The 144,179-nt window shown below is 31.5% G+C and overlaps 11 protein-coding genes and 2 long non-coding RNA genes across 21 annotated transcripts in view; 7 read left to right on the plus strand and 6 right to left on the minus strand.

The window, feature by feature from the left end:
• Positions 1-14,944: 14,944 nt before the first annotated feature.
• LOC133677239 (zinc finger CCCH domain-containing protein 30-like) lies at positions 14,945-19,506 on the plus strand. Its single transcript, XM_062099149.1, has 2 exons — positions 14,945-15,227; positions 16,625-19,506. Exon 2 carries the CDS (start codon positions 16,681-16,683, stop codon positions 18,877-18,879), a length of 2,199 nt encoding a protein of 732 aa, XP_061955133.1. The 5' UTR covers positions 14,945-15,227; positions 16,625-16,680; the 3' UTR covers positions 18,880-19,506.
• Positions 19,507-26,481: 6,975 nt separating this feature from the next.
• LOC133676829 (protein DETOXIFICATION 42-like) lies at positions 26,482-31,586 on the minus strand. 6 transcript variants are annotated; one of them, XM_062098591.1, is made up of 14 exons: positions 31,431-31,584; positions 31,049-31,138; positions 30,696-30,817; positions 30,190-30,399; positions 29,895-30,070; positions 29,358-29,493; positions 29,144-29,240; positions 28,909-29,009; positions 28,618-28,781; positions 27,975-28,046; positions 27,571-27,687; positions 27,363-27,458; positions 27,014-27,135; positions 26,482-26,908 (listed from the first exon to the last, which is right to left on the minus strand). In XM_062098591.1, the coding sequence occupies exons 2-14, from the start codon at positions 31,126-31,128 to the stop codon at positions 26,866-26,868; spliced, it is 1,536 nt and encodes a 511-aa protein (XP_061954575.1). In that variant the 5' UTR covers positions 31,129-31,138; positions 31,431-31,584; the 3' UTR covers positions 26,482-26,865. The 6 variants fall into 6 exon arrangements, 5 of the variants coding, with proteins under 5 accessions (XP_061954575.1, XP_061954576.1, XP_061954574.1 ...); XM_062098592.1 differs by having other exon boundaries at positions 27,571-27,633; positions 31,348-31,584; XM_062098590.1 differs by having other exon boundaries at positions 31,328-31,584.
• Positions 31,587-38,003: 6,417 nt separating this feature from the next.
• LOC133676828 (putative pentatricopeptide repeat-containing protein At5g52630) lies at positions 38,004-40,855 on the minus strand. 2 transcript variants are annotated; one of them, XM_062098587.1, is made up of 3 exons: positions 38,757-40,855; positions 38,528-38,645; positions 38,004-38,347 (listed from the first exon to the last, which is right to left on the minus strand). In XM_062098587.1, exon 1 carries the CDS (start codon positions 40,645-40,647, stop codon positions 38,764-38,766), a length of 1,884 nt encoding a protein of 627 aa, XP_061954571.1. In that variant the 5' UTR covers positions 40,648-40,855; the 3' UTR covers positions 38,004-38,347; positions 38,528-38,645; positions 38,757-38,763. The 2 variants fall into 2 exon arrangements, with proteins under 2 accessions (XP_061954571.1, XP_061954570.1); XM_062098586.1 differs by having other exon boundaries at positions 38,528-40,854.
• A 7,182-nt stretch (positions 40,856-48,037) lies between these two features.
• On the plus strand, positions 48,038-49,743 carry LOC133677098 (uncharacterized). Its single transcript, XR_009835689.1, has 2 exons — positions 48,038-48,518; positions 49,415-49,743. It is a non-coding gene; the product is annotated as an uncharacterized LOC133677098 (long non-coding RNA).
• Positions 49,744-53,336: 3,593 nt separating this feature from the next.
• Positions 53,337-57,324, plus strand: LOC133677476 (uncharacterized). Of its 2 annotated transcripts, XM_062099556.1 has the most exons (7): positions 53,339-53,527; positions 53,809-53,927; positions 54,070-54,266; positions 54,389-54,496; positions 54,608-56,418; positions 56,683-56,752; positions 56,964-57,324. In XM_062099556.1, the coding sequence occupies exons 2-7, from the start codon at positions 53,831-53,833 to the stop codon at positions 57,111-57,113; spliced, it is 2,433 nt and encodes an 810-aa protein (XP_061955540.1). In that variant the 5' UTR covers positions 53,339-53,527; positions 53,809-53,830; the 3' UTR covers positions 57,114-57,324. The 2 variants fall into 2 exon arrangements, with proteins under 2 accessions (XP_061955542.1, XP_061955540.1); XM_062099558.1 differs by lacking the exon at positions 56,964-57,324 and having other exon boundaries at positions 53,337-53,527; positions 56,643-56,700.
• Positions 57,325-62,947: 5,623 nt separating this feature from the next.
• LOC133676682 (dehydration-responsive element-binding protein 2F-like) lies at positions 62,948-64,001 on the plus strand. Its single transcript, XM_062098401.1, has one exon. The coding sequence runs from the start codon at positions 62,992-62,994 to the stop codon at positions 63,847-63,849; it is 858 nt and encodes a 285-aa protein (XP_061954385.1). The 5' UTR covers positions 62,948-62,991; the 3' UTR covers positions 63,850-64,001.
• Positions 64,002-64,882: 881 nt separating this feature from the next.
• Positions 64,883-65,945, minus strand: LOC133676619 (uncharacterized). The gene is made up of 2 exons (XR_009835636.1): positions 65,382-65,945; positions 64,883-65,267 (listed from the first exon to the last, which is right to left on the minus strand). It is a non-coding gene; the product is annotated as an uncharacterized LOC133676619 (long non-coding RNA).
• Positions 65,946-76,741: 10,796 nt separating this feature from the next.
• LOC133677691 (1-acyl-sn-glycerol-3-phosphate acyltransferase 2-like) lies at positions 76,742-81,278 on the plus strand. The gene is made up of 11 exons (XM_062099819.1): positions 76,742-77,147; positions 77,284-77,406; positions 77,834-77,873; positions 78,009-78,082; positions 78,340-78,399; positions 78,951-79,028; positions 79,192-79,350; positions 79,661-79,786; positions 80,102-80,194; positions 80,428-80,514; positions 80,622-81,278. The coding sequence occupies exons 1-11, from the start codon at positions 76,923-76,925 to the stop codon at positions 80,862-80,864; spliced, it is 1,308 nt and encodes a 435-aa protein (XP_061955803.1). The 5' UTR covers positions 76,742-76,922; the 3' UTR covers positions 80,865-81,278.
• A 3,595-nt stretch (positions 81,279-84,873) lies between these two features.
• LOC133676761 (DNA-directed RNA polymerase I subunit 1-like) lies at positions 84,874-88,663 on the plus strand. Of its 2 annotated transcripts, XM_062098495.1 has the most exons (5): positions 84,874-85,061; positions 85,278-85,444; positions 86,190-86,226; positions 86,837-87,140; positions 87,926-88,663. In XM_062098495.1, the coding sequence occupies exons 1-4, from the start codon at positions 85,047-85,049 to the stop codon at positions 86,924-86,926; spliced, it is 309 nt and encodes a 102-aa protein (XP_061954479.1). In that variant the 5' UTR covers positions 84,874-85,046; the 3' UTR covers positions 86,927-87,140; positions 87,926-88,663. The 2 variants fall into 2 exon arrangements, 1 of the variants encoding a protein (XP_061954479.1); XR_009835660.1 differs by lacking the exon at positions 86,190-86,226.
• A 609-nt stretch (positions 88,664-89,272) lies between these two features.
• LOC133676685 (target of rapamycin complex subunit LST8) lies at positions 89,273-92,607 on the minus strand. Its single transcript, XM_062098404.1, has 11 exons — positions 92,453-92,607; positions 92,175-92,324; positions 91,934-92,035; positions 91,723-91,835; positions 91,546-91,615; positions 90,867-90,944; positions 90,360-90,476; positions 90,175-90,269; positions 89,969-90,048; positions 89,795-89,854; positions 89,273-89,668 (listed from the first exon to the last, which is right to left on the minus strand). The coding sequence occupies exons 2-11, from the start codon at positions 92,280-92,282 to the stop codon at positions 89,541-89,543; spliced, it is 951 nt and encodes a 316-aa protein (XP_061954388.1). The 5' UTR covers positions 92,283-92,324; positions 92,453-92,607; the 3' UTR covers positions 89,273-89,540.
• A 20,962-nt stretch (positions 92,608-113,569) lies between these two features.
• LOC133677019 (zinc finger protein WIP2) lies at positions 113,570-116,466 on the plus strand. The gene is made up of 2 exons (XM_062098841.1): positions 113,570-114,312; positions 115,376-116,466. The coding sequence occupies exons 1-2, from the start codon at positions 113,674-113,676 to the stop codon at positions 115,811-115,813; spliced, it is 1,077 nt and encodes a 358-aa protein (XP_061954825.1). The 5' UTR covers positions 113,570-113,673; the 3' UTR covers positions 115,814-116,466.
• A 14,205-nt stretch (positions 116,467-130,671) lies between these two features.
• On the minus strand, positions 130,672-132,526 carry LOC133677575 (3,9-dihydroxypterocarpan 6A-monooxygenase-like). The gene is made up of 2 exons (XM_062099652.1): positions 131,606-132,526; positions 130,672-131,325 (listed from the first exon to the last, which is right to left on the minus strand). Exons 1-2 carry the CDS (start codon positions 132,524-132,526, stop codon positions 130,672-130,674), a joined length of 1,575 nt encoding a protein of 524 aa, XP_061955636.1.
• An 11,506-nt stretch (positions 132,527-144,032) lies between these two features.
• The window catches only part of LOC133677092 (UDP-glycosyltransferase 75C1-like), a 1,750-nt gene continuing 1,603 nt past the window's right edge, over positions 144,033-144,179 (minus strand). Inside the window, exon 1 of the mRNA XM_062098927.1 lies at positions 144,033-144,179. This exon is cut by the window's right edge and continues 1,603 nt beyond it. Within this exon, the coding sequence (XP_061954911.1) occupies positions 144,147-144,179 (33 nt within the window). The 3' untranslated portion in view covers positions 144,033-144,146.

Raw genomic sequence — 144,179 nt, forward strand, 5'->3', positions numbered from 1 at the left:
TTAAAAGATATATACTTAATTAAAACTAATGTGAGATACCTTCAAATATATGTGGATACTGCAAGTGTCTAAAAAACAGCTAATTCTTTATTAAAGCTAAATAAAAACTTAGGTTGGAAGATTTTAAAATTAATTTATTAAATAAAATTTAATAATAATATTAAATAATTTATGAACATTTTTTAATTTTTAATTTTTTTTATCCGAGCTGCAATGTTTAGCGGAAAATAAATTTGCATGTCCCTAATGGAAGGCAGCTCTGAGCAGCTAACCTTAAACAACTTATATTATATTATTTTAGTCCAGTGGCTCATTTAACAACAACGACAAGAACAATACCAACAATAATAACTGCGTTTCATTTCAGCTATATCTACTGTTTCTAAATACTGTCAATTTCCACACTAACATATTAGTTTTATCTTCTGTGTTAGGGTAAAATTCCAAGTTAATTTAAAGTATTATTGTTGTAAATAATATCTAAAATATTATAATTTTTTTTAATTTAAAAACACAAACATATTGTTTATGCTACAGGTTGCAACTCGAGTTGGAATTCAAATCAATTTCTAATATAAAAGAAATAATTATATTATAAATGTGTTTTCACTTATCATAATTTTTCTTCTAATTGAAAAACAAAAGGATGTTTGTGTTTTATAAAATAAATTAAAAAATATATGAACTGATAAATTAAAAAAAATTGTTGACATTAATTAAATATTAAAATGAAAAGTTAATCTTTATAATATAAATAAAAGATAAATACATATATAAATATTTTCTACCGACTATCCTTTTTATTTTAAATATTTTTATTTTAGCTTTGCGGTTTAATGTTGTTACTAATACCAAATAATTGTTATTATTTTATGAACTTCATATAAATACAGCTAACTTATATAGAATATAAAAAGAAAAAAAATTATACCTGTCAAACTAATCTCTTATAAGAGATAAGAGATAAAAAGGGGAAAATGTCAAACTAATCTCTTATTAGAGATAAGACATAAGAATGTAAAGGGGAAAAGTAAAGTGTACAAGGCCAAGCTCACTCATCTGGCTTTAATTAAAAAGCTCAGGCATATTTGGGTCTAAAAGCTCAAATTTGTGCTTAGAGTTTTTTTTTCTAAAAAGTTAAAAACTTGTTATTTGCTCATGTATTTTTTAAAAAAAAAATAGATGACAAGTTGTTTATCAGGTAAGGCACCGTTTGGCATTGTGTTTGTAACCGCATTTCATCAAAATTTGAATTTTTTTTTTGCTAAAATTGAGTACAGTTTATACTTTTTGGATCATTTTAATGTGCTGATGTCAAAAATAATTTTTAAAAAATGAAAAAATATCATTGACATGCATTTCGGCACGAAAAGCTATTTGAAAAGCACCCGCAACCACATTGCCAAACACGCTCTAAAAATAACATGTTGGATATTGATCTTTTTTTTTATCACATCTGGTGTTTAGAAATTACCAAAAATATAATTTTCAGCTCATTTGTATTTGAAATTACCTCCAAAACATAATATAAACCTTAAAAAACAACTTATCAATCTTAAAACACTCTTAGATCACTCTAAAAAAACAAAAATCAGCCAAATAAAAAAAAACAAATGAAACCCGATTTACTTTTCTTGACATGAAATTATTTTTTGTGGCTGGAATATGGCCAACCAAAAACCTTTTTTCTTTCGCTGTTTTCTGGTAAGTATTTCCTACCTCTCTCGAACTTAAAGACAAAAAAATAAACATAATGAACTTTAAGACTAACATTGAAACTATAAATTTTTTTGAAATTGACCATGTATTTTCTTCATGTTTTACAATATGATTTTTTTTTAATTTTATCTTTATACTACAATTTTAAAATTTATTTCATAAAAAGAATAAATAAAAAAATCTAAAAACAGAAAATGAAAAAAAAAGAAAAAAAAAGATGGGGAGCATCCTCTGTTCATATCGAAAGCGATACCGACCCAATTCTTTTAGGCCCCGTTTGTTTGCTGGAAAGTAGTTTCTTTGTGAAAAGTGAATTTCAAAAAAGTGAATTATTTTTCGATATTTGGTTGTGTAATGAAAAATAAATTGAAAAACATTTTCCAGTATTTGGTTATGTCATGGAAAATGAGCTGGAAAATAATTTATTAATGTTTTATTTTTTTCAAGTTTATTAAAATAATAAGAAACAAATCTTACAAATTAAAAAGTTGAATGGGAATAAAATTGAAATAAAATATAATTTCATAAATTATCTCAAATAAAATAAATAATAATCAAAATAATAAAGATCAAATCTAAAAAATTAAAAAATTAAAAGATGAAGAAATTAAAATAATAATAATTAATATTTCATAAATTATTTCAAATAAAATAAGTAACAATCAAAAAAATAAGGACCAAATATGATAGATAAAAAATTTCAATTAAAAAATGATAAGGGAAAAGCAAATAACAATTATAAAAATGAGGACCAAAATTAATATAAAAATTAAATTCTAAGGTATGAAATTGAAAAACAAATATTCAAAACAAAATATATATAGCAATCAAAAATTTAAGGATCACATTTGATATAATTAACAAATAATATGACATTTATAAATTTTTCACAATTTTCAAAAAGTATTTTTCGTCCAAAATAAAAGAAAAATACTTTTCTGGAAACCAAACCAAATTTTTCTTTGACTGGAAAGTGTTTTTCGTTGATTAATTTTTCTAATAACAAATAAATACAAAAAAATTTAAAAAATAATTTTTCAAAAATCACTTTTCATGAATTTAGGCAACCTTAATTGTGTTATTAAGTTAGTACATAAATTCATTTAAGTAAAAATGAAGAGGTTGTTCGTTTTTCCCCCACTTACAGTGTAAATCTTGCCGATAAAGGGGAGCAGTTGAACTACTCAAAATTATTTAATGAATTGTAGAGGTGGAAACTCCTCCTCCTCCTCCTCTTCTTTATGGTGTATTGTGTGGTATGCGGAGAAAAAATAAATAAAGATAGTTTTTTTAGCGATCCTGTTTCTATGTTAGGACATGAATACCGCCTTCATATTTACTATCGAACCAAAATGTTTCGACATTGAAAATATTACAATAATTAACTATTATCTATAAATCTAAAATGCAGGGGAATCCAATGTGGATCCCCTCGTATAGTATAGTAACGTAGATGGACTGTTTATAGTGTTTTTTTTTTAATTTGTCCTTTATTGGACAAAATTTTAGTTAAATTTATTAAAAAATAATGAGATTGAAAGATGGAGGATCAAAGTACAAAACATGAAAAAATTAGGTGGCTTTAACAAAGTTTGTGCAAAATATTTATTATATATTTTTTAAATTATAAATATTAGGTCCCTTTAATTTCAAGAATTTAAGGGCAAAATTAATTTTAATATCAAACTTTATTATTTTTTATTTTTGTTGCCCTTAGTCTAAAAGAAGCGAGAGAAAAATTCTGGGATTTGATGCTAAAAAAAAAAAGCTTTCGTTGCACCAATTCTGATAATAAAAACAGTTGATATTGGTGTCAAATTGCTCCATTTGATGAGGAAAGTTTACATTATGTGTTTTTTTTACCTTAAAATTTCATAGAAAAACATATATGAGCTTGGTAAATTTTTTAATTTCAGGTTTTGGGGTATTTTTTTTTTGTTTTTTAAGGATATGAATGAGTTTATTAAGTTGCTTGGGATGTTTTCTAGGTGTTTCGGGTCAAAATGGATTGAGAAATCGGTTTTTTTTATTAATGCTTTTTTTTATATGTATCTTTTCAAAATGATTTTTAAATTTATATTTAATTAATACTCATTCTTTCTTTTATTTTTTTTATCTAGTCTCTTTAAAAAAAACAGTTATTTTTTAGTTATTCTGAATGCATTTGATTTTTTGAGAAATTATTTTAATTTATTTATAATTTATTTATGCTTTATATAAATAGAATTTATTATATTATACACCTAATTCTCAATTTATTTTATGAGACATAAGTTTTTTGATTTTTTATATAAAAAAATATTATAAATTTTACAAGTCAAATAGCTAGCTATAATCTTATTCAAATCTTGAAAATAATGAAATGAGAATGCTGGAATTGAAAAATAAATCTCTATCGGATAATACAAGATACATGCACTTTTTTAAAAGAAAATGTTCAAACTTGTAGATGAATCAAACAATAAAGCAAACAAATTCATAGTTTTGAATAGACTGGACTCCATTGTTGATTATTCTAACAATGCCCTCTATCCTGTTGGCAGCCGTTTCATGACCCGTGACGAGGGAAAAGGAACAGGGAATTGAATTTCATCGTGGCTGCCATGCTACATTCTAAAAAAAAATAAAATTTTATTAGATTAGTGATGTTTTTTTAAAGTATTTTTTATTTAAAAATATATTAAGATAATATTTTTTTATATTTATTTTAACATTAAAATAATAAAAATCAATTAATTTAAAATAAAAATAAATTCAAAAATTATTAAAAATATTTTTTAACACAAAAACAAATCCAGTCTAAACTTGCTTTTTAATCAACTTTTTGCCCGGCATCATCATATATACCCAGTTGAGTGGGTCCATAACAATCGGGAATTCGAGGGAGGAAAAGGCTACTTTAATTAGCACATTTGCATTCACGGCTTGAGATTATTTGGACTTATTTCAATTTTTTTTATATATATAAAAAGCAGTGTTTATTATTGTATTTCAGAAGTATTTTTGAAAAATTTTAAAAAAAATTATTTTTTTTAAAATTAACATATTTTTGATATTTTCAGACTATTTTGATGTGCTGATGTTAAAAATAATTTTTAAAAAATAAAAAATATATATTATTTTAATGTATTTTAGAATAAAAAACACTTTAAAAAGCAACTACTACTACATTTCTAAACACCTTAGTAAAACAAGAGAGAATTTTTTTTTTTGTCAAACCTCTTGAGATTATCTTCTTGGTTATTTTAACATGCAAATGTGTTTTTTTAATATATTTTTAGGTGTTTTTTTAAAAAAAAACTAAAAATAAGTTTTTGAAATCTAGAAAATAATAAACACATCATCTTCAATGCTAGACTACGTGTTAATTATTAAAAAAAGCAAAAATAATAAGATGAACAACATATTATTTGTTTTTAAAAAAAGTCAGATATGCTAGTTTGGTTTGTCAGACCTAGCAATACCTGACCTCTTTTTTTTTAAATAAAATCATTTCTTGTTTTTCATTTAATTTTTTATTAATATTCTCTCTCATTTTTAGGATCTTTTAGTTTAATTTTTTAAAAAATATTAATTGATAGTTTATATTGTTTCTATGATTTCATAACACTTGAAAAGAATTGTTATAGTGTGTTTTTAAATATTTTCTCTCTTAAATTTTAGATAAGATAAGTTGTATTTACATATTTCATTTATAAAAAAAATCACATGTACATAGATAGCAAGTAGAATTAACCTCAAAATAAATAAAAAATAATTATTAAAATAAAGATTTATACGTGGATTTATCTTTTGCTTTCTTAATTAACATTAATGACTCTTATTCAATTTATTAATTTATTTTATTAAACACGGACATCACCTTACCATTTATGAGTACCTATAACATCTCCTTCTTCCTTTACAACAACGGAGCATGGGTGTAATAACTAGCCGAAATTCTACCCAGGCTTTAGGTCTCTCTTTCCGGCAGTGTTTTGTGAGCCAACGACATCATTTTACTGTTGAGGCTCCGTTTGGAAATTTAATTTAATTTGAGTTTATTAAAATTTAATTTTTTAAAATCATTTTGATATATTAATATTTTTTAAAATAAAAAACACTTTAAACCACTACTAATTTCATTGAAAAAAACAGGAGGAAAAGAAAGCTATCAAGTAGTTTCACAAGCAACTTGCATACTAAAGACAAGAAGATGGAATGAAGGAAGATCATATATTTGAAGAGGTCAAACCATTATCTTTTAATTCTTTAACTTTCAATATTTTAATTGTTCTTGCCTGTTCATTGCTTTTCCCTTTAATTTAATTTATCCTTCAACTAATCAATTTACATTCTTCATAATTAAGAATACACGAGACGAATTTTTGAAAGTGACTAATATCTTTTAAGGCATTAACAAGACTCAAAGTAAATTAAATTTTATACCCTTGATTAATTAATTTGTAGCTCAATAAATACCCATGCAACCGCTTTTCCAAGACGATGCACTTGGTTTATGAGTAGCCCAATGCCCGGTGCTGCTGTAATCAGGTGAATTCCACCGGAGTTTTAGACTAGGCCTATTACAGAGATACAGACAGACTAGTGGTGTCTGAGTTAGCCCAATGGCCGTGGCTAGTGGTTTATTCAGCAAATAGGCCGAAGACGCATAGTTTCTTTTTGGGTCACAAGGGCTGCTGCTCTGCTGCTAATGACCAAATGGAACGATGATCCTCATAGCTCAAAACCTCCTCCCATTTTTTGACAAGTACTTTCGATCTTCAAACAGAACCATGTATATGGAACTTTCCTCCTCTTCTTTTTGAGAGAAAAAAAGAGAGTGAAATTAAGGGTTTTTTTACAAGTATTATTGATGTTTTCTCTTGGTATTGGCTGTTTGATGCTCAGACAGAACCATACCTATGGAATTTACTGGCTTTTATTTATTTTTCCTAATAAAACTGAAACCATAGTGATTTCCAATCTCTGTAACCATAGTTATTTTTTATTTTTTCAGTAGTTCTCAATCTGCCCTACTTGGATTTCCATTTGGTTAGCGCATCACTCTAGCAGCAAAAAATTCTGCTTGCTTGCATGATCCCAAATTTATTGGCTAGTTTTTCCTTGTATTCCCCGAGGTTAGATCAATTGAGTTTGTAAATCGGCATCGACTCCTTGTTCACCCTTGTGGTTATGCGTTAGTTCCAAATCTTCCATCTCTATTTCTCCATCCGCAAGAGGACAATTTGCATGACTTAGATCTATTGACAGTGTTGTTGCGGTTGCTTCTTAAATAATTTTTCGTGTTGAAATGCATGTCAATAATTTTTTTTATTTTTTAAAAATTATTTTTGATATCAGCACGTCAAAACAATATAAAACATATAAATTATATTAAATTTTAATAAAAAAAAATTAATTTTTTTAGAAACGCGGTGCAATTCTCAATGCCCTCCTTCCACTAAAGACAATGTTTAGAAATGTGACACCAGTTACTTTTTAAAATTTTAAAATGTTTTTATTTGAAAATAAATTAAAATTAAAATTTTTATTTTTAAAAAATTATTTTTGACCTATCATGTTAAAATAATTTAAAACCATTAAAAAATTTAAATTTTCTTCCTATTACTTTTAAAACACAAAAAATAAAATCCACAAATCTACATTTGAGTTTCTAGCAACTTCACGTCCAGAAACAAGTCGCTAATCTTTAATTTGATTGTAGCCGTCGAGCCAACCAGAGCTGGCCAAGTGGTTTGGGCGGGGTCCACCATAGTGCCTTTGATATGGAGCCTATTACATGTCACCTAATATCCCCATGATGTTTTAGATAATGAGTCCGTCCACATTGGCACCTGGTCATTTGCTGCCCTACCACACAGTGAAAGTCCCTTTCTCGATCGAATGGCTATTTGACGTGGGTTTTCTTCCTCTATTTGCTTCTACATTTGTACTTGATTTTAGGTGTCTGTCCAAGAAGGTCGATTTGGAGAAATTTGAAAAGAATGCATCTCATCCCTACACGATCAACTAATCTTCAAAGTTCGGTGTCGGGGACCATTATCTTGTCTGGATGAACAATCCATGCAAGTGAATGTGTTTTTCATATAGAGCTTGTGCTTCTTTCATGTCTGCATCCTTAGCCCTCGAAAATGAGAGACAAGATTGAAGACGTAAGCTCCATTAATTAACAAGAAAAAAAGTCACCTAGGGCGGAGCCAAGATTAAAAATGCTCGCTTTTAGTAGCAGTAAAAATATACAAAGTCAAATAAGATCAACCTACCTGTTAATTAAATGATTGTGTTGTAAATTATTTGTTTTGATTAATTTTTGATATAATTTGAAAATAATAAACATATTTTGAAAGCTCTCATGATGAATCACATCAATCTAATAATACTATAGTTGAGATCTCAAATAATGTATCTCTTATTCATTGAAATCTTTATGATAAAAAATATCAACAAGCTTGCAAATAGCATCAACTTTAAATGATTTAAAGTTCTCCTTAGGTTTTAAAGCAAAACTAAGTACAAGAAAGTTCATTGTTCCATCATTAAATTTAAATTTCAACTCTTCCAACTCAAAATCTACTGTTGAGTTAAATATATTATAATGATAGTGTTAGTAGACTGTTACAAATCAATCCTTGTTGCTGAAATAAATGTTTATATGAAGCATTTATATGTGGTATGACAATCTTATATTGTGTGCAAACAGATTGTACATGTATAAGGAGAAGATTAAATCCAACATCTTTTAAAGTTTGAAGTAATGTTTTAGTAGTTGTGATAAGATTGAGTTGAATTTGTGTGATGGATAGTACCGTATAATAAATAGAAGAAAAAATGGTGGATAAGAAAGCCAATTCGTGCCAAACCATAAATAATTATATTATGCGCATAGACTATCAAGTAAATGCCCACCATGAGAAAGTTTTTATTCTTCGTGAACCACTGCATAAGCTATTTGAAGACGGAGGGGTGGTTTACTTGTTGCCGCGTTCGACGAACGCGCCATCAACTTTTTTTATATATTTTTATTAATTACTAAATTACTCCTAAGAGCACACGATTATTGCAAAAAAAAAAAAAGTGAAATTATGAATATGCCTCTAAAATCAAGCCTAAGATTTTTTGTTCAAGGGGCAATAAAGTAATTATACTGTGCATGTTAAATGGAAATTTTGAAAAAAACCCAAGTTCAAAGTCGTTTTTTTTTTTTTTTGCTTTTAAAGATAACCAAATAATTTATCTGTGCAAAAATTTACAAAAAGACCAAGTTATACATGAATAATTTTAGAATAACAGATGAAACTCATAAAATGATTATTTTACCCTTCAATACCAGTTCATTGGTTTTTTTTTCAATAAGGGGTAAAAATATAATCTTACTTGTGCACTGTGCCCCCCCCCCCCCCCCCCCCCCCCCCTCTTTAGGTTTTTTTCATGAACCATTAATGGGAGATTTTCTGTGTGTGTGTGTGTGTGTGTGTGTGTGTAAGAATGCGATGATCATGCTCCCACTCTACATCCTTGGGTATTATGGGTTCCATACGGTAAAAAGAACATGTTGATATGGTAAAGTTATTCTATTATGTATTGATATTGACACAATTGGCACAATGGAGCTACAGAAGCACAAAGTAATCACACTTTAATAAAATATTAATAATAGCACAATCTAATTATAGTCAATGTTTGATCATTGTCTAATTTTCTTTAATTTTGTAAATTTTGTTTCACTGTTATTTTCATACCTGGTCAACATTAAAGAACGGTTATGAATTAGTCACCATTAATTTATTTGACTCGCAATTCATTGCGACTAGAATAATTTTTTAAAAATATTAATATGCCAGCTTTTTTAAAACGTTTTATTTCATAAAAAAATTATAATTGAAAATTGAAAATTTAATCCATGCATTTAATAAAATAAATCAAAAATAATATTTGCAATTAAAATAAATTATGAATCTCGATTTTTAACAAGTCAAAGTTAACAGGCCAAACTCTAATCCCTGTCATGAACTCAATTTTTTTTAAGATGGCATCAATTTGTTTTATATTGAAACATCGACATACTAGATGAACACGGGCTTTGCGACTTAACTCGCAAAACCCGTGATGTAGATCATGAACTCAACCGAGTTTAAAATATTTTTTATTTGATGATATAATAACAAAAAAACAATAGATGATTGAAAAAAATTATTACAATTTAAATATCATAATATTTATTTGAGATTATAATAATTTTATAAAAAAAATAAATTATGATGATTAATTTGAAATCAATAAAATATTACTGATTGAAATTAGAACAGAAACAAATTGAAAATAAGTAAAATGTTGAAAAGGTTATAACTAGAAGAAAAAGTTTGGATGGTAGAATTTTTAAAAAAGAGAGAGAGAGAAAAAAAACGTTCGGAAAAAAAAACAGTGAAACACCATAATCTTCTGCACTTTTTTCATGGAAATGCAAATTTAATGCGCAATTCCATTTCATTACAAAGAAAGAGCACCCAAAAATGTAGTTTTCAATTAGATATGGATCGTTATCTGATCTGTTTTGAAAGCCACAGTTCGCAATACCTTCAGAGGCTAAATCCGTGTCAAGTGGTACGTTGCAATTGTCAATCCATGTCCTTTTTCCGTGTGATGTTTCCAAGTGTGAGGTTTCAAGTGTGAAAGATGCTCGTGAAGTTTTTTTTTTTGTTTTTTTTTATTAATATAAATATGTGGACTAGTTTATATATATTTTGATTAATTTTACTAGCTTTAAAATTAATATTTATAAACTTATTGAATATTGAATATTGAATATCATTAATTATTATAACTTTTTTCACCAAAATAAAAAATTAATTCCCATAACTTCTCTCTTAATTTTGCAACCCATCCCATAAAATTCTTTTGAGGCCCTCATAAGTTCTGTGTTTTCAATTTGTTCAAACAGTAAAACAAAAAAAATATTAGAATTAATTCAACTAGTGAGCAGGGATTATTTCTTTAAATAAAACAAAAGGCATTCTACTCAAATTAGATATTCAAGATAAAATTAGAGAATATATAAGTTTAAATTATAAGTTTGTAAAAGCATAACACATAGAAACCATGCTATCAATATAAATAATTTTATATTATTTTTTTGTATTAATTAAAATAAAACCAGATAATAATATTTACTTGTTAACACACTTTAAAACTAATTAATTTTCTTGTTGTCAATTATTAATTATTTGTTCTTAAAACTTTATTATTCATTACTTGGTGTAAAATGATTTTTTTTAATAAACTTTTTAAGATTTCAACAACATCATATTATTTAGGTGCATTTTTAAATAAGATAAATAAGATACAAAGAATTAAGAAAATAGTAGTCAATTATTTCTTTACAATGACTGAACCCAAACTTTAGACAAGGAGGAAATTTAGAGAAGAAACAAAGGTTTAAAAATCAAAAAAGCAATACCGATGAACTAGGTGAAGAATAGTGTTAGATTATGTCAAAACAATGTAGACTTAACCACCTCTCAGACATTCTTCTTCAACCATTTTTTACAAAGAATTTTAGTTACTAAAAGTTAATGGATTTAAGTTCTTCCTTTCATGGACTCGGTAAACTAATGAGCTGGAATAAATAATTGTATATGGATTAAATCCAAGTTTAATTTTCAATTAGCAAAAAAATTATTTTTTAGAACTCAAAATATTATTTTAAACCCGAACACGAGCATGAGTCAGGATGACCTAACACACGTGTATGTTTTAAACCCAAAACCCACTTTACTTATGACATCTCTCTTGGCATTTAGATCTAAGTTTTGTTTATTTTCCATATAGAATAAAGTTCTTACATGAGAGTTGGAGTTTTACCAAAACATGTCCACCAATAATTATTTAAAATTAATTTATTATTTACTCATAATTTACCAAAGCTAGTATTGAATATTAAATTTTAACAAAATCTTAACTCTACAGTAAATAGTCCCCCTTTTAAATTTACCTCAAATATGTTTAATTAATCACTGATTAAACAAATTTTCCAACACAATCAAAGAATGAATTAATAAATTTGTCCAAGTCCTCATGTTACACTTCTCATTTTTCTCCTCTTCCCTTCACAACACCCATTTCGCGTCATAATTCTCAAGAGATCACATCCACAATTAAACTTATAGCTATTAATTTGAATATCTAACATTCAAATATCAAGATGAATTGAAGAAAATTTAGAGACACGTTACAAATGTTTTAGCAAATCACATCAAGTAGGGGTGATTGGGACTCCCGATAACATGAACAAGCCATGCTCAAGATTCAACTCCTTCCACATTTATCTTAGGCCTCTGTACCCTACTAACCCAACAATACCCCAATAACGATGGGGCACCAATGACCAAACCTTCTATCTACTTGCCTAATCCAAACGCATAATTGTCCATATTTATTTATGACCAAACTAATCACATCCATCAATCTAATTAATAATTAATAAAAGCATGCTGAACCGAATCACCACATCACAATAGACATGGATCATTAATTAAATCTAATGTCAAAACTATATGTTATCCAAATCAGCACTTCAGCCTACAAATTCTGCCGCGTCAACTTTTATTGTGCGCGTAAGTTGGCCTTTATTCTTAGCGTGTATTTTTTTTAATTAAAGCACACACTCCATTAATTTTACAAACTTTAAAATTAACTAAATTTTTAATAATTATTATATTAATAATAACAGGATTTAAACTCGAGATTAAAGAAAAAATAAATTTTTTTATTTTAATTTTTTATTATTAAATCACTTACTAGATAATTTTTAGGGTGTATTTTACTTTGTTTCGTTGTAGTTTTTGTGCTGATAATTTTAAAAAAATGAGAATAAAAAATATTATAAATTATGATTTTTTTTTTATAACTAAGAATTTGGAATAAAGTTTTTAATATAATCAAGACAAAGTTGTAATGGAGACAAGACATCATTTCAAGTCATTCAACTTTTTTTTTTTTAGCTAATGAGATCATGAACTATGGGAAAGTCAACTGAGGCGGCTGCAAGAATTCTAAAAGTATCTGGTCCTGTACTGCACATTTTCCTATCTCGTGACTCATGAACAGATGAAGGGCCTCATTCCTTCGTTTCCGACATAGTTGATTTTGTCTTCTAAATAGTATTTTTTAAAAAATTTAAATTGTTATATATAATCATGTTTAAAATAATTTTTTTAATATATTTTATAATAAAAAAATATTTTTAAAAACAATACCTTAAAAACACTTTTTAAAGTTAAGAAACACTTTAACAATGGTTCAAGGTCTTGATTTAATAAAATAATAAATAAAACAATCAACATAAATTAAATTTGTATTTAGTTATAGAAAAATCAAATAGAGAAAAAAGAAGACAAATAAAGAACTAAAAATAAGAACTAAAAGCAGCACTCCCACCGATCTCAATTATTATTGTTGTTGTGATTGTTATTATTATTGTGTTTTTGTCTAATTTTAATTTTTTTACATATTATTATATTATCGGATCAATACGTAGAGTAATTATTTTTGTTAAAGAAATATTATTTAATCGAATTAATCAGATAAAACCTTACTCTTACGAGCTGTAAATCTTAAATTTTCCGGTTTAATTTGTTTGAGTTTGACGACCGTAGAATTTTCTCGTCGTGATTTTATTCCACGATTAACTAGAATTGAGTAGAGCTTTCAAGTCCGCCCTCTGCTCTTGCAAAAACCAGAGCCTTTAAATCTCTTTCTCAATGGTGGACCCCATTTACCATTTTAAAATCAAGTTTTATCCAAACTCCTGTCACGCTCCCTTGTCACCGGTTCGTTAGGTCACATTTTTTTCTGATTACTTACCTAACCAGTCATCTCATGTCCCTTCCACCTGCCCAACCGGTTCGTCTTTGCTTGGGAGGGTTTTCTGCTGTTCAGCACCGCTAATATCCCCTATTTGTTTTCATATTTTAAAAATGTTTTAAAGAAAATTTAAAACTTAAAACTTAATTTTTTTTTATTTTAAATTAATATGTTTTGGTATTTTTAAATTATTTTAATGCGTTAATATCAAAAATAATTTTTTAAAAATAAAAAATATAATTTTAATATATTTTCAAGTGAAAAGTATTTTGAAAAACAACTGTAATCATATTTCCAAACAGGCCATACGATAAAGTATGTTAGATATCTTAAAAAAAAAGTATGGATTTAAATTTAATTAAATAAGTTATTTTTTTAAAAAGACTTTTTGATGAAGGATAAAGGATTTTTTTTTTGTAAACAAAGAAAGTTTATTAAAAAAAATATTTAGTTAATTTGAATGTAGTTCACAACAAATAACGATCTCGAGATAAAATTTTATCTTTATTATTTATAAATTAGATTAGGTTTTGTGTATAATAGGATGAGTTTATTTTTAAAATGATATGAAAAAAAATATAAAAAACTAATTAAAAAAATAAAAAAATTTAAATTTTCTTACGAACGTTTTTGGAAATAAAAAACAGAGGAACCAGTCTTTTGCAAATGATGTTATTTAAGCAACATTAGCCAATGGAATTGTGCCAAGTCAACCGGTTGCATTTCTGGTCTAACAAGAACTTACTCCACTTGATATTTATCTATCAAAACTTTAACTTTTATGTGGGGTGAATTTAGGTTGAATTTCCAATGAAATTTGAGCCCAGACGAGGTAGGGTTAAATACTTACAAAGGAGATAGGACTTAGCTGCTTTTTTCAATTCAGCCAGGATATAATTTAAATGTACGGCAGATTTATAAAAAAGATAAGGTGGAATGCAGAGCACCATGGTCTTCAGACCCGATTCATCCGGGTGTTTCTTTTATTAAAAAATTAAAAAAAATATTATTTTAATTAAAAAAATCTATTCAACGAATTAATATTCAAGTTGTCATGGGATATTTTATTTTTTTTATCTGACTTTGTTTAAATTTAATGTTATAATAACAGTTGTTTTTAAGGTATTTTTTATTTTAAAAAAATTTATTTTTAATGTTAATATCAAAATTATTTAAAAATATTTTTTAAATGCTAAAACCAACCCATTCTTAATTGAAACTTTTTAAATTAATTTTTTTAATGCAAAAATAAATACTCTCTTCTTCAACCCTGTATTCCAGGTCAATCCACTAGTTCTGTCTAGGTTTTTAAACAATTCCCTATACTCTCTGCCTTTGTCTATTTTTTAATTTTTTTTAATACCCTCCATTTGATTTTATTACAAGCTATTATTGGATAGGAGATTTTTCAAATGATAGAAAAACCCAAAAATAAATATATTTTTTCTTTTTTCTTTCCATGAAAGAAAACAGAGAGCGATGGAAGAAGATGAAAATTCTCTCTTTATCTCTCACTCACTCAAAAACTCTCACTTTCTCCTACTCTAAAAGAGAAGCTTGTAACTTTAACCTTGTCAAGATAGTTTGTCTAGATCTGTCAAAAAAAACTTGAGCTTTCACTTTCTTAGCTGGAACTAAACAAACTGGTAAGTGAGCTTCCCTCTTGCAACCTTAAAAAAAACATTAGTAGGGTACTTTGATCGCTTCCATGTCTGCTTCTCTTATCTTTCCTTAACTGGGTTTCTCTTGTTTTGCCTTTTTATGTTTTTGTGTCAGTGTGTTTGGTTGAGCTTTGTTGTTTGGAAATAATAAGAGTTTTTCATTGATCACATGAAGGAAAGATCTTTTGTCAACTTTTGTGTTTCCTTTTTTTTTTGGTTTATGTTTGTTTTGCTTGCTTTTTTTGGCTAAAAAAATTAGTGAAGGTTCTTGCCTCTAAAAACCAGATCTTTTACTAGTTTCTGATCTGGTTAATTTTGTTTTTGCTTTAAATGGTTTGATGAGAAATGGATATTGTCAGGTTGGAATATGTGTACTTAGTTTTCTAGATAGTGGTTTATATTTGTGTATGTATTGATTGTTCAGTTTGAGTGTTTTGACTTTTTTATTTTATTTTATTTTGATCTTCTTTTGGGATGAGTTTTTTGGTTTTGTTTACTGTCCTCTTTTCTCAATTTCTGTTTGGTTGCTGGGAAAACTCAGAAAATGAAGGTGTAAGGGAAAAGAATCAAAATAATACAGAATTGTACATATCTAGTATGCTGAGTTCGTTATGTATATTGCTTCAAATTGTATGAAGAGATGAAATAATCATGAATTGCTGTCTTTTTTCTTTTCTGTATACCATTCCTAGACCTTCACACAGTTAAAGAGTCCACAATCTTATCAAGATTGTAATGTTTTCATTTCAGTTTCTCTGATTGAGTAAATTATGATACTTTTTTACAAACGAGTGATGAATTATAACGATGATAAAATATAAGCCTGCAACAGATGCTTTCCATTGTTTCATTGATGAAAATTATAGGCCAAGGATGATTGTCAAAGTAATTCATTTTGGGGATTTGCTTTCACCACGCTTCTTTTATTGGCCAATCCGAGAACAAGTAAAACCTTCCATACAAAATCTAAGAGTATGATCATGAATCTGAGTTTTTCTCCAATTGTTCCACTAAAGTGTCCTCAGTTGTGTCATTTAATGCTTTTGATATTTCCTGGATCCTTTGCAAAAAAGAACTTTTATTATTAGCAAGGGGTAGGTCACTCGGTACTGCCTGTTACAATGATTTTGTATTGATCTAGGGGCGGTTTTACCCCCTTAACCCCCTAATAAATATTTTAATAGCATCTCTTTGTGTTGTGTTCCTTGTAATTGTTATACTTTGTGTTGTGTTCCATTGATAGATGAAAAGCAGGTTGGTTTATTGCTCTTGTTGTTTGATTCAGTTGATCAACATGTTTTGTACTTATATGAACGATAATTTTTGGTGCTCTCTGTGGCCAGTTATGTGATAACCAGGGTACTGATTGTTTTTACCTGCAGGTTGATGCAAATGGGCTTGCTTTTAAATTTCATTTGTTGTTTAGTTAAATGAAAGCATGTGCTGCCGATTAGAGAGATTGAAGCTTGCAGCGACTCCTACACCACCTACAATTTATTTTGACAAAAGCAGACCCTCAAACATAGACATGAATCACTTATCTATCAAGACTGAAGATGCTTTTGCTAGCTTGCTTGAGCTTGCTGCGAACAATGATGTTGAGGGCTTTAAGAAATCTATTGAATGTGACCCTTCTTGTGCTGATGAAATTGGACTATGGTATGGCCGGCAAAAGGGCTCTAAGCAGATGGTTAATGATCTTAGGACCCCACTGATGGTTGCTGCTACATATGGTAGCATTGATGTTATAAAGGTGATTCTTTCTCTATCTGATGTTGATGTCAGTCGCTCTTGTGGTACTGACAAGAGCACTGCCCTTCACTGTGCTGCATCAGGTGGGGCTGTGAATGCTGTTGATGTTGTGAAATTGCTTTTAGCAGCTGGTGCTGATTGTAATTTGGTGGATGCCAATGGTCACCGTCCAGTTGATGTTATTATTGTTCCGCCAAAGCTCCAAGATTCTAGATTGATTCTAGAAGAGTTCCTTGCTGCTGATGGTTCTCTTGTTGAGCACAAGCACAATCTTAGGGTTTCCATAGCTACCGCGAATTCAAATTCTCCACCTCTTTCACCTTCCCAGGAAAATGGGTCTCCACTATCAGGTTCAGATTCCCCAATGAAGTCAAAGCTATATGAAGCACCTGTTTCTTTTGTATCAGAGAGGAAAGAATATCCTGTTGATCCATCTCTCCCAGATATCAAGAATAGCATCTATTCGACTGATGAATTCCGAATGTATTCATTCAAGGTAAGGCCTTGTTCCCGTGCCTATTCCCATGACTGGACCGAGTGTCCATTTGTTCACCCAGGGGAAAATGCTCGAAGAAGGGATCCTAGGAAGTTTCATTATAGTTGTGTCCCGTGCCCTGATTTTCGAAAAGGGGCTTGTAGACGTGGAGATATGTGTGAATATGCTCATGGGGTTTTTGAGTGCTGGCTGCACCCTGCTCAATACAGAACCCGGCTGTGCAAAGATGGCACAAATTGTGCGAGGAGAGTTTGCTTTTTTGCCCACACTGTTGAGGAGCTCCGCCCGTTATATGTATCCACTGGTTCTGCTGTTCCCTCTCCACGCTCGGGTACATCAGGTGCTGCTGCCATGGATTTTGCTTCTGCCATGAACCTCTTGCCAGGATCCCCTTCAGCTGCATCCATTATGTCTCCATCATCATTCACTCCACCCATGTCTCCTTCTGGCAACGGCATGTCGCATTCTTCGTTGGCCTGGCCCCAACCAAATGTCCCAGCCTTGCTTCTCCCTGGAAGCAATATGCAGTCTAGTCGCTTGAGATCTTCTTTTAATGCGAGAGACATTCCAGCAGATTACAGCTTCCTTCCAGAATTTGATGTGCAGCAACAGCAGCTCCTAAGTGAGTTATCCAGTCTCACCCAACCATCTTTGAGCAATAACTCGTTGAATCGCTCTGGTCGATTGAAAGCCTTAACTCCTTCAAATCTTGATGATTATTTTTCTGCTGAGAGCTCTTCTCCTCGGCATGCTGATCAGGCTTTGTCTTCAGCTGTTTTCTCCCCAACGCACAACTCTGCATTTCTGAATCAGTTCCAGCAGCAGCAAAGCATGTTATCACCTATCAATACAAATTTCTCTCCTAAGAATGTCGATCATCCTCTATTGCAGGCTTCATTTGCATCAGGCAGGATGTCTCCCCGGAGTGTGGAATCTATTTCGCCAATGAGCTCTCGAGCGTCTATGTTAGCACAACGAGAGAAGCAGCTACAGCAGTTGCGTAGCCTCAGCTCTAGGGAGCTAGGTTCCAATGCTGCTGCTATTGTTGGCTCCCCAGTTAACACTTGGTCAAAATGGGGTTCCTCAAATGGGAAACCAGACTGGACTGTTAGTACGGATGAGCTGGGAAAGCTCCGGAGATCAAATTCTTTTGAGCTTGGTAATGGAGACGAGCCTGATCTATCATGGGTTCAATCACTTGTCAAGGAATCTCCAACTGAGATGAAAGAAAAGTTAACAATGCCTGTTTCTGGAAGTGTTGCAGCAAGTGCGTCATCAAGCGAGAGTTCAAATGTGAACTCCCAAATTGAACCTATTGAGCTTGACCATGTAGTAGGGTCATGGGTTGAGCTATTGCAGATTGATCAGCTTGTGGCTCAGCAAAACTAAAATAAGTTTTAGTGAGCCCTGAGGCAGCAACAACAGTCAAGATTTTGGTAAATAATTTCAAGTTTTTTTTTAATGATTTTGTTGGTTGCGGCAACTAATGGTAACAGTAACTAAAAGGAAGGGGAAAGGGAGGAAGAAAGTCACTTGAAAAAAGGGAAAATTCATTTTCATGATTTTATTATTACATCAGAAGTTAGAAAAGGGTGAAGATAACTCCTGGGTTATGAAAATGATTATGCCCAGGTTAGGTGTATTTTTTATTCCAATATTTTCAAATATTTTAGAATTCTATTATTGTCATTTTTAAACCTTTTTAACAATGATGAGCAACATGTTACGTTGTAACTGTATTGTAAGGTTTGTTTTATATGCATCTCTTATAGTCACTATGACCTTCACAAAATCAGTAGCGGGGCATGAAACTAATGGAGGGCATTTCAAGGTTATGCTGTGCTTGGATCTGCAATGTATCTTTGATGTAAACATGGATTTCTTCTTTTTCCTTGGTAACTTAGAGATATCATTCTGGTGCAAGTAGTTTTGAAACAATAAGATCACCAGAAGGTGAAGGTACAATGATCTTGATGCAACTATTTAGGCTTTGTTATCTCAATTACTTTTGGTCCCCATGGTCGTTTCTTTCCTCTGTCTTGTTACTTTTTTATTATCTCTCCTTTAGTGGGTTGTGTGGGAATGGAATTGGAACCTGTGCTGTGGATTCCAAATCCAACAAGGGGGACTTGAGAATTGTGGGGAATGCGGATAGATTCTTCAGCCTTTTTTGAGAGATTAGATGCCAGGTTTCCATCTTTTTATGCCTAGCTTAATATGCTAAGATGGTGGTACCTATCTAACCACATGTGAAGGATTTAGCTTTTGCTTTTGTACTACTTCAGGTAGAGAGCTATTGTGTGGTAAATCAACGAAAATTGGGATAAAAAGTTATCTAAAGTTCGTTTAACATGGCTTGGTTCATGTATGCAAGTTCCTTTTGTGTTGCATTAGTGTTTATTTTGGTTCCTTGATATGCTAAATCATGCTGTGTCCTTGTATATGCTCAGTTTGGTGGTTGAAAAATCAAAATATGGAATGGATGGCATTTCCCTTTCACCAAGTCCTTTCTGATGAGAAAAGTAGAAAGGGGTGGTGGGAAAACTAAAAAGTCTGGTAAAATCCTCCTCTAGCTTTTCTTTTCTTTCTTTTAACAGAAAACTAGTATGAATTAAGATAAGGAAATTTCGAGGGAACGGTGCCTGGTTCCCCCCCTTTCGGTGCCTTTGTTTGATAAGTAATTTTTCACTGTCTTTTTCAAGTTTTCATTAGCGAAGCACGAAGGAAAAAAAGAAAATGGGACAATTTGGTGGACAAAATTATAAACGAAGTAGTTAAACGAGAAAGATGAAGAACACTAGGAAAAAAAAGCGTAACATTAGAATACGCTGGCAATGGAGGATGGCTTCTTGATTATAAAAATTTTAGCTAGGATTGCTCATGGATATTGTGGGGTTTGAGTTATAATTGTATTCAATTTAATTTTTAGATATTTATAAATTGTAAATTTAATAGGTTTTTTTAAACTCAAGCGAGATAAATATATTGGCTAGACTAATTTTTTTTACTAGTATTATAAATATTCAAGAGTTTGATTTATATTACTAGTTTTTATAAATCTGTATTTAGTGGTGGATCTATAACATGGATTATAGATATTATGACACTAACATCTCTAATATTAGGATTAATTTTCATACATGGTGCATGTATTAAATTTAGTTACCTTCTCTTCTTTCTATACAAAAGAGATGAATTATTTTTTTGTTACATAAATGAAATTTTAAAAGAAAAATTTTAAAATTAAAATATTTTTAAATAAAATAAAAATAAAATCTCAATCCACAAACTATTTGATATAAAAGGAGTACATGGTATATGAGTCATTTTGATTACTTGTAATATTTACTTTTTAAGTCTTTTTTATCTATTATTATTTATAATATTTATATTATTTGATTTTTACAAGAGTTGAATAAGATAGCACAAATATTACAAATAGACCAATTTTTCTACTAATAACAAGTCCCCAAGTGTTCTCGATTCCATGATAATCAAACAAATCTAAGTGGTGCTGCATTAAAAAAAAAAAATTAAATGAGAAACTTTAGAATAAACTTTAACATTTTTCAATAAATAATCAATTAAAACAAAACATGCTAATCTTTTTATTAAGTATATTTTTAATAAGAGGAGAAATTCTTTTTTTTTTAATCAATACATTAAAAAGTCAAAGTTATAAATATAGAAAGTAACAAATGAAATGAATTAATTTTGAATATGTTATAGTGTAAAAATAAAAATTTAAGATTTAATATGGAAGTTATTTTTTTGCGATACTCAAAAAATAGACTATTTCTAGGCCTGGACTTGAAACATAAGCATTGTATTTAAAACGAGTGACTCTATAATACTTAAATCAATAAATATATAAAATAAAGAATATATAGAGTAATTAGATGTAGAAAAATATGTTAAGTCTGAGAGTCTATTTATTTAACTAATAATCTAAGATATTTATAAATCTTAGTGACGTGGACTCATCTCAAATGTGAAGAATAATGTTATAATTAATAAGTGAAAATACTAGCGTGCATTATCAGTTATAGATTATGACATTGTCACTTATGACATATTTGGTGAACATTAGAGACGGCTGAATTTCATTAAAAAATAGTTTGCATTTGCACCATTAATCACCGGTTAAAAAAATAAAATACTAATTCTGAGGGGTATAACTTACTGATCAAACTCTAAATTTGTTCCCTAAAATTTACAAGTTTGAGTCTCATGTTAATTAAGACCTATAAAATTAATCGAGGTATACGCAAGCTGGTCCGAACACCCATGTTAATAATAATAAAAGATAATAATAATAAGATACTGCATAAAATTTTGTATTTACAAGGAATTTATAAGAAAATATATCAATTAATTATGAAATATATTATGCACGAAGATGGTGCACGGGAACTGTACTGACTTCTCAAAACTAAAAAAAAGAAAAAAAGAAAAAAACACGGTGAGACTTGCTGAAGAAGAAAAAAAAGAGTGTGGTGCAGTCCCCGCTGCTAGCCCAAATGGTGTGACTTCAAGCAGTCACTCTTCATGACTGCATTTTTTTTTTTTAAAATCATGCTATATCAATAACAAAAGCGTGGATCATAACAATTTAGACAATTCACATGGTTCAATAGATACACGGCTGCTACATTATAGAATGTATATATCTAGAAAATATTATAAGATTAATTTAGTGTTGTAATTTCTATATTATCTATTGTATATTACTTTATATGTATAAACAGAAAAAATAAACTAATTAATAGATTAAATCTCCTATTTCTCTTTAACTCCCAAATATTGCTTTATTTCTATAATTATTTTATGATTCCAATCGACAATTATACCTAAATTTAGCTCTTTAATAGTTTTTTTATTAACGTGAATATTCGGGTCAGCTTGCACGCCTTAACTAATCCCATAGGTCTTGAAATTAATAATAATATAAGCCTCCAATGACTATTATATTAACAACTACAGGGCTCGAACCTGAAACTACAGAAAAAACAAACATTTTAGTCTCAAGTTTTTATCACTATGCCACCTACTAGATGATTTTAACTCTCTAATAGTAATAGCATTCCAGGTAGCATTTGTAGTTAGCCATGCAACACCTTGTAATGAGAAGTCATGCTTATTAAGAAAAAACTAAAACTGCTCAGTGTTTCACTGTGCAAGTCTATAGTGAAACGCTGAGCAGTCCTCTTTTTTTTTTTTTTTCTCTTTTTTTTCTGTTTTTATTTTTTTTCTATTTTTTTTCTCTTCTTCTTTTTCTTTATTTGTTTGTTTTTTTTGTTTTTATTTTTTTTTTATTTTCTATTGCCTTTATGGGTTTTTTTTTGGCTTTTTTCTTTGTGTATTTTTTTAATGAATTTTTTTTGTTTAATTTAGTTTGTTAATGTTAATTTTTTTATTTAGTTATCAAATTTTCATAACACGGATCCCGGGTTTGACGGGTTAACCTGATTTGACGAGTTAACCCGAATTTTTTTTCTTTTCTTTTTAATTAATTGTAACATATACTAAAACGGATTAGTGTTTTACTGTGGACTGCACAGTGATGTCCACAGTAAAACACTGATCTGTTTTTGGTTTTTTTTTTTTTAAGTTGTCTTATTTTTTTAGCTGTTTTTTATGCCTTTCGGGATTTTTTTTGTTTTTTTCTTTATTTTTTTTTCTTCTAACAAAAGTTTTTTGTTTAATTTGGTTTATTAATGTTAAATTTTTTTTATTTAGTTATCAGACTTTCATGACACGTTTTCCGGATTTAACGGGTTAACCTGATTTGACAAGTTAACCCAGAAATATTTTTTTTTCTTTTTTTCTTTTTAATTATTTTTTTTATTTAGTTTAGTTTGTTAATGTTAAATTTCTTTCTATTTAGTTATCATACTTTCATGACACATATCTCGAGTTTCATGGGTGAACCCAGTTACTTCTGGGTTGACCCGTCAATTTTTTTTTTTGTTTTTTATTTTCATAATTTTTTTTTGATTAATTTAGTTTGTTAATGTTAAATTTTTTTTATTTAGTTATCAGACTTTCATGACACAGATCCTAGGTTTAACGAGTTAATATGGTTTGACGAGTTAACCCGGATTTTTTTAAATTTTTTTTGATTAATTTTTTTCATTTAGTTTACTTTGTTAATGTTCACTTTTTTTTATTTAGTTACCAGACATTCATGACATGGATCCCGGGTTTAACAGGTTAACCTGGAATTTTGTTTTTTGCTTTTTTTTTTAATTATTTTTTTTCATTTAGTTTAGTTTGTTAATGTTAAATTTCTTTCTATTTAGTTTTTTTTTTCTTCTTAGAGGTTTTTTTCTTTTATTTTTTCTTTTTAATTAATTTTATTTAATTAATTTAGTTTATTAATATTAAATTTTTTTCTAAGTAGTTCTTGGCTGATGCCTTTAGTTTTTCTTTTTGTTTTTTTGTTGTTTTTATGCATTTGACTGTGGACTGCACAGTGCAGTCCACTGTGAAAAGGCTCATTCTTTTGTTTTTTTTAATTAATTTTTTTTGTTTAATTTAATTGTTAATGTTAATTTTTTTCTATATAGTTATCAAACTTTCATGACAAGGATTCCGGGTTTGACAGGTTAACCTGGTTTGACGAGTTAGCCTAGTTAATTCTGGGTTAACCCATTAGTTTGTTTTTTTTTTCCTTTTTAATTATCAAACTTTCACGATGCGAATTCAAAGTATGACGGGTTAACCTGGTTTGAAGGGTTAACCCAGTTAATTCATATTTTTTTTCTTTTTCTTCATTAGTTTTTATTTTCCTGTTGGTTTTTTTTCTTTGTTTTTTTCTTTTTAACTAATCTATTTAATTATCACACATTTATGACACGACCTTGCAGCTAGACCCACGTCCAATGCTATTGGGTCTGGTATTGCAGTCAAACCCACTTAAATTTAGGCCATGCAAGTTTAATGTTATTATTAATATTATAAATATTACTCTTGGATTAGACATTGCAACTAAACCTAAGACTCTTAGGTATAACTTTGCAAAAAAACGTAATACTTTTAGATCTTAGTTTTTTATGAAATGTAAAAAATAATTGACCCGCGGCATCGCGCGGGGCATGTAACTAGTAATTCCTATTTACAGTAGCAGCTTGGATATTGTAACACTCACATTTATATCAATTTTCACAATTATCAACGTCATCTTAGCCATGAGATACATGCCAATTTGAAAGTTGCGTTGTAAAATAAGTGGTTTCAACATGTGTTCGATCGACCCTTTCAATTTTATAATTTTAAATGAATTCATATGACATATTTCATCACTTGACAAGCCTGAATTCATACAATACAAAGCACAGTCATTGCATGCATTTTGAGTATACCCACTTACATATTCAAATTCAAGAGGGGGAGGTGACATGAATTGATTCAGTGGCTCAAATGACTTGGTATCCTCATCTTTCTTTCTTAACTGGAAGATGGAAGGCTTCAAATAACAAATTCAAACATCCACCAATAAATATCTGAAAAAGAAAAAGGAAGAATTGCAGTCCTATATCTCATATTAAGCACAGTGCCAAAAGATCAAGAAGAACCAAGGTGGTGGAATATAAATCTCTACTTGTTATTATTTTGTTTGTTTTTTCTTCTGTAGGAAACAGGACTGGGATGCTGATTTTAACCTACAGCGCCATGACAAGGATTGTTTTCTTCATATTATCCACCGTGACGTTCCCCAATTTGACATCTCTCCAGAGAATATTATGTGCGTGATCTGTTCTTTCAATGCTCTAAAATGTGCCAGGGCAGTGCTGGAAAGAGAGACGCATTTTAGAGAAGCAGCTTTTATCGCTCCTTCAGGATGCTACTCGATGAACCCACTGCATCGTGCAGCTCGGAAGTTTTAACCCTGAAATGATTGACTTGTGTCTTTTCTATGGAGACTGCAGATGGTGTTACTGATGACTAGCACAGTAAGATGCTTCCACTCCATGTGGCGCTTCTTATGTGTAGTCCGGAAGTGCTCGGTTACCACAAATCATTGCACAGATGCTCTATTGTCTGGGAAGGGCTGCTTTGTTTCATAATTAAAGCAGATGAATTTTGGAGGATGAGAATGTGTTGGAGGACACCCTATCAATGGTCAGATTAGAGGTGTGTTGTTGCATGTTTGATGGGGAGAAACCGAAGACAATTCCTAAGTTTGGAGTATACTGTATGGAAGACGTGCTTTTTGAGGCACTCGACTATTGATTGTATTTATGCTTCGACGTACCTTTTCGATTCTTGTTAACTTTACCTCCTTTTTTCTTCAGGGATCTGGCAGAGCAGTGGGGAGATTGTTTATATGATCTCACCTCGAGTTCTCAAATCAAAGATGACATCTAACAATTTCGGTTTTTATCTAACAATTTCCCCCTCTTTAGTGTTCTCTGTGCATGATTCACAGATGACATTGAGCTATATGTAGAATAATCTCGTAAGTCCTAACTCCTTTAGTTTGCTTTAAAGCAGAGTAAAACAAACTAGAGACACCACACTCTCGAAACAAAAAGAAGAAAGGTTCCGAGCTCCTTCATCTCCTGCTTGGAATGAAAGCTTTCCTTTCGACATGTTTTGTTTTGTGAGTTATAAATGATCTAGTTCTGATAAATAGAAAAAGGCAAAGCCGTTAGCACTTGCTCAGGGTTTTTCATTTCTTGATCCATGCAAAGCTAACCGATAGCTAGAGTGGGAAACCATGCTTTTAGTACACCAGCAGTGTCCCAACGAGAGACTCAAAAAATGGGAAACAGAAGGTACTTAAATTTATCCAGTGGGAATTAGATGTATGCCTAACAATTTAAGGCAGACTTTTCGATTCTGAAAATGGCATCTTCAAATCAATATTGACAGAGCAAGCTGCTTCAGGAAAAAATAAAAATAAAAAATGAAGGAATTGCATTTATAAAGCACTAATTACAACATGGATAAAACCCAATTATAGATATAATAGACGAGATAATAAGGTTGGATAAAACAAGACATTCATTTTTTATAATGTCAGAAAATCAAGCGGTAATGAATCCATTTCGCTTTAATGTCGAGAAATCAAATGAGAATCTTGTAGTTCCTTGATATAGGCGGACAGTTCCTTGGCATCGCCATGGCAAAAGGAGCCACAACCTTTTCTTTGGACAACACATTGGAAAATGGATATGAAGGAAGCACATAAACAATGACAAGGTTTTTTCACATTACATATACATTAATACATCAATCATGGCGGAAGGAAATGAAGAAATGTGGAGCCATCCTCCATAAATACTCGTACTTTTAGCTCCTTCTTTCAAGTGCCATGAAAGTGATAAGAATATGAAATAATGTTAATTAGATGAACCGATGGAGAAATAATCAGCTCTTAAGAAACCTCCAAGGCCCCATACCAGTTCCTATCCTGCAGGTGTTGATGTATAAAGTGAAAATGAAGTAAAATGAAAGAAATTGTAGAAAATAACTTATTTGAATATCATATATTTATCATTTCGACATGATTTATCACCTTAAAAAACCAGCTAATGCACGTAAACTCATGAAAGTGGCCAACGCAACCCAGATGCCAACATAACCATGACTCGAGGACAGGGTAAATAAGCAAAGAATGCTTATAATTGCCACCAAAACCTGGGAGGTGCAAGGAGACACAAAGTGAAAAAAGATGATGTAAGAGAATTTAACATGAAGACTCACATTTACTATTGCCAAAATGCAGATGATAGAGTAAATGAATCCAAACATCCTGGACTTGGAAGGTGGCTGTAAGATTATTAACTTTTTTTTCCCTGACGCTTTCTTATAAGCCAAACTAAGCTTTGAAAAACAAGTAGGGAGAATTGAGAGGCAAAGTATACCATTGAGTAAGCGGAATATGCAAAATCTGACGCTCCATAGTTGACTCCATCAAAAACAAAGGCCAAAACATTGATTGGTTGAGTTGCTGCAACAAACTGATGGGAAAAAGTGCGAAAATCTTTATTCACAAAATGATCCAGAATCTATGGAGCAAGAAAGAAAGAAAATACACTACTTTTGTTGACAGAAGAAAGGAAGTGAAGATACCGGGATGCCCACACTAATAAGGTGCAAAACACTGGCGTCTTTTGTAAACAATCTCGAAGCAAACTGTAATCCAACTGAAAGGATGATTGAGAGCACTACACCTAGGACCAAAGCATACTGCAAGTCATCCCTTCTTTTTTTTAATTCCTTTTCTATCAGTCTTTTTTTAGATAAGAACTTTTTTAAACTGACCAATTCTTAAAAATGATGGTGGAAGAAGTAGAAGAGAATGAAATATAAATCATAGAGGAATCGATATTATCTGATGGCATGACAATATATAAATATTTTAATGATTAATTATTTAAAATTATAAAATTATTTGTGAGTACTTAATATTAGTTATATATCAGCACTTGATCCATTCCAATAAAACTACTACTTGCGTTAAAAAGGAAGCGTACCTGAAATACACGAGAAGCTGTGGCTGTGGCTTTGTCATAATCCTTCTTTGCAAATGCACTTGCTAGGATTGCCTGAGAAACATGGGGAATCCATTACCATCTGATCACATGGAGAGACTCAGAATCAAAACACACTTAATACTAAAGCTAGCTCGCTACTCCAAGAAACAAAACTATACATGTACATCCAAAAAGAACCGAAAAATTGAGTAAAAGACTTGGAAGGAAAGGCAATTTAATTATCCCAACTCTCAAGAAGGGTTGTTGATATGGAAACAATTTAAAGTTAGCATGCATTAAGACAATTTGATATACCCTGCTTTCTAGTTCTAGGATACTTTGGAACCAGAAGGCAGAGAGAGCTTATGATAATGCTGGAAGAAGGAAGACTCTTCCCAAAAATTTTTCATTTTTGGCAAGTATCATGTGATTAAACCAAACTTTTAGTCAATAAGAAGAAGATTTTTCCCAAGAAAATTTCGAAGAGCTTTGGTTCAAATTTTGGAGATGATGTATACGTATTTCTGGTCATTTAAAACTTCATGCACAGGCGAGTAGGGAGTTGCTTCTTTATCAGTGAATGCAGGTGATGGTGTAATCATCAATGCGGTTATTACATTTACATACAATTCACATTTCTTACCTGTCCAGCCACAGCCAGACCATCAGCAAGCAAAGAGGTCGCCAACCAAATCTGCAAGGAAACCTGAAATGCAGCCATTGATGTAGATCCGTGCCTTGTAGCCAATGATGCTGCCAGAGTGACACAGGCTGTTGCAGCTATTACTCTTACGAGGAGAAGACACCCTTAATGGAAGCACGGAAAAGTCTAGAATACATCAGTGATGGTAGCCATTAACAGATAAATGCCATAGGAAAGTGAGACAGTTGATATGCACACAGACACACAGGAGAAAAATAAAGAATGCCTCACCATTTTTGAGAAACCGGCCAATTTGGAGGTCTTCCATGCTTGGTGATAGTAGATCAACATGTTTAATTAATTTCCATAACAGTATTATAGAGATTAAGTACCTGTGATAACCATACACAAGTCGTAAATCATGGTGCCCGCACCATACAATTTGCAGACATCAATCTAAGTACAATACGAGATAAGAAACCACAAAAAATGTGTATGCTACTATTAGCAGAAAGATAGAACTTACTGAGAAATGACATGTGCAATGGCTGCACCACTGACATCCATTCGGAATACGAATATAACTATGGGATCTAATACAATGTTTGCCGCATCTCCAATAACTTCATAAATATCAACAAGTAAAATATCAATAATTTTGGACTAGACCATGCATACTATGCTTTGTTAATTCGGCTATCAACACACTAAGGGGAATGCAACAAGAGAAATCATCTCACCAGTAGCATATAAAGGAGTTTTTGTATCCTTAATTCCTCGAAAAACCCCTTGCATAGCCAAGGAAAGGAGAACAGCAGGAGCACCGAGTGACCTCAATATCAAGTATCGTTCCGCTGGTATTAGCATTGGAGAATCCTGTAGACACGACATAACTTCCTAAGAAAAAAAAATCTTTATGCGGAATTTGAAGTTCAAACAAGAGAGATTGCTGGGTAAATCACTTCCCGCTGTTTGATGAAGTGGTGAGAAACAACTTGCATAAAATTGCTTTGTTAACTTTCATGGTGGAAGCAGATATATTTAAGCAATTTCTCCATATAACAAACTTAATACCAGCACCATATTTAAGCAATTTCTCCATATATTTAAGCAATTTCTCTAACTAGCATCATATCAACTCACCAACAAGATAATAAGAAAGTAAACAATCATCAAGAGACAAATATGGATTGCCAAGTTGCTGCAAAGACTAGAAGGTGCAAAAGAAATGGGGAATAATAACCAAACATTCATATCACTCAAGCTAGTGCACTTACAGAATTTACACCCATGTAGCTCAAGATTGGTTTAGCAGAAAAAGTGAGGAATAAAGTTTGGATTATGCCAAGAACACAACCAACGAGCAAAGCAGAAGAAGCAGATGGAATATGCCTTCTCTGATATTCCCTTTTGGTGTAATTACTGCTCACGGATGATGATTTGTATGTGGACTCTGCTCAGAGAAGAACAGAGAAACAGAACATCTTACACAGGTTAGAATTATTCAAAAAATCATAGAAAAGTTAAGTAGAGACCACGAATCATCTTGGCAAAACAATAGCAGAAGTATACCAGCTTGAGGTAACAGCTCTTCCATTTCTTTATTGACAGCAAAACCACCTTGAAGTTTTGCATCTTCATGGTCTTCAGTAGTCAATCCTCCAGTAGCATCTTCCTCAGCAACAAAAGAAGTTGTGATACTAACAAGTGGGAATATGGCAATCTTGGACACTTGATTGAAAACAGCAATAGAAACCCCAACAGCAGCAAGCTCCACAGGGCCTGTGCAAAAGAACATGAAAACTGAAACTAAGTCCTATACCTTGTGCTTGTTATGCTGGTAGTAGTTATCACTATTTCAATTGAAATAAATATCAATTCAATTTAGCAAGCATGTGAATCATCTTGCTAGTTACAACATCAAACACAATATATTGATGTTCTTCATAGTTTTGTAGTGATATTCAACCATCATCATTTAAAAAAGAAAAAAATAAAAATTCCCATAATGTGATATCTATTATATACATGCAGCTGTCTTCTCCAAAAAAAAAAAAGAAGAAGTTGCAAGCACAAACCTATATGGCCAATGAATGCTGTGTCAATTAAAGAAGCAATAGGGTCTGCTGCTAAAGCAAGTGCTGCAGGAATTGCAATTTGTGCTATTTCCAGCCCCAACTCATCCTTCCTGAAAACACTCCTGGCCAAACAATTAGGGAATAAAATGTTAGATTTTATCAAATCATCGTTAACCTTTCATAAGGTAACAATTAATCTCAAAAACCAGAAAGAAACTGATCTCCTGAAAACAAAGAAAAAAAACATTTATCAACAACGAACAAAGTCCATATCGGCTTTATTTTATACATGGATGTTGTTGACGTCCATTGGTAACCAAAAGGAACTAAACTAATAGTTTCAGAAACAATACCTTGCGTCCTTGAAGAACACAAAGAGAGGCATCTTGGCCATGTTTCTCCATAGATAAAGAACAGCATCAGCGGCGAACATTGGCTATAATCTTACAAAACCAACAGATGGAGTCAATATTACTAGTCCTTTATCAGAAAGCTCCAAATTATGAAAAAAAATCAAACTCAACAACCCTCAACATCAAATACACGACAATCAAATAACCAAGAAGTTCAAGTACATCAAAGAACTGTTCGTCAAACAAGTTGACAAGGAAAAAAATGAAAGCAGAAAGAACCTGGAAAAAAGAAAACGCACCCAGCCTATGAACCAAGGTTAACAGAGAGTTAGTGGGCAAAAATTGATAAGAGAAACACGAGTTCTTGGAGTGCTGAACTAACCATGTTTAACCCAGGACAGGAAGGCGGAGTCCGCATATACCTCCCTCAGTTATGTTAAGCCTCATGATATTGAAATACTATAAAATATGCATTAAAAAGTGCCTTGTTGCTTTAACTTAATATGTCACTGTCACGAACCGATCCCCGACCAATAACCGGCATAAATGTACGGTCTCTCTCCCTGTTCTTTACCAATACAAACTCAAACATATAGATAAACCTTTCCCTTTAAATCAACTAGAGTTCTATGCAGTATTTGATAGCATAATAAACTTTATAATACAAATCAATTATTATAATATAATTCAATAAAAACACGAACCAGATATAATAAAATAATATTAATTACAAATAAAAAACAAGTTATAAAAATTCAACAAAAATAATCTATTAACAAAGCTATACGTTTGAAAAAAAATAAATAATAAAAGGATGAGTTCAACAACTTAATGAATGCATAACATTCAATATATACCTACAATGTAATATAATAATGAGAATATATACAAGATTGGCTTTATGTTTTTACAAGAGAGTTTCACAAGTAAGCCATAACAAGAATATAAAGAGGTAAAATTCGTCAAAAAATCAAAATATAGTGATTATAACGCTTCAAACAATGAGATAATCAGTCACTAAATATTGGTGACTCCCCCGACTAACTAGGATTAAGAACTACGATGTGCACAAAAACTAAAACTATTCTATTAGTATGAGTATTCTAATTGACTGATATATTATAGGGTCATAATCAAACAAACAAAATCATAGCCTAGCATGGAACCTCACGATATATATATATATATATATATATATATATATATATATATATATATATATATATATATAAGTTCAAATAAATTTTTATGCATACATGTGATTAAATAAATCGAGAATTATGTGTGCAAATAAATAAATAAAAAGTCATTAATGATACCTGAAAATAGAACTTAAAAAATTAAGAGATAAATATAAATTAACATATTTAATCTTGAAAGACGAGATATTTATCCGGTTGTGTTTGCTAAATTTATTTATTTTTTTATTTAAGCAAATTATAATAGAAATAGAGACACAAATTAAATTGATCGAATAAAATAAAAGGGGAAAAAACATCATACAAGGCTGCATATATTAGAAATATTATCTGAAAATATTTTTTTTTCAAAAATAAAGTTCATTCATATAAAAGATAAAAAAAATATAGATGAATCAGAAAAACTCTTCAAATTTAAATGCATAACTAAAAGAACTAATCGTAATTTAAAAAAGACTCCAAACAAAATGACAGAGAGAAGGGGTACTGATTTAAATATAAATCTAAAAAAATAGATAAAAAACCATAAAAAAAGAATCAATAATTTAAAAAAAAATCAGAGAAAAAAGCAAAAGTTAGGCATTGCTGCCAAGCCAGCTAATTTGCCCTATTTTGTCAGGGTCTGCATGATTGAACCCTTAATTTTTTGTTTTCTACAACTGGAAAAGACAACATGTCATTCGCCCTAATTTTTTTTAAAAAAAATCAGACGACGCGTCGTCTGATTTGTCCAAATTCTAACACCTGTGGTGGCCAGAAAATTGGTGCTTAAGTTTTTGTACCCAAAAACCTTTTTTTCAACTTATTTTGACCCATAACACCTATAAAATATCATAAAAACCACAATAAACCTATATATGGCCCCAAAAAAACCAAAATCAACTCGAGCCCAAATTTATTTTTTCACGAACTTTAAAGGTAGAAAAACACCTAATATAAACTCTCTTTATCAAATGGAACCATTTAACACAAATATAATTCATTTTGGTGATCTAAATCAGTGTCAACGACACTTTTCTCTCTCTACCATCGGAATCCACCGACCTCTTTCTCTCCTCTCTTAACTAGGGACTAAAAATAACAGAAATAAAATGTTGCATTAAAATTGAATTGGAAAATTATTAAGATACAAAAATTGTATAATTTGCATGATTTTTAAAGTTCAAGGACCAAAATGTATCTTTTACGAAACTTATGGCATGCCACTTATGTTTGACCTTTTTTTTTATTGTAGTCCTTCTTTTTTCAATCCTACCTTAGTGTGAGAAATCAAAATTAATTGGTTTTTAATTAGGACTAAATCACCAAATAAAAAAGTTTGAAAACAAAATTAAAAAATATAAAATTTTACATAACCTATTTATAATAATACGTGAGAAGATGAACAATAAAATCTCACTTCGTAAAAAAAGCCTAAGCTTTTTTAGAATATTACTTTATATGGAAAACTCTACTTCTATTGTACCTACAGAATTAAAAGGCTACGACGAACAAAACTTGTAGCCGGAGTCAAATTTTCAAATAAGCAAGGGCAGGTTTGAAAGGGTTGGCTCTCCACTATAAATAATAATATTTTCAACATCGGTATTATGAGGTATGTCCCTTTTGAATTTTGATCATTATGTGGATGTAATTGAGATCAAAAGATCTACTACCTACTTCCTAGGTTGTCTTTCAATATTGTGATTTGATCTTCTTTTAAAAGTAGTATCCTCATTTAGGTTTTGTTTGTTTGCAGGAAAGTTGTTTCCTTTTGGAAAATGAATTTTGGGGAAAGTGAATTCTGGGAAAGTATTTTCTGATATTTGGTAGTGTTATAGAAAATGAACTGGAAAACACTTTCCAGTATTTGGTTATGTTATGAAAAATGAACTGGAAAATAATTTATTAATGAATTAGTTTTCTTTCAAGTATATCTAATATATATAAAATATTTAATATAAATATTTAATCACTTGCAATAAAAGAATAAAATCTAAAAAGTATAATGATGAATTTTTTTTTATTATAATATATATTCATACATAGCTTATTTTATAAAATATAACTATATATGTCATATCATATTATATAAAAATAAGCTTGTGAAATATTTTTTAAGTAAAACCTATTACTATATTTTTTTTCTTATATATTTGGTTTTTTTTTTTGGTATGAAGTTTTGTTTAAAAGATAAATAGATTGAAAAAATATTTTGATGGGTTTTTTGGATAATTTTTTTGTTGAGAAAATTATCATGATTGGGATATGCATATTCATAAACTTTAAAATATACAATTTTTTAGTTCATTGTACAACATTTTAGAAACAAAGTAAATATCAAATTAACTCTCGCACAAACCCATCAAAATATTTTTTCAATCTATTTATCTTTTTTCAAAGCTTCCTTCCCCTGACTTCACAAGTATCAAATTAATTCCTTCAAAGCTTCCTTCTCCTGACTTCGTATCAAATTAATTCCTTCAAAGCTTCCTTTATCAAATTAATTCCATTCCCCTCTCCCATTCTCCCTTCCTCTCGGTCGATTCCCCTCTCCCATTCCCCTGTTCCCTGTTCCATGTTCCCTCTCCCTCTCCCTCTCGGTCGATTCCCCCTGTTCCCTCTCCCTCTTGGTCGATTCCCACTGTTCCCTCTCGGTTTCTCTCATTCCCCTTCCCCTGTTCCCTCTCCCTCTCGGTTTCTATCATGCCCCGGTTCCCTCTCTGTATCTCTCGTCATTTGTGCACAAAAAAGCACATATTCAACACAGATGCAGGACAAAGTGTCAAGGGGCAATAGGGCTCCTCCTTCCCAATTCTCCTCTTTCTCCCCCGGCTACTGTTAAAAAAAAACAGAGCAAGGGAGGGGCTGGATCCGGGGATGGGGTAACAGGGAGGGGCTGCTTTTTGTTGGGGAAGATTGATTAACATAGTTTGGGGATTTTCAAGTGCCTTGAATTGGTTTGTTTGGTTAGAATAAAACTGCTGAATGTGAGTGGTTTTTGAAGAAAACTGTCATGGAAAATTTGTGTTTTTCGTGGCTTGCGTGATGAATTTTTGCTGTGTTATGGAAATGTTATGGAAAATTTATGATGGGTAACAAATTTATGGAAATGAAATGCTATAATTTTTACACAGATCTATGAAGCAGATACAAATATAAAGGAAATAGAGGAAAAAAAATAACTAAACTTGTTCAAGCAAAATACTTCAATTGTCCAGTGAATGTTTCTGTAATTGTTTTTGCTTCCAAACATTTTTGACGAGAGAGAGATTGTGTGATATGTGAACGGAGCCTTACTGAAAAAAGGAAAGTGTTTTCCTTTTTTTATCAGAAGGAAAACACTTTCCTTTAATAAAATGGCTCTAAAATGTTGACCGGAATTCAGTTTTCTTTGACTATTTTCTTATATTGCTGCCAAACATGGGAAAACAAGGAAAGTGAATTCCAGGAATTCACTTTCCTCCAATCAAACACGGCCTTAGTGTTTGCTAGGTTACTTCCTGCGAAGTTTTTGAAGGTAAGAAATAATATTCTAGTTTTTTTTTCTTTTTGACATTATTATGAAACCAGTTTAACAAGTTAAATTTAAAAACTTTTGAGTAATTTGTTATCTAATCTAGATTTTAAATTAAATAATATGAAAGTGGCTTTAATATGATCTAGATTAAAAAAAACAAATATGGATTGACTTAAAAAATATTCAAAGTAAGATTTTAAAAAAAATTGAAATAACATATTAGATCAGCTTAGGTAATCCGATGTTAACCTACCAAACTAGTTACCTCGGTCAGGTTATGAGTTTCATTGAATTTAATAACATTTTTGTTATTTAGTTATATGATAAAAAGTATTAAGAGAAATTAAAAATCAATAAAATATTAAAGAATAAAACTAAAAAAAATATTCAATGTAAAAAAAGGGACCTAACTAAGCTCAAGGGCCTAGATGGACTAGCATATCTAGACCTTAAGGAAAGCCTAAGAGCTTGGTTATGGGGCAGCCCCACTCATTTGAGCTATTTTTATTTTTTTCTATCTTTTTATTTTTGAAAAAAAAAACATCCCAAAATTTGGCCATCAATGTAGAAGCTAGAAGATTTGGGGTGTGGTTTTTTAGGTTGCAAATAAAAACACCTCAAAACATCATAAGAAACCAATATAAATTACTTAACAACCCAAAATGACTCAATAAAATGAAAATCAATCAAATTTTAAAATATTAAAATCAAACTCAATTGTCATCCATGTTTGGAGGAAAAACAATTGTCATGAAACTCTTGTCATCAACTAGAACTCTTTTTTACAAAGCTTGACTATTTTAGTTGTTAAACCAACTAAGGAGTTACACAGAGTTTCGGAGCGTATACTCTTGACACACAAGTGGAGTGTGAAGAGAATTTTCAAGGAGAATTATTTGTTGGAGAGTTGGAGAGCCTGCAAATTCCTAAGGGGAATTCATGTCTTAACTATTAGCAACTAAATATTTCAGTTAGGATGACAATAGTTTAAAAATCATTAGATGTTTTGGCAAACTACTACGATAGAAGACAAAACAGAGTGTTTGTCTTGACAATTAAGGTAGTATAGTTATAAAAAAATTATAATAAGAAATACTCCTATTGTAATCTTTTAAACCAGTGAAAGTTGTCTATTTTGAGTTTGGCTACTCTAGAGAGTTTTTTTAATCTTTTGAAGAGTGCTTCAAAAGGTTTTTTCTTTGTAACCAAGTAAATTGTTTATTTAAGTTTTTTGTATTTATATTTATTTAGTTACTGATTAATAATTAATAATTAAAAAATGTTAGCACATTGCTTTTTAATATATAAAGAATAGAAACAAGATTGTCACTTCGCATGAGACATGAATTAAAGCAATGTTCTTGAATGAATGAATTGTGTTTCTTTCTTTAAATGCATAGATATTATGAATTCTGTGGTGCACGAAATGTGATTTGTATTTATGGAATTATGGATAACATTATTGTAATTATAGATTATAAATGACAATTTATTATTTTAAGGCTTTTTAGTCATTAAAATAAATATAATAATAAATCTGTAAATACAAAAAATTATTAATTTTTTTTCTAGAAAATACTAAGTGTTAATGCACGTATAAAACTTAAAAAATAAAATGTAATTTCTCAAATTACAACAACTTAAAAAAAAATTACAAGATCAAACCTGAACAGGGTTTCTTTATTAATATAAATGTCCAAATCCAAATCAATTTGCACACATTTCAATTTCACGGCTCAAAACGTTTTTTATAATTACTCCAAGCAGGTATAGAAAGAATCATGTTCGTTATGGATTCCTGGCTGTAGCGACAAAAGATAAGGAATCATTCGTTTTCGTACCAGGTTTACCATGTCTAGTCTCGATTCCAACTCACCACTAAAGCCATTGATACAACCAAATTTGTTTCATCTGATCGAGTCAATATTTTATAAAAAATTATATAATTAGAATAAAAATAATTATTAAGTGGTTCATGAGCTTACCTAATTAGACCCTTTTCTTAATCAATTCTTGGATTGGATTTGACAACCATGTACGTATTTGAGGTTGATGAGCATGCTTCTAGATGACCTCTGACAATTGAAACACTCAGGCTTTGAAGAATTTGCCATCCATTTCGAGTTTAAAAGCATCAGACAACCATCTGGTAACGTTTCTAGTTACTTTAACATTTTGACTTCGATTCCCTTTTCTTTTTTTCTTGTTCTTGTTTCATTAAAAATTTAATCACGTCATTTTATTTTAAAAGAAAATCTTAAACAATAAAAATTTATTTGGGACAAAAGATAATTCTGTCTCTAAAATGAATCTCTCTTTGCAAAATAGAACATACAAGGAAACCTATAAAAAAAAATATATATCTAGAATAGTTTGAGACGACGGACAAGGAAACCTATAAGATAAATCTGTCTCTGGAATAATTTGAGAGGAATCCTTTTTGCAAAATAGAACGGACAAGGAAACCTATCTTCTCTGTTCCAATCATTTCCATCTCTTTAATCCCATATCAGTAACCGAACACTACCTAAATATCTAAATAGACAATAAAGCAGTGCTGCATTGCTTCTGCTTGTACCATCACACACCAGTGGATCACCCCTGGACAGTCAGTTTCAGAAATAAATAAGAAAAACCGTAAAGCAAACAGGTTGCACTACTCAAGAAACATGCGCAAACAAGCAAGGAAAAACAGGATTTTCCACAAGATTAATAACTTATATTTTAAATTAGCATCCTACCTCAAAAAAAGATGAACATAAACAAACATAATAGAAATACCTGGTAGGATGATGAATCAGAAACGTAACACCTCTCTTCAATCGCTTAATAAACCAGAGTTCCTGCTCCTCGACTCCAAGCCCGCAGACCAGGTTAATGACAGAAAAAGGGCTTCCTCCTGCCAAAAGGAGCACCTTTAGGTGCCTTTTATGTATCTTCACCTTGTTTTGTTGTCTTGAAAATGGTTACATATGAAATACATTCTAGTAAGGCCAAACGAATCTCTTACAATTCAGTCACCAATAGTCAGCACAAGAGCATTTTCCATCTTCAAAACGATGGAACCGGTTGTTATCTCTCACAATGATTACTCTCCCAGAGAGTTTGGAAATAAACTTGATTGCATTATGACAATCACCGCAAACTCGCAAGTTCTTCATAATCCTGATTGGCCTGCCAAGAGGGATGGAAATGAGCCCAAATGCAATGGCCAGTCTTTCACTATGGTACCTAATGGTCTGGTTTTTCTCTTCACTACCCACCTCTCGCAGCACAAAACTTGTGTCTGCAACATAACCAGCTCTCTCCATTTCCTCTCCCAAGTCCTCCAATTTCTGGTAAATTTCTTTCATTCTGACATGAAACCTATCCCCTGCTGCAAATTTGTGAACTCTATTTCCCTCCTCGATCCAACTCAATCCAGTTTCCTTCTTCACCCCTCGGTCCCTAAGCATCTTTCTAGCTTTGGCTGCATCCTCATACCTTCCAGCAGCTGCATAAGCATTCGATAACATCACATGCAAACCTGAACTTACAGCACCCAACTCAAAGACTTTATCAGCTGCAAAGGCTGCCAAGTCAGTGTTCCCATGAATGCGACACCCTGTTATGAAAGCTCCCCACACAGATTCTGTTGGTTCTGTAGGCATTCCCTTGATAACCGAAAGTGCTTCCTGCAATTTTCCAGCACGGCCGAGTAAGTCCACCATAGAAGCATAATGTTGGGTCCCTGGCTCAATCTCATACTTCTTCATGAGTGCAAAATATTTCTTTCCTTCTTCAACCAACCCTGCATGACTACAAGCGTAAAGCACACATAAAAAGGTAATAAAATTTGGTCTCATCCCAGCATTTTCCATCTTCTTAAACAAATCAAATGCTTCCTTCGTATGTGCATGTTGAGCACAAGCGATCAGCATAGCATTCCACATCCCAAGATTCTTAATAGGCACCTCATCAAAAACCCTATAAGCTCCTTCAATAAGACCACACTTCGAATACAAGGAAATCAAAGAACTACCTACAAAACCCGACAAATCGTAACTCGTTTTGAAACACAACCCGTGTATTTGCTTCCCAAGTTCAAGCAATGTAGCACTACCACACACCCTAATTACACTTGAAAGCGTAAAATCATTCACATCTAAACCTTCTAATAAAGCCTCTTTAAACAACCTCATAGCCTCCTCATGTTCACCCAATTGAGTATACCCATAAATCATCCCACTCCAAGAAACCACATTCCTCTGCGGCATTTCATCAAACACATTCCTCGCTTCCTTAATATCCCCACACTTGGCATACATATCAACCAAGGAACTCCCAACAAACACATCAACATCATACCCAGTTTTAATAACCAGACAATGCACAGATTTCCCAACATCACATCTCCCCAAAATCGCACACGCTTTAGTAGCACTGGGAAAGATATGATCATCAGGGCATAGATTTTCGCCAATCATCCGACAAAAGTACTGAATGGCAAGCACCGGTTCCTCATTCTGTGCAAATGAGGATATAACAGAGCTCCAAGTAGTCGATGATTTTCTTTCACTCTCTTCGAAAACTTGGCGGGAAAGAAGGGGCAGCTGTGTCTTCGAATAAAAGTTGATAAGGTAATGGCAAACGAGAGGGATTACTTGTAGGCCAGATTTTATTATATGGGCATGAATTTGTTGGCCCTTTAACAGAGACCTTGAGCGAGTTTGTGACAAAAGGAGGTCACATATGTGCCCATACTCCTTTTCAGAACAAAATCGGTTTGGTGGATTTTGTGGGGTTTTGGTGCCTTCTTGAGACAAAGATTGGGTTTTTATTATTGGATTTTGGTGCTGGGATTTTGTTAAGATATTTTGTAAGGGCACATACAGTGGTCTTTTAGGGCCATGCTGAAGCATCGGAGAGGGAGGGAGGGAGGGAGGGTTCGTTACTCTGCCCCTGGGTTTCAAACTTGGTTTTTGTAAGTTTATATGGTTGTCAGGTGCAGGTTGGCGGGAGAGAGGACAGGAACATGAAGGGAATGTGATGAGAGTCGGATCAGGGCTTCGATCTTAATCTTACCGATGTCCATTCTAATATGCGGTTTGGGCTGAAATTTAATTTTGTTTACTCCTCAAAATGTTACAGAGTCGAAAATGCATCCCTGTAACTATGGACTTGAGCCTATCTTAGTCAACGCTTTCCTTTCCTATATAGTCAATTGATAAACATGTTAATCCACGTATTAAAAAATAAATAAATTTAATTGATTTTATTTTATATATTATCTCTATTCTAATCACATTTATTTTATTTCTTCAAATATCTTAACAAAATAAATAGATAGATAAATATTTTGAAAAAAATAGTCTCTATTTTTTTGTAATTGTAAATAAAAGGGGTTGGCATCTAATTTATTTTTTTTATTTTTAGAAATTGAATTCTATTTGAGATTTAATTTTTTGTACTTAAAATGATTTTAAACATTAAATTTCATTAAAATCTCTTAATTAAATTTAATTTAGAGGGTTACACTATTAATAAAATCATTTTTTAAAATTCTTTTGAAGATTTGTGACATCATATTGAAGCATTGAAGTCTATTGAATCTTTAGAAGCATGAACTCTGTGTGTGTGTGTGTGTGTGTGTGTGTGTGTGTGTGTGAGAGAGAGAGAGAGAGAGAGAGAGAGAGAGAGAGAGAGATATTATGAGTGATGGTATACAAATCTTAAGAAAATAAAGTTTAGACTACGGTCCAAAAAACAACATCGTCGTCGCTTGGGCTCTAGCTTAAAAGGCTACAGCCGGCCTGGCCCGAATAGATCCCCCTCTTTTAATACCATATTTAAGATAATCTTGAATAAAAAATGCTATTTTAAAGAGGTAAATAAATAAAATAATACCATGTTTAAGTAATTTTCTACTAAAATTGATTTCAATTAATTAAATAGATTAAAATGATGTGATTTACTAATTGAATTCTTCTGTTTGAAATAAGTTTTAGAATTGAAAATCTTATTCATTTCAGTCAATGAAAATACATCATTTATTCAAATTATATATTATTGTATCTAAATTTATCATTTTCTTAAATCTTAAATCTCTATGTATCTTAGGTGATGCTCCCCACTTAGGGTGTTTGACAGATCTTAAACTTATTTACCTAGTGTTTTTTAAAAGTAATTTTAGCTTGATAAAATATTAAATTGATGTTTTTTTAGTGTTTTTTTTTTATGATTTCAATATAATAATGTTAAAAATAATAATAAAAAAATTAGTTTAATATATTTTTAAATAAAAATATTATTTTAAAAAACACCCGCACCGAAACACCCGCAGACTATACTTCTATCTGGATTATATTTGTTATTCAAACTTTATACAAACCGTCATCTAATCTTCCACCTACTAATAAACCTCCAACCAACTTTTCATTATATTTTTTTCGTTTATGAAAAGCTACCGCTGCCTTTGTCGTTAACAATAAGCCATTTAACTCAAAACCACGACTCCCACCAACAAAATCAGCTCAAAATTGATTCATTTCAACTATCTCTCTACCCCTCCGCTAGCGAATCATATACCAATTTTCTTCAACTTGTTTTAAGAGGTTGATGAGTTATATTATGAGTATACAGCAATAAATTTTGGAGATGAAATGCTGTTTTTGATACAAGATCATTGTTGAAGAAAAAAAAACATTTTACAAGAATATGAAGGAATAATTAACTATAAAAAAATATTTTGCAATCAATTTTAAACCAAAAACACATTAGAAACATCATTAAATCAATCTCTCAAATTAGAACATCCTAAATTGATCCAAAAACACTAAATTAAATTAGTTAAAAAATTTCTCTTTCGATTTTGATCTATTTTTTCAAGCAATATGAAGGTCAAAAATCATCATGATCGAACTTCTTTTATCAAATGGGATTTTTTGACATCAAACTTAATCATTTTGGCTATTGCAATCATGATAATTAATAACTTTATCTTTCTTTCTTGTTTTTAGGTGAGTTTCTCTCTTATCTTTTTAACTCAGAGACTGAAATGCAATGAAAATAAACTTTTAGATTAGAATGAAAATTGTTACAGTTGTTAGGTTAGCCATATATTTTTTTTATTTTTTTTATTTTAGCTCTTTATCTTTTAATTTGGCATATATACTATAATTTGAAGTCTAATTTCATCTAATTAGGTTATAGAAGGATGTAATTAAAAAAATTTTAAAAAAAGAAATTAAGGTGATTCACTCTTCATAATAAAAAAAAATAAAAATGAATTGAACATATATTATTTAGTTGTTTTTGTTAACAAGGAGATGAATACTATGTGTTATTGTGTTTTTCATTTCTTACAAAAAAAAAAAGGATCATAAAAACTGATTTTTTAGTATTTACAAGAGAAATGAGGAGATGATAATAAAGGTTAGATTAATAAATTTATGCTAAAGAGGTGTAAGGAAGTACAAAAGCAATTGAACTCTATTGAAAAAAAAGGTGGACTTATTAAGAAAAAAAATATTTTAGAATTGATTAGTTTTTTGTTCTTATTAAAATAAATTTAATTTCTTTTCTTTTCTTTTTTTAATTTTTAACAACACCCCTATTGTTTATTGTATTTTATTCCATCGTATTTAATTATTTTTGAAGTTCCTCCTAATGAGAAATGTGTTGGGGACACCTGTTTTATGGGTTCAAATTAACTTGATTGCAGACAATTGAAAGTCAACCAGGCTGATAAGAAAAAACAACTCCAAATAGTCAACTGTGTTTAAGAGAGTAACATTTTATTTTCTCCTTATTAAAGTGTTTTTATTTCTTTTGTTTGGAAGAGAAATATACTCATCCATGATTGGACGTCTCTTTTAAGGGTGAGTAAAAAACTGATTAAACCGAGAAAACTGAAAAAACAATAACTGAAAAAACCGAACCGTGAAAAAAACCGATTAAACTGATTAAAATTTTGAAAAAACCATCCGGTTCGGTTCGATTTACCTGAAACCAAAAAAATCAAAATGAACCGAATCTAAACCAAAAAAACCCGGAAAAAACCGAGCCAAACAGGTTTGAACCGAGTTTTGTCCAAAAAAATTGAACCAAACTGAAACTGGTCGATTTGAATCGATTTCGGTTTGGTTTTATTTTTTTTAAAATAATTTCAGTTTAGTTATTTTTTTTTTATAAAAACTAAAGCGAAACAAAAATAATTACTCCCCTCCTGTATTCATGTTAAGGAACCCTATGTTTTGAGCCATTATCTGTTTTCGGGGTGTGTTTAAATTGTTTTTTAATATACTTTTCAAGTTAGTTTTTGTTTAAAGAAATGTTAAATTAATATTTTTTAATAATTTTGATGTCCCAACATAAAAATTAAAAAAATATCTTAATATATTTTTAATTAAAAAATACTTTTACAAAATCACTCTACACCACATTATTTGACAATACCGATTGTCCCAGTACTAATAGTAATATTTAATAGAGACCATATTTTTACGAAAAAAGTATGGGGAATTTTAATTAGGCGTAGTTAAATATAACCTAACCTAACCTCCCAAGTATTTCTTTTTCTCTCACTACCTTCTGTCTCAAAATACATATTAAATCATCTTTATTTCTCTTCACCGGTCATTAATAATAATTTAATTATTTTTTTCTATTTTCACTGATATTTAACTCTTCAATTTATTAACACACAAAACATCCTTAAATATCAGTATTTACATCCTAAAAAACTGCTCTTATTTTCACTACTCATGATGTAATAATTCAGCTTTTATTTTTCAATCCCATACCGAATTTCACCTAAAGTTTAATATTCCAATGCTCCTGGGACAACAAAAACCACTGGCTCCGCCTAAGCCCCGCCCCCAGGAAGCTAACCCCTCCAATGGGCACGAAGAAGTTGTACAACTTATCTAGTTAAAAACTTGTCACGGCGGCCACTTGTGTTTCTTTATAGTCTTATCACACTGTCTCCTAGCTGAAAGAGTCAAATGTCATTTAATATTTAACTGCATAAACCTTATCGTAAACCTAAAAGCATAAACTTCCCTTTCATTTACAATTTTATTTCATCGAAGGAATTTTTTCTGTCAGGCTCAATTGTGGGATTTAGTCCCCTGCAACCATAGTTTTGAAACCAGTTCGGCCTGGCTAGTCGATCAGGCCAACTCGGAGCTGGAATCGGGTCAGGTTGAAGAAAAAATAGGAAAAGAAAAAACTCGATATAACCCGGCTGACCTGACGGATTGACCCGGCGAACCGGTTGACCAGTCAAAACCCGGTGCAAACCCGTTGACTTTTGTTATTATTTTTTTTACTAAAACGATGTTATTTTGATTTAAAAATAAATTAATCTAGTTGACCCAGTGACCCGGTTAAAATCTAAAATCCAGATCTTAGACCGGGCTAGTTACTGGACAGAGTTTTAAAACTATGTATGTAACCCCTTGTGACCCAAATAATTAATTCTCCTTGTAAATTAATATGGTCTCTCTCCTCTCCCTCTCTCTCACGCACACACACGTCTATATATATATATATATATATATATATATATATATATATATATATATATATATATATATATATATATATATATATATATATATATATAATTGAGTTTTTCGCTGCCTCGATTTCGCGCCAGATAGTAGATGAAAACGCATTTTCTACAAATATTGACGTCTTGATGCCAATTGATGTCACACTATCCTACAAATAAATTCAATTTTTATAAAGATATTTTGAGCAATCGTGTTCTAGCATTGTTAATTGAGCCAAGCATAACATGTATATATGTCAGTGTGCGAGTAAAATATTCATAGTTCATGCAACATGTTAATTAGCATGCAATTCTTTTCTAATCTTTAAGAATTTAAATGCATTCTCAAGCTAACTTTCAGGAATTTAACTAATTATATTATATTTTAGACACTCCATTTTTACATCATAAACTATTTTTGGGTTACTCCCCAAAATTTATCATTTTTTCATTTGAAAATAAAAATAAAAAATAATAACAAAAAGACTAATATTTTTACAAAAGCAGGCGGAGGAGGATTCAAAATATACAAAAAAAAAATCAAGTTGAAATTTTTTTGACAAATTAGAAGCCTAATCGTACTCCTTTGTACGAAAACAGGAGAAACAATGCAGATTTCATTTTAAATTAAATGATTTTTGAATTAATCTATATAAAAATTAAGCTCATGGACATAATTAGACTTTTAATTGGTCAAATTGATTTAATCATGAGCCAGATTGAGAATTTAATTATGTTTAAGAATTAATTTGGGTTCAATTAAAGGATTTAATTAGGTGCAAGGACTTAATTATACTTTAAATGGATCAAATTAATTTTATTAGGGGTTTAAGCGGTAAAAATTAAGTTTTGAAGCCTAATTTAGGCTTAATTGAGAAGATTAGAATTTTATAAGACCAAATTTAATTCTTACAAAGTCAATTGGTTCAAAATAGGGGTAAAATCACAAGAAAAATAAAGTTTTTGGGTCAATTAAAGGCTAAATTGAAGAAATTCACAGCCAAGGACCTTTATACAAAAGGCACCGCACTATGAGAATAAAATTGGATGAAATTAGAGGTGAAATTGAAGAAAATTAAAAGTTTAATGGTCAATTTGCATAAATTCAAGATCAAAAACAAAAATAAGAAAGGCGTTAAAATCCGAGGCTGAAATTGAAGCTCACCAGGTGCAAAATTGTATAAAATTAAAAATTTGAAATTAATCAGGGGTGAAATTGAGAGAAATCATAAATCGAATGACTAAATTGAACTTTACCAAAACAACGCCATTTTTGTTGGTGTTCATCTTCTTCTTCAATTTTCATTGAAAGGACTGCTCAATGGGGTATTTTTATAGGGGCATTTAATGCTTTATCTCTCCACTAAATTTGACAAAATTTACATGAAAATGATCACTCAATATCTGACTACACCTCGGTATGGTCCTTTCTGATCGATTGACATTACAACGGCTATGGTGCCGGCCTAAAGAGACAAGCTCAAACAACTTTTAATTGTCAAAATTGACAGTTCATTATATACATTTTGAGCTAATGGTTAGGATCCTTAAAGGCTGAATCAAGGGTTGAGATTTGACACCATTAAAGACAAAATATCCCTATTTTACCTCATATAAATCATCTTTTCTCCGGTTCTTTTTTGCCAATTTTATTCTTTCCCTCTCTCTTCGCCTCTTGAACCACCAACAATCTCACCACTGGCATATCCATCACGAGCTGTCAGCACGACTACCATTAGGCCACCCTTGTGTCAAGAGTAGCCTATGTAAATTTCATCTCTCCACCACAAATCCCTTATCCCTCTTGTTTCTGCACCATCAGACCCTCCACTAACATCGCCTCCAGCTTCGCGTTGATGTTCCAACATGATTAGCCATCACCGCTACACCAAGTAACTTACTCCCCTTCCTCGTCCTCATATTACTCCTCCTCCTTTTCTTCTTCTTTCCCGTTTCACCTAGTCACTGCATGCAATTTTGCATAAAGTGGAAATAATTAATGTGGTCGTTGGGCCGGGCTAACAACCATATGGGTTGAACCCGTTTCGGCCATGCCCAAACCCAAAAAAAGGAGGAGGGTTTGTTGAGCCGCCACCAGTTGCCCTAACCCGATTGAGTTGGATTGGACCTGTTTCAACTTGGTCCATATAGCTAGGCCGGGTCTAGCCCACCCTAAAAAAAGAGGTCGAGTCTGTTAGGCCTTTATTGGCCTAACTCGACTTGGTTGGGCCTGACCCAGCTAAATATATTAAATAATAATATAATAATACAATAATATTAAAAAAAAACTTCAAATTTTTCAAAGGGCATTTTAAAATATTTGTGGGTTCCTCGTGCGTTTTTCCAATAATGTTTTATAATATCGGGTTGTAGACGTACACTATAAGACAAAGATCTTGTATTAAGAATATCCGGTTTCCTCCAAAATTTCAAAAAAAAATCAAAAACTAAAAAAACTGAAATGTTTTATTTTCGTGCACATGGACAAATCCTAAAAGTTTTCCAAACATATTCTCTAAAAGATAAAAATTACAACATTTTCATCATGCTTTCTTTAAAAAAAATAAGTATCATAACCAGTTTATGTTTATTAACTAAGGTTTGATTAAAATATCAAAAACTCTTCACCAATCATTTTGTTCATTTTATATTTAAAGTGTTAGAGTTTAGTTATAGACTTTAAAAATATATTAAATTAATTTTTGAGATTGTTTTTACATCTCAAAAAACACTAAAATTTAACATTGTTTTTTAAAATAAATATATTTTAAAACATATCTAAACATAATTAAAAATATAATTCAAAATAAGCTTTACCTACCTTGTACCACCACTATAAATACAAACATTCAAATACCCTTCCATATCCTTATCATCAAATTAGTGATATCATCTCCCCTTTGAACTAAACAATCACTACACAAATAATAAATAACTCCCTCTCTCTCTCTCTCTCTCTCTCTCTCTCTCTCTGAAACCAACCTGTTTTGGGTCTTGACCAAAAAAAGAAAAGCTCAACGACCAGTCAATCGATCTAACTATGCTGCAGTTGTTCTTCGCGGTGGCCTTCTCGGCGGTGCCTTTGACTCTCTACGTTCCGCCCATTCGATCTCTAAACTTATTCGTGGAGACCATGGAGGATGTATTACGCCAGACATCCTTGTACACCGTCAGGGCTTATCCTAGGATTCGTCTTGTGTTTTCTCGTTTCTTTCGCAATCTCTTTAACTTGTCCAGGTAGACTTCGTCTCCGCTCGTTTCACCGTATAATCACTCCCCACCTCACAATTTGTTGCAGCTACCATAGTCCTTTTCTTTTTCTAGTTATTCTTTTTCTATTTCTTTAATCAGTTTTGCTGTTGATGTTGTTGAGTTTGATACTGGAAATCAGGATTTTCTGTGGATGGGAAATAAATTAAATATGGTTATATACTTAGTAATACTTTCGTTTCTCGTTTGCCCATAGAGTTTTGGAACCTGGGAACGTATTTTGTTGCAAGCAATCTTAATTTGATTATATAAATTGTTTTTCCCCCCTCTTAATTAAAAGTCTGAAGTGTATTTTGTTTAATTTTTGTCTAGTTTCTGGAATGGTTTGTTCATACCTGGCCTCAGTAATTAGATTTTTATTAGACGCATTTATGATTGATTAATTGGGATGATTTATGATTAATAAATCCGGAATTGCATTTCCTTTTTTTTTTTTTGTATAAAACCTTAGGTGCGAAATAATTATTCATAAACCTATTCACATGTATCGAAGGGAGTTCCAACTCTCCATGATGTATCTAACTAATTTTTCAAAAAAGAAAAAGATCTCATTTTTAAATAAATGATAAATTCCCATAATAAAAATAAATGAGAGATTTGAGAATGGGACACAGAGAACTTTTAGATTTTGGGAAAATACAGTGGGTGCAGGAATTGATGGGCTAGCGACTGACAATTTTCGACCTTTTTTTGTACTGGAGTTCTATGATTCTTTGAATTATTTTTTTTTAATTTGATGTATCATGTAAAAAATAAATTAAAAAATATTATTTTAATATATTTTTAAATAAAAGTTAAAAAAATAATTTTTTTAAATTAAAAAAAGAAAAAAATTGATGATTTTGTTTCTTAAAACCTTGCAGTGTTACAAACGGTATCTAATTCGGTCCAAGAGGACAGGTGGGGCTGAAAGGGAAATTGCAGCATTCATGTGCTAGGAAACAAGCATCAATAAAAGAAAGAATATAAATCATATATTTGGCACTTTTCTGGATGCGTTTTGTAGTGGTTGGTAAGCAGGGAGGAATATTGCCTGTTTACTGTGAGGCATGTAGTTGGATTTTGTGGCCTCGTATTCTGGGATTTGATCAATCAAAGAGATCTCTTTATGCAAACGAAAAACGAAATGCATGTATTGCAACCTTTAAAGTTTAAAGGGATTACGAGGTCAAGGAGGATGGAGATTTCATGATGATTTGGCTTCTTTGAAAGTATAGTTACGGTTGTTTTTCATAGTGTTTTTTGTTCTAAAATGTATTAAAATAATATTTTTTTTATTTTTATAAAATTATTTTTGAAATCAGCGCATTAAATCCAACACATACAAAAAAATTAATTTTTTTAAAAACACGGGTACAATCCATTTCTAAATCCTCATGAAAATTGGAAGAGGAATAAAAAGGTTTTTTTCTGAAGAAAAACAGGGGGGGGGGTTGTATAAGCTTGGTTTAACTTGTTCAAAGCTCAAACTGCTCCGGGTAAGCAAGTCCAAAATAAATAAAAATAAAGTAAGCGTTTTCTGCAAGCGATTGTGATTCCATTCTGAGGGCATTCTTCTTAATTCTGGCTGGCATGATGATTTTCTGCTCGACAGAAAATTCTCATATGGAACGTTTCAACGCGACGGTGACAATGATGGTCCATACCTAATTTCAACTTCCAGAACGGTTGTTGGTGATATCAATTTGAGGTCTTGTTTCTCCAAACATGCCCAATGAACTTTCAAAGCCAAACTGGTAGCTGCTTTTTTATTTCCTGTGGATTTCTGCCACCGCGAGGATGGTTAGATGCCAAACACTTCTGTTCACCAAGGTAAATATAAATGTATGATCATGGATGACAATGGATATCGTGCTTTGGAAAATAAGGAAAAGAATATTTGCCTTTTAATTAATTATATTGAATTAGGAGACGTACTAGCCATATATAAGATTTTCTACAAGTAGAAAACTAAAAGGCATGAGTGTTATATTAATGGATGGATTGTGCAAAAAATTTTATTTTTTTAATTTGATTTTTAATTTTTTTTTCATATAATTGCATCCCCCAAAAAAAAAAAAGAAAAAAAATTCAAGGCAGTTGAATAAAATTTATTGGATAAGAATGATATTGAAAGATAAGGGATCAATTATTTTTTTTAATTATCAGTTTTTAAAAACTTGTATAAAAAATCAATATAAAAGTGAGTACTTTTAATGTATTGCTCCACCATGTATATAAAATGGAGACTCCCATTAGGGTAATTTCTTCCATGGAAATGGAGCTCAATTGAACAAGGTCAACTACCTCTAATTTGACAAAATTGGATGGCTATTTTACCTCAAACGCAAACTTGAGAATATTTATTAAGTTATTTCTTAACAATATATTTGATTTTAATATATAATAAAAACTCAAGGGGAAGGAAAATTTACGGTGCATGTAGACATATTTTACTATTTACTTTAACTGTGTAATTACATTTTTATCCTTCAAAGAAAATGAATTGTCTTTATGTTGTTAAAGATATTTTGATCTTTTAACGTGGTCTATTACTCATTAAAGAATTTACTAGAAGTATAAGTGTCTCTTTTTTTTTTATATGGCAGAATAACTAAATTACCCTTAAAGTCAAAATTTCTAAAACAGGCTAAGAGGGATATTTTTGTCTTTTCATTTTAAAAATACAGTTAAATGATAGGTTTACTCTTGAAATAAAAAAAATATTACGCCATGTGTACATGGGCCTTTTAGTCTTTTCACTTTGGCTTTGGTAATTATCAAGTTCACCAAAGGCCTTTGGGTTTTTTAAAAGGGATAAAATATTAATTAAATTGAAAAAATTGTTGGCACGCGTGAGGTGTTTATACACTTTGAGAGGCGCGTGCGACGCCTTCCGGTGGTATAAAATGCCCTATCATTGTGTCATTGAAAGCAGTATCACGTCCTCTTAAGACATCTTGTGTCGGCTATGGTGGGGTGATTTATCACTAATCCACCTTTCTTTTTTTTCCTAATCTTTTATATCTCCTCTCCTGAAAATTTTAGGTTTGTCATCTTTATTGTTGATATTTCAGCTTTAATCCTTATTCTTTTGATTTCTAATTTTAGCTTTTGGTCCTTTTGTAAAAGTCTTATTGTTTTCAATTTAGTCATTCAATTCTAATTTGTTATATATTATTTTTATAATGTGGTCCTTATTATTTTGATTTATATTTTTTTTCCTTAGTCATTTTGTAAAAGTTTTATAGGTTTTCAATTTCATCATTCAATCCAAGTTTATGGTGTATTATTTTGTTCAATTTGGTCCTCATTCATATGATTTTTTTTTATCATTTTGTTGAAGTTATTTTTCCTTTTGATTTAACCATCCAATTAAAAATTTGTAGTTGTCCTCTAATTTATTTTTTATTTTGATTTCCACCTTGATTCTTCTAATTACTATTTTTTTTATTTTAAATTTTTTTGTGTAATTGATTTTTTTATATATATAATTTCATCATTCAGTATTTGACTTGATGAGGATTGAGCTTTGTTGTTTTTTCATGTATGTCGTTTCTAGTCTAAAAACCTGGGTCAAAGGTCTGAAAAATTAATGCGGATTGACATTCTTCTGTTTGACTTATTTTCCTTTATGATTTCATTGTCCGGACTTAAAAAAAAATTGTTTTATGGTTTTTTTTAGTTTTTTATCAGGTTATCCCGATCTCATGACCTAGACCACGAGTTTTCTAGATTATCCTAGGTTGACTAACCCTTTATTATTCATGTTACATGTCTATCATACTATCTTAGTTTGACATTGACATTTTTTTATCTCTTTTTTTTATCCAATATCTTATTTTCAATGGTTTTTTTTAGGTTGTCATGATTTTTTTAAAAAATATCTATTTACTATTATTATCTATTTTTTTATCATCTAATTAAATTAAAACCAACTTGTTAAACCCGATGAGCTATAAACCAAATCATTGTTTTTTTCTTTTGGTTTTTTTAAAACATGCTTGCTATACCAAAATATTAGTTTTTACAAATAAAATATGGACACGCTACATTATACGAGACCACGTCTAGTTGTCTATCTTAATAAGTAGGGTTTAGATTTCGTTTATTTTTGCGTTTCAAAAGTGTTTTTGAAAAAAATTTGAATTTTATTTTATTTTTTTCTTTACTTTAAATTAATATTTTTTAGTGATTTTAGATCATTTTGATGCGTTGATGTCAAAAATAATTTTTTAAAAATAAAAAATATTATTTTAATATATTTTCGAGTAAAAAAACCCGCAGTTACAGTCTCAATTTACCGTTTTATCCATGTGGAAGCATTTGTTTATAGAACGAAGGTAGTCTTTTTTCCCCGTATTGTTAGCTAACACTATGAATTCTTTTATGGATAAAAATCGAAAATGAGCAAAATGAACCTCTTTCCACTCGAAGTACTTAAATAAAAATTTATTAATTAAATTATCTTAATATTCAATTATTCATACTATTATCTTGTAAGAGATCAGTCAATGAAAAACGTTAAGCTTCTTATAAAATGATGTTATTTTTATTCAAAAAAACAAAATTTCAACCGAAATATAGATAAAAAAAATCTTGAAACTAGATGAAAGTCTTTAAATGAAAATTTGAAAAAAATAAAAATAAAAATAAAATATGAAAAACTATTTAACAAAAAAATTAAATTTATCTATATAGTACATCTATATTTATAAAAATTAGAAAAATAAGGGGAAATGGGAAGAAAAAATAAGTTAATTCCAGCCGAAGTGAAGGTCGTTTTTTCTATTCCCCAAATAATGGAAGGAAAGAAAAAACGAGAAGCCGAGAATTGAAGTCCTTCTAATAAAACGAAATTAAAAAATTCAATTAAACAAAAGGGAAAGTGATAAGAGACCATAGGAATTCAATTCTCCAAAAATTGGAACTCCATTTCTCGACATGCATACATGACCGTTGGCTTGCGTCTCTGTGATTTAAATTCACTAGAAAAGGTACTTACAAATTACACTCTTTTTAATCCTTCGAATTCTCTCTTATCTCATGTTTGGATCCCGAGAAAATTAACAACTCCCCAAAACAGAAAACAATTTTTTTTTTGAATCCCCCCACAAAATCAAACCTCTTTTTAATAAACCAAACAAACTAATTAGGGTTAACTGCCCCTTTCATCAATCTTTAGTCTGTGCACAAAGTAGGGTTCTCATTCTTTAAATTAACAAACCCTAATTTATGGTGATTTTATTATGTCAAAATTATTGTTTTTTTTTGGTAGGTTTTGAAAAAAAAAGGCTTTGATGGATGACCCATCTAGTTCAGCTACGACCCTCGCGTGGCTTTGGGTGATTGAGTACCTGGCAAGTTTTCGGCAAATAGAGCCCTCGATTTTACATGGTATGCGCGCTGCATTCTCGAATTCATAAATGAGTGTGTAAGGAATTTGTGTTGCGTGTTTTGAAATGAAATGTAATTTACTTGTGCTGTTTTGATTGTTCTTTTGGTGGGGGCTGAGGTGTTTTGTTTTGATTTGTTCCAGAATTGATTGAGGCAGCTCCGGAAATACCTGATGATTTGGGAAAAAACACGAGGGAAATGGTTGCTTTGAGATGCTTAGAGGATTTGTTTTGTCGTAGTGATAATGGAATTGCGAATGATGTTACTTCTAAAGAACTGAAAGTCACGTTTGATTTGTCGGAGAGTTGTGAGGATGTGCTCCAGTCCGTACTGCAAGAGGTGATTCGGTTTACTATTTCTGCTTTCACTTGTAAGCAATTTGGGTTTGAAATCTTATAAAAACGCTTGTTACTCCCGTGGGCCATGATGGTGAATTTTGACATAGATTTCTTGTTTGTTAGACATCAGTATGGGATTTGAATAGGGGTGGACCGGAGCTATTGAAATGGGATATTCACCCTTTCATTATGCATAAAAGAGCTTGCATGCCTAAATGTGCTTTGGAGAAGGTGATTGAGAATTTCTTTATTTTGTTAAGTTTCGATGTTAAACAGAAATGGAGATGATTAATCCTCATTTGCTGATTGGTGATTATTTTTATTTTTTGTTATGAAAACCAGGTGAAAGATGCAATTCTTGAGGGTATTCATCCATATGCTTCATTGAAGGAATATAGTGAACTGGTGAATGCAAATGATAGGGATAATAGAATCACTACAGATTATGGGGACGATGGTGCACCTGTGGGGAGGATAGGTGGGAGTGATACTGATGGACAAATTAACCCTCCTGAAGAAAGTTCCATTCCTTTGCTGCATGAAAATGAGAATGTAGTTGAAGACAATTCATCTATCAGGAAGTTGTTACACTTTGAGAGAGAGAGAAGTGGTTTGGCTAGTCAAAATCTGGCTGGAGACCATGAAGATCAAGGTTGTGTTGATGGTGACCATCTTCAGCCACAAGCCAAGAGGTTCAAGGAAGATGCCTTGCATGGCAATCTGTCCATGGGACAAATTTCTTCGACTCCTCCACCACACAAGGACATGGTAGAAGATTCATTTCAGATGGTGGTTGAGGATTCTGAAAACAGAGATTTTCACTTGGAAAAAGAATCTTCACAGGGAGGACTGGAAGGAAGCATACCTGTAGAGAACGATCATGATGAAGATGTTGGTATTGATAGGCATGGGCATAGTCTTGATGCTGACAATGCATTCCAGCACAATCAGCATGAAATTGCTCATAATGCCAACAAAATGCCACTATCTGGGGATGGACTCCATCAGTATAGCTTTGTGGATGAAATCAACCATGCTGAACCTAGAAAATCAAATGCTGCACCATCTGTGGGAACCTCGGACAGATTATTTGTTAATGGAAACAAAGGCAAATCTGATCATAGTGGTCAACAAAAACCATCAAATAGTGTATCCTCAAATGGACTTCACAGGAATACTGATGCTGATGAAAGAGAAGCTGGCACAGACCATCTATCTGAAAAAGATGAGTCAAATGAGAGTGACGAGTATGAGCAGGAGAGGGTTGATGTTGGTTTGAGGAAGAGTCATTTTCTGAGTTCTCAATACATGTTAAGTCATGATTCTCTGGCAGAAGCTAACTGGACAGATCAAAATCTTTGCATAAAATGCTGTAAAGATGGTCAGTTGTTGGTTTGTGGTGCTGGTAGTTGCTCATTGGTGATTCATGAGAACTGTTTAGTTTTCTCACCACATTTTGATGAGAGGGGAGACTTTTACTGTCCTTTCTGTGCATATTCTCTTGCTATTTCGGAGTACCTTGAAGCTAAGAAAAAAGCCTATTCAGCGAGGAAGGAACTAAAGTTATTTATTGAAACGAGACAGCAGTATCGGTCAAACAAGCATACTCAAAGACTACTTAGCAAAAGACATGGCAGCTCAAGACAGAATGAAGATAAGGATCTGCTTAATAAATTTCTTGATTATGAGAATTTGGCTGGAGAAAAACGCAAACAATCAAATAATCGAGGTCAGATATCTGAAGGTAATGACAATCAATTTCAGAAAGGAAAAGGGAAGAAGAAGCAAGTGGAGCCTTTGGCATCATGTATTGGTGTTAATTCGCTATGTAGAGAAGAAGAGCCTGATGTAAATGTTAGGACTAATCATATATCTACGGTAGAAAAGGAAGGGGAGGAGGTGGTTCAAGAGAACTCACCTGGAACCGAACTTGACATAAATCAACACCAAGTTAGTGTTGATCCTAAATACAGTGTTGATAGTCATTTGTGTAAAGAAAAAGAGACTGTCTCTGGAAGCCAGAGAACAGATGGTCGAAGACAGAAAGCTGTTTGTGCCATCAGCAGCGATGGAGGAGAAACCTCTGGTGACGAAGATGACAAGTCAATAAGTACTAATTACTTCATAAGATTCCGAAAGAGAGAGAGACAATAGTAAGTTTACAGTTATTCAAAGTGTTATGCAGGTGGTTATAGTACACCTCTGAATGCCATTTCCAGAATTAAAACAGTTTTTCCTTTTATAGTATACTACCTTCAAAAAATCTGACTATGCTATATCAACTTCTATTATTATTCTTTTGTCGTGTGTGAATTTGGGTAAATCACTTTGCTCCCTTGTTAAACCCCATCCTTATTAATTTGACATTTGATTGCAGTGGCAATTGTAGTTGACCAAAATGTTATTCTGATCTGCAGTACCCCTGCAATGCCTCAGTCGAGGCGAAAAAAGGTTCCGTGGACAGCCCATGAGGAGGAGATACTCAAGGTATTTGTTTACTGCGTATATGCTTCTGACACCAATATTTATTTCAATTGTATGCTCACCGGTAAATGCATTTATACATATTTAAGAGAGATTTTCTTGGTTGTGCATTCTAAATCTGTTTTCTTTCACAAGCTAAAATCATATAGTTTTGGCTTTTAGCTCTTCATTGTGATCTATCAGGCTCTAATTTCTTGCTCTTTTACTGTTAAAGGAGGGAGTGCAGAAATTTGCAAGTGACGGGAAATATCCCTGGAAGGACATTTTGGAGTATGGTAGTTCTGTATTTTCGAATGGCCGAACAACAATAGACCTCAAGGATAAATGGAGGAACATGTGCAAATTAAGCCCTAAATCCAAGTAAGAATTTGCCAGCCTCGTCAGTTTGCGTATATGGATGTGTTCTTATATTTGGGTCTGGTCAGCTTTACTTTTTCAGCAGGATGCATTCTGATTGTCAAAGAAACTGTTGTATATTAAGTTTACACTTGACACCTTGTTATTTTCTGTATAGTGTATACTAGTTATCAAAACTTTGACGGTCTATGAAATGGATCTCCCTTTTTCTCTTGTTACTGTATTGGTGACACGCTATTTTGTAGTTCAGAATTTTTTTTACATGAAAAAAATACCTTGCCGTTGCTGATGTTTTTTTTTTTTTTTGAGAAAAGATTGATTTGATATGACCTCGTCGATTTAATAAGTTTAAAAAATTCAGGATGACCAGTAAAATTATAGTTTGATTCAAAATAAATATTTAAGATGATATTTTTTATAAATATTAAGACGACAATATATTGAATCGATTTGGGTCAAATTTGGTTAATTTGTTAATCTGTATATCGGGCTATGAGACTATGATAATCTGATAGAAAATAAATTAAAATAAATTATGAATTTCAAGTTTTAATGAACCCAATTTGAATGAAATAAAAAAAAATCAATTAAAAATTAAATAAAAAAGTAACTTGAGTTAATTCAGGTCAACTTGTTAAAATTACGACTTAGGTTATGAGATTGAGATAATCTAATAAAAAATAAATTGAAATAAATTATAAAACTCAATATCTAATAAATATAATGTTGAAAGATGTAATTGAAATTGAAAAATTAATTAAGAAAGGAGCATAAAAAAATAACTTGAGTTAACTTATTAAACTTATGATCTAAATCATGGAATGAAAATCACTTCTTAGAAAGCAAACAAAAAAATATTTGTGAAGTCTAATTCTTTATCAATCTAATGTTGAATATATATATATATATTAGAAAAAGAGAAAAAAAAACTTGAGTTATCCAGTCACACTTGTAGTCTGAGTCAGATTGAGATAATTTCATAAAAAGTTAATTGAAAAAAATTATAAAATCTAATCCCCAATAATTCTAATATTAAATGATGAAATTACATTAAAAAAACATAGATTTGAGGAAAAAAACCAAAGGAAAGGGAAAAAATATTATTAAAGGGAATTGTATTTTTTAAAAGGGGTATAGTAAAATTCACTCCTCTTTGTATCAAGTTTACACTCGAGACTTTGTTCTTTTATTTTAACGTAAAAATGGATGCTCAAGAGATGATAATGTTTTGAAAGAAAAAAGAAAAACTCTTTACTTGAGCCATTAACTTAACTGAATCCAATAAAATTGTGTAATCTAATAATTTGATTTAGGAAGTAGACAACAACAACAAATGAACCGTAAAAAATCATTTGGAAATAATTAACTAAAAAAAATGAGTTGTCAATATCATATTTGAGAAGAGAAGAAAAAAACATGTTGAAGACTCACCGTCATTCCACTATGGACATCACCCACCACTAAAAGAGTTCACAAAGATTGTTCAAACCTCACTATAAAAGGTTGTATGATGACATTATAAGAAGTCTCATAGGTCACCAAAGAAACGATCTAGAAAAGCAAAACGAACAAAACATAATGAAGTGAGTTTCTCATGTCTATATTCAATCAATCAATTCTATTTAATTTAAGAATAAGATTTATTTTTAAAAAATAAATTAAAAAAACAACAAATAAAAAAAGAATAAAACAAAGGAAATAGAAAGTAGATGAAAAAAAGGAGCGCAATCTTCAATTAAATAAAAAGCAGATTATATAATATTAATTATAAGAATAGTGATTAAATTTGACAAATAAAAAAATTAAACGATAATAAAATTAAAATTAAAATTTAATTTTATAAATTATTTTAAATAAAATAAATAGTAAATAACATAACAGGACTAAACAAAAAAAATTTAAATAAGAAGAAAATGGTCATAGGAGGTTCATTTTGTGCCCTTGCTGTCAGGTCATGGTGGCACCACCTAGACGAGTTTTGATTATAGCTTTGGATCACTTTGACAGAATCTCCATGAAATGAGGCTCAAAAAACATATTTTTCGTCTTTTACTCCAGTATTTATTTATTTATTTATTTATTTTTATATTTACAAGTCAGTGCGATTTCTCATATCTCCGTATCTGTTATGTTTTAAGTACGGTTTAACACGATTTCTTTCCTTTTAAAAAATGTTCCATGCTAAAAAAACTCATGTGTGTTTATCATTATGTAATTGAATGAAAAACAATTTTTAATAATTTTTTTATTAAATCTAATGACATGATTGGTCCAAAAAAAAAACTCTTATGTGTTTTTATCATCATGTAATTAAATGAAAAATAATTTTTAGTATAAAAATTTTATTGAATATCATGAATTTGCTTAGTTAACTTAAGTTTCTTAGGTTTTTTTTTTTCCAGATAAGTGCTATTTTTATAATTTTCATCATTCAACATTAAGTTAATTAAGCATTAAGCTTTTCACTTTTTTTTCTAAGATTATCCTCATGTCTCTTGCATGTTAGTATATATTAACTCAATGTGTTTCCATCTTAATATTAAATTAAAATAGCATTTCAATACATGGTTAAAATATTTTTTTCTAGGAGACACGTTACCAATACATTGATTTTTTATTGCATTTTTTTTTTGCTTTGACCTATGGTGTAGCATAGGCCAATGTACTAGTTGATCATGTTTTAAAATCCAAGATATATAAATAAAAAATTATTTAGTGTTTGTGATAGAGGTTAATTAATATGATCAAGTATTTAGATTTTTTCTTCTTAATCTAAGAAACTCTAAACTTATGATAGAAGCTTGAGTACTTGCAAAAATAGTTCCAATTGAAGAGACTTAAATACTCTCCGTTGATAAAGTCAATATATTTATGAGAAAGATATTAAATGACTTAGAAAAATAAATTACTTAAAAAAAACTTTAAATTTAAGGAACAATGATATTTGTTTTTTAGTTTTAAATTGATTAATACTATGAAATCTATATATTTTTATCTTAAGAGCAAAAAAAACTCGTGTTTTTATCATCATGTAATTAAATGAAAAACAATTTTTAATATAAAATTTTTATTGAATATCATAAATTTGCTTAGTTAACTTAAGTTTACTTAGGTTTTTTTTTTCTAGATACGTGCTATTTTTATAATTTTCATTCTTCAACATTAAATTAATTAAGTATTAAGCTTTTCACTTCTTTTTTTTAAGATTATCCTCATGTCTCTTGCATGTCAGTATATATTAACCCAATGTATTTCCATCTTAATATTAAATTAAAATAACATTCAATACATGGTATTTTTTTTTTCTAGGAGACACACTACCAATACATAGATTTTTAATTGCATTTTATTTTTTTTTGCTTTGACCCATGGTGTAACATAGGCCAATGTACTAGTTGATAATGTTTTAAAATCTAAGATATATAAATAAAAAATTATTTAGTGTTTGTGATAGAGGTTAATTAATATGATCAAGTATTTGGATTTTTTCTTCTGGATCTAAGAAACTCTAGACTTATGATAGAAGCTTGAGTACTTGCAAAAATAGTTCCAATCGAAGAGACTTAAATACCTTCCGCTGATAAAATCAATATATTTATGAGAAAGATATTAAATGACTTAGAAAAATATATTACTTAAAAAAACTTTAAATTTAAGGAACAATGATATTTGTTTTTTAGTTTTAAATTGATTAATGCTATGAAATCTATATATTTTTATCTTAAGAGCAAAAATTTAGATTTTTTTCCTGGATGTGAACCTTGTCATTTTTAAAGAAGAGAATGACTGAAAAGCCTTATGCTTTCAGTGATATTAATAGAAAATAAATATCTTTTACATATCATTAACGAGATAGTAAGTATAATAAATCTCTTAATAGACCTTGTATAGACCTATGAGTATAAATATGATGGTTTATTATATCTTTTATACTTTTATTGTAGAGAATCGTCCACGGTCAAACATTTAGCCTTAGAACTTAAACATTATCAAATATGTCAAATCCACATTACTTTGGGCTGAGTTAAGTACTAAACTTAGGTTTTTTGGGTTTGATATGTTCGCTAAATGCAATTTTACTTTGAGTTTAATTGACTTTTAAATCCAAGTATTTTATTTCTGTCATGTTTACAAAACCCATTTTATTTAAAATAATTTTTATTTATAAAAATCTTTTTGTAAAAAATAACTCATCAATACTCATCTCAACTTAGCATACAAATTTGCTAGAGTTGAACATCGTACGTTTAAATCAGATTCATGTCCCACGAAAAGGTTATCACTAGCCTGGTCCCCAACCACTAACAGCTAACAGATCTGACCTCGTTAATGAGAACTCCTCAATCAAAAAATACATAATTAAATTTGCTCGATCATTACTAAATCATGGTAACTATCATTCAAGCATTCACTAATGACAGTTAGTGGAGCAAGGTGATGAGCACAATCTACTATTACTCACGTGACATGTCTTGGTAATTTGCAGGCCTGCTAGGTACAGTATACTCAAGTAATTAACCCAGGGAGAGAGAAAGGAAGGGTGGAGAGAGCATTGGCATGGGATAAAGATGAGAGTCTCGGGAATCAGGTCGTCAATGGCAGGACAACATGTGAAATAGGGCTCGTGAAAATGAAAAATGTTGAGGTGAGTTTCCTCAAGTAAAGATTCAATTCATGTAGAAACACTAGTATAGAATCCAAGGCAAAGGAAGTCAGAGAGCGATCGCTTTGCAAGTTGGGTTTTATTGCAAGAATCACTTCATTTCATTACTCCAAAGGCAGTCAAGCTGTTCATGACAACATTCCAGTCATTATCACAGCGAAATTACTTGGCATAATCTTCATCAGCTTTGGTAAAAGAAAGGAAAAATCTCATCACTTTGATGAAAAACCTTTCACTTAAGCCGTGGAATTCAATACAAAATACCATTTTATGCTGTGAATTTGATTTATATTTTGTGCAATAATTTCTGTGACATGCTGGTGTTAAATGAGAATGCATAAAGAAATACTAGAGAAGTCACCCATTGTTTCTTGTAACTAGTTTGTTCAAACTTCGAAGTATAACTCCATTTTTCATCAATGGGCTTGTAATTTTTTTTTTCACGAGTCTGTTTAATCTGATGGATAAGCTCCAGCAACATTCCTGCTTGGTAGTATTTGATCCTGTAAATGAAGTTATTTTGTTTAGAAATATATTAAGATAATATTTTTAATATTTTAATATTTATTTTTAATACCAATATATTAAAATAATCTAAAATTAATTAAAAAATACGATATGATTGCAAAAATAAACCATGCTATATTGTGATTATAAGATGAGAATTTGAATATAGTAGTTTTTTATTTTTTTAAATTATTTTTTGATATTAGTATATTAAAACGATAAAAAACAAACTAAAAAAAATTAATTCTAAAAAAAATTATTTTTTGAAAACAAGATGCCACTACAAAAATAAAATTTGCTATATTGTGATTATAAGATGGGAATTTGGATATGTAGCATTACATTTTATCATTTTTGCTTATGTCAACTTCTTCCTTCCAAGTTCCTACTCTTTGCCAACTTAATTCCTTCGTGAACCCTCAATATGAGTATGGTAATCTCATCTTCCTTATGAGACATATTATAATTAAATGGTTTTCTATATTAAAAAAAAAACCACCATCAAAATAATTAAAAATTACTAAGATTTGAAATTATTAAACACTCACAAACGGTCACATGGGCATGAACTCTTCCTAAACGTGACAACATTTAAACCAAAGCTGTTCCCTCACACTACATATCCCGCGCCTTACCATCCATTTTCTGTACTCCCCAAGTCCCTACTGTCACTCACACTCCTCACTGGGCTTACTTTCACACCCCAAAAACTCTAATGGAAAATTGCAGAAGGTCTCCATTGAAGCCGTGGAAGAAAGGTCCAACAAGAGGCAAAGGCGGTCCTCAAAATGCCATGTGTGAGTACCGAGGGGTTCGTCAAAGAACATGGGGCAAATGGGTGGCAGAAATAAGAGAACCCAAGAAGAGAACCAGACTATGGTTGGGTTCTTTTGCCACTGCTGAAGAAGCTGCTATGGCCTATGATGAGGCTGCAAGAAGATTGTATGGACCGGATGCTTATCTTAATCTACCTCACCTTCAGTCTAACTTTAATCCTCTAAACAAATCACAGAAGCTCAAATGGATTCCTTCCAAGAACTTCATTTCCATGTTCCCTTCTTGTGGGCTGCTTAATATACATGCACAGCCTAGCGTTCATGTCATCCATCAGCGGCTCCAAGAACTCAAGAATAACAGGCCCCTTCATCAATCCTCTGTCGCTTCTAGTTCTTCCTCCTCTGAATCCAGAAATGAAGTGATGATTGTAAGTGACGAAAACGTAGCAAATCTCGCCGTAGCAGAGAAAGATGTGGAAATATCATCAGAGAAGATGCTGATAAGAAATCATGACGAGAAACCACAGATTGATCTGAACGAGTTCCTTCAGCAGCTGGGCATACTGAAAGAAGAGAAACAGCCAGACAGCAATGATGTCGAAGAATGTCTCACGGTGCCAGAATCTTCACAAAAATATGAAAACGAACTTGCAGCATTGGCAGACAAGAGTTTCAATTGGGATTCACTGATTGAAATGCATGGAATTACAGATCATCAAGCAGCAGAATTAAATAGTTTTCCAGTTTATGACGTCCAAGATGAGCCGGCTTTCCCAACTTCCATTTGGAACTTCTAGGAGGATAAAATGATTTAGGGAGAGTGCAAGCTAGCTTTGCTGCTTGCTTGTTTGGAACTAGAATGTCTGCTTTCACATAATAAGGCCATACTTAGATTGTTCTAGATCTACTGCCATTTGAATTGCTCTATGATAGTCGTTACTTCTGTTCATTGGCAACATAGATCAGACTAGAAAGCATTTGACCTTACCAGATAGATAGAGCGGAGGCGTTATAGGAGCAAGGGTTGGGTGGAAGGAAGTTCATATTGCAATATGATAGTAGGAACTTACTAGGTTTCTTCTTGACCCATGGCTGATGTGAACTTACCCATGTTTGTTGGGCTGATTTTGGCAACGCTAGATTTATTTGTGCTTCTGCAATTTGCTTGCTTTACGACATAGGAATTCACAAGGAAGCATATATGTTACAAGATAATTGATGGACAAAATAATCTTGACGTACGTTTTCCACACCCGCAGTTCTATGCTTTAGCAGACTTCACATTCCTTCCATAATTTGATCAGTGAGCCCTCTTATCATTTGTGTTCTCGTGCAGGATCAAACCTAAAAATGTCTATAATTTGATATCCTAGAGATGAAAACGAATGAGGTTAATATTCAGGATTTTATCTGGAAGTACGGATCAGACTGACACTGCCAAACAACGATTGAACTTTGAAGGTCTGGTAAAGCATAGAACTATGAGCAATGACAGAAAATTCGATGAATGAAAGAAGCAAATACAAAACATAGATACAAATGCTACTCATGCAGCACATCCCTTGCAAAATTATATGCAAATGCAGTCTTTTGCTTAAATTCCCCTCTGAGGGTTTAGATAATTCCTCGTTGATTACGGCAGTTGAGAAGCTATCCTTTTTGTCTTTCCTTTTCTCTTGCTTTAATGAGAAAGTTATAACCCCAACTACACAGTCAAAATCGCTTGCATTTACTTCAATTCCATGCCAATTACTTCCTGTGATGATAAGGCTTTTTCTAGCAAGTGTAGTTCAATTTATCGGGAAACCCATCACCTAAAAAGCGAAGGAATATAGACTAGATTTTGATAATCTATTTCAAAATTCTGGTAAAAAATACAAAGCATAATCGTTTCTGGTCAATTAGATGAATAAAAACAGGTAAAATCTTCTCCAATCAACTGTCAGATGGTGAGAATACTTTCCCAGTTACATCTTCCAGTAAACGATTTGATTATCTCTGACAGTTTAAAACAGCCCTCTTCACTAGCAACCTTTGCTTATCCATTGAGGTGCTCTGATGCACTTAGATACTCCCTGTGCTCCTCAAAATGCTCAATTAATCGCTTTAAGAACCCATCACTACTCACTGTCTCCGTGTCACATACAAGACAGCACTGTCTTCTTGCCCGTGTCACAGCCACATTCATTCGCCTGTGGTCACTCAAAAACCCCACCTGAAATGTTTTGAAAATGTTCCCAAGTTTCAACTGCTAAAATCTCTATAACTAATCTTCTTCATCTAAAATCTGAAAGGAATCAAAAAGATGAACTGCAGAGGCTTAAAGTACCTCTTTCTTTGAGTTCGATCGAACCATTGAAATAATGATGGCTTCCTTCTCTCGACCCTGGAAACCATCCACTGTTGGCAATGCCAAATCTAATCATCTGTATTTTCAAAATCAATTTCCGAGTAGCCATCTGGCTTTTCCAGTCCCGCAGTTCCAACTTCCATGTTCATCGAATGAACAAACTAATGGTTCTTATAACAGGGATAATCAAAGGGAGATGTCAACCTGTACTAGTTTCTGCTATTTATTTAAGATTTTTCACTAAAATTGATGTAGATCAAAATAAAATAGAAAAATAGCTCACCTCTAAATCCGTGAAAACACCGACATGGACCAAGTTCATAGTTACAAACTCCTTGACCACTACAGTTATTTTTGCAGCTCCTGCCCCCTTTTGTCTGCAAACAAAACAGCTGACAACAACACCTGCCAGACTGAAACTGGATTTGACATCAACTTAAGCTGTCTAAGAACTAAGAAAGAGCATGTCAAGATCTAAATCTAGCCTCATGAGTCGATCGAATTTCACCAAGCTCTTCCACCTAGATAGAATAAGCATTTCCCTCGACTGCAAATATCGAAAGAATTTCAATAATGTCACTTACATTTGGCATTTGGTTTTGGTCAGTGTTACGTGACAAATAAAAAGATAAATTAAAGAGATATAAATAAATTTATCTAAGAAATAATTTTGAAATAAATTTTTATATTTTTAAAACATAAAACTAAAAAAATATATATGTTAATTTGTCTTCGTTATCTTCTTCTCCGAGACACTACTTAATTCAAATTAATAATTATCGTTACTCATAGTATTATTACCTCAACAACAGTGACTTCCTTAGTAGCTGAATCACAGACAGAAAGCCATCGCCCAATCTCAGCCTTCCATGGAGCATTCCGATGAATTAACCACTACCCCATGCAAGTCAACTGGGAAACCTAGGCTCTAAATCTAGAACCGGTTTTAAATTTTCCAAGACATGGTGATGATTCCTTTCATCCACTGTTCCATTAATCGGGACACTAGAATTCCGAACATTGAAGCAATCTAAAAAAGGCAGCACAGGAAACAAGAACAGAGGAGCTGCCGAAACTAGTGCCACTACAGACACAATTGTTGCTATCAAAGACCATGAACATTTCCATTTCTGAATAGAAATCATTATCCCTTCTTACTCCTCTCCCACAACAAACACAATACTACACCTGCAAATCAATCAATTTAAAATCATAAACACACAAGATAAATGACGCTGCATTTATAGAAGATAAAAACTTGGTTTCTCGAGCACTAAAATCATAAACTTAAACACTGTAGAAGAATTGATAAAATATTTGATATTTTATTTATAAAAAAATAAGTTGGATGTTAAAACAACATCATAAAAGTTTAAATAAATCTTAAAACCGACTTAAACAAGAAACTTAAAGCTAAGAGGACAGGTAAAGTATCACTCATGACTTCATGGAGTCCAATAAAAAAAAGAAGATATAAATAGAAAATAAATAGAGTGTTACTACTTATTTTTTTTAGCATCATAAAATTATTTGCTAAGTTAAGTAGAAAATAAATAATTAAAATAGAAAAAACTACAATTTTTAGATCTAATTTTGAGAAATTTAACTATACAATAACCAATTAAGTTAGTTCTTGTAGGAACTTGGACCGTAAAATCATCCGATCAAATTTGAATATAATTCAATAGCCTAATCTTAGGCTATCATTGTTTTCATCAAGCTTCATGTATTTAGGCTTCTTAATAGCTTATTTTCAAGATTGGTCTTATCTTTCTCGTACATAAACATATTTGCAAGAAGTTGCATGTTACAAAATTCCACAATCAAAATCATCTGGAGTAAAATCAAATAAAATAAAACAGTAAGGTGAAGAAAACGACACTGAATTTGAAGGTTAAACCCATAAAATGCATGCACAAACTCACAATAGAGGCAATCTCAAGCGAAAACTGAATAAATTCATCAAAAGGAAAAAAAAGAAATCTATAATTAATGAGAGAGAATGAATCATCATCGTTATAAATAAGGTAGTGAGTTCAGGGATTTGAGGAGCGGACAAAGTTTACCAGATACATTAAGGAAGGTTCCAAAAAATCAAATAAATAATTTAATTCCGCAGTTTCTTATTTTTATTGGTGTTCAACATATAGGTAAATATTGATCATCAATTTTCTTAAATCCATACGTAATTGATAACCAATTTACATATAAACCACCAACTCCCTGGCAAAATAATTGATTTTACTAACATTAATTAGGAGTAATATAAATCAAACAATAATAGACCCCTAATGTTCTGATTTTTCTTTAACCACAAACTAACATTTTGACGAATACCTTGTTTCATCAACTAATTTGTTATAATAAGTCGAAATCAGAAGTCATGACTCAGTTGACATTTTGCAGTCTCCATCTGCAACAAGACAATTCGAGTTTTATTTATAAATTGGAAAGAAAATATTGGTGGTAGAGAAAAGACATCGATCCATATAGGACATGGGATTGATAACTTTGGTACTAAACATTTATCAGGATCAAGTGATAGATTGTGTCTGGCTCTTTGCATTTGCAAGCTAGCTTGCAATCCAAGGCATATATATACTGTCGGCACATCAGATAGGTCTTCACACAAGAAAAGTTGATTGATGAAAATAAGAAGAAAAGTATCTTCACAAGAGAACGAGTCTGAAGACTTCATTGTCTCCTTCTCAGAAGAAAACTAACATCCTTGTACGTACCTGCTTCTTTACTGAAAAAAACAAAACAAGGAATGGATCTAGCCTAATACATCTCGTGAATTACTAATATTTTCTTTCCATGGATAGGATCAAGAGTTTTTTTTAATGTGAAAAATGAATATGCAGGTGTGTTTCAATGTATTTTTGACACCGAGAAAAACTATTTATTACAAGTTGAAAAAATGATTCATGTATTTAATTAAATAAATTATAAATTATATACGTAAATAAATGCAAAATAAATAACTCTTGTGAAGATGAGTCTCAAGGTATTCCCTCTTTATATATATGTGAAATTAAAGGGCATGAGATTGATTAATGTGGTTAAACCTCCTATGAGTTTTAACATCGTTCTTGTTAAGATACTTGGAGTGTTTAAATATTTAAACTACTAGAAAAATGATAAATAGTAATGGAAACATGAACAAAAAAACATTTCATCAATAATTTCTTATGAAAATAGTGATGGAATATTTTACGTTGGTAATTGCATATGAAAATTATGATGGAATGGAAAAAAATATCATGTTTGTAATTTAACATGTCAGCAATGTCGACAGAATTACCAATAAAAATTTCATTAACAAATTTAAATGAATTAACCCCCCCTTCCCTCTCTTGATTTTATTTCTTGTGAACTTTCGCTACATCAGATAAGCAAACCTGTTTTTTTTTTAACCCATTTATGTTTTATTGAAATTCTTTTGTAGTACTTGTAATTGACTTGTATATTTAAGTGTTTTAATTACAACTTTGTTTCCTAGATAATTTTATTGTATTAATGCATGATTCGTATTTTAGGGTTTGTTTGAGATTTAGGAGAAATTGGTTTTATTTTTCATTTGATAAAATTGAGTTTGCTTTTGCAACTTAGATGTGTTATAATTGAAAAAATGATGAGTAATTTAATTTGTACCAATTCTATTTTTTTAATTTTATTGTTAAGTTGGAAATTTAGAAAAAATTGGTTTTTATGAAATTAATAATAATTAAAATGTATTAATTTAGGTTGAATAAGTTTGAATTGAATAAATAATAGGTAATTAGTTGAATATAGATTATTTTTTTATTAATTGTATAATTTAGTTCACATTTTGACCGGAAGTGAAATTTGTGTGGAATTGATAATCAGTTATTGAATTATAAATTTAATTTACTCTCTAATATAACACACATCTTCAAGTAAAAACTTGTTAAAATTAAAATTTTTACAAACTCACAATTATTTTGTGCTTATCTTTATTTATTAGAATAAGAGTAATGAAATTTTAACTCATGACTACTTGTTCAAGGCTCGAAACCATTCTAGAAAATCATTTTAATTTAAAATTTTAAATTGTTGATAAAGCTTTAAAAATAATTTTATATTACTCTCTATCATAATTAATATTTATTTTTATAAAAAAAATTAATAGGTCAATGATTATTTATTATAATATATATACTGCTTCGTACACCTTTTTTTTTTTTTTTTGTTATGGGTAAGAAATCAAATGGATTTGCATATCAAAATTAGTTAAGAAAACACAAGAACACCCGTGTTCAACTTAAACCTTCCGGAACTAGTTTTCATAAAAATTTGTTGGTTGGGATTTAGATATGACTCGTTTTTTTTTAAAAAAAAATCTAATTAAAAGTCTCTTTGGATTGATTGTGATGAGAACCCAAAAAAAAAATAAATCAAAGTGACTTAATAGCAATGTTTATGTGTCGAATAATTATTTATTTTTTAGTTCTAGCAATTTAATTTATTATTCCTAACTAAGGTGGTTTACGGTTAGTATCTAGTAAGTTAAGGCAACCTTTTATAGATTTGAGAATTTTCAGATATTAAAATAAATATTTTTTTAAAAAAAATACAATAATATTTTAAAGAGATAGACTCTAAAAATATATATACTAACAATATTAAAAATAAAGAGATTATGAACTTCAAGTTTGAGAGGATTTATAGGATATTTATAGCTTATAAATCTTTTTTTTGTTAGAAATGATGAGTTAAAGAATCATTTTATCCTTGTGATATTTTGAGTTGTATTCCATTAAAATATAATACGTATTATATTAATATAAAATATTAAAAAATTCACAATAAAGTCCCTAAAAAAATAAAAAAAATATGTGTGAAGTCCTAAATTTTTTTAAAAAAATATAAAAGTTAGGCTTAGAGACGCATGCCAAAGTTCATCATGATCAGCAAGATGTTAGGCATGCACCTGAAAAATAATACCTGAACCCAGTAATAGATGCTCTCCGTACCCTAATTAATTTTAAAAAAAATTAATTGGGTTTAAGAACAATGACTGACCCAACTAATTTAGGTAATAATCTGGGCTTGTTTTATTTGATGGGATTTTTCAAACCTGATAAATTTGAATTTATCGTTTTAGTATTTAGATCTCGGAAGAAAAAAACAAAAAAAAAACCCGATTAGTTGGCTAACAATTAAAAAGAGCATGGAGGCGCTAGCCTAACTAAAATCGGTCATCAATTGCTTTAAAGTCATCCATCTTCATACCTGCTTCAAAGTACAGTTTTTCTCTAAAAAAATAAATGAAATTGTAAATTGAATTTAAGACACCACCCAATCGGAGATGTCGTGGGGTTTGGTCGTCCAATCATGGCTTTAATATTGTGACGTACCAATCACACGTGCCATTTAGTCAGCAGAAGGTCAAACTATAATTTGGACCACATGCATTCTTGGCATGAAATTAGAAACAATAATCCATGCATTTATGCTTGCCTGAAACGCCGGTGGGAGTAGTTGAGATTAATTGAAGAATCGGTTGAAAGTTGAAACCTCCCGATCAAGCAATGCCGATCTGCTAGGTTAGGTTAAAACAGTTGGGCAACCCAGATGACTTTGCAGATAATTTCGTGTGTTCAATCGAAAAATCAAGTTGAATTCATCAAATTTATAGCCTGGATTACCAACTTTGCAGATAATTCAAATCTTTTAGATGTCCTAATTTCTTGGGAAGCGCTACGGCACAAATCAAATAAAAAAATAATTGAATATGAAAAATTATTTAGGTGACGAGGAATTAATTTTTATTATTATTAAACTCAACCTAACAAGTTAATTTTGAATTCTTTCACAATTTTTCACCTGGTTCAGATTTAAAATTAAATTGAATAAGAGTTTTTTCAACGTGACCCGTTTGACTTGACGACTACAAAAGCAACTTGGATACCCAGTAAAAAAATATGGTTTAACTGTAAAATAAATTCAAGATGACATCTTGTTTTTAAATATTGACACGACGATATATTAGTTCAACCTAGATTTCATGGCTTAACCTTCCAAAACCACAACCTGGATCATGGACTCCATGGGTTTAACAATTTTTTTTAAAAAAAAAACATTACATTTAACTGTTGATGTGATAATAAAAATAGACTCTAGCAAAATTGAGCATCAACCAAATGTCAAGATATTTATTTAAGATTACAGTAACCTCGTAGAAGTCAAACCAAAATAAATTATAAAGATTAATTTAAAATCAACTAAATATTGAATGATGAAATTAAAAAAAAACCAAGAAATCATTCAATCAAAAAAATAAGAAGATGGATTTTCTCTTTTATAAAAAAAAACTATTTGACATTGTTACTAAACCTCACCCTACTAAGTCAACCTTGAAACCCTTATACTTGGCTCCTTGCCTAACTTGGATTCAAAATTAATATACATGAGAGTTGCTCTTACATGGCTCAATCGACTTAGCGGGTCGAAAGACAAATCAAATGAGTGTTAAAAAATAATTTAACTTTAAATTTTAATATGACGTCTTTTTTTTTAATATTGAGACACGAGTTTCATTGTTTTATCTCTAAAGTCGCAACTCGAATTATAAACTCCATTAGATTTAAAAATTTTATTTTTTAAACTATTTTTTATTTAATAATATAAAAACAAAAATAAAAAATAAATTATCACAACCTATTCAACATCAATAAAATGATCTTTTTAGATGTCTAGAGGGAATTCTAAAATATGACGAATGTAACCTCACATTCTTATTTTCTTTTTCAAAATAAAAAAGAAATTAGGTGGGAAATAGTTTAGGTGAAATTGACGATAAAAAAAACAAATGTTTTTAGGTGAAATTGAAATAAAAAAAAAAGGCAAAAAATATTCTATCAAAGGAAGATAGAATTTCAAAAAAGAAAAAGAAAAGAAAAGAAAAGAAAAGAAAAGGGGCCACCTCCTTTAATATTTACATGAAGTGAAGGAGGTGGGAAACCACAACTTTCTTAGTTCAACCACAATTAATAATTAGGTAATAGGGAGTAGATTCCCTCCTACCTGGACTGCTGCTCTTGACAATGACCGTTGCGTTTAATAATCCATCGCCCAATAATAAGTGCATTCCCCCTACCTATTGCCCAGTGATATCGGACAAGTTCTCAGTTCTGCTCATGATTGCCAGTGGAAGTAACTGGTATTTTAGAAAACCTTACCAGAAACTCAAACGTGTAAAAATCAACAAATTAATCTAATATATAACATGAGGTTTTCCTCAAATACACACACACACACAAATACCAGTATACAAATTCAAGATAACATTTTTGCTAATTCCTTGACGCTAATGTTTAAGTTTAACATTGGACCCAAGTGTCGTCACATTTTATAAAATGAAACTAGTAAAAAAATTCAAACATTGCTGTCCTGTTTTTTAATAAAATAATTAATCATGAATTTAAAATATGATATATATATATATATTATTAAACGATATATTTTAAAAATATAGATGAAACTAAGTATTGGATGATACTTTTTATCAAATATTAAGACAACGACATATTAGATCGTCATGAGTTAATAAGTCAAATTTACGATGCGGCTTATGAAATTGTGATAACTCTATAAAAAGTAAATTAAAATAAATCATAAAAGTTAATTCCTAACCAACCTTATATCAAGGAAAAATATTGAAAATATTAAATTAAAAAAAAGAAAAAAATTGCATGAGTCAACCCGGGTTAATATGCAAATCTGTATCCCAAGTTATTTCCAATCAACCTAATGTTAAAAGATGAAATCTAAAAAAAATAATAAAAAAACCCATGTAAACCTAAACTAACTTATTAAACTTGTCACATGAGTTATGAGATTGAGATAACTTAATAAGAAACAAATAAAAAAATTTACAAATCTTTAATTCCGACATATTTAATATTAAAAGTTGAAATCAAGAAAGAAAAAAATAAATCCAAAAGACTAATATAATTTCACAAAAAGCAAATTGAAAAAAATATATTACGAAACTCAATTCTAAAACAGCCTAGTGTTGAAAGATGAAATTGAAAGAAAAAAATAAAAAAATCAAGTTGTTAAAGGGTAAAATTAAAAATAAATCAATTAAAAGGGACAAAAAATAAATGAACCAAGTAATCCTAAATCAACCTATCAAACCGCCACCTGGGCCAGTCTGATCGGGATAACCCCATGAAAAGCAAATTAAAAAAAATATTCAATTAAAAAAGACCCATAAAATGAATAGAGTCAACCTGCTAAACCCACAACTTGGATCATAAGATTGAGATAACCTTATAGAAAGCAAATAAAAAATATTTTTGAAGCCTAATTTCCGATCAATCCAATGTTGAAGGATGAAATTGAAAAAATAATCAATTAGCAAAAGCAGTAAAAAAAATGACTTAAGTGCACTTGGGTTAGCCTATTAAATCCACGACATGGGTTATAAGATCATGATAGATTCATAAAAAAAAACAAATAAAAAAAATTATGAAGCTCTACTTCCAACAAATCTAATATTGAAGGTTGAAATCGAGAAAAAAAAATAATTCCATGAAACTAGTATATAACCCAACGAAAAAGAAATAAAAAAATTACGAAGTACAATTTTCAAAGCAATTTAATATTGTAGGATGAAATTGAATAAAAACTAACTAAATAAAAAAGAAGAAGAAGATTAGGTTGATGAAGGGTTAAATTAAGAAAAAAACTAGGCAAAAAAAGAAGAGATTGTTCTAATTAATTGTTTTTTTAGTGTGACTACAATAATTTAGCCATATATTTTAATGTTTTGTTAATAAAACCGGTATATAACCCAACAGAAAAGAAATAAAAAAATATGAAATATAATTTCTAAAACAATTTAATATTAAAGGATGAAATTGATTTTAAAAAAGACTAAATAAAAAGAAGAAGAAGATTAGGTTGTTTGAAAGGTTAAATTGAAACAAAAAATATAAAAAACTATTCTAATAAATAGTATTTTGTAAGTATGACTATAATGATTTAGTCATATCTTTTAGGTAGCGTTTAGTTACTGTCTTGAGACAAAAGTGATAGAGACAGAGGAGACACGGCATAAGACAGAATTATGTTCGGTAGTGAAATACAAGACAAAGTGACTGACTTTGTATCTTGTTTGATTTTTGGTGAATAAGATAAAATAAAATATAAAAAAATATACTTTACCCTTAATATGTATTATTGCTAGAATTACATATTTAAAAGAATAATCAGATTGCTTTTTTTTTTTTCACTTTAGTTTATACCGAGTGTTGAAATTAATAATATTATAAAAACCCTAGTTATAAATTCAGGAATGACTTGATAGGTTGACCCAAGACTTGAATTGGTTAAAGTTTAAGAAAAATAAAGAAATGATTAACTCGAAATGACTTAATCAAAAACCCAGGTCAACCCGGGATAAAATATGGGTAAAAAACCTGTTGAGTTTTTTTATTTTTTTTTGTTAAAACAAGGTTGTTGTGATTATTATTTTTTTAAAAAAACTGGCTGGCTGGGTTGACTCTCTCAAACTATGACCAGGTACTTGCCTCTAGTCGACTCTTGAATCGAATTTTAAAACTATAATAATAATTATTTTTATCTGTTCATTGACTCAGTCAACCAATGTTGATTTTTTTGACTTGTGACTTAGGCCTTACTCCAGTTGACATCTTGAGTCAGGTTTTAAAACTATGATAATAATAAATTTTATCTTTACATTGACCTGAGTCTACCCGGGTTGACCTTTCTAATTCGTGCTCCAGACCTTACCCCGAGTTGACTCCAGAATTAAGTTTTAAAACTATGATAATAACAATTTCTTTTTATTTTGACCCAGGTTGACCCTCCTAACACGTACTCAGACCTTACTTTGGATCAACACCTGATCGGTTTTAAAACTATCATAATAACTATTTTTGTTTTTAAGTTGATCTGAGTCAACAATCAACTTCATTCGTGGCTAGTGTTTTGCCTTAAGTTAATTCCCGAATCGAATTTTAAAACTAAGATAATAACCATTTTTATTCTTAAGCTGAGTCGAGTCAACTCGAGCCTCGACTAATGACCTGGTCTTTGCTCTGGATTGATTTTCGGATTGAGTTTTAAAACTATAATAATAATTATTTTTTTATTTCATATCTTAGTTGAACAATTTTATAATTAAAATTTTTTTATAATGATATTTTATAACTAAAAAATAAAAAATATTGTTTATTGAAGATTTCTCCTCTCCATACCTCATATTTTTTAAGAATATAAACTCACTCTAAGATTATTTTTTGTTTATTTTTCTTTAACCAATTATATTTTTATTTTTATTTTCTTTACTATTTTATGTAATAGGACAGTAAGCAACTGCTGTCTTAGTGTTTTGTTAATTAAAGTTAATTAATGTGTCTTGGAGGCACTTTTACCAAGTTGCAAACATGAGCACTGACCTCTGATCACAAGCTTCATTTCCGCGCACCACGCCTAGAATTGCTGGACGTCATTTTGCGTGCTCATAAAAATTTACGTGTCGTTGTTATTCAGCATGATTACGTCCTTGTCGAGTCATCATAGGCTTAGGATGATCTCCCAGAAATGCTAAAGACACCTTTCTTTAATTAAATGTTTTCACTTTATTTTGAGAGGTTTTAAATTTAAATATCTCTTCTACAGTAATTAAAAAAAATCTTCCAATGAAAAGAATCAAAGCTAATAAAACGATTATGTCAAAACAAATGATAAAAACAATTCCTTAAAATAACAACTCGAATAATCACTAAAAAAATTTAAAGTTAATTTTTTAAATTTGTAATTCAAATTATAAAATTAAATAAATAAATTTATTAAAAAATAAAAATAAAAAATAAAACTAAACCTTAAAAAAAACAAAAATAAAATACTGTTCAAGTGCACTTTGTGACGAAAGGGAATAATGATTTCCCCCTCTCTATCAGCTTATGATAATTATAACTGGTGTTGACAAATCCGGTAATATTGGATTAATATTTCTAAGATAACATTTAATTAATATTTTAAAATAAATAAAACAAAGATAAAGATATATAAATATATTTAGTTGAAGAAATAAAGATAAAAATATAAAATAAATATGTATTTAAAATAATTTTAAAATAAATATTTATATTTTCAAAAAAAACTTTATATCCCTATTATCTTTATTTTTTCTACTTAAAAAACCTAGAATCTACTTGTAATTTCACTAAAAAGGAAAAAATAATTTCTGGTCGCAACTTATTATCCAAAGTGTGATACCCGACACAACACCGATAAATAATAAATAAAGAGAGGCGCAATTAAAAACCGCATTAATTTGTCTCTCTCCCTCTCCCTCTCTTTTTTTTTTTTTTTGGTTTTTTCCGAAGACGGAAAAACCCATACGCAGAGGGTGATGGGGAGGGAGAAAGAAATAACGTGAGAGTGTTGTGTTTCCTCTACAAGATTTACTTGAAATGAGAAATCATCGCCTTTAAAGCTCTTCCTCCCGGCGCTTAGTGAATGATCCTGACACTCTCATATCATCTAATCCCCATTTCACAAACCCAAAAAAATCAAAAATTCCTACAACCTCCTCTCTTCTCTTTCTGCACTCTCAAATCTCTCTATTTTCTTTTTAAAAAAATAAAATTAGTGGAGGTGTTTGGCATGGCGATTGTATCACTTGTTATTTTGCCGTTAGGCGTTTTCTTTTTTTGCTCAGGTTTAATTGTTAATCTCATTCAGGTATATTAACTTGCAAGTTTCTTTGTCTTGAGATTTCATTTCTGTTTTCCGTTTCGAATCTCTTACCTTTGTATTTCTTGATTGTTTTAGAGGATTCAGAACATAGGTGACAACGATGCTTTTGATTATGTTGCAGGCAATTTGCTTTGTTTTTATTCGGCCTTTATCAAAGAGCACGTACAGAAAAATCAATAGGCAATTAGCGGAATTGTTATGGCTCGAACTCGTTTGGATCTTCGATTGGTGGGCTGGAGTCCAGGTTTTTAATCCCACCCCCACAAAATCTCACTCACCTCTTCTTCTTCTTCTTCTTCTTCTTTTAACCATTTACGAGCATTTGATTCTAAGCATGTTGTTGTTATATCAATTGAATTAAATTGCAAAGTTTTTAAATTAGAATTAGAATTCAATAACTATGTATGTGTATTGGACGTTGTAGTAAGAATGGTTGCTTAAGTAAATCCTTGGCGATTGCACTATTTGACATGTCATTTCGACCATGTTCAGCACATTTCTGAACTTGTTTGTGAGGTTTCTGTTACTGAAATTGCCTTTTCAATAGTGCATGAACATAGAAATGGGATTGATAGATTGCTTGTAGAGTCTAGCTTGTCATATTTGGATTTATGTTTAGATTTTATTCACTATCAAGTTAATTTTGGTTATCTGCATCCTTGTATCTTCAGATCAAAGTGTTTACAGATCCAGAAACTTTCCGTTTGATGGGTAAGTTTAAGCTTGTTCTGTCTGTGAGATGCTGAGTGCCTATTGTTCTTCATATGTTTTAGAGGACAGGTATTTGTCTGCTTCAGAGATCTTCTTAGTTGCTCATTTGTTTGCTCGTACTGTTAATTTTTTCAGGTAAAGAACATGCACTTCTTATATGCAACCACAAAAGCGACATTGATTGGCTTGTCGGATGGGTTTTGGCTCAGGTGTGTTGTTTAAGAGTGACAACTTTTTTTTATGTGTGAGAGACATACAAACTATTGCACTATTTGTATCGCCTGGGTAAACAAGTACATAAGACCTATACACATGTCTCACACCGGTGTGTTTTTACTGTTCATGCAATACATTACTCGTGAAGGGATATTGCAATCTACAATGCAGAGAACTTCATTTTTCTGGTGTCTGTGTTTATTGTTCAAATTCTCTACTGCTAGCTGATTCTTGAGGCTACATGTGACAGCGATCTGGGTGCCTGGGAAGTGCGTTAGCTGTCATGAAAAAATCATCAAAATTTCTTCCGGTATGTTTGTTCTTGCATTTGGATATTGGATTTGAATTTAATGCTGAAAAAAATTAAGTTCAGTTCTCATGTGTGATCCTAAACTTTGGATTGGCATTTTCACTTGCAAAAAGGTGGACATGTATTTAATAAACTGTGGATATGGTAGAGCGTACACTTTTTGGAACTTTGAAGTTATTTAAATACAATATTTCATTCAGTTTTCCCTGTCTTAAAGGAAGCTACATGTTATGGTTATATATAATCAGTTACATACGGAGAAGTATTGTTGTCATCATAGAAGAAAATGTGCCATCTGATGATCTGATCTTCGATTCCTTGCATGGCATGATCAAGAAAATAAAATGTTGTGATTTAGCATGTATGTTCATGCTTGATCCTATGGATTCAGTGTTGAAGTGGCTTTGGCATGTAACATATTTGCACCTTAGGGTTCTACTTCAATCTTCTCTCTCTTGCCAATGCTCATTCACTAAATATATTTGCACTTGCCATGTGACATAATTTATATGCTTATAAATAGAGGATAATTGCTGTGCTCATCCTTTCAGGTGATAGGTTGGTCAATGTGGTTTTCTGAATACCTTTTTCTTGAAAGAAACTGGGCCAAGGATGAAAACACATTAAAGGTATGCATAAATATGTTCTAGCACACATGTACAATAAAAAGTAAAGACACTTGACATTTTACCACGTATATTTCTAGAAACTTGCTCATCTTTTTGACCATCTCTGCGGGTGTGCATGCCCTTGTGGATACCATTTTGAATTTTCTGCAACTCTTATCTGCAGTCAGGTCTGCAACGGCTAAAGGACTTTCCTCGTCCATTTTGGCTGGCTCTTTTTGTGGAAGGAACCCGCTTTACTCAGGCAAAGCTTTTAGCAGCTCAGGAATATGCAGCTTCTCAAGGACTGCCTATCCCCAGAAATGTTTTAATTCCTCGTACGAAGGTCAAATTTTCATTGCATGTTTTTTGAATTCAGTTCTTTCATTTTCTTGCCTTTCATTTGTGGGCTTCTGTCAACCCCAACCCGAACAAATTAATTAATTAGTTCATAAGCAAGTAAAACACTGAAAAGAGCTCGCACTGTGCAATGAAAAACCTCATGCTTTGCCTTTATTACATTCAAAATAGTTTTTGGTTAAGTGGATAAAGTAGAGTAGTGGTTCACTTTGCATGGATTGCTTTCAGGGATCAATTAGGCACCATTGACCTCATGCAGCTTTTGGAATGTAATGAATATCTGTGTTGTTTTTCAGGGATTTGTTTCAGCGGTGAGTAACATGCGTTCATTTGCACCAGCCATATATGATATAACATTGGCTATACCAAAAAGTTCTCCTCCACCTACGATACTCAACCTCTTTAAGGGGAAATCTTCTGTGGTAAGCTTCTAGAATAACATAAGGTTTATTATACAGCTGCATGAAGCAGTTTACTTTTTTGTTAAAGGTTTGCAGTTGTTTTTGTTGCAATTATTCTTGAGCTTTCAAATTATATAATCTTTAGATGCATCCAACATCTTTCATTTGCATTTTATGATCATTTGTCCTAGCATGTCATTCCAAAAAAATTTCAATAATGATGAAAGCATCTTATTACTTTGGACTTTTGAATGCTTAAGATATTGAAGGGTCAGACCACATTCAGATATATTCGAATTCATATAATGGAAACAATTCAACTTTGCTCTCTTTCAGGTGCACGTACACATAAAGCGGCATTTGATGAAGGAATTGCCTGAAACAGATGATAGTGTTGCACAGTGGTGTAAAGATATTTTTGTGGCCAAGGTGGGTATACCTATTTCACATGTTTTGTTCAGTGCTGCTCCTTTCTGTTATTGCAATTATATCCATTCTGTTATTGCAATTATATCCATATGAAACATTAAAATGTAAGGGAAATGATAGTAGACTTTACAAAGCTATTTGTTCTTGAGGCCGGTGTTCAACTCATTTATATGGTGGCATCTATTTGCTTATTGTTGCTTGTCGCCCCTCATTGCCTCCATTTGTAATACCAGGATGCATTACTGGACAAGCATATGGCTGACGACACCTTCAGTGCCCAAGAATTGCAAGATCATGGTCGATCAAAGAAGTCTCTTGTGGTGAGATATTTTTTTGTTAGAAATCAAATGTATCCTTTTTTTTCCTTCTGGCATCAAGTGGTGGTGGTTCTTTCATGAAGTGTTATTTGACTGACTGTCGTGATCAGGTTGTTACCTCTTGGGCATGCCTCCTTATTTTTGGGGCGCTGAAATTCCTTCAATGGTCTTCCCTTTTGTCCTCACGGAGGGGTATAGCATTTACAGTGTCGGGTTTGGCCGTCGTCACTGTCCTAATGCACATCTTGATTCGGTTTTCTCAGTCAGAGCGTTCAGCACCCGCCAAGGTTGCTCCAGCGAAGACCAAGAATGAAGGAAATCCTTCAGAGACAGGAGATGACAAACAACACTGAGTCGAGTGTTTGTCAATTCTCACATACATTGGCAACTCATTGGCAGTCAGTTCTGTGATAATACGTGTAGTATGGGTGTCTCCCCTGCTTTTTCACCTTGTGAGTTTTCATCTTAAACTAGTCATAGTAAATGTCTTTCATAACAGCACAGTTTGTATGCATATCAATTCATTATTTGCTAGTCAAATAGGTTATTTTGTGTAGATTGGGTCCAAACTGATCATGGCCTGTATGTATCACCGCTTAAATTAGGCTAGTCGTTTTCCCATTTACAGGTTTTCCCTTACCCACCTTCTGATAAAATTCTCAGATAGTCCGGAACTCAAACTCGGCACATTTTTTAGTGCCATTTGGCTTCTGCAATGCAGTTGTCATGTTTTTGTTAAAATTTGATTTTGATTTTGATTTTTTTTATTTTTAGATTGTTTTGATGTATTATTTTGATATATTTAGCAGAAACATATTAAAACAAACACTATATAATTAATTCAGTCCGTGAACTTCAGTGACTGAAGGATTCTATTTTAAATTTCAAAAAATATATTGGCTTTTGAGCATGGAATACAGTGAAACCCTGTAGTTCTGTGCTGCAAAATAATCGTTGAATGTTTAACACCTTGTCTTCTTGCGTGTTTCAATTTGTTTTTATATTTGTGGCTAAGTTGATTTTTAAAATGTTTTTTATTTGAAAATGTATTAAAATAATACCATCCCTGACAGACTCAGAAATTACATAAAACAATTTGAAAAAACAATGATACCCTTTTATCAATACTTACTGTTTTTAACTCCAAGTTAAATTTTATAATTTTACTATATAGTAGAATGTGAAATACTTGAAAAGACTTTTTATCAAAATTAAATGATTTTGTACTTTTAAGATAGCAAAGTCATTTTACTATATAAACATCATAAAAAACAATAAAATCTCTGAACAATTATCAAATGACAAGATTGAATGAAACTATCATTTTACCCCTAAAAACATAACATTCTAATAGTTTTTTCAATGGTAAAATCATTATTATTTTACTATTTTAATCCATATCTAATGAAAACCCCATGTATTTTATGTTCTCTTTTAACGAAACCCAAGTTTTATTACTGGTCCCACCAATAAATGAGATCTGCCCTAAGTTTTTGGAAAGCAATTTATGAATGTTTTTTGTTCATCCTCACTTGCTTTTTATTAAAGTTGAATTTGCCATCCACAGCACCAAAATAACTGTTTTTGCAGAAGCTAAAAACTTGGTGAGACGTCCCAAGTTTTTTTTTAAGATCTACACCTTTTCTTTTTCGAAGATCAACATCCATCAACGCCTAAGTTTTTGAAGTGAGAAGGTCATAAACACTGTTTTCAAAACTATAAACTATAAAAACTACTACAATATCAAATAAATACTTATAATGTCTGTTAATGTTTTGTTTACTTGGAGGTAACTAGTAGCAGAGCTAGTGGTGTAAAGTTATTTCACCAAAACTTTCCTAATATTCACGTACGGGAGCTGTGGTGTTTATCTCAACCGATCGATAGGATTAGGGTTGTGAATCTACTATAAATCACAACCATAGTAGCCAGTTGGAAAACTATTATCAAATACAAAAAAGAAAACATAAAAGTAAAAGATTGTTCGAATTTGAACAAGGAAAACCCTTGCGCGGATCATGACAAGCCATCGAGCTAGAGGCAGGCCGTCTAAGAGTTCATACAAGAACACCAATCTCCATTCTCCGGTCAACAACCTCCGTTCTATGGTTAGTTATTTTCCACGACATAGAGTACGAAAATCAAGGACTGAAACCATAACAGCTGCTGTGAAAACATGGCATCGTTTGGGTTCGGAAGATTCGGAAACCCTACTAGGAGGGCTTATGGAAAAGAAGAGTAGCCGACCGCAATGGATCAGGAGAAAGAAGAGCTCGGCCGATAAGGAAACCCAACTTCGGTGGCTCATGGAAAAGATTAGTAGCCTAAGGATTGGGAAAAAGAAGTGCATAGATCTTATGGAAAAGAAGAGTAGCCTGCCACAATGAATTAGGAGAAAGAGGAGCATGGTTCCAAAATTTAATGAGCAATTGAAGAATACAAGTAGAACATCAAACGATGAATCTAGTCTGTCGATTGCCAGAATCTTCGTCGGTTCCATGGATGGCAAAAATTGTGATTCCGGGACCAATTCCGGATCTCGATTCTTTTCCCGACCACGTTAGTTTCTTATAGAACTTTCTCGCAACCATAACAAAGGGTACTTAATATATGTTTCCATTATATGTGAAGATCATACCCTTTGCATTTAAGCTATAGATTTGATGAACAATTTGTGAGATTGGAGATAATAGATTTTTTAGAGCTTAACAACAAATTTGTTTGCCAATCTACTTGGTACAAGAATTAAACAAACTTGATAAAAAAAAAAAAAAAACACGTAGTAAACATGAAAAAACCGATAGACTGTAGTATGCAACCTACTCCTTGCTGATAACAGATTTAATGGAAGGATAGAGTACTCATTCAAATAGCTTTCGAATTCTGAGTTCTGTGTATTTATTTATTTTTATTAACATGAAGATATTTTAAGTTTTGCTTTCAACATAGAAACCTGCGCTTCACCGGGGATTATAAATTTTTTTCTAAGAAAATACTAGGTATGCAGACTATTTTAATTTTTTTTTACATAAAATATTCAAAATGAAAATTAAAAACCATATGCAAACATCTAATTAAATAAATTGATAATCATTAATGTAAATAGATAAAAAAAATTGTTAACAATAACAAAAAAAAATTTAAAAATTGAGAAATAAATACAGATCAAGCATATGAAATAAGATATTTACTCGATTGTATTTACTGAACTTATTTATTTAAATTAATAAAAAATAAATTCATACTCAACAAAATTTATGACCTAAAGGATAGACACAAATAACTAGGGTTGTAGATGATGCGTTGTTTGCACCGTTTGACAAATAAAGAAATTTGGCTCACCAAAAAAAAAAAATTAATGGGCAAGCTTGCGGTCTGCCCTTTCTTTTAAGCCTAAGAAATGGTCCATGTCAAAAAACCAGCTTGGTCATCAAGGCTCTGATACCATATCAAAGAACCATCTCAACCCAATAACTTAAGCTATTAAGTGAAGTCCCAGGATATGATTTATATTATTCTCTAACAGTCCATTAGACCAAAATCCTATGCTACTTTTTTTAAAATTATTTTCTATAGAGTTATTCTAGTCTCATGACTTGGGCTATTAATTTATCCATGTTGATGTAGTTTTTTCTATTATTTTTTAAAACAAAAAATTTACAATTTCGTACTTCGACAATGAATTGGTTAAGAACTTACCTTTATATTTTTAATTTGTTTTTTATAAATTAATCTCAATTTTATGATTTAGATCACGAGTCTCATCTATTTACCTAAGTTTACTCGAGTTTTTTTTGTCAAGTTATTTTTTTAAAATAAATATTTTTTTATTTTCATCCTTTAATATTTGGTTTACCGGAATTAGATTTCCTAGTCTATTTTAATTTGTATTCTATAGGATTTATCATGGTCTCATGACCCTGACTGTAAATTTTACAAGTTAATAAGGATTAATCTAAATTAATTCAATATATCACCATCTTAATATTATTTTTAAAAAATATATCATGCGATATATCATCACCTTAATATTTTAAAGTTATATTATCCATTATGCAATATATTTTTGGCTTATTAACATCTTTATTTTTTTTTATGGTCAGAAAAAAACTATCCGACATGTGACGCAGCGGGCAAGAGCTAGCAGTCAGCAGATGCCCTATTCCTCCATAAACGAGACTAACTTGGAATTTCCTTTTCAAATTCCAGCCCTTTAAAAATAAACTTGTGAAAGCCCTAATTTATGAAAAGGCCCAACAACAAATCCAGTACCAGCCTAATAGAGCTCCCAACCAAAAAATAAAAAAATTCCAATGGTACGATGTCGTGTCGCCTCCGACAAATAAATACCTTTTTACTGCCACTCTGTCCCCTGTTTGCGAAGCTAAAAACGAAATGCAGGGCAGCACAAAACTCGCTTCCCTTAAACCCTCTTTAATCCTTCCCCAAAATAACTTCATCGGCGCCGTCTTTTTCTCACCGCTCCGTCACTCTATCATCTCCTTCTCCGTCACCTCCACAGTAGCAACACCTCCATGGCCACCTTAGAGGTTTCTTCTTCTTTTTTCTCAGCCTTTTGCGTTCTTGTTCTTTTGTTTACTAATTTAAATTTGAAAAATAATTAATTTCAGAAAGTTCAAGGTTTTTTTGCTTGTTTTTGTTTTGGTAATAAGATTTATTAAGCGGAATTTATGAATATTTATTGAATACTAAGCAAATGTTTTTTAAAAAGGTGAAATTAGTGATTGTTGTTTTGGACTTTGCAGGGTGCAACAGTGTCAGTTGAATCGGTAGCGTTTAGTCTCTTAACATATGAAGAGGATCATGAGCATAGTTTTGTAAAGATTACGAGTGCAAGATTGCTTGATACTTTAGACAAACCTGTGCCTGGTGGGTTAAATGATCCAGCAACGGGGCCACTAGGGGACGAGCCGTAAGTCTCAGAAACTCATTGATATTGCATTTAATGCTCAGTTTTGTGGCTTCAGTTTTATTGATGTTAAGGGTTATGTTGACTGTTCGAGTATTGAGATGTCGACTTTTTGTATGTGCTTGAAAATGGGGTCACATTCTTTGTTATGCATTGGCACTTACTGTTACTGCTTCTTGTTGATTAATTTCTCAATATAAAGCTCATTAATTGTTCGCTTTCTATGTTAAAATGGTTTCATAGTGGAGTATTCTCCCTTGGAGTTCCATTATTAGTGATCAGGGAAAGATAAACCTTGCCAGTCTCTTAATGACAGGTTTTTATCAAGGTTCTTAAAAGGTGTTGTATTCAACGTTGTTCTCAAAATGCTATTTTGACCACTCATGATTTGCCTCCAATGGCAAACAATCCATGCGATCTATCAAACACAAAATTGACAATTTTGTTTCCTCACCACGCTATTCTTTTAAACCCATCTTATAATGTTCTTTTGCTCTATAGGACTAGGAAGGTGGCCTTTTCTTTATTTTTTCATTTTTGTGTACGAGACTTCTTTTTAATTTTTTATATTTATTTATAGTATTGTTGAATTACCTAATTGGATTGCAATAAATATTAGATAGAAGAAGAGATTGCGCTAAGTAATTTAAAATTTCTCATGACAACTGATATTAAACGCGGCCTGTGCAGTACCCTTTTCATATCTTTGTTGCATTGTTGATACAGTTTGTTTGTCATTTCATTGCAGTTGCAAAACATGCAGCTTACGTGGGGAAATTTCTTCTGTATTCTTGGCATATTAATATTTATTGCATTGTTTCATTAATGGTTAAGATTTTTAGGTTTTGAAAAGTTCAAGAAGAGTCCAAGATGCAATTTAGTAAATCAAACATAACTTTTAATCAAATCGTTGGATCAAGCTAAAATTTTAACAAAATGTTCTGAAAGCTTTATTTTTTATTGGGTTAAAATTTCATGATGATCGAAGATCAGGAAAACCTTCAAATAAGACTAGGAAGTTATTGTGCAAGATTTTTTTTATTTACCTCATTATATTTGGATTTTTTTTTCTATTTAGCTTAGGACTTTTAATTTAATTAGTATTTTATTAATTAGAAATTCTAATACTAGATGGATTCTATTGATTAAATAAGTTTTAATTAAAAATCATTTTCTTTAAAGGATTTTAGTTTTAATTAGAAATCCTTTCTAATAAAGAATTTTAATACTAATATAAATAAAAATGTTTAGTTTATTTTAAGAAGATTATTATTCAGACTTTTAATAAAACACTAGAGGTTTTTCTCGAAATTTCTTTGAAGCATAGGTCTGTAATCTTAGGGTTTGAGAACCTTAACTTCTATCCACGCTATACGCTTTATCAATTGGTATCAGAACAGATTGGCCTCTTTGATGGACGAAGATGGTAGTAATTCACTTTGCGATGCAGGAGTGGAGGTTCTCTTGGGCTTAGTGCGGGGTTAGGAGCAGAAACTAGATTGTTCGGAGCAAATCATAGCAGATCTAGCTTTGCTAATGGGTATCGCAATGGAAAAGAAGAAACTAAAAGCTAAGGGAAAGAAGGGTAGATCAAAATGAGTTAAAAAGGACTTTGATAGAGCAATCCGTGGCAGCCAAGGGATTGCACTTTGAAATCCATCTTAAATTCACCAATGAACCTCATATTTTGCTGGCTGAGGTAAGTTCTCGTATTGAGTTTTGAGCTTTCATTGTAGAATCTATTTTATTACTCTATTTGTTTATGGTGCCAACGCAATCTACTAACCAAGAATTTTCTCTATGATTGGTTGCAATTTTCTGTTTTATCACAACTGTTGCCCATATGGAAACTGACTTCGAAAACTTTAGTTTCTGATCTCTCTTTCTGCTTACACTGGTTGGTGCTGAAATTTACTTTTATGTTTTTCTTCTTCAAGGTGGGATTTCCACCCCTTCATCGATAAACTTAAGAAATATGTAGGCACTAGTATACATTTTCATGAAATTTTTTTTTGTTCTTAGCATTAGTTAAGATAAATAGGAAGCTAAGTTCAATATGCATTGCTACTTGGGTATCATATCACACTCTTATCACTTGCTTTTATCTCAGCGCTACAGTTTATCTCTTGCTTTTGATCTCAATACTTTTGTAGGAATAACATCATCTGTAAAGCAGATAGTGCACTTAGAAATATTGGTTTGATTTTCTTGTATTATGCTTTGAATACGAGTTAAAGTGTCCTAAATGAGTAATTTTAGCTTCATTTCTATCATTTTATTTCAACAATTAGCATGATTAGAACATTCTTCCCTTAGAGCTATCAAATGGTCTTTTGTTTTTACTTCCATATACAAGTTCCCATCAGCAGTTACCTGCTTATGTACAGTCATTGGTTTGTTTCTTCAACATTCAAACAATTTTTATGTTTATTTAAATCATTTAATCCAAGGATGAAATTAAATTTTTTATTTAATTGTATATAGATTGCTCAGAAGACAGCCAAGCGGGTCTGTATCCAGAATCCTGGGAAGTTTCAACTGTGTAAAGTGACTGACTGCAAGGAAAATCAAGTGATTTACTATGGGAAAGACCCCAAGAGAAGATTTGATATAGAACCTGGAGAAAAACAAAAAATTCCAGCATTGCACACGACTGGAGTGGATTTCAATACATTTTGGAAGATGCAAGATTACCTTGATGTTATGATATATATTCCAATTGTATTCATGTTGAATGCTTATGGAGTAGAGGCCGCAAGAGAGACCATCATCAGGGAGATAAAGCATGTATTCGATTCTTATGGGATATCTGTCAATAAACAGCATTTGTCACTTGTTGCTGATTTTATGACCCATACTGGTGAGTACCGTCCCAATGAACCGAATTGGGGCATGTCAGAGTCAATATCACCTTTAAGTAAAATGTCTTATGAGACAGCGTCCCAATTCATCGTTGAAACAGCAATGCATGGGGAGGTCGATGTCATCTTTAAGTAAAATGTCTTTCTGCTAGGGCGTGTCTTGGATTGCCTGTGAAAATGGGTACTGGATCCGAACTCCATATGGGGAAGGAACGTTGTTTTGATTTGATGCATAAACTGGAAATTTGATCTCCACTGTAAATTTTTTAATATTTTTAACTTCAAAACCTTACTGAAGTGTGGCACTGAGGTGTTGTATAATTAGATGAATGCTGCTAGTTTATCGGTGTGCCTTTTTTTATCTTCTCGGAATATTTTTTTCTTTTCAAGATTGTTAAAATCATGTAATTATTGTGTAAAATCATATAAAAAATAAAAAAAAAATGATAAAATCAGATTGAAATCATGTAAAATTGGTTAAATCATGTAAAATTATGATTTTATAATTTTACAATAATTTCAAAATCTTATTTTTTTTTCATTGCATTGTGATTACTCACTAACACAAAAGTCTTACAAGCACCTGTATTCATTGATTATTTCTTCAATAATGCAAGGAAAAGGGAATATAATTTTACTTATAGGTAAAAGTGACAAACCACAAGTCTAAACCATCATGTGCTTATGTCTAGTATCATAATCTTTTCAGAAAATTTACAACATTATAATTTCTTTATAGAAAATCTCATGATTTATCTAAGAAACCAGATTTTAAGATAAATTCTTTCATACATACATACATACATATACATATATATATATACATAGATATACATATATATATATACATATATACATATATATATATGTTTATTTGGAACTGTGCTGACGTACAGATCGATCTGTGTTCTTTTTTCTGTGCTCAACGTAAGGATAAAAAAAAAAAGAAACATTTATTTTGGTCCTCAGATATCAGAAAGGGAATCACGAACAGTATATCAATAACTTTATTGTCGCTGAATACTATGAAGAGTGCGACATAATATGATCCCAAATATGTTACAGAGGAAATCTTATAATTTTCGAAGGAAAATCGACGGGTAGGGAGAATAAGCACAACTTTGATGAATGCCAGGAAATATATGCAGCAGATGTTTTACTCGAGCAGTATCATCATGCCATATTCATTGAGTGATAAAAAAATCCAACCCCAAAAGTGGAAAAAAGATATTCCAGGTTCAACTTGAAGAGGGTTCTGCTCCATCATGGAGTGCACAACAAACAGTCGCCTTGTGATGCCCTTGATACACCCTGATGTCTTCACCAGATGACATGGACCAAAGTCTAGCTGTCGTATCAGAAGAAGCTGCGTGAACAAGAAACAGTATTACTAAATGCATCAAACAGGGAAAATTGAAATGGTCGGCGCATCTTCACTAGGCCTCCATTCCAAAAAAGATATTAATTGCATCTTGACAGCCAAACTATGTACCTGTTATAAGGTATGCACCATCTACAGAGAAAACACAGTCCCACACCCAGCGTTGGTGACCTGGAGATCAAATGAAACATAACAACAAAGAATATCTCAGAGATGATTAAAACCTTTTTTTGTTGTATAAAACCCGGATAAAAATGAGCATCAAAGGAAAATCTCATGAATTACCTATCAAAGTTTTCTCTAAAGTAAAACCATCAACATTCCATATCTTTACAGTGTGATCGGCTGATGCAGTGGCCAGATATCTAGCAGGCATAAAATGGAAACAATTAAACTAAAAATACATCAAGAAAAGTGGGAGAAGAAGGTAGGTGAGAAAAACTGCAGAGAATATAACAGAAAAATGGTAGATTAAATAAGGAAATATAAACCTGTGTGGATCACAAAATTCAGGTGAGAGAAGACATTTGAGAATGTATTTATTATGTGCTTGTAGCTTATGAAGTGGCTCAAAGTTGGTCATTGTCTGCAAGAAAATACATTCTGCATCAAATGATAATGCAGTCAAATTAAGCAACAAGGTAGTGTCAGATGGTTGCATTCATCAAGGGGCTACCTGGTTCCCTCGCAACAAGCGCCAAACATAACATGTTCCATGGTTATTTGCAGCAACTACCAAGCTTCCATCCCACATAACTGTTAGAGACCTTACAGCTGTATCCACCTCGGGTACCTAGATACACACTATGGTGCATTATTATCATCTCGGGACACATTTCATTATAATAATAATGAATCATTAGCTAACAACGATCTAGAAATGCACCAAGCAGCAAAAAATATTCAAAGACATTAATGGAAGAAGGGAGCAGCCATGTGCCAGTTTGGCTTTTCCTAGTGGCTCCCTCTGCCCCCAGGCTGGAGGAAAGCCCTTTAAATTTATGATGCCATTATAGACGCAAAAGCATTACAAATGATCCACTTGCTTTCATAAACTACATCATCTAGATGTATAAGCAAACACTTGAGTTTTGTGTAACATATCATAATAAAAGGAAAAAGTAAAATGTTCCTACATTTGTAATTATAGCCCAATAAGATAATGTAAGTCATAAAAGAATACCAATTCACAACTGCATGAATTTGCAGTCAAATCCCATACTCGAATGTTCCCATTTTGGTCTCCAGATATCAGCTCTGTCTGCAAAACCAGACAACAGATTAGACCAACCAAAACCACACTAATATGCAATCTGATGCTTTTGGAGAAAGTGACACTCAGAAGAATTTACACAAATCACACAGAAATGATGGTAGGCATGGTTCAATCAAGATCTTTTCATGTTCTATAGCTAATAGACGGTTAAGTGATCAAAAGGCAATATAAACATGTTGAGAAAATTGCAGAATAGTGCCAATTATTAAACTCGGAAATTGAACAATATAAACAAGTACTCAAAAATTCATCATATCTGACAGTTTCTCTTCCAAAAATCCATGCCATAAGTCTTTGGTCATGAATTATCTTAATTCTTGCCATTTAGAACAAAGAAACTTGGCTGTCAAATCTGTTATTACATACTGATTTTCTCAGTATTTGCAAGGGGCAAGTCTTCCAACCACTGACAAAGCACGCTGGTACATTGTGTCTCACAGTTAAAAAAAAAGAAAGATAAAAACCCATTCATGGCAAGTCTTGATATCATATTCTCCATTTAAAACCACCCCACAATTCCAAAATCCCTTTCACTTTCCAACAATTTATCCTTCCTACAGGCTAAAAGTGATACACAACAACTAACCTGGTTTGGGTGCAACACCACAGTGTTGACAGCCGCACGACTTTCATATTCCCTTTGACAACCAGGAGCCCTGTAGTTGAACTTCAAATAAGAATCAAGTCCGAAAAAATCCAAAACACGCATAAAAACACAATTTCCTTTTAAAACACAGCATGATAGCATTCATCCAAGATTTACCTCAAATCCCAAATTTTCACAGTTCCATCCTCAGACCCTGAGTACATCCAGTTTCCATCACACTGAAATCCCACAGCCATAACATTTGCCGTATGCGAGTCATAGCTCATTACCTGTTAATGCAACACAATACCGCATCACTAACATGAAAAAAAAATCCATATTTCAACAACAAAAAAATAATTATAGAAAAGGGCAAGACTTTCATTACCGGATGAGGACTATTTGAGTTGACATCAAACAGCTTAATGTGTGGATTCCCGGCTGCAGCCAAGTATCTCTTATCAGGGGTTATCTCAAGCCTATTAACTTGCTTCATTCACCGTATAAATAAACAAAACAATTTATCAGCAAATTTACTAGCTAAGAAAAAAAAAATTATAGCAAACCCACTAATATTTTGTAATAAAGATCCAAACTTTATAACAACAAGAGAAAAACTTAGTGATTACCGAATCGGGGTATTGGATTGTACGGTAACAGCGGCCACTTTTTGCCTCCCAAAATCTGATAGTGTGATCATAACTAGCAGTGGCAAGTATTACTGATGGCTGTGTCATTATCTTATTAAAAATTATAATAATTATTATTATAACCACCTCCTAATCACACAATAACAATTAAGGTTAATTAAGAAAAACGAGATTTCAAAATCATAATTAAGTAAATAAAAATGCTATAATACTAAAAAACGTGAAAAACAGAAGTAAATAAAAGTTTTGAACTTCACCTTGAAATCATGAGGCTATGGTGGATATTGTGGGATTTGGGATTAGGGTTTTGAAGGGTTTTGCATTTCTTTCCCATTAGGGCTCGAAAAAGAAGCCATGATTCAGTGGAGTAATAGGAAAGGGTGGCTTACGACGTTCTTTCTCCTATTTATTATTTTTTCTGTTTATTTATTTTTTTGTCTGAATGAAGCACGAGACGACAAGTCATCAGAAGTAGAAGAAAAACGATAAGTCGTCTAAATTTATGATGGTTAACATTTAAACGACTTGTCACTTAATTGTGGTGGTTATGGCTAGCAGTCATCTGTGTAGCGATAATTTGTAAAGTCCTCCTCCTTGATGCTGGCCTGGTTTGTGAAAGGAGGCCTTGCATAAAATTCTTATATAAAATAATTCTTTTTATGTTTTTTTATAAATTATTTTTTATAAAAGCTTGTAAATATAATATAATATTTTACTTATAATCAATTTCAACTTTTAAATTTAGTAAAATATTTTCAACTTATAAATCACAATAAATTATTTTACTGACTAAACCATTCACACTATCATTTATATTATTAACTCATTATTGTTATTACCATATACCTCTAATTAATATCAAATCACTACCACCTCATCATCTTATTATCATCACTATCAATACTACTTTAACACATAATTATTATTATTATTATTATTATTATTATACCATCTCTTTCACCTTAACTTCTATCACTATTCTCATCATTATTATCACCATTATTGCTATAATTTTTATCTTATCACCACAATAAATTTTAATTATTTTATTAATAGAGTTTTTTTACATCAGTACTTATTACCATGTAAATATTTTTATGTTTACATTTTATTTATAAAATATTTTAAGCAAAACAAATTTTCTTTATATATATGCTAAATACCAAGAAAAAACTTTAAAAGGATCATGGACCATTTGATATGTTCTTATTGTGGGTTCCAATGATGAAATCTCACTAATCTAAAAATTCACATGTATTCTTCAAGTTGTTTCTTATTAATTTTCAGCGTTAAAATACTTTTTAAGTAATGCTAATTTTATATAAAGATACTTCTCAAAATCACTTCTGAGAAAAAAAATCATCATTTGAACATGATTGGATTTTATAAATTCTTATAATTGTGTTTTTCGTGAATTTTGTTTTTGCAATATCATATTGTTATTAATTTTTTTCTGCTACATTCGTTTGAGTAATTTAAAAAAAAAAGTTCCAGAAAAAAAGGTATGTGAGTCTAGAAGAAGAAGATGAAGAAGAAGAAATAATCAACATCTACATGATTAGCATTAGTAATTTTTCTTAATTAATGTCTTCCTTATGATTAGACAATATGTGGTGTTTCGATACACGTGCAAAATGTCCAAAAATACTCCTAATTATTGAAAACAAATATGCGGTGGTTTTAAACAAATTATATGTATAAGATTTTTCATTTTTTTATGAAAACTTAGGACGTCATGTTATAGAAAACAATTAGCTATTTAACCCGTGTCCATTGTGGACTATATTTTTTAAAAAACAAATTCTTGAATAAAAAAGTTATTTCTTAAAAAAATTTAAAATAAAATGAAAGAACTTTTATATATATATATATATATATATATATATATATATATATATATATATAATCAAATAAACTTATTGTTACTTATGTAAATAAACAAAGAAATTATAAAACAATAACAAAATAAAAAAAACTAGAAAAAATAAGAGATGGATGTAGGTCAAGATATTTGATTATATAAAATAAGATATTTCTTGTTTATGTTTATTGAATTTACTTATTAAAATCAATAAAAAAAACAATAGAAACAGAAACAGATATGAAATTGAAAACATTATGCAAAGCCAAAATATAAGAAATATTATTTAAGAATAAATATTATTTTTATAAAATAAAGCTCACCTGTATAAAATAAAAGAAATCATTCAAATATTAAATATAAAAAATATTAATTTTTAAAAAAACTTTTAATCAAAAAAGGTTTGCAAAACTCACGGCTTAGGGTAAGAGACCAGGATAAATCAATAAAGGAAAAATTAAAAATAACCGCAAAACTAATTTTTTTTTAAAAAAATAATATTGAACGTTAAAATCGTAAAAGAAATTGAGGAAAAAATAATCCAAACCACATGAACTTGTCGAACTCATTACCCATGTCAAAAAATCAAAAGCATCACAAATGAAAAAGCTCTGAATCTCATTTCCCCATGAAATCAAAGGCTGAAAGATGAAATAAGAGGAAAAAACAACATAAAAATTGTGATTAAAAGAATGAGGGAGAAAGTTAAATAAAGAAATAAATTAGAGGCTAACAAAAAAATTAGAGGGTTGATTTTTTAAAAAAACTTTCATAAAAGAGAAAATAAATTAAAAGAATGAAGACTAAATTGAAAACAATAAAAAAACATATTTTAATTGAATGGTGAAATTAAAAACCAACAAAACTTTAATAAAAAAGCCAAGGGAAAAAAATCAGAAATAAAAAGAATAAAATCTGAATTGAAAAAAATAATATATAACAAATTATAATTCAATGACTAAATTGAAAACAACCAAATTTTTTATAATAGGATCAAGGATGATAATAAACAATAAAAAACTAATGGACTATAAATTGACAAATCTTAAAAAAAAGGACACAAATACACATTCTTTGAAAGAGAGAAAAAAATGAAGAAGAAAACCACTACTAGCAAGAACTGACCGTAATACTTTGATATGCGTTGCCTTATAAGAAAAAGAATACAACAACGCATTCAGTGACACAATAGAAGGGTAGGTTTGGACATCGGATGGGTCTCACGCATCACCAAAACACCGTGAACGATACCTAATTGCTAGCACATGAATAGGATGCGCTAGTATCTTTTTTGAATAAAATAATTGTTTCCCAACATAAAAATACAAGAATGTCCTTCATGAACTTGAGAATCACAAAAAACCATGGTGAATGTACATAAATGCCCCTAGACGCATGCTTTGATTTTTGTCTTTTCTAAAGGTATAAAAACATTTGTATTGAATTTCAAAGTGCAAAAAACCAAAAAAGCCCTTGGTCAACAACTCATTTTGTTTTTTTTTTCCTTTAGAGGTAAATAAGTGTTTTAACTATTTTAATGTTTTGAAAAGACTAAAAAACCCTTGGGAAATAACTCAAGAAATTATTAAATCTAGGGATATCGAGGGACAAAATCGTATTTTTATAATAAAAAAATGAAAAAACTAACATATCCTAAACAACCTTTTAATAACTAATGAATCAAAGATAAAGACCAAAACACCCTCAATACCATTGTTATAATCCAATCTTTACCCCCTTTGATTTTAATTTAATTCTAAGAGGGTTAACATTTGAAATTAAAAAATCAGGGGCTTGAATGAAAATTTTCAAAACTTCAAGGACCAAATTGAAAATGGTCATTCCCAGACCGACGCAGTTTCCATATGCACTGTTCTTCTTATTCTTCTTCTTCTGGAGCTGAAAGGCCTGCCAAGCAGGGGGGGAAAGTTTAAATGACGGCATCCCAGTCCTACCAAAACAAAAAGATCAATCCTTATCTTCATGAAGATCATAATCCCGGGGAGATAAGGATCGAATCTCATGTCCAAGTCCCAGCAAAAGACTAGCACCTCCAGCAAGACTTATCCTCCGCCGAGAAAAGAAGAGACGTACTGGGGAACAACCAGTTGTTCTGGCCCTATAAAAGGCCAGCGAAAGGCCAGACCGAAAAAAGGAGGAGGAGGAGGGGAGAAAAAAAAACCAGCAAAGAAAAACAGAGAAGACCAGAAAAACAGAGAGACCGAGGGAACAAGAAAGAACCCAGAACAGAGGAGGGAATAAAGGATATAGAGAAAGACGAGGAGAAATGGGAACACAGTGGGAAGAAGAACGAAGAAAAACCCTGGAAACAGAGGAAACCGTGGGAGACCGGGAAACGTAAACAACGAAGAGGGGACGAACAAAAGGGAAACCAGGGAAAGAAAAAAAAAACAAGGGAGGCACAGGACGAACTGGGGACGAACTGAGGGGATACTGAACAGAGAGAAGAACAAAAAAGGAAGAACCCTTGTCCAGACGTCCTCGCCCCAGGCCACCAGCTCCAGCAGACCAGGTAAGCCTTTCTCCTTCTCGTCCCGCTTTGCAAAATAATTCATTTGATACTGTGCTGTGAATTATAATTAACAGGTGACTGTACCGCACGCATCACGTGTACTGCTCTGCCCAGCCGTGTCTAGCCCAGCCCGTACGGCTGGTCTAGATCCAGCCCAGTGTTTTAAAAAAAGACGGGCCGGGTATGGGCCTCTAGTCTATCCAGCCTAAATTGTGTTGATTAAGGGTATGTTTTGCAAAATATATTCTTATACCTTGTCCATGTATTTTATTCCCCTTTTATTTTTGAGATATGACCAAATAAGCCCCTTTTTTATATCAGGAAATATTCGTGAATTTATTTACGAGCCCTTTATGCTTTGTTTTATTTATTTTCTTTGCATTTTGTTTTTTTTCTGATATATGCTTAATTTGGAGACCGTCACTATTAAATACAAATATGTTGTGAAATGCTTTCTTTTATTTTTGTCTAGAAAGAGAAAATATTTTTTAATTGGGCAACATTATTTTTTTTTTATTTGATATTTTTAGATTTATCATGATCTCAAACAAACATTTTAATATTTAGTTGGTTCTTAATTTTATGAAAGTCTATTTTTGTTATCATATAATTAAATAAAAATTTATAAAAAAAGATTTTGAATTTGATTGAGTTCATAATTCGAGTTACTAGCTTGACTAATTAATTTTAGTTGGTAAGGAATTAAGTTATAACTTGTTTCAATTTGTTTTCTTTGAAGGTATCAAAGTCTATAAAAAAATCATGATATTTAGTTGGTCTTGATTTTACAAGCAACTATTTTTTTTAATCATATGGTTACATATGAAATATTATTAAAAAAAAATTAAATCTAGTAGAGTCCTTGATTGAGGTCATAGATTTGACTTAGAAATAGGTTATTATCTTAATATATTTTTTAAAAATTATATTATCTTAAAATTTATATTTAAAGTCAGTTTATATTTTTACTAGTCGTTCGATTTATTTTTAAACTTGCTAAGTTAATTATGTAATGTCAGGACAACTTTAAAGCGGTTTGATATGAAACATGAATTAGGTAAGAAAACGAGTTGAAAAGTTTTAATATTGATTTATTGGACAAAATTTTTTTTCTCATGATCTGCATATTATTTTTTAGTGTAGCTCGCGACGTAACGTAGACAATGTAGAGGATACATATAAGAAGAACCTACTTCTAGTCATATCAATATCCTCAAACTTGGCCTGGTAGGCTACATGGAGACCTGCTAACTCGGGTCAAGGACCATGTTAGATTTTGTTTTGAACCTATTATATAGTTGACTTAGAAAAATTATGGTTAGTCTGACTGATCATCTCAAGATTGAGGAAACCTCGGTGAGATTCAGTCAATTTTTTTTAAATGACACTTCATTTTTTATTTACAAATATCATAAGAAACAATATTATTTTAGAAAAAAAATTAAAAAGAAACATTGACCTTGGTTAACCCAATAATCAGGTCAGGCAAATTCAGGTTTTAGAACTATGAGTAAAATCAAGGAGCAAGTTAATTAATTTCATTACTCTTAAATAAAATTTGTCATTGTTATTCCTGAAAGGTTAGACATTCACAGATAGTTTATTTATATCACATTAAGGAAATGCAGGCAGCATTACATATATTTTTTTTCGGCAACATTATGAACCTGTCTTCAGAATTGCTTGAAGTGCAAATTTCATAACAGTCGACAATGGCAGTAGCCAGGTAGCTCGCTAGTGTTGTGCAATGTGCAGTCATATGCCTAGTACACTTACGGGTTCATACGTCTCTCTGCTTAATCAACGCTTGTATATGTACATGATCAGTATTCACACGAGTATTAAATGCTAGTACTTGATCTTGAGAGAAGATGAGGGGAAAAAAACCCCAGAAATCCAAAAAAAATAGGAATTGGAAATCTGGGATTTCTTACAATTTGGTCAACGCATGATTGATTGGATACCCTAGTTTTTGTGTCCTTTGGATCGTGGCACAAGAAATTTTGCAGAAATCATTGAATTCTAAGCTATGAGTGAGAGTACTTGAAGAAAAAAAGGGTTCCTCTTTACAAGTTTCAACATATAGGGGCAAGCCATTTGAAACAAAAATACAAAAAAGGGGCATGCTTGCTGGTAAGTCTGTATCAGTCATGAAAAGCCGAAAGGGCAAAAAACATTCAATAAAACTTATGAATGAAAATGACGTTGTTCTGATTCCTGCCCACCATTGACATTAATTATTTACTTATTCATGCAAACATTGTGCAAATTACTAGCCATGTTGCTATTGCAAGCTGAACGCTGTTAAATGGTGTCTTCTTAACAAGCAGACTTGGCCGCATTGCTAGAGCAGTGATATAAATTTTATTTTGTAAGATTGCAATGATTTACATCCGAAAGAAGTTTTGAATTTTTGTTTCCTCTATGCAACTGAGTTGCAACTAGGGGAGATAATTGGTTTAAACGTTTGGTTTGGACTAAAAAACCCAATCTAAATAATTTTTTTTTCTCAAAATCTGAACCAGACTGAATGAAATATCAATTCATTCGGTTCGGTTTGTTTTGAATTTTTTTATTGGGCTACTTTTGATAGATTTTGATTAATTATCCTTTAGTTGGGTTCTTTCTTACAAATTTCAATAAACTGGTTAGTTCATTTTAGTTCGGGCTGCTCAAGTTGGTTTTTGGTTTATAAAATTCAAAATCAAACCAAACCGGTTTTTGTTTTTTATTTTCTAACCAACACTGTCTAAAAAACTTGAAACACCTCGATTTGGTTAATTTCATTTCAGTTTTTTAATCAGTGTGTCTTGCAATTCGGTTGCAACTGTCGAATCGTGACCTCTGCAACGGAATAATTAAATGATCAACTTTTTTCTGCGTTGCGATCAATCTTTTCGTTTGCTAATTATTTTGCAACCTCACAAGTGCCATTGCAAATCTTAGATTTTAGATCAGCACATCTTGCCAGTCCTCCTCCCCTGCATTAGATCTAAGCATACTTATGGGTTTATATGTCTTTCATGACAGTCTTCTTCGCAGTAGTGCTCCTCGCTTAGTCCATGGTAGTCTCCAGCAAGATGTATCATACTTGTAGCTCTCTTGCCTAGAATAGTTGATGGGCACTATACAATTGAAGGGCTTAATCCTCTAGGTTCATAAGTGTGTTTGGTGTTGGTGGAACTGACATCATTTTTCTGGATCTTGCTTGCTTGGGGATGCTACCTCTGGGATTTCCTCTGTTGTTTTTGCGTATGTTATGACTATGCTTTTTAATAGTATGCTTTGCTGTTCTTGCTATGAAGAAAAACTTGAACATGAAACGTCCCAGAAAAAAAATCAGGAAAAAGAGAAAGAAACGAAACAAAAAAAAAAAGGACGTGAAATTTGCAGCGAAAAACTTTCATCCACTTCATTCGATTGCAAATCATTTGCAACCGATTTGAACTTTTTAGCAACCCAATGAGTGGTTGCAAATGATTGTTTTATCCGTAACATCTAATGATTAATTCTTAAGTAAATAGGTGCAAGCATGGTGATTTCAGTTTTATTAATGGTATCATGGCAGATAAGAGCAGTCCCTCAGGTATTATATACCCTTAGATCCTTCAAGTCGCTCGATGAAGGGGAAAAAAGGGTCATCTTATAGATGATTAGGCTACATAGGATCCCACTTAGAGCAGGAGAAGTTGATTAACGAGCAGAAGCAGATGCAGATGCAGAAGCAGAAGCAGAAGCAGAAGCTAGCTTGTCTCTATCGCCATCCGTATATTGAGTTGATGATTAATTCATCACCAAAACACTTTCTGCTTCTTGGAAAGGTTGAATGATGATAATTGTTTGTCCAACTCTGTAGTCTCCAATTATACGCTCAATTATTCATTCCCTCCACAAGAAAATAAGGTCAAATTATTAAGGAGAATTTGCTATTGATGCTAAGGAGGACTGCAATGCATTTTTTGCCCTGTTGAGTACTGTCATGCTTCAATTTCTATATTTAGAGATTGAGAGTAATTGTTCAATTTTTTTTAAATAAAGTTAGGAAAAACAAAAAACAAAAAATTCTTGATCAGTTACAACTGTTCTCAATTCAGAAAACTAAAAAAATATAGTTCTTAAGTTTTTAAATTTATACCGAGTTTGAAAAATATATTTTGAAGATTCTTTACTGTTTTTGTTTATAAGTTTTTCATTATTATTTTTTAAAACATGAACAATATATGCAAGCGCTTTTTAGCAAGGTAAGATATTAATATTATTTTTTATATTTTTATATTTAATTAGTATCATAAATTTAATTTTTTATATAAATCTAAAATAAAGATTATTTTTAGTTAATAATATAACTCTTTCACGATCATTTTTAACCTGAACGAAATAAAATAAATATTTTATAATTAATTTAATAAAATATAAAATATTAAGATATAACCCTTACAAATCATGGTTTTAATCTTTTATAAAAAAACATTTGTAATCTTAATGAGTTTATTTATTTTTTATTCTCGAAAAATAAACACATAAATATTTTGATTTTTTATTAAAAAATAAAAATTAAAAAGAAAAAGAAAAGGAGAGGAAAGTTGAAGATGAAAAAAAATTTAGTTGTTTTAGTAAACAATCCATTAATTTGTTAATATTAAGATAACCATAACATTATGGTTTTAATCTCTTATAAAAAATATTTGTAATCTTAATGTATTTTTTTTTGAAAAAAATCTTTTTTATTCTCAACAAATAAACAAATATATATTTTTATTTTCCATTAGAAAAGAGAAGAAAAAAGTTTTGTGTTAGTAAACAATCCCTTAACTTGCCTGCCTAACCAGTATGTATCCTATTTATTATGGGGTCCTGCAGACCAGAACGTCAAATTATGGAGTTTAGCTTGATCTGGGAGTGTGAAGATGCGACCTTTATGGCTCCTCCTCTGTTGAAAACTGGATACTTAATTATTTGTGTGGCCTCTTTTTCAACCACAGGCTGGTAGTACGGTGGAATATCAAGAAGCAGCTCCAATCAATAATTTGAGATTTAGAAGCAACTCCTACTAATAGTCATTTGTTATGATTTATATGACTGTCAATAAATCAATCTGCTGCTGTAGAAGCACAAATCGTAGTCTAATTGATTATCATTTAGTTTAGTTTATAGTCACATTTGTGGAGTAGACTGGCATCTCGTCAAGATGCAAGAGGGAAAAACTTAATCAACTCCAACTAGAACACCAGGGCTCTTAGTTTTCTTCAGTTTCCATGGAAGCTGATTTACGAAACTCAACCACTCCAGCTAGCTAGGCCCTTACCATATTTGTTGGCCCTTTTACATGCACTCCCTGTTCAGAAGCATTCATGAGAATTGATAGATCAACAGCAAGTTATCAAGCATCACCGTGATGGGACCAGAATGATGGCACAAATTCTTCCTCTACTTTCATTGCCATAGCTTCTTGGATCTAAGTAGAAGCTTAATGTTGAACAAGCTATGTCAGAAAGAGATAATTTGATGTCATACTTTTCTGTCCATGCTGTCCCTCAATTATTCTGTTCTTGCACAATATTCTTTCATGATCCCTTCTTGAATTGTACAGATGGGTGGGGTCAATTCAATTAATGTGTTTTTAATGTACATGTATCTGTGAACCAAATTCTATTGTTGAAAAACATGCTTGACTTCTACTACTCTCTTGCATCTGCTTGCTCTCTTAATTTTGTAACTACGCGTTAAGATGAACCCAGAAGGGGCAATCCCCATCATGAATTCAAATACCTCTATATTCTGAAGCAACAAAATTGCTACAAGGGAGTAATTAAACCTAACATCATTTTATAATTGAGTCAAACTGCGTTGCTTGTATTGTTGAATTAAATCGATCTATAGAATAATCCAAATGCTTGAACGAATCATTTCCTATCTTCTCAACTAATCAAACAACTCATTTACCCCCCCCCCTCCCAAAATAAATAAATAAATAAATAATAAAAATAAATAAATACATGTCATTTCCACGATCAATAAACACAACCATAATGCAAAAAAAATTAATTAGTAAAATCACTTCATCTTGTCAAGATGAAAATGATCAATTTAATTAGAAAGTGATGAAGTCATGGAAACTTCAATAAAGAATCTGTTTTTCACGAATTGGACATTGATCTAGAATGTTTGGATTTTTCTTTAAGCTTAAGATCAGGTTATTTGGGTCTGGTTAATTTCCTACAAAACAAGTGTAGATCAAAGTTCATAAATATATTAGGTTAGTGTGCAAATATACTTAGTTTATATTGTAGTTAAAAAATAATTAGTATGGATTAATAATTTATCATCATAAAAGCATACTAAATAAACGATGTCCAAGGAAAAACTAAAGTTTATACATGCTTAAATCTATAAACTCAAGACAGAAAAAAAAAAGAATACTTACTTATTAAAGTACTTTAAAGTAATGAATCTTATGTTGTTGTCAAGGATGAATCATTTCTTCTTAAGACTTTATTGTTCATCACTTGTGAATTTAAGTTAATTGATTTTTAAGTTAGTTTAGGCTTTAATTGAAAGAAATTAAAGTTTAGGGATCGAATTGCAAGTTGTAAGAGTTAATTTGGTCAAATCAGGGGTTTGATTGCATAAATATTGAAGTTTGATAGACAATTAGGAACTTGATTAAAGAAATCCAAAATCAAGGACCAAACTGGAAAAGACGCGTGAATGTAGAGACTGAAATTGACCGACCAGGGGCCAAATTGAAGAAATAAGAAGTTTGTTGATCAATTGAAAGTCAAAATGCATAAATTTAGAACCAGGGACCAAGATAAAAAAGGCAGTCAACTTTAGAGCTAACAATTAAGCTTGGTAGAGATGAAATTGAATTGATTCCTAAAATCAAAATCTCAATCAAGGACCTGATTGATTAAATAAAAAATTAAGGACTAACTTAGAGATAAAGATTTCTAAAGGCTATTTTGTTCTTTAAATGCCAAAACGACACTGTTTCATTTAAATGTAATGGCATATTTTATGGGAAACGATGTCGTTTGGTAATTGGCAAATAAAAAAAGGAAAGAACAAAACGACGTCGTTTTAATGGTAATGTGTACCATCTTCTTTCCTTGGACTGGTTTTACAGGCGGGGGAGGAGAGCTTTTTTCCCCTCCTTTGCAGCGTGCTTCAACTCCCTCCCTCTCTCCTCCACATCCCCACACCATGACACAACTCACGTCCCTCTCATGGCTTGCCATTGTGCCCAAAATAAGCAGAGAAAACAGGTCTTTGGGCGGCTGCAAAGTGGCCACCCAACCACCCTACCCTTCAGTATGCTTTGGACAACAATAGGGTGGTCCAAGCTCCCTCTTGTCCCTATAAATACCCCCTCACCAGGAAGATAGGGGGAGGAAGGAAGAAACAGAAAATAAAAGAATGAAGAGAGCAAAGCAAAAAAAAAACAAAAAGATAGAGAAAAAAAGAAAAGAAAAGGGTGAAGAGAACCCTTTAGTTCTGCCTAAAGAAAAAGAGAAACTTCCCGACAGCCCGATAATCCTTCTCTCTCCCTTAGCCAATTAATATTGGGACTGGACCTTCAGCCCAGGCCCATACAAAAAAGGGTTTTGTTAGGCTTTTGGCAGGCCCAATTAAGGGTATGTTTGGCAAACACACCCTCATGTCTTTCATTTAGTTTTAAAATTGCTTTATTTTAGGACTCGAACAAACAGACCCTTAAAAAATCTCAGAAAATTTCAAAAAACTTAATGGAGCATTTTTAATTTATTTGTGGGCCTCTCGCATGTTTTCCTTAATTTTATACTTCAAATTGGGATCGTGAACTTATACTGTAAGAAACTGACCTGATATCAAAGTTCCTAGTTTTCGCTGAAATTTCAAGAAATTGTCTAGAAATTCTCACTTAAAAAAATACAAAAATATGTTTTATGGGTGTGCATGCGGCCAAATCTCTCAAAAGTATAAAAAATCATATCATATTTCCATATGAAAATTTTAAAAAATAGGTATTTGCATGCCCTTTTGAATTTAATAACTAATTTATAAAAGCCATGAGAACTAAGTCTATATTTCAAAAAAAAAAACCAAAAAAAATTATTTTTTTTGGTTAATATCCGAGATTATGAACTTATACGTAAGATATATTTTCGATATTATATAAAAAGTTAGTTTTTTTTTATATTTTATATTGGCATTAGAACGGTTAGATTTTTAATATGATAAAATAAAAATCTCCTTACTGAGAAAGACTTTTCTTAAACACTAGAATGACCAACGATTAGAAAACACAAAAATACCTTAGTTTATATCAGATAAATAAACAATGCATCTTACCTCAAGTAAGGCGTGTTAGGAGTGCAAACACCTTTTCTTTACCCAACCAGTCCTTTTACTCGAACTCTAAGACGAATTAGGGTTTCTAATGATCAAAATATTAGGTGATAATTTCTATTTTTTCTTTTTTTTCTAATAAATGAGAAGAATTCATTGTTTTTTCCCCCCACATCATTTCCCTATATCATTCATGATCTAAGAGGATGATTGTTGTAACACCATACACGTGTAATAAAGAATATTTATTAAAAGTATTTTAAAATAGTGAATTTTTTATTGATTTGTTTTATTAAATCTTTTATTGATGTCGAGGATAATTGTGATTGATAAGACATGGTAATTCAATAGCACCAACAAATTACTAATGGCAACAAAAGATTTATAATCCGCGTGCTCTGTACTATCTTTTCACTTTATCTTCTCCACTAGCAAATCGAACACCCATTACACCGCGAGCAGCTCCATCTTGCCACTATGCCCTGCCAATTCTTGCCCACCAACCATCCCAAATCGGTTGCAAGTGAGCTTAAAAAACTTCTCCTGTGCTTTTTTTTTCTTTTCAAAATCAAGGTTTATTTGGTGTATTTCATGTGTTTTTTCATTGTTGTTGTTATGGATTTTAATATTTGTTTGGCCGATTTAAGGTACCTTTCGGCAACGAAATTCGGTTGAGACCAAGAGGGACTAAGAATTGAAATTACTGTATTATTTACTCTTCGTATGGATACAATTGATTAATTGACTTAGACATGCCAAAGTAAAAGAAAGATTTAATATAAAAAATTTGGAACCACCTAAAATTGAACTAAGAACTTGGCAACAAAATAAAAAATAAAAGAGAAAAGATTGCAATTGATCTGCTACCGAAATATCGCTTGGTAGTGCACCTGCATGTGCGCATGCGGCTGAAATTATTACTAATTGTGCGTGGCTCGATTGGTAATATTATCAACCGTTGGTAACTCAGGAAGTTTTCTAAACCCACTTGCCACCAATCTGGGTGGTCGGTAGGCAAGAAATGGCAGGCGCAACGTCGGTAAGAGGGAGCTGCTCTTGGTGTAGTGCGTGTTAATTTGATTTGTTAGTGGAAAGATGGAAAGAGAGGAGAGAGCACGCGAGTCATTAATTTTTGTTATCAACCGCCTTCATCTCCTTGGTAATTTGTTTTGGTAAAAATTTGCAAGGATCAAATTCCAACTAATTTATTTTGTTTGGGATTTGTTGAATTTTCTCTTTACCAATTGTTTATTCTTGTGTTACGAACCGACCCTACTGATGTTTACTGAGAGATTTTTTTTATAATGAGAGAAGAAAAATAGTGTGTTGTCACAGAATCCTTCCAAAATTTTGAAATAAAAAGGGGGGGGGGGTAATGTTGAACATGCATGAAGGCATTTTGTTCTCTCTTCACCTGCCAGGTGCAATGGCGGGAGGGGAATTGTTTTTAGAGAAAAGAAAAAAAAGATTTTACTGTTTGAGAATAATATAAATTGCATCTCACCTAACAGCTTAAGCTATTGGATTGAAATGATTCTTTGACATGATATCAGAGCTTTAATGATCAAGTGATCATGAGTTTGAATCTCACCATTTTTATTTATTTAATAAAAATTAAGCATAAGATAATGTAGGTCTGTGTAAATTTCAAGCCCAAAGGGTTTTCACTTGAGGAGGCGTGTTAGAGAATAATATAAATCATATCCTAAGACCTCATCTAATAGCTTAAATTATTAGGTTGAAATAATTTTTTGACACGGTGGGTGACAAGATAATATTAGCACTAGTAAAGTGAAAGTGAATTTTCAAGAATTTAGGACTAAAATATTATATTTAAAATAATTACATCTAGAATGAATTTAGTCTCAATATTTGAGAATTCCTATGGAGCATCGACAGCAAAACCCATATTATCAATGCCCATTTGTATGAATAAACTTATCATAAAAAAAGAGAGAGTTGATTTATGTGATTTACTTGCTAAATTGCAACGCCTATATTTATTTCTTTATTGATTTATTGTGCACAGGACCTATAGAAAATTATATAACACTGGGAGCATGGGAATTCATGAACAACATATCTAGCTATTCCTAGGCCTGAGTATGGGGATTTGTAATAACAGGAAGAGATGTTTGGAAATTTGAATACAAGACATGGACATGAACATGGAAACTCGAAGTCGTGTTTGTTACGTTTTACAATGCAAACACACTCGTGTTACCTTGGAATTATAGCCAAATAAAAGAGCATGGGATCTCTAGTCAAGACAAAATCTTTTTTTCTAAATGTATTATTTAATCCTTTTTCTAGTTTTTCTACATCATTCATTATTCTAGCTAGTAGTAATATATATATTCCCTCCACATTGTGGTGGGATGCAAAATCTCCTGGAATAACAAAATGTTTGAAATGTTGCATGCCCAGATGCTTATTGTGCTTGCCCCACTTTAACTTCCCTTTGTACTGAATTTGTGCTTCCGTGTTGGATTTCCTTAGAGATTTGTGACTTTTTTCTTATCCCCATATAATTTTTTATGCTAGAAAAGTTAAGAATTAAGACTTAAGACCCAAGAGGCTTTGAGCCTGGTGAATCCTCTTCTGGTTAATTAATTTAAGTTGGTAGTAAATCCAAGACATATTTTATTGATACATCTGTTGGTTATCATATGGAGCCATAACTTCGAGGATCGAAGACTGTGAGAAAGAAAATTTTAGCCAATGCGCTCTCTAAGACTTAAGAGAGGAGGGTTCAGTATTTGAAACTTGACCATTTAACTAGCTATTTACACAGCAAATATAAACAACACCACGTTTTGAGGAGAAATGTCTGCCAGTTTTACACAGCTACTCATTAAGTAATTTTACCAAGCAATTAATACCTGGATGATTAACACAAAATCACAATCAAATTATACTGCTTGTTATCAAATTAGATTAGACCGAAATCTAATCTGTCAATCCCCTTTCAATTTACTAAGTCAACGGATTTTCAAATTATAACCCAGTATGGTTGAATCTTAAGTCAGATATCGAATCAATGGATTCTTCATAAGCCATTAATTATCGGCCGAACTTGGAGTTGCTTGTGCGAATGATGTGTGGGGACATATTTTGGGGTTTGCTCCTATTAAATTCTTCGTTAGCTAGACAATGCACATGCACACATTACATAGGGCCATTGCCACCCTTTCCTTAGGTTAAAGGAAAAGGAGAAAGTGGAGTTTGTTTTCTTAGCTTTAAATGTCAACATCTATTGCAACAAGTGAAGGAGATGCATAGGTAAAGCCTAAATTTAAGGTGCAACCATTTCTTTCTATGGCCACAAATTGCAGAGAGAACACCAGATCTGCATCGTAACCTACGTCCCCTTCATGTACATGCCCCTTCCCCACACCATCTCATACCCCAAAAATCAAGTGACAAAAAACTAAGAATGGATAAAATAAGGAAATTGTGAAGGGATTTCGTCTCATCATGGAATTATAAAATTATACGTTGTTTGAGATTTCCCATAAACAAACCGTGTGTGTGTTTATATATATATATATATATATATATATATATATATATATATGGACACACACACACACACCCCTCGTATAATTTTATAATTTCATGCCCATATATATATATATATAGACACGTCCATATAAAAAACAACAAGAAATCCGTAGCTAGGTATGTTCACCTTAGTGTTGTAATTTGGAGTATCTACTTAACTATTTCAAAATGTGTTCTATACGCGGGGGTGGGGCTACTAGGTACTATTTGCAAGAACTTTTAAGAGTCTTAGTGCTAAAGTTAAAAGGGCTTAGGATAAAAACACACAATTCTTTTTACATGGTCTCCAATAATACTATGTATAAACTAGTCCTTGTTTGCGTTGCAATTGATCATTGCGCAGCTACTGCCAAACCATTTCTTTTTAAATCAATTACTTCCAATCAAATTAAGACAACTCAAGATATGGATTTTCTTATTCCAATTTATTTTCTCTTTTTTTATACGTACCTAAGAAATAGGTCCGCTATTATATATTATTTATTTATTTTATGAAATTTATTTAAAAACTATTGACGAGTCCTATCATTATAAATAATTTTTACACACCTACCAAATATCCTTAACCCGTCATGCATCCTTTAATCATTTTCTTACACTCTCAATACTTTATCCCTTGACACGTTATTATCTTTTAACATTTATTTTTCAAATTTTAACCCCAAAATGAAACCATATAGTTAAAAGTAGAGGGGTTTGATTTGACTAATGGTGGTGCTAAGTAGAGGAACCATACTGTATATTTAGCTAGAATGGACGAGGCTTTAAGAGAGAAATTTAGGAGGAGCTTAATCGAAAATCTAAATATCCATTTCATAACCTTTTTTCTAGCAAGAGAATTCATTTTTAAGATTTAAATTGTTGGGAAATCAATCATATCAACTTCGATGCATTAATTAGAATATTCCATCAAAACTTTCTAGTAAACATGTTTGGATAAGTGTACCATTAGGATTAGAACTTCCTGGTTAGTCTTCTTAATTTTTTTTTCTTTGTGAAAAAAATAAATCATATATTCAACATTGAGAGAGAGAGAGAGCGTGTGTGTGTGTGTGTGTGTGGGGGGGGGGGGGGGGGCCTTCTATTTCACAATGCTTAGAGTTAGTACATGTGTACCAAGTGTCTGATCAAGACCTCCAAATGTCGATCCAATATATATATATATATATATATATATATATATATATATATATTAACCTATCTGCTAGACCTATGAAAAGCTTATTACACCTGAGTTATAGTCATAGACTCATAAGATACCTGTACGAGTACTGGAAGTAATTGTATATAAATATGTTATTTTGTAAAAAAGAAAAATCAATAACAAGACTGAAATTTAGGATTTCAGGATGCACGGTCGTTACTTCTATTAATTAGTCAACTTAACCAGTTCGTTAGAGACGCGCATACTACATTTTAGACTTTATTTTTAAAATAGTTAAATTTTATCGTGGATTAACTCCATTAAATATATGAATTTTTAAATGAAAGTGATGCAAAAAAGTTAATATATACAACTGTTTTTTTAAATGAAAATGATGCAAAAAAATATGCAAAAAAGTTAATATATATAACTGTTTTGAGTAGTTTATTAAAAAATAATATAAATTATATCTTAATACTTCATCTAACAGCTTAAATTATTGGGTTAAGATAATTATTTGACATGATATTAGAGACTTGATGACCAAACGATTATAAAGTTGAATCTCATTATCCCTATTTATTTGATGAAAATTAAGTATAAAATAGTATGAGTCTATGCAAGTTTCACATTCAAAGAACTTTCACTTGAGGGAGTGTATTACAAAATAATATAAATTATATTTTAAAATCTAATCTAATAGTTTAAATTATTGGGTTAAGATAATTTTTTCACACAGTAAATACAGTCCACAAGATATCATATATATGCTAGGAGAGTCAGTATTTTTTACTGAAATTTACCTGTAGTCATTGCAAGCAACTATTTTAGCATCTTTTCCACCAAATTAAACATGCACCAAGCGAATCAAAGTCAGGAGGCAATAAAACGATTCCAGAACTTCGATGAAACATGAAAATGCAGGAATAAATGATGCACTTGATGTATTATATATTGATTGGGATAATTGCCTGGAAGGGGTTCCACATAGATCATGTTATCTTACAAATAAAAGGTCCTACAGCAAAGGCCACGTCGGTGAGGTCAGAAAATGCCAAGGATCCTTGCCGAGACATCTTTCATGATCATAAAATTTGGTTCTTGATATCCATCTTCATTTTTATTACAATCACATTAATTCACATACATTGATCCATGTATTAAAGCTGTCAATTAAGACGACAAAAAAGCATTCTGACATGGACTTGGGTTTGCATGCCACTAACTTCACCTTAACCTTCACACCTAAAATTCTGAGGTTGATAGCTGGATTGCATTCGTCTGCGTACTCTCTTTTTGTTAAAGGTGTGTATAATCTTTATGAGACGAGAAACAAAAACAAAACAACACCCTTTTTCTTTAAACCACAAAACAAAATAACACTAGCTAGCTGCTAGCTAGTGGTCATTACAAATCAAATGCATCCCATCAATCATCATAGCGCTAGCTAGGACACACACAGCCATATTGTGCAAAATCAAAATTTTAATCTCATGGTACCCCCACCCCCACCCCCACCCCACACACAAAAAAAAAAAAAAAAAAAAACTATACTACCATTACGAATTACTAGAAATTAGTAAGTGGTTTTTCTTTCTATAAAGAGAATGGAGAGACCTGGATAAGGAAAGTTACAAGGGGATTGGAGAAGTGACAAAGAACAGTGGTGGGGATTGAGACAATCTCTTGGGCTCTCGCACTAGGGCTAAACCGACCAGTGTACGCACACCAATGGAAATGTTGGGCTACATTGAAACTACTTGCTTCTTGCCTCTTGTCCCTGAGCAGATATGTTTCCATTGATAGGCTTTGAATGTTATAATAAAACACATTATTATTTGTCAGGTACCCTTGGTTGGGACTTGGGATGGGAGCCAATCTCCAATTGAACGATCTCACCTTATATTAAACTATTTTTCTTGAATTCTTCTATGTTTTTTTTTTTTTTGTCAAATAATACATGGAGCTTGTGATTGGATGTTATTGACCTATTTATTGTTTTTCCCCCTGAGCAAACATTTATATTTGGCATCTTATTTAGTTCCGCCAATGCTTCAAATACAAGCAAACAAACATATAGTGTTTACATATTATCAAAAAAATATAGTGTTTACATTTCTAACTCCTCTGATCAAATTAATGTGTAGGAAAGAGCACCATTAAATAAAATAATATTTACAAACATATTTTGTCAGGAAATTACCAGGTGCATGGGATGTGATAGAGATCGTGTTTTGTTTTTTCTCAAGATGGAGTTGACCATTACCAACAAATCCCCTTTTGGATTTTTTACGCCATTACTTACCGATATACTTAATAATATCGGGGAAAAAAAACTTAAGAACCTCTTGTCTTTTAGTTGATTTTATTTCCATTTAATTCCCTAATTTTTGTCGATCATGGAGCTGAGGCCGATGGAAATGGTATATGCAATGCACATGTCGAATACAGTTGTAATGGTAATGTTTTTGCCAATTTGAGCTTTGATTCAATGGCAGTAGTCATTGTAGGTTGGCAGTTGCCCAAGAGATGCAGTGTAGATTAATCAACCTTTTTTTGCTTTGCTTAAATTAGCTAGAGTGTGAAAGTATTTATTGGTAAAACAAATTGGAGTTTTATTTTTTTTTTATTTAATTTGTTTTTGGACAAATCAACAAAGAAATTATCATATTTTCGTTTACATTAACTATCATAAATTGTTTTCAGTAAAGCAGGTCCAAGGTCTAATTGTGTTATAAATTCTATCATCTGATTTTGATTCGAGAAGATACATACTCCTTTTCCACTGTTTAAACTCCTTTACTGATCTCCAGACAGAAGGGTGAGAAAGACCATCATTTATTAGACTAAATTAAAGACTGTAAAAATTGATTAAAGATGGAAAATGTACATTCACCTCGATATAATAGGCCAGTTTTAATTCTGAAAATTAATCAATTCATCATAAGAATATATGGTATTCTGAATAGATAAATCTTACAAATTACTGCTCAAAAGTATTATTATTTATTATTTTTTTAATTAACGTGAGTGTCCGGGTCAGCTTGCGTGTATCTCGACTAATTTAATGAACCCTGAAAATAACGACCATGTAAATCTCCAGTGGTCATCTCATAAATTACTGCTCAAGTATTATTGCCAATATTAATGGTTAATGGTTAATAAAATTTATTTAAAGTAATATTTAGTTATTTATAATCTTAAAGGTATGAGAAGATTGGTTGATCCAATTACAAAAGCCATGAATGGTTAACGTCATTATCTTACTTTCTTTTTTAATCATATGGTAAAACATGATAAAAACAAAATTACACCTAACTTTTTAAGAATAAAAACTCCACCAAATTAGTTGTTCAATTGGTAGGGCAAATTAGTAACAATAAATTATAGGCAAAGTCAACGAGACTGTCCTTATTAATAGCAAAAATAGATTAATATATAGGTCTAAATATGTTTGATATTGTTATGGGAGTAGAAAAAATTATTTCGTACATTGGAAATTGCTCCTCTCTTTCGTATAAATACAAGGCGTATCATAAAAGTTGTTTATACGTCTCAATTTTATACAAAATAAGACATTAGAACTTTAAATATACTGAATAATCTATTTAAAAACAAAAAACTAAATAATGGTGTAAAAATTTGTTCACTGCAGTTGCTGTAGCTGTGACGGCTAAAGTACCTCCACAGTAATTAACGGCTTTAAGTGTAGATTAACTAGTGACCTAAAATAAACTGATCCATAAAACGGCTAATAACGGTATATCTTCTAGATTCTATTCATATTTTGCTCATGGTTTTTTTTTTTTTAAAAAAATGGATTCTTCCCTCAAATTAATAATAAAAAGAAGCAACTATACACTATTCTTTTATACCATCCCCTAAAGTGATACTATTATTGCCTTTATTCAATACATATAATCTCTCGCCACTCTCCACCATATAATCGCTCTTCAGTCATCTTGTACTCTCTCTCCCTTTCTCTCCCTCTCTCGTCTATAAAAGCAAACCCACCAGGCTAAACTATTCTCCTCACCATTTTCCACCCATGGCCGACCCTTACTCAAATTTCTTCACAGGTTGGGTCAAGTTCAACAACAACCCTCTCCAACATTACCCATCTCCTCCACAGCAACTCCCTTATACTCACAACTTTTACACAAGTACTACCTCGCCTGCCAACCATAACCAACCTTACTTCCACTATTATCACAACCCACCTCGCTCTCCTCCTCTTAAAGAAGCCCTACCCCTTTTAAGGTTAAGTCCAACGAGGCAGGGAAAAGAGCAAGACCAACAACGACAGGATGATGAAGAAGAAGAAGAAGAAGATATTCAAGAACGACGTTGCAGAGCTATGGATGTGGACAAGATCAAGTACAGAGCCAAAGATCAAGAAAGCTTCTTTTCTAGTTGTAGTGCTAATAATAAAGAAGATGAGGAGTCTGTTTCTGTTGCACTACATATAGGGCTGCCAAGCCCTAGTGCTGCAGAGATGGCAACTGTGCTATCTTCTTCTTCGGAGATCACTGACAAAGATGGAGATGGTGATGATTCTGTGTACCCCATTAGCAGGCTTAATAAGGGTCAGTATTGGATCCCTACTCCTTCTCAGATTTTGATTGGCCCAACTCAGTTCTCATGTCCTGTTTGCTGCAAAACCTTCAACAGATATAACAACATGCAGGTAATTTCATGGAACCTATCTACTGTGGCCCTCCCAAAAGACTCCTTTCCTAATTCATCTCTCCTTCTTGGCTTTTTTATTTTTTAACTTAAAGGAAAAACTAGAAAAATTATTTATTTTCTTTGGTCATGAATTTGTTCCAAGATTTGGATTTCTCACTAGGTTTTTTTTTTTTTTTTTATCCTTGGATTTTAACAGGAGAAATGAACTCTAATTTTTGTTTTCTTTGCATGGTCTATGGGTTTTGGATTCCCAAAAACATCTTTCTGATTAGTGAGACTGAGATCAGTACTTTCCTTTATGTGATTGAACAATTCAAGCAATGTTCCTTATGCCCTTCAGGCTTTGAAGTTTGTGCTCTCAACATTGGCTGATGTGCAAAACTGAAAATCTTGCAGTTTTGTTCGACGATCTTAATCACACAACAAATTTCTATTTCCACACCTTCAATTCGATACAAACAGTTTTTTTCATGACCTAGCTACCAAAAGTTTCACAGGCACTCATAAAGACCATCTATGTCCTAATCTAAGAAATGTAGAAGACTCAAACCACCCCCCCCCCCCCCCCCTTTTCAAAAAAAGAAAAGAAAAGAAGACAGAAAAAGAAAAGAAAAGAAAAGAACTATAGTAGCCAGTAATACCCTTCAATATTCTGAGTCAGAACAAAGAGATCGAAACCCTTCTGCCTCTTTAATGAACAATCACAATCATTAGAACTGTTGTTTAGTAAAGAAAGTAATGCAATATATTTATATGCTTTGCAAATACCTATTTCATCAAGAATTTGAATCCGGCGATAAACAGAAATTTTTCAGACACCAGTATATGTCTCACCTTTAATTCTTAACTTTATCAATAGAACACATAATGCTTTCTTTAGACGCGGTTTTGCAGATGATTAAGATTTTGTGCTGGTACTAAATCCTGCTTTTTATGTATGAGGTTCAAGTGGTTCCAAATTTTCTTTGGTTCTAGTGTGATTGGATGGCACTTTTAGCTGTTTTTGTTTTTGTAGTGTTTCCTTTTCACTGATATTATTTGGTGTGACTGAAATTCTTTAGATGCATATGTGGGGGCATGGATCTCAGTACAGAAAAGGGCCTGAATCTCTAAGAGGAACTCAGCCAACAGGAATGCTAAGGCTTCCTTGCTATTGTTGTGCCCCAGGGTGCAAAAACAACATTGATCATCCAAGAGCGAAGCCTCTAAAAGATTTTAGAACCCTTCAAACGCACTACAAGAGGAAGCATGGAATCAAGCCTTTTATGTGTAGGAAATGTGGGAAGGCTTTTGCTGTGAGGGGAGATTGGAGAACTCATGAAAAGAACTGTGGTAAGCTTTGGTACTGCATTTGTGGGTCTGATTTTAAGCACAAGAGATCACTTAAGGATCACATCAAGGCTTTTGGGAGTGGCCATGCAGCCTATGGCAATGATGGATTCGAGGAAGAAGATGAACCTTCATCTGAGGTAGAGCAAGATAACGAGTCCATGCAATGAAATAAAACATGTGGCTGCTAATTAATAAGATTAGTGAATTAATGATCTTAATTTATGAACTTAATTATATATAGCTATAGGCTTTTGAAGTGAGAACAAGTAGGCATCATCAATATTTACTTGGAAAGCCACCTTTGTTTCCTAATGTGTTACCCATGAATGCCCCCGTATTTAGGATCCTTAAACACATCATGTTAGGAAGTTAGGGTAAGTTCCTGTAAATCCATTTCTTTTCAACTCCTGTTGATGCCTCTCTTTTTTATTATTTATTTAATAATTTCCTCTTATTGGCGATCTTCTCATGAATAGAAGTTGATCAAAACATATATTGGCCAAGAAGCTCATGCATGAGAAGCTTTCATTATTATTCTGGAAGTATAAACCTAGCTAGCTACTGTATGTTCTGAGGATGAGGAGTCTCCGAAAAATCAATTGCCTCAATCTTTCTTTAGGATTCGCATTTAGGTTTTCAGAGAAACCTATCTAGGACAATTAGTTTATGGTCTTCTGGGAATTAGCACAGGTAATCTAGAATAATATTTGTCAATGCAGTCATCCTGGGCTGGTGTTGAATACATGCAAGGCCCGATACAAACGATGGATAATATATATATGTAATGAATTTGGAAGATATATGATATTCATTTTCAATACATGGGGATTCATTTTGTATGGATAAATGAGGAATTCCGCTAAGATATATTTTGGGATTGAATTTTGATTTTTTTTTTTGAGAAAATAGATCAAGAATATAAATTTTAATGTTATGAGTTAATTAAAGTTCAGAAATCTAGTTACAAATAATTTGCTTCATAAATTTTATATTCATTATTTATGATATTCTTTTTATTTAAATGATATATTTGGTAATCAATGGTTATAATATGACCACGTTATTTTAAAAAAAATATCAATGATTAATTAGTACTTAAAACCTACCTATTTTTATTATAAATTGTGAAATTAAAATGGATATGAGTGCTATTTTAACTTGAAAGAGAAACTAAAATCATCCTCCACATACCGTTTAATTTGTAATCATGATAACTATCTTCATGAATCTATCTCAAAGTTAAATTAATCTATCTCAAAATTAATTTAAATTTGAAATAGATATAAAAAATTATTATTATTATTACATAATTTAATGGTCTTATAGCTATTACTTTGCATAACATAATATTCCCTTTTATTACAGATTTATGGTTCCTCTTATTCTAGTTATCTTTGGACTCTATTTTGTCCTGGTACATCAAAAGTAATTTAATAAAAACAATTTTGGGTGTTGCCCTTACGGTTTGAACCGGAAAGTTAAAGAAAGAAAACACATCACTTTAACTACTAGACTAGCCCCTTATTTCTTTTTAAAAAAATATCAATATAAAATATATTTTAGTGATTTATTCTTTAATGTTACATTACATAAAAATTTAACAAAAAAAATTATGAGAATATTACATAAAACATTAAAAAAAAACTAATTCTTTCTCAACAAATCCTATTATAAATTTTCTTAAAAAACTTCTATATTTCAGTATTGTACCCGGTTATCTCACACAAATATGAGACTCATCGTAAAAAAAAATATTATCCATAAAATAATCCTAAGGTTATGTGAGAGAGAAATGTACAACTCCTAATTGTACTTAATATAATTGTCATCAATGTATCCGTGTCTTTGCTTGATAGATTTTCTCTATTTTCCTTGTGAATTATTAAATGAATTAACTACTAAGATTGAAGAATTGCTTTTGAACATCACCCCTAGGTTCTTGAATGATGCCTAGTGGATGCACGAGATCAAGTGATCATGGATGCCTTCATCCTGTCTCTTGCCCCATGACGGAACCTTCCCAATCCCATGGATATAGCTATGTACTTAGTTGACACGGAGACAGAAGCTTCCATGGACCATGAAGTAATTGATAACAAATCACCTCTTCTTCTTCTTTGAACTGACAATATCAATTGATGACCTCTTCATACTTTTAGCCATGATGATGCATGCATGGATGATATCTTTGTGGTTTTTGGGTATTTATTGTCTTTAATAATTCATTCTGTAAAGATACTCGTGGCCTATACACGTACCTCATAAAGGGTAGCAGAGAATGTGGGATATATAGATAATAAAGCAAAGCTCAATGGATAAGAAGAAAGGTTGGGTATATATATAATTGTATATATATCTTTATTTGTTTCAAAAAACGCAGCTGAGATATGCTTTTTTGTTCATCCTGCAAATATAAACATCAGCTTTTTTGATTGGAGTGCATATGATGCCCTTTTTCGTGGTTAGTGGATGGGTGTGCTAATTGATGGATGGAGCATATACCATTTGAGGTGTTACTATTGCTGAAAAATTCAAAGCAAATGATTAGCTTTTTGAGGGATTGAAGAGTGAATATGGTAAATATATATAGGTAGATTGAAAGATGGTGAAATTAATTATCCGAGCATGATATATGTTGCTAAACATTTTCTTTTCTCATTTTTATTCTTCTTTGCATTCCTTCAAATTTGGGTGAAAATGTTTTACGAATCAAAAAAAGATATTTTAATATTTAATTTTCCCTTCTTTCCCTTATTTTTTTTCTATTTCTTATTTAAGAATCAAAATTAAACAAACAAAATTGACTTAATTTCATTTTCATTTCCTTACCTTAAAACATATACACTACAGAAGTAAAAATATTTCATTGAATGGATTAGAAAGATTTACTTTCAAAATATATAAATTGATCTAAAAATACTAAATTATAGAAGAAATTCATATTTCATCGTTATAAAAGAACTTTTTTTCGCTTCTAAAGAAAACATTATATCATGGAAGAGGGTATCATAGTACGAGTTTTGATTTGTTTACAAGATCATGATCCATCATAGTTTTGTCCTCTTGTATGGAGATAAAAAAGACGGAATGGCTGATCTTGTTGGCAGCTCTATCTCTTGTGTATGCGTGTGTATTTGAGAGAGAGAGAGAGAGAGCATGGGCAAAGGTCAGGCTAACAAACGCAACAAGGAGGAGCCAGAGATCTGTTGGTTGGGCAAATTGGCAACATCTACTGGTGCCCTACAGTGCATATGCACCTCTTCTGATGGATAAACTGTAGACTGAAACGACTTATCAATGACTCTTTTGACCACCTCTCTTTTCTCTCTCTGCAAGAGCTTTGAAATTGCAAAATTCACCCTGCAATTCGCTGTTTAATGAATACTTCTACACCGCAGTACAGTATTAGTGTTGATGAAGAACACGCAATAATAATTGTAATCGAGAAAACTATCAGGGGAAAAAAAAACATCAATTCTTTTTCTTTTCTTTGTTCTCTTTCGTTCAAGATATCAATGTGTTGAAAACTATGGTCTTTGATTGTACATGCATAATGCTAAACTCCCTGAAACAATGACAAAGTTAAAACTGAGCTGTGAGTATTCATTCAGTTGATGGCCATGTGGGGTATGCGAATTTTCCTTTCTACACTGTTGTGGGGGTGCTATGAACAGTTACTATCCATGGATCTGCAGCTAAGTGGGTGTTTTAGATGGTTCGCTGTTCCAGTTAAAGATAAATATACTAAAAAATACTATAAATCATAACTTTTATTATAATTTAAGAATAAAAACAAGTTTAACCAATAAAAATATTTTTTTTGAACTACAATATCAGAAATAATCTAAGAAACAAGAGCTGCAACATTTATTTACAATTAATATAAAACCATACACTAGATTTTCGAATTATTTAAAGTTAATTTGGTTTAAGTATAATTGTAAAAATACAAATTTTCTACCAATCAAATTTCACCACATGTTATTTTATTTTCAATAATATATTATTTATTGATTGCTTTTGGTTTGAGTGGTTATTTATAATGTGGTATTATAGTTTTCTTTTTTATTAAGAAGTTATGAGTTAGAATTCTATGATCAGTTCAATTCCTTGATAATTAAAATAAGTGTCAACATATAAGTTCTTACATATGTATTAAAAAATATCATGCAAATTATTCATAATTAAGATCTCATCTAATTAATATTTGGAAATTTTGAATTAGTTAATTTTCAATTCAAATAATTTATTTTCTCTAATTTAAAATTTGATGCCTGACTCGTTATAAATTTGAAGTCTAAATATTCTTTTTTTTTTCAATAAAAGTTCTAATTAATGGGATCTGAACTTTAGGGTTAGGGTATCTTATTCGATCGAGTAGTTATTAATTCGTAGCATGAAACGTTCAAGTGTGTTTAATACATCTTCCTTAAAATGAGACTACATGTTACATGGGTCCAAAGGATCATTCTACAAAATCTTTGGCATCATTGTTTTTAAAAAAGAAAACGGCAAAGTTTTGGCATGGTATATATTAATATTAGCATAACTCAATTGTTTTCTTTTTTTCCTGCCTAAAGCAGTCAGTCGATCGAACACAGCCTTCCTTTGCTTAAAATCCCAAGGCCCCTTTCTTTCTTTTTAATTTCCTATCCAATTTTATACTACATTGATTCTAGATTAGTGCCCATAATTCCATTACATTGTTGCCTTGACCTTGTCAAGGAGACCAAGCATCCTACGTATGAGAGAATATGTAAATGTTTTTTTATTCTGTCTTTTGTATTCATATTCCTGTACAAAGGGGACAGCTATGTCTCCCTTGGCTCGAATCACTAGCTCTTTTATATGTTTTTTTTTTATTAAAAAAATCATCGATCGCCCTCTGTGTTTCTCTTTGTTTTTTGAAGTATACTGTCTTTACGTTAGAAGAATTATGAGTTCTCAAAGTAAGAGGTAGGGATAGTTGTTTAGTTGTTAGCAGTTTCCTCATCGTTTATATTTAGTTTTCACTGGATGATTGCCCTTATTATGCTGCGGTGTTGGATCGTTTTATATATATATTTATATTGTTAATGTGTTTTTTAGTAAAAGAATAAAAATTAAATTAAATTATATAGAGATTGATTTTATATAACTTGATCAACTTGACAGATTTAAAGGCAACCCGAATGACCAATAAAAATAAAATTTAACTTTCAAAAAATTAGGATAATATTTTTTTAAAATATTGAAATGATATTATATTAGATCAACTTAAATCAACTCGGGTTAATCTATCAAATTTGTTATTCAAGTTACGAGACCATAATATTAAAAGGTGAAATTAAAAAAAATCAATTAAAAAAAGATATAAAAAACCACTTAAGTCAACCGACCAAACCTGCGACCCGAGTTTTGAAATAGGGATAACCTCATAAAATACAAATCAAAATAAATTATGAAGTCTAATTCTCAATCAATCTAATATTGAATGATGAAATTTAAAAAAATCAACTAAGGATAAAAAATATTTGAGTCAACCTACCTAACTTGCGATCTGGATCATAAAACTATGATAGCCATATAGAAAGCAAATAAAAAATATATATATAAAAATTTTAATTTTCAATCAACCCAATATTAAAGGATTAAATTGAAAAACTAAAAATAAAAAATAAAAAAAAATTACTTGTCTTAACCTGTCAAACTCGGGTTAGAAGATTGCGATAACTCCATAGAAAGTGATTCAAAAATAATTATAGATCCTAATTCTCAATCAACCCGATGTTAAAGGATGATATTAAAAATAATTGTTTAAAAATAAACAAAAAAATAACTTAAATCAACATAACTAACCTGCAAAACTTACAACTCAGATTATTTATTTTTATATTTTAAAAATTTTAATTCAAATCATAGTCAACCATAAAATGTGCTGTAAATGCTCAAATCCAAAACGGTGTCGTAATGTATTTGGGGCTGATGGGCATTAATATTTTGCCCAAATTAAATTTACTTAACACGCACGTAAAAACTCTTTTTTACCGTGTTGTCAAGCGTTTTCACCCGATCTTAATAGAGAATGATTTTAATAGTGTGCCGAAAGGTTTGGACTATTAATTCCAAATTGTGATTTTAATAACATTGCATAAAGCTTATATTTGAGTCGATTTCTTTTCAAAAACAAATATTACAAAACTAACACTAAAAACGTACTCTAACCATATTCTTTATATATCCCCACCTATTCTTGCCGTATCTGAAATTAAGTTTATATATATATATATATATATATATATATATATATATATATATATATATATATATATTTTGCTTGAGACGAGTACAAAGATATTGATGAAGTATCCGTGTTTTCTGGTTAAAGAAGTGGGACGCATTAATATTCCATATTAATTTTGCCATAATTGCCTTGGCATACTCTAGTGAATAATTGATGTTCTTAATTCGGCTTGCGAGGGAAACTTTCATAGGGAATGATGAATGGAAATCAGTTTTTTTATCAAGGGTATAGCTTCTTCTGCGCAAGTTAACTCTTGTTTGCATATTTTTTTAAGCAATAATAATTTTTAATTTCTTTTTATTTGATAAGGAGATATTTTTAGTTTTAGGTAAATTAACCTCAAATAAAAACGTGAAATCAAAGTGCATTCTCAGCAATATAATTCATCGTACAACCACATTGGATATCAGCAAAGCTTCGGACCCAAATTTAATAAAAAAAATTCACTTTAATTTCACTGAAATTAAGGCGTAGTTTACCATGTCCAATGAGAAAAAAAGAAAAGTGGGCATAACCATGTCGTGTAAAGCACAAAAACACACTCGGAGTTGTATTTTTCTTACTTAAGAATAATATTTTTGCAGTGGATTAAATATTCCGTTTTTACTGCGGGAGAGAACAAACACAATTCGGAGTTTGGCTTGCAATTTCTACCTTACAAAGTGCATCTTCAAAATCATACGTACCAAAGTGAAAGAAGGAACATATGAGGTTGGCCTGATCCTCAAAGTAGACGAGACAACTTTGTTTGAGAGGCCCCAAGGAGCAAAAGAAAAAGGAAAAAAAGGCAATAATAATCTTGACCCATGATCACGTACCTTTGAAAGGGAATTAAAATATATATATATATATATATATATATATATATATATATATATAGGAATTAAATAAGAGCACAAAAATCCTTCTTTTGGACTATACCTAGAGATCTCTTTTCCCATGATCATTATCCATGACATATGCCCGCCTTGATATCCATTTTCTTCTGCTAAAGTTACCCTGCTTTGGTGCATGGAGATTCTCCAAGTTGTAGTATTGGGGTATCATTATTTGGGGAATATATAGAGAAAAAACTTCATAGAGAAGAAAGAGAGAGCACTCTCACAGACAATTCAGAAAGAGAGGGCATATCTAGGCCTTTTCCTCTGCTCAAGGTCAGTAAAAAGTCATGTTTGACGTTCATGGCTATCAAATCAAATAGGAATAAAAACCAATTATTTTCTTTTAAAAAAGCACTCCTAATATTTGAGACATGTAATCAATCAAAGGTCTACTTGCAGGAGATCTTAGCAAAGATAAATAAATATAAAGCTAAAGAAGCCCACGTTAAAGTGCACTCGTTACCCACACGGACACAATTATAAAAGTACATTCATGGAAGCAAGGAGATTCCATGCTATTTCAACTTGGCAGCATAGCATATCAACAATTCCCTCCCCACCCACACATCTACCTTACTGCTTCTTGCCCTGAGAAATTGCTGTTGTTCCTGCGCCCGTGATGTGCTAAGACGAAATCTTTTCTCAACAACAAATTATGAATCATATAACTTCCAGGCTAAAGAGAGACGATTTTGATAATTATAAAATCACAAAAAAAGAGGAAAAACTAAATATTAAAATTAAAAATTCCAGGCATTAAACCCTCAAAAATATGGAAAATGAAAATCAATTTTTAGTTGCAACCAAAAAAGAGTCGATATAAAATAATAATCTTAACTTTAGAGCACTGTAATGATATAATTGTGTTAGTTCTTCCCCCTTTTTTTTTCTTTTGTTTTTTTTTTGATTGACAGCGCCTTGTTATCGTGCTGCTGTCAGTAAATTCTCAACGTTGATGCAACATTTTGTCTGATCAGGATCACATGGTTTGGATCGATTCTTAATTTGACGGACCATGTCTAAAATGGCTTGTTGTAGGACCCATTGATAGATCATGATAATTTTTACTTTTTAAGATCATTATATAGCTTTCTCAAAAACAAACCACAAAAAATTACAAGGGCAGCTTTATCTTTCGAAAAAGAGAACTTTCACCAGCTTCCTAGAAGGATCATATCCTTTGGGAAAATAAATACGTATAATAAAAGTAGAAAAGAAAAAGTTAGAGCGAAATAAGAATTATTTTTATTTCCTATTGTATATTGAAAATGAGTTGAGATATTAAATAAAAAAATTAATAAGGACGTAGAATCTAAATGCTGAGAAGACACCATTGACATACATAGTGAGCCTTTTCTTCTTACCGAGAAGACATCATCTTATGGACCATGCTAGTTTTAGCCAAGTTGCACAAAGGTAAAGACCACTGTTGTGTTTGTTTATATGATTTAACTGTGTTTTTTTTATTTTAAATTATTTTTAAATTATTTAACGTGATAATATAAAAAATAAATTTAAATACATTCCAACTTTTGTGTTAAATTTAAAAATAATACATTCCAATAAATTTAAAAATAAATTTAAAATGATTTGCAACTTTTGTGTTAAATTTAAAAATAAATACATTCCGATAAATTTAAAAATAAATTTAAAATGATTTGCAACTTTTGTGTTAAATTAATAGTTAAAAAAGAATCTGTACATTCCGACAAAGCAATTTTTAGAAAATACATTCCTTAGTTTAAAAAGAAAATTAAGAAAAAGGAAAGTTTGTAGGTTAAAATTACAAGACGATAAAGTTCAAGTTAAATGGAAATCCTCGTCAATTTCGTTCATTGTATTTTTCATAATTGTATTTTTTAAAAAAATAAACAATATCCTCCTCCCAAAGAAAAAAAAAATATCATCAACCTCTTGATCTTTTCTCTTGAACTCAATAAGCAGTCAATGTTTCTCATTATTGAGATCGAGGAGGGAGAGGGAAAACCCTTTCTTCATCCCTTGAATTAGGGGATAAGGGCACTAATAAGGTTATCCGACAGACAGATAGAATAAAGGCCATAGGCCCTAATTGTCACAGAGAGACCCTACAGCTGCTGATGTTGTCTGTATGAACATATTCAGAAAGGGCATATACACATGCCTATAGACTATAAGCCCTATCTATAGTATCCATAGGATCATGGATTACTGCAGGCAAAGATCCAACATGTAAGGGAATTGAAATACTTAAAAGTACTTTATTAAGTCAATGATATTCAACTTTTTTTTAAAAAAAAATTATACATAACTCCTTACATTTTGCCCTAGTGAACACTGCTGAAGTGCAGCTACGTTGAAGAAGAAGAAAATAAAATCAGCCTCATCAGTGATCTCAGCCATGAACTGGTATTGATCATCTCCATTATTTGGTTTCTTTTCTTTTTAATTCAATAATTTGGACGACTCAAAATTAAGCTATGAGACCTCACAGTACAAGTGATAATGGCCTAATGGTACAAAATTCTCCCATCCAATTAGTATCGATCATTATCATAGTTACCCACTTCCCCTGCTGGAAACTATATCTGCACAGAAAAATGGCATGTTCATGAGACTTTTTCTTCTTGATTTCAAGTTTCAACTGCTGCTTCACACGCACTTGAACAGGGAGACGGAGAAAGACTTTCAATGGGCTCCCACAAACAACAAACTATCCAATCCAGGCCCAAACTTAGTCCTTGTTTAACGAAATTAATATTTAATTAGTACTTGTTATTTCAAGATATTCTTTTCATCCCCAAGCTTAAATCTATTCAGAACTTAGCCCTTTCACCAATTCCATGTTGTTTTTCTTTTCTTTTTTTATCTTTTTATTCTTTTAGAATAGAGAGAGAATGAAATGGTAGGTGTAATGAGAAAATATAACTTGAAAAGAAGGTATTCTTGCTATAAAAAAAAACTACTTAAATCAAGCATAATCAACATGGATCAAAGCATTATTTAATTATTTTTATATTATAGAAATTTAATTAATTTGGTATACTCTGGTTACTAAATTATAAGTAACTCATCTATACTGTATGTCACCATTAATTTATATCGGAAGGAAATGATTAGTACAGCCAAATGGTGGGATTGCAACTTAATTAGAACCTAGAAACATATGTAAGGTATTAATTAATTATTACCTGTATATATTACTGTTTGCATGTCAATTGAAATTAATTTTTTTATATAAATTCAGAAAAATATAATAAATTCTCTTCAAAATCAATCTGAAGCCTTTGAGATTAAGGTTTCACATAATTAAAATGATAAGAACGAAAAATCAATAAGCTTACTCAATACACACTTTTGCATGAGTGGATTTTTTAATTTTAATTTTAATTTATTTCTTTGGAGAATAATAATGGGCTGAATTGGTAAAGGTAGTTTAGTAGCGTCATCACCAGGATTAGGCATATTGATTTTCTTTTCTGAATGCACTAATTTTTGTCACCTTGCATTAAAAACTTATAATCATCTGTCATTATTCCCATCAAGATTTATGAGCACACAGCCCATGAACAATTTCGGAGATAAAGGAAAATAACAGGTCAATACAGTATACACATCATCGACATGCATCGCTATCTCATGAGCATTTGTCTTCTTTTCTCTTTCTTTTTACCTCATATAAAGTAAGTGAGAAGCCAGTCTCTCCATCATCTTTCTTAAAGTTACAAAAATCTTCACCACTTTTGCCCATACTCCACCCATCAAAGGATCCTTCTCTATCAATCTATCGTTGGTTATGCTGGAGTATATATATACGTTCAGGAATGGATTTATTTAGTTATTTATTTATTCCCCCCGCCCCTGAATTGTGAGCATTCAATTCATTCATCTCCTCGTAAATAAATAAGAAAATAACCTCGCATGTACATGGGATTTGGTTTCTTTTAGGTGGGTAAATATTCATGGCGATTGATATTTTATGAGCTTTGATCACTCTGCAACTAAATAATAAGAAGGTCGCCATGCGCTGTCTTTCACAGCCAGCTGCCAAAACCAAAGGGCATCCACTTGAACTCTCTTTTACTTTTAAGTAAATGTGTCCTTTTCTCCCTATCCTCTCTCTCATCTAACTTTGGCAAATCCAATCAAAATCCCAACTTTATGTGAGTGTAAGAAACATGCCCTGAAACAGACAGTTTTAGTCCCAACGTCTCATAAATGTATGCTCCGCTAGCTCCTTACATGCTGTGTATGGAGTTGTGTACAATAATGCAAGCCCATCAGAATGACATTCTCCATGGCAACCATGTGGTAGTAATGGCGTAGAAGGCGACCTCTCTCTCAATCGCAATCAAACATCACTGGACTCTTGAGTGTTGTCTTTAAAACTCATAAATGCCAGGTACTGAAATTTGAGTCTCTCTTGCCTTATTCTGGGAGTCAGCTCGACAAATGGGGGTGTATTTTACTTGCTCTCTGGGGATCAAAATCATTGATTCCTAGACTTGAGCAAGTTCTTGACATCCAAGCATATGAAATGTGGGATGGTATAGCATTATTGGACATCTACACACATGCTTCCATGAGTGGAGAAAGGCAAGGACGGGCTTTGATTGAATTTAATTTATTTTGGATAACTAATTAAGGTGTAGTTTGATACCGTTGCCGTTTTCTACTTTTTATTAAAAAAAAAATACAAAAATACATTTGATTGAGCTATTACATTTTTTTTTAATCTAAACAGTTCAAAAATAAAAATATTTTTTAAAAAACAATAAAAAATTATTTTTTTGATATTTTACACTCAAAATATTATGTTACCGTTATCATCGTAACAATAATCACCACCCAATAATTAATATCATTCTAATATTATAATCATGATTAATATTATTATTATAATATTATCATTATTATTATAATTATAACAAAAATTGTTTTTATCGTTATTTTTTCACCCGCATCTTCTATATATTTTAATATCACAATAATTATTGTTAACTCCTCTAGCACCCATATTTTTTTGTGGTTGCTTCTATTGTATTAACTTCACTTGCTATAATTTTAGCTAGTTACTAATAAAATAATAATCATTGTTAATTTTATATTAATATAACAATTATCATTATTATTATTATTATCATGTCACCACAACTATCAATAATCCCACCATCTCACCAACTTAATTAAATAAATGGTGTTTTAAGTTTTATATTTTAACTAATAATGTGTTTTTAAAATCTTAAATAAAATAAAATATTCATAAAATCTTTTCCTTCAAATATATTTATTAAAAAAAATTATAAACAATAATTAATAGCAAAAAACAGGAAATGGTATCAAACGCCTTGAATTAAGTGAGCACAAACGTTTCACTTACTTTTTTTGTAGCAAAGAAAAGTGAAGCAACAATAACTTGAAGTTAACAGATATGTTATGACTCAAAATTAAAACTTTAAACCATCCTCAATATATATATGGAGTGAAAACTGAGATGAATTTGGGAAGGAGTAAATGGTGAGAGGCTGCAACGACAAGTGAGAGGATATTTGGATTGATGCCCTGATCAAAATTATAGAACGAGGTTCAAAATTCCCACCCCCGAATTGTCACCAAAAAAAAAAACACATTTTCTCCATGGCATTGCTGGTTGCTGAACTACACCTGGGAAAGAAAACCTATGATCAGGAAATTGATTGACGAAAGAAGCAAGCCCAAAGAAGCGGGCCTTATTTTCGGGCCATGGACTTTGTATGGCCCAGTTTTTAATGCATTTGAACAGCCCATTTGTAGGGCTCGAAGCAATTCGAACCTTACTAACGTGGGCGTTTTACGCAGCATTCTGGTTTCTCGGTAGTCGCTGCCAAGGGCCAGGACCTTTTCTTGCATGATATTGGGCCGACATCAAGGCCTGCGCGAAAAAGATTAGGTACTTTCTACATGGATCCGACACATCCAAATGTTTCGTATGATGAGTCAAGATTCACGAATTTGTGGCCCAAAACAAAACATCTTCCATGTGTGGAGATAGGGAGGCCCATTGATTAAATTTATTTTATATAATTAAGGTCTCATTTGATATCATTGCAGTATTCTGCTTTCCATTAAAAAAAAAAAAAAGGAAACGTATTTGATTGAACTCCTGCACTTTTTTTTTAATCTGAATAGTTTATAAAATTATAAAAAATTTTAAAATAAATTTTTATTTTTTTATACACAAGTTATTATGTTACCAGAGTTCATAATCTCTTCATTCTCAATATTTTTTAGTATATATATATTTTCAGAGTTTATCTTTTTAAAATATTATTGTATTTTTTTCTATAAAAATACTTAAATAACTTAAGTATCTGAGAGTCCTTAAATCTACCAAAAAAAACTTTTTATAAGTACAAGTCATTAACCACTTTGACTTATCAAGCATCAAACATCAAGTATAAACTATCAGTCATCATAGATAAGGAGAATGAATTAACTAATTATAGTTTTACCTTATCCTCCTAATTTTCTTTCAAGTATAGGTTCTTCCATGATTCCTTTTTATATACATAGAAAAAAAAATTTTCAATCATGGTGTATGCCCTCTACACATGAATTCTTTGATATATTAACAGATTTTTCCACTCCTCTTTTCATAAGAAGAAAATTTGATGAACTTGTCATCATAACTAGATATTTTAACAAGTCTTTGCATATCAATATCATAAAGATTTAAAGAGTTATTAATAAACTCAAATTTAACGAGTTCAAAACCTTAACTCATCAATAGTTTATTTACCGGTGAAATAGCCAACATAATTTAGTTGATGCATTTTGTTTATTTGACGCCAATATTTTATCGGCATTATAAATTAGCAATGAGAATTTAGACAAATAAAAAATTTCTAATATTTGTTTTTTGCATCGTTAACTCTGATAATAATTGTTGATATTTAAAATTTTTAATTAGCGAAAACATGTTATATATATATATATATATATATATATATATATATATATATATATATATATATATATATATATATATAAGATTATTTTTTAATGTTTTAACCATTATTACTAACAAAATGATAAAAATTTTGCCTCACATTTGAAAGACACGATACTCATTGTCATAGTAAAAAGTTGAGGATTTTTTCTTTTTGTTTATAATCAATTAAACATACATAAAGAATTAGATAATTAGAAATCTAAATGATATAGAAGTTATTCACCGTACATGAATGCCTAGCCCAACATTAATTTAATATCAATAAGAGAAAACTGTAAATATTTATCAGAACTTGATATACATTAAAGATTTTTTGGCTAGGGAACGAGTTCTCTTTAGAACCTGTTCCCTAGATATGTAACGGAGAAAGAAAATTAAAGATTATAGAGAGTTTTGTTTCATTTGGATCAACTCATAGCTCTTAGATCGATTGTTTAGCTTTAAATCTCTTTAGAACATGGAAGATCCAACGAATTGTCATTAGATACAGTTTATTTAAGATATTTATTCAAGGATTGCTTAATTATGTTTTAACTTGTAATTTCTTAGAAAATCTCATAGTTTTCAAGAAATATATATATATATATATTGTCTTTGTTATAAATGACGTGAATCATGTGCTCCGTACGTGATAAAGAAGCTGGTTCTTCGAAAAGTAACAATCCAAGAAATTCCTTTCCCAATATTTATTTATTTCTTAATTAAAATACAACATAAAATTCAATCTTGAAAGGCGAGGGGAAAGACTACAAAAGAGAGAATATGACATGACCATTGGCAAAGAACAATAAAAGAACATCCTATAGACTTATTCATTGGGTGAAATCTCATAGTAAACTTCAATGAGCTTTCATGTTAAGATGGACTGAATGTTTCAGTGTTTGAGGCGAATCATTCTGGTTCTGCCATGTCCAACCCCAACTCAAATGGATTCATATGTGTGATGGGATAGCACACAAGTGGTTTTGCCATTCCCATGCTGAACCCCGAACCCTCCTGCATATCAATCTTTTCTCCATCTTTGGCTTTCCAATCAAAGCATTGGACCAAGACTGCAACGGATGATTGAACCACCGCTAAAGCGAGTGTTACACCGGGGCATCCTCGGCGTCCACTCCCAAATGGAAAGAAATTGAAAATTTGCCCTTTCATTTCCATTTGTGAAGAATTCGCGTTATGGTTAGCCGCAAACCTCTCTGGTATGAATTCCTCGGGATCTTTCCATAGATTTGGGTCTCGCTGGATGGTGTAGACATTGACTAGCATCCTGGTATTAGCTTTTACATCGAAGCCATTGATCTGGCAATCTTCGATGCTTGCTCTAAGAACTACAGGTGATGGAGGGTGTAGTCTTAGAGTTTCTTTCACAACTGTATGTAAGTAAGGCAGATTAGGAATGTCTGATTCTCTGACTAGCCTGTTTGGCCCCACAACTGAATTAATTTCATCCCTCAGTTTTTTGAATACTTTTGGATGGTTGATGAGCTCTGCAATGACCCATTGCACAGAGATTGCTGATGTATCAGTGCCAGCCATCATAATGTCCTGGCACAATCAAGATGGAAAAAAAATGTTAGCATCACCATGCACAGGCCCTTGTGGTTCATGTTCACCATCGACATCTTCAAAGCAATAGCTCATCGGTATAAACAAGACTTGTGGCTTTTGATGCCAAACTAACTAAAAGGAAAGACAAATATGATCTGGGATTTGGTTAGCAAGAACATTATTCTAGTTTTAGTTCTTTCTAAGAGATTTTGTTTGAGCAAAAAGAAGAAAAAACTTAATGAGTACGAAATCATATTAGAAGTTGAAAGTAACTTACTAGGAAGAAAGCCTTGATTTCCTTTTTAGTTAGCTTCATTTCTGCATTTGGATCTCTAGAAATTTCTAATAGAATATCCATTAAATCCATTCCTTCTGATCTTACAGTGCCTTCCATCTCCTTCTCTTCGTGCTCCTTAATGATCCTTTCTACCAACCGATCAAACTTATCGAGTGCAATTCGTAGCTGCCTTCCATATCCAAATAAGTCAAGTTTTGCCAAAGGACCCAAGACATTACCTGCACTTAACTTGCCTCCGAGCAATGAAACTTGAAGAACCAAATCCTTAATCTCCCTGGCTTCATTATTAGCACCGTCACCCAAGCATCTTGTGCTCATAGACATTCTGCAAATCACATTATTTGTCATGGTCATTATTGCTTGCCTTAAATCACAAGACTCTCCTCGTTCCGAAATACTAATCATAGACTCGACAAGTTTCTTCATCTCATCCTCCCTGAGATGCACAAGCTGATTAATCTGAGAAGTATTGAGAAGTCTGGTCATGCACAACTTCTTCATGAACCGCCAATATGCGTTGTAGGGTGCAGTGATAAATCCAGATCCCTCATATATGTTGCAATCTGTGGTGTCGAATTGCAGGCGGGAAACAAAATTCATCTCATTAGTTTTCAAGACCTCTTTGGCAATTTCAGCATCAGAAACAACATAGCATGTCGATACACCCATACGAAGCTGAATAAATGGACCATAGCGTTGAGCTAGACTATGCAAGGAAGTCCCCAAAACTGAGCCTAGTAAATGGAGGTGGCCGATGATAGGTAAAGCTGGAGGACTTGGTGGGTGTCGAATTTTGGTTCCAGAACTCGTGTGATTCCTCAGGGATTTGAGAATGAAAGTGCAAAAGAACCAAATGGAAACCATGAAGGAAAAAAACAGAAAACCATCAATAATGGCCATGTTTTGGCTTTCTTTAGCAAGCAGAATGGCAGATAAGTTGCTAGGTAGACAAGTTCTAGTTCTGTTTGCTCTTGTTCTGTTCAAGGCTTTGGTGATGAGATCTGGGAGGAACTTCTGAGTATTTAAATCTGAAGCTTATGCAAATGGTGCCATCCATAGGTATATAATTGATCCTTAGTTTGACGCAACTGACTTGAGGACAGGAAATGGAAGTTTGAAGCCATAGAAAGTCATTGCCTCGTTTAGACAGGATCATTTACTAGTTTTTTGGCAGCTGGGAAAATGCCGTATTATTTTTCTCATCATGATCAAACAAAAAGCTCAAATCCATCCATTTTCAAACTTAAGCACCATTTTTAGACAGGATCATTTGCTCAGCTTTCGGCTGGTAGCATTATATCTGTGCTGTTTTCAGAATTCTGTCACTTCGCTTATAAGCAATGATTGACCCATATTCAACCCTTAGGTGCAACTGAGACTTAGGGATTTATATATGATATCAAATTGGCTATACATGGTGATTCAAACATATCGAACCCCTTTTTGGTGTTAAATTTGAACATGAGACCAGTGACCAAGCCGGCTTAATCCTTGTACTTAACAACCAAACCGGTTGACAAATAAAAGCATCAACAGATAAAAGCTGATTAGTCAGTTATTTACTCCTTTTTTGGCTGGTTGTTCGACTTTTTATTGTTTTATGTGTGACTTTTTCGATGTTTATTACGCTGGAACATCCTAAGTCCATGTAATTAAGGATTACATAATGAAACAAATTATTGTACAGAGCCTTAACAAGGTAAATTTCCCTCCAAAATGGGGATGCTGAGGCTCAGCAGAGTTTAAGGAGCCTATCCGATAAAACTACAGAAATGAGGGCCAGATCCCTAGAGAGACTCAGCAAAAATGCATTTGTAGAGATGACTGGATGCCATAACCAAAGATTGAGGAACATCAATGATCATGGTTTGGTCTAACAGAGATGACCATGATGTTGCAGAAAAAAACCAGGATCGCAAGACAGAATAGCAGAGGAGAACAACAGACATGTATACAGCAGATGGGCAAAAATTAGTCAAGAAGAGTGACGCAGTCTTAACTCTTAACTATGCAAGTCTGAGAGAAACCTAAACACTGATGCAAGTCTCACAAAAGAATATAAAATTCTGATAGTCCACACACCGGGCTAAAATAGCTACGATTAAAAATTTTATCAAAAAAGGTAAATTATGATTATTCAGTAAATTAAAAATACTGTCAAAAACCTGATTATTTTTATGTTTTAAAAATATTTTTAAAAAATTAAAATACCTTTATATTTTTATTTGCTTCAAAGTTTTTTTTTTCAGTTTATTTTGATATAATAATGTTAAAAATAATTTTTTTAAAAAAAATTATTATTTCAATGTATTTTCAAGTAAAAATATTTTAAAAAACAATTACTACTATAATATTAAATAAAATTTAATTAGATAAAATCTAAGCAGAAATGTAAATAAAAATCAGCATGAAATAAATTCCCCAAAAATTATAAAAAATGACAATAAAACACGAACTAGGGAACCAAAGGTTCGGGGTCCGAAACAACCCTCGACAAGCGTAGCTGGTTAATTACCTGCGACATGGGCACCGAAACAAGCTTGTCAAATTGAGGTGATTTGCATCGTGTTGACACTCGGATCAAAAGTTACGGCCAAAATACTGAAGGGTGCACAAAAACATCGCCAAACCATACCCGGACTAGTGTTTTCTGCCATCCTTGCTCTGGTCTGCCCTATCAAGGGAGTTATTGAGAGACATCAACTATATATGTGACAGCTCAGCTCCTCCAAAATCTCCTTCATCGAAGACACTGGTAGCAAGGATCTCAAGTTCAGACATCATCTTATGGCATATCTTCTCTGGAAATCCAGGGCGAATAGATTTAAGCTAGTGATGGGGTAGCAGACAAATGAGTATGCCATCACCGAAAAGAATCCTGCACATCAACCTTCTCTTCACCATTAACTTTCAGTCAAGACATTGGACCAAAGCTCCAACGGTGTCTCGGTTAACCAGTAAAGCAAGTGTCGAACCAGCCAACCAGGACATCCTTGCGGTCCACTGCGATATGGGAGATAACCAAAATCCTGTCCCTTGCAATCAGAAAAGTTCATGATTCCACTAGTTTCATCACCTCTTGCTCTCTAACATGGATCATTTGATTAAGCTGTGAAGTAGAGCGAAGGCCAGTCATGCATAGTTTCCTCATGAACCACCAATAATTATCATACTTTGCAGTTATAAAACGAGACCCTTCTAAATGTAATCCGCAGCAGCAAAATCCGGGCGTGAAGATTTCTTTGGCAAATGCGGCATCAGAAGCAATATAGCATTTTGACGCACCAAAATGGAGCAGTTGACCGTACTTATGAGCAAGTGCGTTGAATTAGAACTTGGTTAAATTTTAACCTAGTTAATGGATGCGGCCGATGATAGGAAGAGAAGGTGGGCTTAGTGGGTGTCGAACTTTGTAATTTCCAGAGTTCGTATGCCGCTTTAGGAGATTGATCATGATCAGTTAAGTGTAGAAGTGCCAAAACGAGAAAAAGAAGCAGAATAGCAGCAGGCCATCAACTGTGGTCATGATTGGGCTTGCTTATGTTAAATATTGCTTCAGGACTGCTATAAGTACAAGTGAACATATATATATATATATATATATATATATATATATATATATATATATATATATATTATTGCTTCTCTGTTTACGATGTGTTGTAGATCATCGCTTGAATGGCTTGGATTTAGACAATTGGCTAGTTTTTTCAGTTTGTTTTTCAGCTATTTAAATGTAAAGTTGTTAATCGAATAAAATGTAATTTTTCCCTTTGCTGCTGTATTATCGTAATCTCCTTCTCTGTAATTTTTATTTTCTCTGTTTTCTTCATCTTTAAAAACTTTCATCTATTATCAGAGGCCTCTTCTTAAGCTATCTATAAAATGGAAGCTGAAGCTAATTTTTCTCCTCCTATCTTTGATGGAGAAAACTACCAGTTTTGAGCAGTGAGAAGGGAGACCTGTATGGAGGCTTTAGATCTTTGGGAAGCCACGGAAAAGGATTATGAAGCTCCTCTGCTGCCGTACAATCCCACCATGACCCAAATCAAAAGTCACAATAAAAAAAAAACTAGAAAGTCAAAAGGCAAAAGCAAGTCAATTTTCTGGTGTTTCAACAACTATTTTCATGAGAATCATGTCTCTCAAAACAACAACAAAAGTCTAGGATTATTTGAAAAAAAAATATGCAAGAGATGAAAGAATATAAAATATGCAAGTGCTCAATTTAATAAGAGAACTCGAGTTGTAAAAGATGAAAGAGTATGAGATAATTAAAAATTAGTCAGACACATTGTTTGGCATTGTTTACAAGGTAAGGTTAATTGACACCAAATTTACTGATTATAAAATTGTAGAAAAACTTGAAAAATATAAAGCGTTTATAACCAGTTTGGAGAACACATTCAAGATCACCTTAGCAGAGTTGTTAAATGCCTTATAGGCTTAAGAAAAACGGTGGCTTATGAGGCAAGATCTTATTGCTAAAGGAGCTAGCCATGCATTAGGATGTTGGAAATAACAAGAAAAAAAATTACAGGAAAAATCAAGCTTCATGCAGCAAAATCACTGTAAATAACCAGATCCAAAGTAATGGTAGAAACTCAAAGAAAAATTATCCATCTTGTCAGCACTATGGTAAAACATGCCATCTGCTATTCAAATGATGGAAGAGACTAGATGTAAAGTGTAGGAAGTGCAATCAGTTTGGATATGAATTCGTCATTTGCAAAAGAAAAATTCAAAAACAAGAAGTAGATGCCCAAGTTGTCGATCAAGATGAAGAAGACTATATTTTTGTGGCAACATGTTTTTCAACCAGGAGCTCTTTAGAATGTTAGTTGATTGATAGTGGTTGCACAAACCACATGACATAACTATTTGTACAAACCAAGGCAGAACTATTTTTAAGGATTTGAAGCCCACTGGAATTACAAAAGTCTGAATAGGAAAGGACGACTATATTCCTGCAAAAGAAAAGGGAACCATAGCATTTATAATAAAATCAGGAACAAAGACAATTTCAAATGTTCCTTACATACCATTTATTAACCAAGATTTGTTGAGTGTAGGTTAGCTAATAGAAAAAAGATTCAAAGTGTCCTTTGAAGATTGGTATTGTTATATTTATGATGTCGCTAGATAAGAAATTTTATAAGTTAAAATAAGAGGTAAAATCTTTTTATTTTTCCTAACAAAAAAAAGAGCACATAATTTATTCTAGAGAATTTAACATCATCGAAATCTGGCACAAGATGCTCAAGCATTGTTATCTTCAACGAATGTTAAAAATAAAAAAGAATGATATTATAAAAAGAGGTTTACCCGTTCTTTTTAATTATAAACCAAATTGTTATGGATGTTAATTTAGTAAATAAAATAGGATGATATTTCCTAAATCAACTTAGAGGGCCTCATAAAAGCTGCAACTAATTCACACAAACATATTCAAATAATACTTCAAGTAGCATCTTATCTCCTAATAGTTTATAATATCTTAAAAAACTATCATGCATCAAATATTATCATACAACTACATGCATCAAATTCAAAGTGCATTAAGTATTCAATATAGAGGTTTATAAGGTACAAAAGAATATTTTAGTTATTACAGACCAGAATATTTATTATTTATTAAAAATCAATGAAATTCCATGAAAAAAATATTTCTGATAGTTAGCCAACTGCTTATTTCATCCTTCTTCTCTTTTACATCCCTTGCATGCATCCTTGTCCCCCTCTTGGTTTGGCACAAATCCTAGTCCTCATCTTCCCTAATAATAGACCGATGCACTTATTCGACATCTAAGCTGAGTTGAACAAATTTGTCATTAACCTGTGCAATATTGTTTTGCATATTTGTTAGCAATATCAATCTTTTGTTCCCACTTACCAGTAAAACTATTAGAAGAAATTTATAGCACTTGTAATTGTTCAATTATAAAAGGGAGTAAGGGATTGGTTTGAGGAACTTCAGGTTAAGAAAAGGTAGACTTTTCAGGATATGATCTTTTTTACCAACCACAACTTCAAATTTGATAACAGTTACGATTGAGATCTTTTTATAAATTTTGATTGTTGGCTCACTATCATGCAAAAGTATTTTTGACATGATTGTTATTCTAGATATCAATCCACCAAAAGGTAAACTCATTTCCTTCTCAGTTATAGTTTTTTATATGACATTAATAAAGTGAGTGGGTAGGTCGATAATAACATCAGTAGCAATAATATACATGAACTGAGTTTTTTCAATTGTCAGCTTAGTATGTCTTCTAATAAGCTAAAGGGTTGTTAAATAGGTTTTGCTAACAGTTGGTAAGAAGGTAACATGATGTTCATAGGCAGACTATGTGCTTAGAAAGACCATTTTGGTCATTTAGGGCCAATAAACTAATCACTCATCTGAGTATTTGATAGGGATCTTATTCTTTTATAGAAAAAACCAAGATCTATAATTTTAGGTATCTCATATAACTTTCTAATGATAACAAGAGACAACTCAAGGGTTTGACCTCTAACAGTGGAAGTAATGAAGTGGTCATCAATTTTAAAATGCTCACATTTGGCATAAAACTCCCTAAGATGCTCCTTCAATCAGTTTACACCATTGTCTTTTATTAAAGATATCTTCTATGTATTCTCTTTTAGAGATCTTTTACAAGCCTCTAGAGTTGATATGATCAAGATGTTGATGTCATAGATTAACATCATCTAGTGTTACCTTATGACAATCCTTTGATGAATTTAGAGACTCTCTGATGATTAAGTTAATAAATTTGTCATAACCCAATTTTTTATTTTTATTTTTTATAAATAAAAAGAAAATTTAAAAAATTTAAATTTAGGTCAAGACAATACAAACGAGAAGTGTTGAGGGTTAATCAGGTAAAATTATGACTTTGAAAGTTAATTTTGGTAGAAATTGAAAGAATTGACAAGTATGAGGACTCAATTAAACTTTTATTTGGTTTAATTAATAATATTGAGAGTTTAATTAACAAATTGAGAAGTTTAGGGACTTAATTGACCTTAAAATTAGTTTAATTAATGAAATTAGGGGTTTAATTGAAGAAATATTAAATTTCAGAGCTAATTTAAGTTACAATTGCAAGAAATTAAAGTCCAAGAATCGTTTTGCAAAAGGCGCTGCAATGAAGGGTTTTAATTACAATCTGGCCCAGGGGTCCGATTAAATTGTTAAAACTTAGAGGACCAGATTGAAAAACAGCCGCCCTGGCCCCAAAATGGCGTCGTTTCATGCCAGTCCATCGTTTTCCAGCGGAAGCTACCAGTGAAGAATAAAAAAAAAACAATGCTGCCCAGATAGGCAGCTCAGCACAGACAAGGACAGACCAATTTTGGTCTGCTAAGGTTCCCAATCCCATCAGGCTTCTCCTCCGCTCGAGTCCGGGTCGAAGTCTGCCACCAACAGTCCGGCCGTGGCAGGACTTTTGGTGTCCGAGTCCCTGCCAAACACCAATGCCCAGCGAGCTTTATCCTCCTCCCAGGAAGGAAGAGGCGGGCTAGAAGACTACCACACAGAGTCCTCTACAAAAAGCCACGAAGCAGCCATCGCTGAGGAGAAAAAAAACCGAAAAAAAAAGAACCCAGAACAGAGGAGGGATTAAAGGACACAGAGAAAGACGAGGAGGGACGGGAACACAGTGGGAAGACGAACGAAGAAAAACCCAGAAAACAGAGGAAACCGTGGAAACCAGGGAAAGAAAAAAAAAACAGGGAGGCACAGGACGAACTGGGGACGAACTGAGGGGATACCGAACAGAGAGAAGAACAAAAAAGGAAGAAGAACCTTTGTCCAGACATCGTCGCCCCAGGCCACCAGCTGCAGCAGACCAGGTAAGCCTTTCTCCTTCTCGTCCCGCTTTGCAAAATAATTCATTTTATACTGTGCTGTTATTTATAATTAACAGGTGACTGTACCGCACGCACGCGTGCGGCTCTGCCCAGCCGGGTCGCTGGCTTGGGCCAGTTGCCGAGCTGGGTTGCTGGGTCTAGCCTAGACTGTACGGATGGGCTAGATCCAGCCTAGTGTTTTTTTTAAGGAGTGGGCTGGGTCGGGACCTCTAGTGTAGTTAGCCCTGATTGTGTTAGCTAAGAGTATATTTGTCAAAGCATATTTTTATTGTCCATCCGTTTTATCCTCCTTTTATTTTGATATTTGACCAAATAAGTTTTTTTTATATTAAAAAATTCTCTAAATATTTGGAAATCTTCACAGATTTATTTGTGAGTTCCTCATGCTTTGTTTTGTTTCTTGTTTTGTTATATGCTCAATGTATGAATCATTACTATTAAATGCATATTTGTTGTGTAATGTTTTTTTATTCTTTTTTAAAAATATTAAAATGTAAAAAATGTAAAAAAAATAAAAAAAGGCATAGAAATTTTGTTTCTTCTTCATTATAAATTAAAAAATTTATGAATTTATTCACTACGCCAGAGTTAGGAATATCATATTTTTTTAGGTTTGTGTAATATTTACTAACACTAAAGTTGAAAATATTTATAGTATTGTTCATTGACGCCAGGGTCAAGAACATGATAGAAAAAAAAACTAACTCTTATTAATTTTAAATAAAACTAGCAATGTAATTTATTTTAAATAATATCAAAAAAAAATTATTTCATTACAATTTTTTTAACCGGTTCAAGGTTTATTACGATCAAGAGAATTGACTTTTCTTAACTTTAAGATAATATAATATAATATAATATAATACAGAGTGATTTATTTCTTCAATCGAAACAAATCTCTCCGTATCATTTGCCAGCTCCTATGAAATAATGTAATAGTTTATGTTCTTTATTTTTATATCACAACACAATTGGGTGGGCTAACCATGAGCGCCAAAGTTTTTGATCCAAAACCTAAAAGTTCAACAAGTTGGGAGTAAAGAATGGGAAAAGAGCTAGTGAAGAGGGCGATAATAGAAGAAGAAGAAAGACAACAATCAAAGGATGAAATATTCTTAAGATTTTCAAAATGCTAGAAAAAAGAACCATTGGTACAACCATTGAACTGCTGGTCGGATTGGAGAACCGGCGACCTGGGAGATTAATGGACTCGACCTCAGGTCCGATTCCTTTAATAATTGGGGCTCCACTGCCCATGTTTTCCGATATTAGTTTATTTCCCGTCGGAGTAAGATACTCTGTTTGAGGTGGAGGTTGTTTCCGTACATATAAGATGAACCTTTGGTCGTGAGTGGTGGGAAATCACATCACCAAACCACCAAGCCAGTAGGATTGATGGTGTCAGATACTCAGTTATGCCACGCTGTTGTTGGTTCTTTTTTGTCGTTGAAACCTTCTGTCTTTGGCGCTGTATGGAATGCACGTTTTATAGAAGTTTTTTAAAAAATAAAATAAATATTTTAATATATTCATAAATAAAATATACTTAAAAAAACAACAACCACTCCTCCGGTGCATCCTTTATAATTAAAAACAAGTTTTGCTGGCAGAGGACCGCGTGTTCTCTTTTCCTTATGCAATTATTAGTCTGCCACGTCCCTACTCCAACCATGAGGCGCAGTTCTTGACAAATCTGTTTATTTTCCAGTTTATTTTTTATAATATAATTAAATACTAAACAATATTCTATAGTTTATTCTTTTTAATATTATCAAACATTAAAAATAATTTATTTTTATAAAATTTATTTTTTAAAAAAAACTACTTTCTAGTAAATCTGCAGCGTCCCTACTCCAGTCATGTGGTGCTGCAGCTCTTGAAAAATCGTTGGCTTAGCAACAAAAATGATTTTGTTGACATTGGTGTTTAAAGAAAAAAAAAAAAATTATGAAAAGTAGAGATTTTCAAGAGAGATAAAGGATAGGATTTTCATAATGAAATACACAATCTAATCGTTTATTTTATTGACATTAAAAGGATGGGTTTATTCAACTAACATCAGCCATGTTGACATCCTAAATAAATAAATAAATAAAACCATCAGCAAGTTACGGTGGTAGAACAACTTCATTTAAAAATTAAATTTTCTTGCTCCTATTTATAGATTTGGAGATTTTTGTCGTCACTTTTATATATATATATATATATAAAAAGAAGTTGTAATTTTATTTTTGAATAAAATGTATATATTTTCATCTTATGATTTATTAATGGATTTTATGGTTTTATGTATTGATTTGAAGTTTAAACTCCATTTTATGATTTTATAATTTATGAATGAAGATGCAATTTGTTTTTGAAACTTCAAATATATGTTTTAAATTAATTTTAAAAAATAAAAAATTTGAGGTGGGTTATAGTGAAGAAAATCCTCCACTCAATCCAATCAAATTAAATGCATGTTTAAAATTGTGATAGTTTTTATTTTTTAAATTGATTTTTTTATATATTTTTATAATTTTAATGTGCTCATGTTAATAATGAAGAAATAAATTTATAATACAATAACAGTTATGACATCAATATATGGAAACATTAATTATGATATTGATAAAATATGAGTCAGCATCTCAAATCACAGTACTCAAGTGTTGAATCCTCAAAATAGAAGGCAATACCTGGAAAAAAAGGCAAATATAAAAATGTCAAAAACAAGCCACTGAAAATAAAGAATATCCTTGCTTAAAATATGTAAAATTATTTTTATGCGTGTAATAATTATTATATAACTAAATTATTTAAATAACAATAATAGTTACCTTAATGGTGATGATTTTAGATATATGTTTTTTTTTACAGCGAACCAAAAAAAAAAACACTATTTTTTTTTATATGATCTTCTCGAACTCACGAACAATAATAACTACTCGAATCCACGAGTAACGAGTAACGAGTAACGAGTAACGTTTCTAAAAAATTCTTTATTCAAAATCAAAAGTGTTTATTATTTTTTTTTATATGATCTGCTCGAACTCACGAACAATAATAACTACTCGAATCCACGAGTAACGAGTAACGTTTCTAAAAAATTTCTTATTCAAAATCAAAAGTGTTTTTCTAAGTGAATCGCTGGTATTCATAAGCTGTCATCCCTAGTCCTATTTAAATAATGACTTGCCCAATTAAATAGGAACCCCCCCCCCCCCCCCCCCCCCCCCCCCCGTCCTTAATTCACGTCTTAAACAATAACAGAAATAATAGAGTCACCAAGGGCCACGACTACTAGGAATCTATGTTAAAATAAGGAAAGTGCAGCTGGCAATTCGTTCATGGTAATAATTCCAGCAAGCTGTAATTCAGTTCGTGGCAATCTCTTCGTCTGCATCATTGAACTGTCTTGTAACAGCAGCAAGCTGTCCTGCATCAATTAGCAACTGTTCTATAATTTCTTTTATCATCTACAGCTCATAATGTCGTCAAATCAGCATACATCACTTTTAAAAATACTTTTAATACTAACAAATACTTTTAATAACATGTTCTATAATGATATGATCGTAAAGTATATGCTGATAATAATTAATATCAATTTTAAGATAATATTATAATAAGATTTATCACAAAAAATAATGTTTTATTACTTGAAAACAAAAAAAAAATACAGGTTTATTATAATTGAGAATCAATCTTATTTCACGCACTAAATTATCTACATATACGTAATGAAGCAAGCCATTCTCGCTAGTTCTTTCACTGTGACAACTAGGTAAGGACAGAAAACTTGGTCCTCCAATTTTTTAGAAAATGAATACAATTCTTATAATTTTTGAATGAACATATCTCATATTAAATAAATAAAAGAATACAAAGTAATATATAAACTTCAAAATGAGCCATACTTAAATCATATGGATTCAACCCAAACTTAGTTATCAAATTCAATTTAATATTAGAATAATAAAATCAAGATCATAAACTCGACTAATTTAAGATTTAAATTGGTTCATGTTAAAGAAAAACTAGAAAAAATTAATATGATCAAAAACTTAAATTAACTCACAATCTAGCTAATAACTTGTTAATTTATTTTTTATTAATTTTTATTATCAAAATAATATTATTTTAATTTTTTTAAAAAAAAATAAATTAATCTATTTCACTCAAATTAACTCTTTTCACCCTTGAACTATGCTTTGCCACGAGTTAACTTTAAACTAACTTGGATTTCAAAACTATGCACTCATCTAAGGTACATTTTATCCTTGATTTGTAACCACATGTAGTTAAAGCACATATACGTGCACAATTTTTTTTATATAATTCCGTAAATCATGACCATCATCTAAAATATAAAGTTAAAATTAAGGGGGGAATATGAATCATCTGTTAAATTCTAACCATTTATTTAAATATGGAAACTAATTTCTAGATTTATGGAAACAATTATAGCCGAATTAATGATATATTTGGGAATTCTAATTTTATCATTTGGACTGAGAAATTAAGAAAGATTAAATTAATCAAACACTAACAAAATTATCCAGTCAAGAATTTCAAGGTCAAGATTTTGCTGACATGATTTGTGAAAGAAATTGAAAGGGTTCTGATCCTGACTTGGATACAGTTCTAAAAACTGAATTTTTTATATGTCTAGCGACATGGCCCCCCCTCCAAT

This window comes from Populus nigra, chromosome 17, assembly GCF_951802175.1.
Source record: "Populus nigra chromosome 17, ddPopNigr1.1, whole genome shotgun sequence".
In the NCBI taxonomy this organism is placed as follows: Eukaryota; Viridiplantae; Streptophyta; class Magnoliopsida; order Malpighiales; family Salicaceae; genus Populus; species Populus nigra.

Bases quoted from the DNA above. Each gene is read 5' to 3' on its own strand.
- LOC133677239 (XM_062099149.1), top strand. From the start codon at position 16,681: ATGTGCTGCCGATTAGAGAGATTGAAGCTTGCAGCGACTCCTACACCA.
- LOC133676829 (XM_062098591.1), bottom strand. From the start codon at position 31,128: ATGTTCGCCGCTGATGCTGTTCTTTATCTATGGAGAAACATGGCCAAG. The intron at 30,400-30,695 runs GTTTGTGCTTGC...TCTTTTGCACAG, and splicing joins AGCATTCATTGGCCATATAG to GCCCTGTGGAGCTTGCTGCT. The intron at 28,047-28,617 runs GTAAGAAATGTG...CATGTTTCTCAG, and splicing joins GTCTGGCTGTGGCTGGACAG to GCAATCCTAGCAAGTGCATT.
- LOC133676828 (XM_062098587.1), bottom strand. From the start codon at position 40,647: ATGCTTCAGCATGGCCCTAAAAGACCACTGTATGTGCCCTTACAAAAT.
- LOC133677476 (XM_062099556.1), top strand. From the start codon at position 53,831: ATGGATGACCCATCTAGTTCAGCTACGACCCTCGCGTGGCTTTGGGTG. The intron at 53,928-54,069 runs GTATGCGCGCTG...GATTTGTTCCAG, and splicing joins AGAGCCCTCGATTTTACATG to AATTGATTGAGGCAGCTCCG. The intron at 54,497-54,607 runs GTGATTGAGAAT...TATGAAAACCAG, and splicing joins CTAAATGTGCTTTGGAGAAG to GTGAAAGATGCAATTCTTGA.
- LOC133676682 (XM_062098401.1), top strand. From the start codon at position 62,992: ATGGAAAATTGCAGAAGGTCTCCATTGAAGCCGTGGAAGAAAGGTCCA.
- LOC133677691 (XM_062099819.1), top strand. From the start codon at position 76,923: ATGATCCTGACACTCTCATATCATCTAATCCCCATTTCACAAACCCAA. The intron at 77,407-77,833 runs GTTTTTAATCCC...TTGTATCTTCAG, and splicing joins ATTGGTGGGCTGGAGTCCAG to ATCAAAGTGTTTACAGATCC. The intron at 79,351-79,660 runs GTCAAATTTTCA...GTTGTTTTTCAG, and splicing joins TTTTAATTCCTCGTACGAAG to GGATTTGTTTCAGCGGTGAG.
- LOC133676761 (XM_062098495.1), top strand. The intron at 85,445-86,189 runs GTAAGTCTCAGA...ATTTCATTGCAG, and splicing joins GGGCCACTAGGGGACGAGCC to TTGCAAAACATGCAGCTTAC. The intron at 86,227-86,836 runs GTATTCTTGGCA...AATTGGTATCAG, and splicing joins TACGTGGGGAAATTTCTTCT to AACAGATTGGCCTCTTTGAT.
- LOC133676685 (XM_062098404.1), bottom strand. From the start codon at position 92,282: ATGACACAGCCATCAGTAATACTTGCCACTGCTAGTTATGATCACACT. The intron at 90,477-90,866 runs GTATTCTTTTAT...GTGTGTATCTAG, and splicing joins ATTCATGCAGTTGTGAATTG to GTACCCGAGGTGGATACAGC. The intron at 90,270-90,359 runs GTAGCCCCTTGA...ATTTTCTTGCAG, and splicing joins GCTTGTTGCGAGGGAACCAG to ACAATGACCAACTTTGAGCC.
- LOC133677019 (XM_062098841.1), top strand. From the start codon at position 113,674: ATGGCCGACCCTTACTCAAATTTCTTCACAGGTTGGGTCAAGTTCAAC. The intron at 114,313-115,375 runs GTAATTTCATGG...GAAATTCTTTAG, and splicing joins ACAGATATAACAACATGCAG to ATGCATATGTGGGGGCATGG.
- LOC133677575 (XM_062099652.1), bottom strand. From the start codon at position 132,526: ATGGCCATTATTGATGGTTTTCTGTTTTTTTCCTTCATGGTTTCCATT. The intron at 131,326-131,605 runs GTAAGTTACTTT...TGATTGTGCCAG, and splicing joins AAATCAAGGCTTTCTTCCTA to GACATTATGATGGCTGGCAC.